General features: G+C 37.3%; 9 protein-coding genes across 17 annotated transcripts; 3 read left to right on the forward strand and 6 right to left on the reverse strand.

The window, feature by feature from the left end:
* Nucleotides 1-207: 207 nt before the first annotated feature.
* On the reverse strand, nucleotides 208-14,345 carry LOC136718763 (protocadherin Fat 4). The gene is made up of 26 exons (XM_066696494.1): nucleotides 14,182-14,345; nucleotides 13,505-13,573; nucleotides 12,825-12,985; nucleotides 12,417-12,461; nucleotides 12,231-12,320; nucleotides 11,632-11,721; nucleotides 11,394-11,504; nucleotides 10,331-10,444; nucleotides 9,593-9,686; nucleotides 9,313-9,425; nucleotides 8,687-8,860; nucleotides 8,056-8,184; nucleotides 7,374-7,631; nucleotides 6,692-6,790; nucleotides 5,826-5,969; nucleotides 5,288-5,532; nucleotides 4,996-5,105; nucleotides 4,786-4,911; nucleotides 4,345-4,475; nucleotides 3,875-4,066; nucleotides 3,608-3,702; nucleotides 3,103-3,258; nucleotides 2,809-3,000; nucleotides 2,333-2,419; nucleotides 1,618-1,660; nucleotides 208-1,073 (listed from the first exon to the last, which is right to left on the reverse strand). The coding sequence occupies exons 1-26, from the start codon at nucleotides 14,294-14,296 to the stop codon at nucleotides 993-995; spliced, it is 3,264 nt and encodes a 1,087-aa protein (XP_066552591.1). The 5' UTR covers nucleotides 14,297-14,345; the 3' UTR covers nucleotides 208-992.
* Nucleotides 14,346-15,074: 729 nt separating this feature from the next.
* LOC136718964 (ubiquitin carboxyl-terminal hydrolase 34-like) lies at nucleotides 15,075-17,824 on the forward strand. Its single transcript, XM_066696776.1, has 9 exons — nucleotides 15,075-15,134; nucleotides 15,379-15,483; nucleotides 15,644-15,699; nucleotides 15,806-15,926; nucleotides 15,991-16,174; nucleotides 16,347-16,510; nucleotides 16,789-16,854; nucleotides 17,249-17,405; nucleotides 17,757-17,824. The coding sequence occupies exons 1-9, from the start codon at nucleotides 15,075-15,077 to the stop codon at nucleotides 17,822-17,824; spliced, it is 981 nt and encodes a 326-aa protein (XP_066552873.1).
* A 660-nt stretch (nucleotides 17,825-18,484) lies between these two features.
* LOC136718762 (protocadherin Fat 4) lies at nucleotides 18,485-41,426 on the reverse strand. 2 transcript variants are annotated; one of them, XM_066696493.1, is made up of 44 exons: nucleotides 41,271-41,426; nucleotides 40,723-40,791; nucleotides 40,053-40,213; nucleotides 39,649-39,693; nucleotides 39,462-39,551; nucleotides 38,941-39,030; nucleotides 38,709-38,819; nucleotides 37,959-38,072; nucleotides 37,214-37,307; nucleotides 36,923-37,035; nucleotides 36,500-36,673; nucleotides 35,843-35,971; nucleotides 35,435-35,590; nucleotides 34,883-35,063; nucleotides 34,498-34,631; nucleotides 33,277-34,224; nucleotides 32,884-33,009; nucleotides 32,124-32,381; nucleotides 30,712-30,810; nucleotides 30,144-30,316; nucleotides 29,746-29,894; nucleotides 29,288-29,598; nucleotides 28,819-29,088; nucleotides 28,311-28,448; nucleotides 27,834-28,050; nucleotides 27,405-27,563; nucleotides 26,760-26,911; nucleotides 26,229-26,397; nucleotides 25,780-25,988; nucleotides 25,375-25,557; nucleotides 24,909-25,128; nucleotides 24,082-24,212; nucleotides 23,796-23,939; nucleotides 23,291-23,535; nucleotides 22,999-23,108; nucleotides 22,789-22,914; nucleotides 22,391-22,521; nucleotides 21,921-22,112; nucleotides 21,654-21,748; nucleotides 21,104-21,259; nucleotides 20,810-21,001; nucleotides 20,334-20,420; nucleotides 19,590-19,626; nucleotides 18,485-19,093 (listed from the first exon to the last, which is right to left on the reverse strand). In XM_066696493.1, exons 1-44 carry the CDS (start codon nucleotides 41,365-41,367, stop codon nucleotides 18,980-18,982), a joined length of 7,299 nt encoding a protein of 2,432 aa, XP_066552590.1. In that variant the 5' UTR covers nucleotides 41,368-41,426; the 3' UTR covers nucleotides 18,485-18,979. The 2 variants fall into 2 exon arrangements, with proteins under 2 accessions (XP_066552590.1, XP_066552589.1); XM_066696492.1 differs by having other exon boundaries at nucleotides 19,590-19,632.
* Nucleotides 41,427-42,337: 911 nt separating this feature from the next.
* sanbr (SANT and BTB domain regulator of CSR) lies at nucleotides 42,338-52,282 on the reverse strand. Its single transcript, XM_066696876.1, has 21 exons — nucleotides 52,025-52,282; nucleotides 50,921-51,072; nucleotides 50,356-50,545; nucleotides 49,973-50,066; nucleotides 49,506-49,744; nucleotides 49,216-49,274; nucleotides 48,794-48,954; nucleotides 48,555-48,641; nucleotides 48,364-48,474; nucleotides 47,959-48,082; nucleotides 47,641-47,793; nucleotides 47,165-47,313; nucleotides 46,955-47,054; nucleotides 46,828-46,860; nucleotides 46,434-46,533; nucleotides 45,720-45,808; nucleotides 45,457-45,485; nucleotides 44,702-44,775; nucleotides 44,458-44,546; nucleotides 44,109-44,200; nucleotides 42,338-43,733 (listed from the first exon to the last, which is right to left on the reverse strand). The coding sequence occupies exons 2-21, from the start codon at nucleotides 51,068-51,070 to the stop codon at nucleotides 43,697-43,699; spliced, it is 2,160 nt and encodes a 719-aa protein (XP_066552973.1). The 5' UTR covers nucleotides 51,071-51,072; nucleotides 52,025-52,282; the 3' UTR covers nucleotides 42,338-43,696.
* Nucleotides 52,283-52,479: 197 nt separating this feature from the next.
* LOC136719399 (meiosis-specific nuclear structural protein 1-like) lies at nucleotides 52,480-57,476 on the forward strand. 2 transcript variants are annotated; one of them, XM_066697323.1, is made up of 7 exons: nucleotides 52,480-52,987; nucleotides 53,208-53,336; nucleotides 53,465-53,623; nucleotides 53,801-53,916; nucleotides 54,410-54,515; nucleotides 54,870-54,968; nucleotides 55,057-57,476. In XM_066697323.1, exons 1-6 carry the CDS (start codon nucleotides 52,751-52,753, stop codon nucleotides 54,954-54,956), a joined length of 834 nt encoding a protein of 277 aa, XP_066553420.1. In that variant the 5' UTR covers nucleotides 52,480-52,750; the 3' UTR covers nucleotides 54,957-54,968; nucleotides 55,057-57,476. The 2 variants fall into 2 exon arrangements, with proteins under 2 accessions (XP_066553420.1, XP_066553419.1); XM_066697322.1 differs by having other exon boundaries at nucleotides 54,870-57,476.
* On the reverse strand, nucleotides 57,475-61,414 carry pex13 (peroxisomal biogenesis factor 13). The gene is made up of 4 exons (XM_066697321.1): nucleotides 61,213-61,414; nucleotides 59,985-60,682; nucleotides 59,614-59,739; nucleotides 57,475-59,344 (listed from the first exon to the last, which is right to left on the reverse strand). Exons 1-4 carry the CDS (start codon nucleotides 61,284-61,286, stop codon nucleotides 59,034-59,036), a joined length of 1,209 nt encoding a protein of 402 aa, XP_066553418.1. The 5' UTR covers nucleotides 61,287-61,414; the 3' UTR covers nucleotides 57,475-59,033.
* A 312-nt stretch (nucleotides 61,415-61,726) lies between these two features.
* On the forward strand, nucleotides 61,727-75,645 carry pus10 (pseudouridine synthase 10). Of its 3 annotated transcripts, none has more exons than XM_066697318.1 (18): nucleotides 61,727-61,813; nucleotides 62,574-62,707; nucleotides 62,837-63,091; nucleotides 63,390-63,476; nucleotides 65,657-65,691; nucleotides 67,827-67,938; nucleotides 68,440-68,501; nucleotides 68,957-69,002; nucleotides 71,537-71,601; nucleotides 72,126-72,211; nucleotides 72,902-73,027; nucleotides 73,360-73,416; nucleotides 73,811-73,887; nucleotides 73,978-74,033; nucleotides 74,146-74,263; nucleotides 74,730-74,872; nucleotides 75,077-75,176; nucleotides 75,403-75,645. In XM_066697318.1, the coding sequence occupies exons 2-18, from the start codon at nucleotides 62,582-62,584 to the stop codon at nucleotides 75,439-75,441; spliced, it is 1,590 nt and encodes a 529-aa protein (XP_066553415.1). In that variant the 5' UTR covers nucleotides 61,727-61,813; nucleotides 62,574-62,581; the 3' UTR covers nucleotides 75,442-75,645. The 3 variants fall into 3 exon arrangements, with proteins under 3 accessions (XP_066553415.1, XP_066553416.1, XP_066553417.1); XM_066697319.1 differs by having other exon boundaries at nucleotides 61,737-61,817; XM_066697320.1 differs by having other exon boundaries at nucleotides 61,748-61,841.
* Nucleotides 75,646-77,492: 1,847 nt separating this feature from the next.
* On the reverse strand, nucleotides 77,493-92,923 carry rel (v-rel avian reticuloendotheliosis viral oncogene homolog). Of its 2 annotated transcripts, none has more exons than XM_066697225.1 (11): nucleotides 92,801-92,923; nucleotides 90,004-90,042; nucleotides 88,777-88,916; nucleotides 87,903-88,051; nucleotides 87,141-87,232; nucleotides 84,151-84,291; nucleotides 81,042-81,146; nucleotides 80,236-80,451; nucleotides 79,839-79,907; nucleotides 79,523-79,588; nucleotides 77,493-79,186 (listed from the first exon to the last, which is right to left on the reverse strand). In XM_066697225.1, the coding sequence occupies exons 1-11, from the start codon at nucleotides 92,805-92,807 to the stop codon at nucleotides 78,438-78,440; spliced, it is 1,773 nt and encodes a 590-aa protein (XP_066553322.1). In that variant the 5' UTR covers nucleotides 92,808-92,923; the 3' UTR covers nucleotides 77,493-78,437. The 2 variants fall into 2 exon arrangements, with proteins under 2 accessions (XP_066553322.1, XP_066553321.1); XM_066697224.1 differs by lacking the exon at nucleotides 92,801-92,923 and adding an exon at nucleotides 92,052-92,582.
* A 4,941-nt stretch (nucleotides 92,924-97,864) lies between these two features.
* Nucleotides 97,865-110,188, reverse strand: papolg (poly(A) polymerase gamma). 4 transcript variants are annotated; one of them, XM_066697221.1, is made up of 23 exons: nucleotides 110,036-110,188; nucleotides 108,786-108,959; nucleotides 108,186-108,252; nucleotides 107,738-107,819; nucleotides 107,324-107,433; nucleotides 106,975-107,028; nucleotides 105,527-105,638; nucleotides 105,021-105,110; nucleotides 104,800-104,938; nucleotides 104,519-104,591; nucleotides 104,302-104,422; nucleotides 104,006-104,090; nucleotides 103,810-103,863; nucleotides 102,989-103,108; nucleotides 102,512-102,621; nucleotides 102,042-102,163; nucleotides 101,795-101,958; nucleotides 101,545-101,651; nucleotides 101,226-101,455; nucleotides 100,984-101,073; nucleotides 99,296-99,355; nucleotides 98,947-99,064; nucleotides 97,865-98,802 (listed from the first exon to the last, which is right to left on the reverse strand). In XM_066697221.1, the coding sequence occupies exons 1-22, from the start codon at nucleotides 110,050-110,052 to the stop codon at nucleotides 98,966-98,968; spliced, it is 2,280 nt and encodes a 759-aa protein (XP_066553318.1). In that variant the 5' UTR covers nucleotides 110,053-110,188; the 3' UTR covers nucleotides 97,865-98,802; nucleotides 98,947-98,965. The 4 variants fall into 4 exon arrangements, with proteins under 4 accessions (XP_066553318.1, XP_066553320.1, XP_066553317.1 ...); XM_066697223.1 differs by having other exon boundaries at nucleotides 97,865-99,064; nucleotides 100,990-101,073; XM_066697220.1 differs by having other exon boundaries at nucleotides 97,865-99,064.
* Nucleotides 110,189-131,560: the final 21,372 nt, after the last annotated feature.

The following is a 131,560-nucleotide window of genomic DNA, read 5'->3' on the forward strand; positions in this document are numbered from 1 at the left end:
TGCCGGCTGAATGGCTAATTTCACGAATTTCCCAATGAATTTGCCAATGAACTACCAAATTGATGGACGAACAATTTTGGCACAAACGGCGCTCCATATGTACCGCTGCTGCAGAATCGCAGGGCAGGAAACAGATTTTTCATTGACAGCCAAGATAATCATAGGTACATTTTCTGCAATTGAGCATGAAAGTAAAGAACCATTGCATTGGTTTAATATTGGTTTGTTTATTTTTAGAAGTTCTTGGTAATCCAAATATTTAAGAACAAAATTTTTAAATTTATTTTAAAATAAAAACATATATATTTCAAATAAGGAAATATTAAAAATATAAGAGTGGCAGCAGTCTGTCCACTCTTCTCAAGGGATATAAAAATCAACACATGATTACCAGATGCACCTTTTCTGTAAAATGTCACAGAAATAGTTGTAAATAAACAAATAGAGGGATGACTTATTCTTTCAAATGAGTTTCTTACAGCTCTAACAAAACTATTTACTGATTATTTTCAGAGAATAGATCATTAATAAACAAAATGTACAACATCAAACAGAAGTGTGGAAGATTGATTATTTAAATAACTATACTACATAACCTGTAGCAAATATACAATGCTATAATCCATTGGCAAGCCTTCAGTTATTGTTTGTGAGATTGTATATATTTCTACAACTGATAGTCCACACAATACACCATGAATATCAAAAACATCTTGTGACATGATAAAAACTTGATTATATACTGTACTTCTTAAACATCAGGACAAATTCTAGGCGATAAACTATATTTAATATCAAGTCAAAAAACAAATACTTTACATATAACATGTATCATGCTACATTGTATTATACAAGTGTGGCACATCATATTTATAAATAGTTGTACTGTTTATGCTTATGCTGTTTATGCGATTTAAAGACAAACCAGCGAGGCCTCTCCCAAGGTGAAAGAGCAGGGTTCAAAGGGGTGTATTGTGGCCTGTTGAATTTATTTAATCTTCACTGAAATTCGGGACTGTTTCTTTGGAGTTCCGTCTTTGTGCTGGGGGAAACTGCTCTGGCACAGTATCACTCTGCAATTTCAGATAGCAGTGTTAATGTATATACAATCATTTCCCACAGAACAGGCACACCTACCCGAGCTCCTCACTAACTTTACTGTTTTCCAATGTAACTGTTTATGTACTTGTGTTTATTGTGGAAGTGAAAACCCCACTGCATGGAGGTCACAGATTCAGATTCAATTTATTTGTATCACACGCACACAAGAAGAGGAGTGCGGCTCTCAGAATCGAGGTGTCTTTGAATACAGATTCAAGTCTCTGTCCTATTTTGTGTTTTTTCTCCCGTCTCAGAGAGTCATAGCTGTGAACTGAGTTAATTAACAACTGGCAGTTCTTATATTCCAGAGGATGAAGTTACAAGAGGTCAAAGCTTCAAATTCACTTAATTTTAGCACTGAAAACAAGTACATTGATCTGTGATGGAAAGGAAGTTAGGCCTAAAGCCTCAGTAAAACTTTGCTTTTTGTTATTCTAAAACATAACAATATAGTATTTTTAACATGGAACTCTATATATAAGAAAGATTAAGAATACAGTAATATTAGTCTCCTACCTGCTTCTGGCTTGTAAAGATATCAGTCATTCCCACACTGTTACTGAAGAAAAGAAGAAGTGATTGAACTCATGGAACCACAGTAACAACCATAAGAGCAGTGCCAGATTCAAAACCTTTTAATACAATATATTATAAATCACATACGAGAAACCGGCCACACATTCCTATACCTCTTATCTCATATAAATGTCTGTGTGTATGAATGTCATCCTGTTGATTGGATGATGAGGATTTTAAAATGTTACCAGCGACATTTCAGGACACGTGGGACAAATGTCACAGGATGTACATCTGTTTTTAATTGTTTTGCCATGTTTAACCAGTTTAACGCAGATCAGCTACTGTAGGTCAGTTACAACAGATCCAGGACCAACCCATTTTTAGACGGAGAGAAAGGGGGTTGATTAAATTAATAAATTAATAAACCAAAAAAAGATATACATGTCTCATCCTGATGTGTGTGATTTATAATAAGTTAATAGATTGTATGAAGGGTCTCTTATTGTAGGAGATGTCATTTGGTGCAGTCTGTGCAGCCAGCTTGGCTTCGTGGTCCTCTCGCCTGAACTACACAATACAAACAGCAGACACCCTTCACACAACCTATTAACTTATAACAAATGCTCCTGCTCTAACGCTGTGGGACACTGGAAATTATAACCAACTGTATGTTTAAGAAACATGTGATCCAGTTACGAATGGGAGCACTCACCTGAATGTCTGCTTCTTGTTTCCAGTATCAGAACTACATAAACTAGCTTTATCTGAATTTTCAGAGTGACTTTTCAGCTTTCTGTTCCTGCAAAGGAATGGAAACCAATATAAGCTCTCTGTGTTAATGTTGAGATTTGTTTGTTTGATGTCATAATACAAACTCTTCACTATTGGTCAATCAGATTTCTGACCGTGACCCATCCATTTTAGTAAATATAGATGATTGGAAAAATCTGTGAAATTATTAGTAATATACCATACTATAAAACTCAAAATAAAGTTACCATGACTCTGCATGTAATCAATCATTCAGATTTTCTTATACATTCTCATTTTGTCCTCAGGGTGAAAATTTCGATTTTGGGTACTTTTTGACCAAAATCCCAATATACATCCTGAGGACAAAAATCCTCATATATTCATGAGTTCATAAATGGTCCTTCAGCAATACATACCACAGGAATGTAAAGTTACCTTAGTATGTTTATCACCACAAACACGAGGAAGCTTATGACAGTCACGGCCAGCAACACACTCAAAACAATGACTACTGTTGGGTCCTGTTGCGGAGCCTCATTCAAATTGTCTTTCACTGAAAAAGAAACACCATCTCCAAATATAGCTTTGAGATCATTATTGATGTTCTCATTTGTTGCTTGTAATTTTCTATAAAAATGAAAAAGAGAGTATATCATTAGCATCCATAACCATGTAAAAACAAAAACAACAAATCTACCCCTTTAAAAAAAAACAAAAAAAAAAACTTGCCGTTTCACTTCAACTGCGGATATGATTTTGTAGTCAGTGTTGGAGGCTATGATACTGATGTAGCTCTCTTCACTGCTTTCTGTGGATCTTGTTTGACGACTGATGCCGTTGACCTCGATAATGTGTATATTCCAGGCCAATGATTCTCCCAGAGCCCTGGCATAAACAAAGTCAAACATAATGCTGTTTAGGAATTGTATTTAAAATTTAAAACATTAAAAACAAGCTGCTCCAGGATAGCCTGACTTTCAATCTGGGACTGTGTAAAGCTCATTCAATAAAACACATCCATCCATCCATCCATCTTTTTTTATTATTATGAAATTGGGCAATCACTCATTTGAATGTTTTCTGTAAGTGTGCATAATTTTAATTATTTTATCAGTAAAGTTAAATAATGTAGCTTTGGTTCCTTTGTCAAAGAAAAGGAGAACAAAGATTGCTTAAATATATGTATACAGGGCAGGGTGTGGGGTTGGAGTTCCTGGATTTTCTCCCCTCTTACTTTTGCACTTCAGAAATCTTCTTTTCCACCTTCGGGACAGCTACATTGATTGAAATAACCACCACATCATTGTAAGAGCTCTCTTCCACAATCACCTGGAAAAAACACAACAGTAACTGTCACTCACAGACACACACCCTACTTCAGACCGTGTGTTCTTGTATCTTTAAAATGTTTGCAGTTAAACTAAAATCACTTCAGCTCCAAAAACTGCAGGTTCCCTTCCTCTGACATGCATTCAGTCTCCAGTACATTCAGGGCACTTACTTCCACACTTGTTACAGCTGACAATCCCTTTCCCTCGAGGTCAGTAGCATTCACTTGGAAAGTGAACGTCCCACTCTTTAAGGACACCACATAAACTTGCCCAGTGGAGCTGTCAACATCAAACTCCTTGCTTTTAGGTTCATTCAAACTATACACCAGAAGTCCTTTCTCTCCGCTGTCTGGATCTGTGGCCTAGAATAAGAGTTCAAAACATTACACACACATTGTTTCATTGGTTTACTTGTAATTTAGAGAGGACAAATGGTACATAATCCTCTATGGCCTGTGTTGAAATTCAATATGGTTTTGCCTGGTATAATTATTGGGATCATCTTGAAATTCACAATTATGTTAATTAAACTTTCTGCAGAGGTTCTAGACATTATTTTATTCACTGCTGCTGTTCACCCTTGAGCATCACCTCATTTTAACCACCTGACCAGACAGACCAATAAACCCTCTACACTTACCTTCACTTTCACCACTGGAGTCTTGTATGGAGACACTTTGAAAATCCTTGCAGAATAGCTGGGGCTGCTGAATTCAGGTGCTTCGTTCACATCCTCAACCACAATGGTCAATCTTGCAATGTTTTTGGCAGCTTAATATAAAATAATTGTATTTATATATATATATATATATATATATATATATATATGAGTAAGCATTAGAGATTGGTAATATTTATGAGTGTCACTGTCCTTGGTAATATCCAGAGGAATTGTGGATTTTTTAGATTTATTTGAATTACCTTTATTTCTCAGTGTAAGAACTGAGTGCTATTGGTCATTACAATATTTTTGCTTTGCTCTTGTTTTAGGAGTTCTTCAATGTTTTACTCCAGTATGGAGTCTACTTCCCTTAGTAGCCCTAATAAAATAGGAAGCATCTTAATTTGAGCACTAGAATACCTGGTGAAGACTTGGTAGAGGGGAATCCTATGGCCTCAACAGTGATGATGTACTTTGACAGCTGCTCGAAGTCCAGATTGATTGTGGTGTACAGTTTACCGGTGCTTGCATCCAACCGGAAATGATCTGTGGACAGGAGAGACCAATTCAGGGTTTCTGTAAAAACACAGTTCAGTGACAGGGCCGCTACAGAAACTGTTAGAGACTCACCCAATTCGTTTCCATTTATTATGCTGTAGTTGACACTCACTCCAGGTGTATCCAGTACAGAAAAAGTGTACACAAGGTGCCCAGACCCTGTGTTCTCCTCAACACGTTCACTGTAGGAAACAGGAATACACTGATTAAAAATGTGTTTTGGTTTTAAAAAGCTCTCTTTGAGTCAATGAGAATAACAGACAGAGCCTCAGACAGACAGCAGATCTCTCAGTTTCAAATTAATCCCATTAGCAAATGTATTAAAAACCAGCTAATGTATACAGCAGTGCCCATTAAATGTCACCTGATTTCAGAGGAATTGAACTCCGGCATGAACGGCCCGTTGCCTATGATGTCCACAAACACGGAGGCTGTGCTGTTCAGGGGGGGGTCGCCCCGGTCTCTAGCTTCCACAGAGAACCTGTACGACCCAGGCCGGTGGAGGCTCTGCTTCGTCAGTATAGCTCCCTTGCACGGGTCTTCGATTGTAAAATATTTACTATCGGGATCCTCATCCAGCATGTAGTACTCCACAACAGCATTACTTCCCTGAGGGAGAAATGAATGGCACCTCAAAGCCCCGTATTCAGCCTGAAATCCTGTATTAATTACATTCATAGCCTACCATGCAAATACAGAAATCTTTAACTAAAAATCCATAAGTTGTTTATACTATACATATGGCAAAAAAGTAATGTAAAGTCATGTATTTGTTATTTCACTGGTAAAGAATATGCAATCAAATTATGAGTTTGAGACATTCTTTAAATATGCAAAGGTCTAAAGAAATTCAGTTTAAAAACGCAATACAGATGTTACTGAGCAGCTGTTGTGGATTTTACCGAGTCTTGGTCAGTAGCAGAAACTGAAGTGACAAAGGTTCTTGCAGGAGACGTCAGGTTCAGACTGGCGGTGTAATTGCTTTTGGTGAAGACTGGTGGGTTGTCATTCACATCCAGCACTGAAATAGTGAGATCTATTGCAGCCTGTCAATAAACATCAATACTGATCACACACAGTCCAGGGTGCTTTCCACACTTCATTGCAAATAGTTTAAAAATATATAAATGCCACACTAAAAAAATAGAGCAGTGGTTCTAAACCTGTCCTGGAGTACCTCCTACCCTGCTGGTGTTTGTTCCAGCTGCGCTCTCAATTATTTAATTGAACCCTTAATTTAACTAATAATGTCTTTAATCAGAGCCTTTTAATTATTTTTAACAGGAGGGGTTTTAAGTTGAAAATTGTGTAAGAAATTTGTTGAGGAACCACCTTGTTATCAGTTACACAGTCTAAAGAGTCAAATGTAATCTAATTACTTCAATTAAGGGTTCAATTAAATAATTGAGAGCTCGGTTGGAACAAAAACCAGCAGGGTAGGTGGTACTCCAGGACAGGTTTGAGAACCACTAGTCTAGAGAGATCTGCAAATTATTGAAATATATCTTTATATATTTAATGATATCTTGAAATGCAATTGGAGATATCTCTAAACGATAACTTGGCTTGCCATATTATGGTGGATTTCGAGACCATGTCACCTTTGATTCCATGCTGAGTATGGAGACCCATTCATGAGCAGAACTCATAAAGAATTTCAGTGTTTTTCCACATATTTTTCTCGTATATGCTATTGATCAGTTAATTACGTAAACTACGATAATCAATCACCTAATGTTTACACTTAAAAAATAAAGAAAAATGTTACCGTTCTTTGTGGTATCCCATTATCTGAGGCCACAATCACCAGCTCATACAGATCCTTAGACTCTCTATCCAAACGTCCTGTAGCAATTAATGTCCCATCCTTTAAAAACAACAAAAGCACAAACAACATCAGACCATTATGTTTTAGAGCAAAACAATTGACTACTAGGTTTTTTATTATATATATATATATATATATATATATATATAGGCTTTTGCATTAATATTTTAATATTGTCAACGAATGTGTGTACTGGTATATGCAAATGAGTATTGCATATTTGGGCACAAAAAATGCATGCATACATGGAAAATTAATATGCAGTTGTGGGATTGCATTTTCTTTTTCCATTTTGAATTAGTATTTCAATAAAGTCCACTATATGCTTCCTTATATGTTAGGATTGAAAATATGCTGTGGTACTGTAAAATGATAAATAATGAGAATAAGGCAGGTGTTTATTAAACAGGAACAATGCTCAGAGGAGAGGAAAATATTGCAACATATGGATTCACCCCAATCTCATTTAGATTTAGAACAGAAGTGATCTAAAGAAACAAGTAAAAAAAACACCTTGATTATTGATAATTAAACTTAAAACAGATCAAAAACATATACAATATTTCATTTTATGAAAACACCAAACCCTGAATGAAGGGAAGGACTCATAATTTGTACTAACCTCCTGAAAGTGAAACAGTGCATTTGGGTCTGCAGACAGTATTGACAGTGTAACATTCCCATTTTCACCGGCATCAGAGTCTGTTGCAATAATTTGGGTTATTTCCCCAGGCGAGTCTGGGGTGTAATCTCCTTCTGGAATTGAGATGTTTTGGGGAAGTGTTTTGAACTGGGGGTTATTGTCATTGATATCCAGGATTGTGATGTTCACCACAGCAGTAGCACTCAAGCCATTAGTCTCTGTGTCGACTGCCTCCACCTGTACAGGAAACAAAACCAGGTTTGAACACGGTCGGTCAAACTATAAGTATCTAACAGGGTACAGGTGTGCTTCAGTATTGCAGAGTGGTATTGCACACAAGAAAGGACCAATTGAACATGTAAAGAAAAACAGCAGGATACAGTAGGCTGGCAAATCAGTTACAAGTTTATAGAAGTTTGAACAATGAACACTATACATTGGTATTTGTGATATTATCTTCTCTGCTAGCTAGTGTTGAAGAGCAGTGCTGGTGATAGTAGTTTATAAGCTACAAAGTGAGGAAGGTACAGAGAACATGTGAATGTATAACCTGTAAAACAAAGCTTTTTTTCAAACATATTTCCATCAGCCAACAAATGGAAACAAAATCAAATACTGAGTAATCATATCAAAGTCATATATAATTTTAACCTCTCTCTACCTTAAGAGAAAAGTGTGGTGTGATTTCTCTGTCCAGAATAGAAGAATCCTTCACTTTAATGCTTCCATCATCAGTAACTGTGAAAGGGGACGAGTCTGGAATGATTCTCAGCTCTCCATGGAAACCACCCTGCAAAATGAAAGTGAACAATGTGTCATTTAAGCAAGACATATTCCAAGATAAATCAGAAAGAAGTCTTGGAAAACAAATGTATTTGAAAACCATTAATACACTATATGTATATTGTCTTTGAAAAATTGATATATTTTTAAGGGAAATTACTTTTATACACTTTGATGTGCTAAAGTTCTCTGAATGTCAGTGGATGGTGCAGACAACAATATTCTACTCAAATAATTATGTTTAAGCTCAGGAAAGTTAAATAATCAGGTCTTAATACCTAAGACATACAATTCAAATGCTGTGTATATTTTTATGTTTACTGGGATATAAGTAGTTTTAAATGAAAATGTGTCAATAGAAATTGGTTACTGGTCTGTTGACTGTCAACAGTGAGTAGGTAATTACTGTATATGAGTGTCCAGTTGCAACAGAGAGAGAAGCTCGCCAGTTATCGTTATACACTTCAATGTTATTTCTCTGGCTAATAAACCAATGAAACACGTCTCACTTGATCAAGGTCCGTCACGATCACTCTGAGGATGGTTGTGTCATTGGGGCAGTTTTCGGGAATGGAGACGGTGTAGGAAGTTTGGTCAAATGTTGGCTCGTTGTCATTCACATCCTCTATTTTAATGACCACTGTGGCATCAGCCGTCTTTAGGGCATCGTCCCGTTGTGATGCCTTCCGACAAAAAGAGAGAGAAAAATCAGACTTCATCCACACACTGTATAATATTCTCTACAGTCCAGTCCCTGAAGTGTGGCACATGAGATTTCAAATATGTACTGGAACAGTCCATATATTGACAAAACTGTTTTTCAAGGAAGAACCCCAACCGAGGGAAAATACTAATTTAAAACTATGATTTGAAATATTTAGTTTTAAACCTATACTGTGAAATATGTTATTTTTGCTAACTGCTGGATCTTATTGCTGTGTTACTAAACTACGGTCCTTTAATCTGCAGATGCTATCAACAAGCAATTATTTTCATGGTTACATTTATTGGTAATTGACCTTGTCTGACCTTAAGCTGCAGATATGTACAGAATTAACATTTACTACAGTTCACTTATTAATTAAAAAAACACATAAAAATACTGGGCTATGTTGTGAATATGCAGAGGTCTTACCCGAATATTGATAGTGACACTTTCGACAATCTCTCTGTCTAATTCCGAGACCACCGAGAGGATCCCGCTGCCCGTATCGATGGTGAAGAAGTCCGTGTAATTAGCGGGCCTCACTGAGGTACAGACAGACACATTTGTTACAGTAATCAATTATTCACAAGAACAGAACAAAATAGATTTAAAAAAAAGCTCTCACTTTTAGTATTGTTTTTCTTTATTTTAACCATTTTGTCCTGATTATCAAACACTAAAGTCAAGTGTGAACAGAAGTTGAATGTACCTGCATTTATCCTGTAGTCAATAGGCGTATTTAATCCCAAATCCCCATCTCTTGCTTCAATTGGGTCTGGCAGGATAGTAGGGATAATGCCCGTCTTTAAAAATAAAAAAGAGCGAGAAAAGAGCATTATGTCAAGTCAGGTTAAATTATATTTTTGTTTTTGGAATAGTTACATTGTGAAATAATGATACAGTATCAACATGCAGAAACAATAGACACTCAACTCTCCATTGTATTGTAACCCGTGGATGAAAATCCAGGTTTTTCTGCATAAATAATCATAATACACATGAAAAGGCTTCAATTCTACAAGGTAGCTCTAAACAGTCTAATATTAACCAATGGTAGGCACTTTATTGGTGAGGGTTACTTTGTGGCATTTCATTTGTGGCAGCTTGGGTTCAAAGGTTTTCAAAGTAGAGATGATTGTGAATGTGTAAAGTGATGTAATATAAATGGTTCGGCAATTGCACAGTCAATTCCAGGACACGTGTGATTTTGTTTGTTTTAGTTTTTTTCTCAAATATAGACCCATTTAAATGAAAAATATTTCCCCAATCCTGTTTTCATAATGTGTGCCACAGAGTTAAACCAAGTAACAATTTGTTTAGCTTGTGAAGTTTCCTTCCTAGAAGAGGATCCTTGATAATGTAAAACTCTATTGAACTTAAATTTCTACAAAAGATTACACAAAAAGGTTAAGAAGGACGATATGTGCTAAATGAAGTACTAACTCACCTTATGTTCAGGAATGACCGCATCGTAAAGGCTGTGTAAAAAGTAGGGGCTCATGTTATCAAAATCTTCAACTGTGATGAGCACATCTGTTTGATCAGAATTCCCATCCTTGTCCTATAAACAAAGCAGACAGCAATGATGAAAATTAAATGACACAATAAAGATGAGTATAGTCATCCCTCGTCTTGCGTCTTTCCACACTGAGCAGGCGCATGTTGTTGTTTTCACTAAGGATCGGTGGGATTCTGCAAAAACTAGATGCTGCTCTGAAAATGTCAGAAGCTCTGACTTTGAGTTTTAAACAGTGCATTTTAAATCCTGAAGGTTCTTTTGGGAGATTAAATCCATCTACCCATACCTTACAGCTTTTCCCACAGCTATATTAAAACAAATTGTTGGGTAAATGAAAGTACCTATATTTTAAAATGGTTACCGGATACCTTCTCTATACTGCCCTCTATCAGCCACGTATCATTACTTTGACACAAATCTGGCATTGTTTCCCAGAGTATGCATTCCTTATTAATTTGTTTCTGTGCAAAATTCCAGGTGCCTTAAGTATCCATTGATCAGGCCTGACTGAAAACTGTCATGGCTGCTCACTGTGGTACATTTTATTTTGTTTATGTATTTCTTAACATGATTTAAGTATAATACCTGTATTTAGGCAGTTAGTAGACTGGGTCAAGTTGAATCCAAGAAAAAACAAACTTACTACTTTATTTTGAAATTAATTCTATGTATCAGGGATACACTAATTAAAGAATACCAGTAGGCCCAAAAAATACTTCTAGTAAATAGAACCTAAAGAATTGCATTTTACACTGTATGTTTTACATTTCAATGTAATTAAATCGTATTATTCATTGTGTGATTATAATACAGAATATATTCTGTAGGGAATTTCAGCAAGGACATTTTATAGGGTCATCCAGTGAAGAGGAAGGTGATCTAGGCCTAGACCCCAATTATACGCTAAATCTAATTTCTATCCAATACCTCATCTTCTGCACCAAGTAAATAAGAACACTTCACATAACAAATGCAGTACATGTGAACATACCTGTGCTTTTACTGTGAAACTGTATGAACTGTTTCGGTTATAGTTGAGTGTTTGTTTCAGCAAGATGCTCCCATCACCAACTCTCACCTCAAATTCACTTGGGTGTGGGGGCTTTAAATTAGAGAGAGAATAAAATACATCTATTAGGACTGTCATATTACTCCACTCCTCCAAGGAACCTTCAAATGTTTAGTTTTGAAACCAACAAATAAATAAATGAAACAGAAAGATTTCTTACCACAACTGTGTATGTTATGCTGTTGAATTCTGAGCTGGTGTCAAGATCTACAGCTGTCACTTTGAGTATAGACGATCCCACTGAAATTGTCTAAAATAAAATAAATAAGCAAACAAATCAACAGAAGGTTTTTCCGTTCTTTTCCATCCATACATTTTTCGAAACTGCTTATCCTGGCAAGGGTAGCGGGGAAGCCGGAGCCGATCCCGGCAGGCATAGGACGCAAGGTCTGTTCTTTTTATTGGAAAAAATATTAAAATATTTGTATTATACTAACAGGACAGGTTTGGAAAGGAAAATGCTCCCATTAAATAGTGGTTTGCTACTACGTCTTTGTCAAAATGTTTTCCATGAACTTTCCATTCTGAACCTCTAATGTTTCTTGATGCAGAAACGTCTGGCTTGGGCAATGCCACAATACGGGTAGAGCCGTCTCTTACACTGTGAGAAATACTGACAGGTTGTGGATAGTGTTTAAACTGCTCCTTGTGTAGTGAACTGTGCAGTCATTTGTGTTCGATTAACTGAATTTTGATATTACATGAAATATATATGAAGCAGATTGATTTTCAGCAGCTTCAAAGACAAGTTATTCTTACCTCAGACACACTGACATTATAATTCCTCTGCTCAAAAACTGGATTATTATCATTAATGTCGAGGATAGTGAGTAATCGAGTGTTATTAACCTGAATGAAAAAGATACATTAAGATTAATAGATAAATACGTATTAAGGTTAATAAATAAATGTGTGACTAATTTAAATTAGGATAATGATACTTACCAATGTGTTCAAACACCGAATATTATAATAAAGCTCCCCACCAGGCTAAAGAAGAAACGAAAAAGCATTTAACTTACATTCCTGAACTGAAGGTTCAACAACTGATTTAACTGAATATCAGAAATATATAGTAAACAAGAAGTTAAAATGCTAGTAATTTAACACAAAACTAAATACATAAATATTCATACATAAAGTTTCATTTCTGTTTTTATTAGTAACACATTATTGTGTTTATTACATTTCGCTATGCAGTTTCTATCAGTGTTGTTATTTCTTTCTTGGCTCTTTTTGGGCATGTGTCAACAGATTTGTGCCTTATAAAATAACTCTTGTCCTCCAATGGTAATTTTACAGAAGATCCCATTGGCCTAGAGCATAGATCCACACAGACCCCCAGATGTTCACCTGTATCTTGTCTCCATCCAGTGGCCCCTTGGTTTGCACAATTGCATCAGCAGATCCTGGAGTGTGCACTAATTCCACATACTTTGCATGACCAGAAAAAAAAGAATCGATAATTTCCAGTCCTGTGTCAGTTGGGACATCTGTGATTGTCTCTATAATCCCTGTTTAGGAAAACAAAGTAGTTTATTCCCATGAATACGTCTCTATCTGTGTCTGTTCATCTAGTTTAGTGCAGTTCTGTTTAATTTCTAACACTGAAATTGCTTAGTCAGTTCAAATGTATTAACATGTGGCGGTGATCTGTTAAATCTTATTCTGGATACAAGTTGGTAGGACTTTTTATCATTTAACACCAAATGGAAATCCACTGAAGCCCAAATGTGGATTTTAGTCAGGTTTTGAAGTTGATTCACAATTAGAAACTCAGTGTTGATTTTAATGGCTATGTACAGTGAAATCAGAATTGTGTTGGTTTGTTTGAGGGACATTAATCTTCTCCAGCTGCTGAGAGTGATAGATTATCACTGATTGTTTTTCTATATGGAATATACAGATTATGATGATCACACATAATATGAAAAACACAAAGTAAATCAAGTATAACTTCAATTATTTCTTATTTCTTCTTCATTGTATCTTGTTTCAAAGAATAATAGATTATAGACATCTGAATACTTTACCATTGTATTCATCAGGTTTAATTTCTAATTGTGCATTGCCTCCTGTAAGGCAATTAATTCTTGTTGTACCTGCAATGTTAAGAATAGATACTGGGGATTATGAAGGAACAGTTTTTCAAGCAAAAACAACGGATTACCACTTCTGCTTTATTGCATTATTGACTGCATTAGGGATATAATAATAATTACAATAGTCATAATAAGAAATATGAAAAGTACAAAGTCTTCAACAAATTATTATTAACAGACAGAATAGGGTTTTGTTTGGTCATTTATCATTTATTTCATTATCATAACATAAATGAATAACTATCTTTTGATCATTTACAGTGGAAAGTAATTCATGTAACCCTACTTCTAATTCATCCTATATTATGTTTTGGAGGTAAATAAATAAATTAAAAGGGTACAAACTAACAAAACAAAACAAGGCTTATTATTTTTGGATTTCACATGACAAGAGACTTAAATATTTTTAAAGCTGTAATAAACACTAAAGAAGACTTGTTAACTTACGTTATTTGAAGTTACTAGGGTTACTACCTACAGTGTCTGACCTGATAGTCCTTGATGTGGTCAGACAAATTACATTATTATCTGAAACCACACAAACTCCTTCTCGACAGCCATACATACTTTGAAAAGTATAAATAACAATACATATTACAAAGACTCACCCACAGAGGTGCCTCTGGCTTTGTAAGGACATAAATGTCCTATTAACACAAAAAACAGAAAGTGTGAGAAGTTCCCCATGTTCCCATTGTTTGTCACAACCAAATTCGTAAACATCTGGTCCTATTTGAACCTGCCCCTGTTCAGAGCCCTCAATATGAAATAATGGATATTCTACTTTTTAAGATTGTAGTCAAGGAAGGACCACACCTGTTTTGTGTAATCTCACTGGTTCTTACATTTTACAACTTCTCGTCAATACCAGGTCAGAAGAGATTAGAAGAGTTCAAAGTTTCAATCCCTTTATATAATCTTACAGCCACGGATACAAACCACATAATGTGAGAAATTGGAGAGGAGATCAAATAAGGTGCCAATTTTTAAGACAGACCCTTTATAATGATTTCTAATTAATTAGAATATATATATATATATATACATCTTAGTCACATGATTTTCTGACAGTGCCAGTCATTGAAGTCTCTATAAATTCCTGTTTATTTTTTTAAGCTACTTATAAAATCTGAGATTGGAGGTGTACATAGTGACGATGGTAAAGTTAAACAGATTACATCAGAAACTCTTCAAACATTGTTACTTGGACTATCTATATTGGGATTTGTTTAGACAATCTCAACAGTTCAAAGTTGTCTTATTTAAGTTTCCTTATAGGAGTTCACAAGCGATCTTTGATCCAGGATAACAAATGGAGAATTACTTTGCAGCAGCATTATGCAATGTGGAAAACTTCATATCAACATCAGGAGGTCATGATGCTGTTGCTTCCCTGACTGTCCACAGTCTTCAGCTTTTGTTCCATCTTGATCGTTAAGTTCTTAATTGAACCAATTGTGTGTCTTTATTAGGCAACCTGTCCCTGTGTTCAAGGTATCCAATGATTGGTAATTCAGAGAGACCTGGAAATCCTGCAGGATTGTGGCTCTCCAGGACCAGGGTTAGCCACCCCAGTTGTATGATTATCCTAACAATTCAGACATGTAAAGATAGTTAAATTTGGAGTTTATCTCAACGCCAACTATCACAGTGTGAGATGTCCTGCCTGAGGCCTGGGGAATTGGCAGCATTCACTGTCGCTGTATTTGACACAGACCTGCTCTGTATTATAGTGGGCTGCACTGGAGTCTCCCACATTATTTTTAAAAGGTGAGATCACCACATGTGGAATTTATTGTCAACAGGTGGAGGATTACGAGGAAGAGCCAGTACTGCGAACGGGATGCAAAGAGTATTTCTGGCTGCTGTGCAAGCTGATTGACAATATTCATGTGAAGGATGCCAGCCAGGTATTTTTTTTAGCTTGGTTATTTTTGCTCTGTTTGTTTTGTTCGTCAATGACTTTACAATTGAAAGTCCACTTCTAATCCACTACTTGGAAGGTCATGCAGGGAATTAATCCTCTGTGTACAAACGGGAGGGCACTGAGACTGTTTATTTGTATCTTAGACCACCTTACTGGATCTGGATGCCCTGGCACGACACCTTGCTGATTGCATTCGGAGGTTAGTCTTGCATATCAAACGTTGAATGGTGTTCAGCTGATCTGTGATTTTATCCGGAGCTAATTCCCATGATGCTTGTGGAAATGTTTTTTGTTTTCCCCCTCAGCAGGGAGATTCTCGATCAGCAGGATGGCAATATAGAAGATGATGGACTGACGGGTCTTCTGAGACTGGCCACCAGTGTGGTCAAGCACAAGCCCCCTTTCAAGTTCTCTCGTGAAGGACAGGTAATCCTGTTGCCCGCAAATAATCGCAAAGCTATTGTTCATTTAACGGAAGTGTTTCCTGCAGGAATTCCTGAGGGATGTTTACAATCTACTGTTCATGCTGCCCAGCCTGAAGGACCGACAGCAGCCCAAGTGCAAGTCTCACTCTGCCCGGGTGGCGGCCTATGACCTGTTGGTCGAAATGGTCAAGGGATCGGTAGAAAACTACAGACTCTTGCACAGCTGGGTTATGGCACAGCACATGCAAAGTATTAGAATACAAATTCGAATCTTCAATTGTAAATTAAATTAAGAAGGTCATGAAGATATTCTGAAGATACTTAGTTCTTGACTGATGTATACCCAATTAAAATCTAAATGATCTCACTATATCAAGGACTCTTTGAGTTGGTTTTCATTCTCATTTTATCTACTTTTCAGCATCTCATGCACCTTATAAGTGGGATTACTGGCCCCATGATGACGTCAGAGCAGAGTGCAGATTTGTGGGGCTGACAAACCTAGGGGCCACGTGTTACCTGGCTTCTACCATCCAGCAGCTGTATATGATCCCTGAGGCCAGACAAGCCATCTTTACAGCCAAGGTAACATCCGCCAAACACTCCTTCATTCTGCCACTGACTGAGATGCTTTTTATCTATTTCAAGTCAGTCAGCATCCCAGCTCCTAAAATGTTATAATTTAAGTATAAGCTTCAATCACTACAGTGTGTTGCAGCATACTGTGTTGTATGTTAGTTATTTATGGTTGTTGATAATAGTATTGGTAGATTAAATAATTCCTAATTTTCACCATATTGGTATAATCACCAGTTGTATTGCATGTCTTATCTAATTGTTTGTTTGTTTGTTGTTTTTCTCAGTATGCAGAGGAGATAAAGCACAAGACAAGACTGCTGGAGCTGCAGAAGATGTTTACGTATCTCATGGTAGGTGTTCTGTGTCCGGGACAGGGTCTGATTGGGTTTGCTGCAGATTGGAGGTTGGTCTCTGAGGTGTTTTTCTATTTTGTAGTAGAGTGAAGGGAAGACGTACAATCCAAGGTCTAACTGAATAAGCTTCTAAATTACTTCTAACTGGCTTTCCATTACAATAATTACAGATTGTGAAAATGAACCAATATTTTGAATCATTGACTAATGTCATCCTTTTCTTTTCAGTGAGATTTGCAATTTTCAGGACAGATTTAGTTTCTTTAGATGACAGATATTTTAGATTATTTAATCTTTTTTTTTTTTTTTTGATGGTCACTGCTGGATTTAAACCATAGATTGAGTTCACATTTCACATCACTGGAAATCCAAGCTTTTGTTTCCTTTACAGGACCTGAGGGCCTTCATCCTGATGCTCTCTGTTCACACCCCGAAGCAGCTGGATCCCGCCCTGATCCCTGCGCTGCAAGACCTGCTCACCAAGTGCAGAGCCTGTCTCCAGCAGAGGAGCACTCTGGAACTGGAGGCCAAAGAGAGGAAATCAAAAGGTAGAGTCTACATCCTACACGTGTATCCGTGCATGAACTGCACTGAAACATTGTTCAGAGGTCTAGAGCTTTATTTTATTTACTGACATACGCTCCATATTGCATTGTCATATTTGCATTTCCTGTTTTGTATTTGATTTATTTACATTTAGAATAACATTGTTTTTAAAAAAAAATTAATTTGTGAAAAAAGTTGGTTTTTAGATGTTTTATTTGCGTTTGTTTCACAAAGGTTCAGAAGATAAGCACTTTGTGATTTATTTGTAATTTTGTATTAAATGAACAGTCGAATGCATGTTCAGTTTGATTTTAAGCAGGAAGCCTGTTCACCAACGTTTGGTTCCTGATCAGTTCTGAGTCCCACTCTGAACGGTCAACAGTCATACCAGCTTACCCGTGTGCATAGTTCCTCAGTTTAAACTGTCACATTGAATCTGTCCCTAACAGTTCTTGGCATGTTCAGGTCATTGTCACTAATATCTAAAGTGGAGATTTTTCTAGACCAACTGCACTGACTTACTGAAAGACTCCATTTTGGCAAGCATCCGTATAATAACTTCCTGGAAAAGGTATTTTGATTTGAAATGCTTTATGTATTTATTTATTTTTAGTATTATTTTAATGATATTTTGTGGTTCCAATAGGCATGAACAGGAGTGCCTTGATAATTATTTATTCATCTTACAAACCCTGCTGTTTGTAGGGATTTGATAGTTTGTTTTAAACCGTCATGTTCTGTGAATATACCGTTCTGAAAAGGTCCCTTAATCCGTTTCATAGCAGTTATGGTTTGCATAGTCTTTTAAAGCAATGTTTGGTTCATTTATATAAGTTCTTGGTAATCCAAAAATTTAAGAAAAACAAATTGACCACCAAATTAAAATCTAAAAAAACATTTCAAATAAGGAAATATTACAAATATGTATTGGCAGCAATCTGTCTACTATTCTCAGAGGGTCAAAAAATCAACACCAGATGTACCTTCACATCATCAGTTTTCTACAATTATAGTGTAAAATGTCACATAAAATAATCAGTAAATAGTTTTGTTAGAGCTGTAAGAAATGAATTTGAAAGAATACGTCATCACTCTGTTTATTAATTTACTTACAACAATATTTCTGAGAATGGATTATTAAAAAACAAAACACAAGTGTGGAAGATTGATTATGTAAAGGACTATAATAAATAACATGTAGCATTTATAAAATGCTGTAATCCACTGGCAAGGCTTCAGTTTTTGTTTTAATTACAAGTATTGTTGGGATAATGTATATATTTCTACAACTGATAGTTCACATGATATGCCACGAATATGATAAACATATCTATTGCACTTTCATCATGTGACATGAACAAAACTTGATTATATACTGTACTTCTTCAACATCAGGACATAATCTACGTGATAAACTCTGTATAATATCAAGTAAAAAACAAATCCATATAATGTGAATCGTGCTACATTGAAATGAGGCTCCTCATATTTACGAATAGTTGTGTTATTTATGCTTCAAATCTTTGCGAATAAAAGACAAACCAGCAAGGACTCTCCCAAGGTGAAAGAGTAGGGTTTAAACAGGTAAAGTGTGGCCATTTGAATTTGATTGATCTTCATTTAAATTCGGGACTGTTCCTTTGGAGTTCCGTCTTTGTGCTGGGGGAATCTGCTCTGACACATTATCACTCTGCAATATCAGAAAGCAATGTTAGACAATGTATATGCAATCATTTCCCACAGAACAGGCACACCTACCCGAGCTCCTCACTAACTTTACTGTTTTCCAATGTAACTGTTTATGTACTTGTGTTTACTGTGGAAGTGAAAACCCCACTGCATGGAGGTCACAGATTCAGATTCAATTTATTTGTATCACACGCACACAAGAAGAGGAGTGCGGCTCTCAGAATCGAGGTGTCTTTGAATACAGATTCAAGTCTCTGTCCTATTTTGTGTTTTTTCTCCCGTCTCAGAGAGTCATAGCTGTGAACTGAGTTAATTAACAACTGGCAGTTCTTATATTCCAGAGGATGAAGTTACAAGAGGTCAAAGCTTCAAATTCACTGTCATTTTAGCACTGAAAACAAGTACATTGATCTGTGATGGAAAGGAAGTTAGGCCTAAAGCCTCAGTAAAACTTAAGATTAAGAAAGATTAAGAATACAGTAATATTAGTCTCCTACCTGCTTCTGGCTTGTAAAGATATCAGTCATTCCCACACTGTTACTGAAGAAAAGAAGAAGTGATTGAACTCATGATTGAACCACAGTAACAACCATAAGAGCAGTGCCAGATTCAAAACCTTTTAATACAATATATTATAAATCACATACGAGAAACCGGCCACACATTCGTATACCTCTTATCTCATATAAATGTCTTTGTGTATGAATGTCATCCTGTTGATTGGATGATGAGGATTTAAAAACATTACCAGTGATGTTTCAGGACACTTCATGCAAGTGGAGCAAGTGTCACAGGATGTACAATATAGTTTTTAACAGTTTTGCTATGTTTAACCAGCATGAAAACACAGATCAGCTTCTGTAGGTCATTTACAGCAGATAAAAACACATTTTTAGAAAAAGAGAAAGGTGGTTGATTGTTAAATTTAATTAAAACAAAACAAAATAAACGACCTGGAAAGATATATGTGTCTCATCCTGACGTTTGTGATTAATAGATCGAATGAAGGGTCTCTTATTGTATGAGACGTCATTTGGTGCAGTCTGTGCAGCCAGCTTGGCTTCGTTGTCCTCTCGCCTGGACTACACAAGGTGTCATCTCTAATACAAACAGCAGACACCCTTCACACAACCTACTAACTCATAGAAGATGGACCTGCTGTAATGCTGTGGGACGCTGGAAATTATAACCAACTGTATGTTTAAGAAACATGTGATCCAGTTACGAATGGGAGCACTCACCTGAATGTCTGCTTCTTGTTTCCAGTATCAGAACTACATAAACTAGCTTTATCTGAATTTTCAGAGTGACTTTTCAGCTTTCTGTTCCTGCAAAGGAATGGAAACCAATATAAGCTCTCTGTGTTAATGTTGAGATTTGTTTGTTTGATGTCATAATACAAACTCTTCACTATTGGTCAATCAGATTTCTGACCGTGACTCATCCATTTTAGTAAATATAGATGATTGGAAAAATCTGTGAAATTATTAGTAATATACCATACTATAAAACTCAAAATAAAGTTACCATGACTCTGCATGTAATCAATCATTCAGATTTTCTTATACATTCTCATTTTGTCCTCAGGGTGAAAATTTCGATTTTGGGTACTTTTTGACCAAAATCCCAATATACATCCTGAGGACAAAAATCCTCATATATTCATGAGTTCATAAATGGTCCTTCAGCAATACATACCACAGGAATGTAAAGTTACCTTAGTATGTTTATCACCACAAACACGAGGAAGCTTATGACAGTCACGGCCAGCAACACACTCAAAACAATGACTACTGTTGGGTCCTGTTGCGGAGCCTCATTCAAATTGTCTTTCACTGAAAAAGAAACGCCATCTCCAAATATAGCTTTGAGATCATTATTGATGTTCTCATTTGTTGCTTGTAATTTTCTATAAAAATGAAAAAGAGAGTATATCATTAGCATCCATAACCATGTAAAAACAAAAACAACAAATCTACCCCTTTAAAAAAAAACAAAAAAAAAAACTTGCCGTTTCACTTCAACTGCGGATATGATTTTGTAGTCAGTGTTGGAGGCTATGATACTGATGTAGCTCTCTTCACTGCTTTCTGTGGATCTTGTTTGACGACTGATGCCGTTGACCTCGATAATGTGTATATTCCAGGCCAATGATTCTCCCAGAGCCCTGGCATAAACAAAGTCAAACATAATGCTGTTTAGGAATTGTATTTAAAATTTAAAACATTAAAAACAAGCTGCTCCAGGATAGCCTGACTTTCAATCTGGGACTGTGTAAAGCTCATTCAATAAAACACATCCATCCATCCATCCATCTTTTTTTTATTATTATGAAATTGGGCAATCACTCATTTGAATGTTTTCTGTAAGTGTGCATAATTTTAATTATTTTATCAGTAAAGTTAAATAATGTAGCTTTGGTTCCTTTGTCAAAGAAAAGGAGAACAAAGATTGCTTAAATATATGTATACAGGGCAGGGTGTGGGATTGGAGTTCCTGGATTTGGAAGCAAACAAAGTATGTTCCCTATTACTACTTAGTATGATTTTCTCCCCTCTTACTTTTGCACTTCAGAAATCTTCTTTTCCACCTTCGGGACAGCTACATTGATTGAAATAACCACCACATCATTGTAAGAGCTCTCTTCCACAATCACCTGGAAAAAACACAACAGTAACTGTCACTCACAGACACACACCCTACTTCAGACCGTGTGTTCTTGTATCTTTAAAATGTTTGCAGTTAAACTAAAATCACTTCAGCTCCAAAAACTGCAGGTTCCCTTCCTCTGACATGCATTCAGTCTCCAGTACATTCAGGGCACTTACTTCCACACTTGTTACAGCTGACAATCCCTTTCCCTCGAGGTCAGTAGCATTCACTTGGAAAGTGAACGTCCCACTCTTTAAGGACACCACATAAACTTGCCCAGTGGAGCTGTCAACATCAAACTCCTTGCTTTTAGGTTCATTCAAACTATACACCGGAAGTCCTTTCTCTCCGCTGTCTGGATCTGTGGCCTAGAATAAGAGTTCAAAACATTACACACACATTGTTTCATTGGTTTACTTGTAATTTAGAGAGGACAAATGGTACATAATCCTCTATGGCCTGTGTTGAAATTCAATATGGTTTTGCCTGGTATAATTATTGGGATCATCTTGAAATTCACAATTATGTTAATTAAACTTTCTGCAGAGGTTCTAGACATTATTTTATTCACTGCTGCTGTTCACCCTTGAGCATCACCTCATTTTAACCACCTGACCAGACAGACCAATAAACCCTCTACACTTACCTTCACTTTCACCACTGGAGTCTTGTATGGAGACACTTTGAAAATCCTTGCAGAATAGCTGGGGCTGCTGAATTCAGGTGCTTCGTTCACATCCTCAACCACAATGGTCAATCTTGCAATGTTTTTGGCAGCTTAATATAAAATAATTGTATTTATATATATATATATATATATGAGTAAGCATTAGAGATTGGTAATATTTATGAGTGTCCCCATCCTTGCTAATATTGCAGAGAATTTTTTGATTGACTTTTATTTCTCAGTGTAAGAACTGAGTGTTATTGGTCATTACAATATTCTTGCTCTGCTCTTGTTTTAGGAGTTCTTCAATGTTTTATTCTACTTCCCTTAGAAGCCCTAATAAAATAGGAAGCATCTTAATTTGAGCACTAGAATACCTGGTGAAGACTTGGTAGAGGGGAATCCTATGGCCTCAACAGTGATGATGTACTTTGACAGCTGCTCGAAGTCCAGATTGATTGTGGTGTACAGTTCACCGGTGTTTGCATTCAACCGGAAATGATCTGTGGACAGGAGAGACCAATTCAGGGTTTCTGTAAAAACACAGTTCAGTGACAGGGCCGCTACAGAAACTGTTAGAGACTCACCCAATTCGTTTCCATTTATAATGCTGTAGTTGACACTCACTCCAGGTGTATCCAGTACAGAAAAAGTGTACACAAGGTGCCCAGACCCTGTGTTCTCCTCAACACGTTCACTGTAGGAAACAGGAATACACTGATTAAAAATGTGTTTCAGATTTAAAAAGCTGTCTCTGAGTCAATGAGAATAACAGACAGAGCCTCAGACAGACAGCAGATCTCTCGGTTTCAAATTAATCCCATTAAAAAATGAATTAAAAACCAGCTAATGTATACAGCAGTGCCAATTAAATGTCACCTGATTTCAGAGGAATTGAACTCCGGCACGAACATCCCATTGTCTATGACGTCCACAAACACGGAGGCTGTGCTGTTCAGGGGGGGGTCGCCCCGGTCTCTGGCTTCCACAGAGAACCTGTACGACCCAGGCCGGGGGAGGCTCTGCTTCGTCAGTATAGCTCCCTTGCGCAGGTCTTCGATTATGAAATATTTACTATCGGGATCCTCATCCAGCACGTAGTACTCCACAACAGCATTACTTCCCTGAGGGAGAAATGAATGGCACCTCAAAGCCCCGTATTCAGCCTGAAATCCTGTATTAATTACATTCATAGCCTACCATGCAAATACAGAAATCTCTAACTAAAAATCCATAAGTTGTTAATACTAAACACATTGTAAAGACATGTATTTGTTAGTATACAATTATGAGTTTTAGACATTGTTTAAATATTTGAAGGTCTATAGAAATTCAGTTTAAAAACGCAATACAGATGTTACTGAGCAGCTCTTGTGGATTTTACCGAGTCTTGGTCAGTAGCAGAAACTGAAGTGACAAAGGTTCTTGCAGGAGACGTCAGGTTCAGACTGGCGGTGTAATTGCTTTTGGTGAAGACTGGTGGGTTGTCATTCACATCCAGCACTGAAATAGTGAGATCTGTTGCAGCCTGTCAATAAACATCAATACTGATCACACACAGTCCAGGGTGCTTTCCACACTTCATTGCAAAATATAAAATAATGCCACACTGCTCTCTGACAGATATACCATCGTTACTTCTACCAAACTATACCGGTTTCTAAGTTTACCTGACGAAAGGGGGCCGTCTTATTGTTTGTGGCAGTCACTGTAATGAGGAATTCAGTTTGTTGCTCATAGTTTACGGGACGCCTCACTGTGATAGCCCCTTCGTCATCAATTGAGAAATCCTCTCCACCATCTGTAAACAGAATTCCAGATGTTAAAATAACCTAATAGACACATCTTTATAAAACATTAGGTCACCTTTTCTGTAATGGAGGAAGGGGGTCAGGAAATTCCAAACTGGATTGAACCAGAACTGTGAACTTTATGGTGTGATACCAGATATTACTGAATAGCAATAAAACAATCATAGTAATGTGTCATAAAATGCAAGACCAAAGGTTGCATGTAGTTTGGTCTTGTGAAAGCCTGACTGACGCCACACTAAATCTTATTATGCCTGTTTCATATAGACTTTGGCATATACAGAGATAATTTAACAGAACATAATTTAAAAAGTTAATCAAAACTGACTTGATAAGCCTGACTGTGCAACCTGACCAATTAATAAAAAAATTAAAAAAATCAATCAACAATGGTACTTCTTATCTCAAATCACATTTCACTGATCTTCCTGCTTTTGATACACAGCTGAGTGTAAAGATCAGCACTTGGGGGGTAGTGTTGCACATTTTATGTTTTATGCTTAAAACGTTATAGATGTATAGTATAGTGGTAAAAAAACAAGATGAGCACAACTTATGACTCAGCTTAAACGACACCATGATTAAAGAATTAAAAAACACCTAACACCTTGAAATACTCTTCTCCCAGACACCGGGATGTGCCTATGGGAGCCATTCGCCTCATCTCAAGGGATAGTCCATTTTACCTGTGATGTTGTAGGCGATGAAAGCGTTGTCTCCCATGTCTTTGTCGGTGGCTTTCACCTTTCCCACCAGGTCTCCTTCCTTGGCGCTCTCACTCACTGCCAGGGCCGGGACTGGTTCGAACACAGGATCCATGTCGTTGATGTCTGTGATATGGAGAAACACTGTGCAGAATTCCCGCTTCTTCTGTGGAACACCATCGTCTTCCGCATAGACAACAATCTGAACATTGTGGGGGAAAACATGGAGTTTATCAGGGCTGGAGAGCAAGAGAGTGTTCAAATGGAGAATGTCAAGCCACTTCAGAAGCCTGTGTTGTACTCCCTGAAGTCAGGCACCCTAGCTAAGCAATGAAACAATCAGACATGGTATCAATTTTCAGTAAAACAACTTGTGATTTAAACCCAATCATGATACAACTGGTACAACAGTTACTCTCTTCCCTCCAGTGAGTTCTGCTGTGCCTACCTGGTACTGCACAGGCCCAGTCTCATAGTCAAAAGATACTGTAGCATAAAGACATCCAGTGACGGCATCAAGTCTAAAAGCATTTTCATCCCCACTGAGAATAGCGTAGTGCAGATCTCCATTCCGGCCACTGTCCTCATCGGTGGCGTTCAGCTGAATTAACAGCGTTGGGGCACTTTCCTCCTGCAGAAAGACCATCGAATAGTATTCCAATTCATAGAAAAAATATATGAATAAACACAGTTTTTGCGTATGCTCTTTTTTGTTTTTGCTATGCTCATATAGATTTATTTATTGTCCAGATGATGAAAACAGAAGACCGGTATATAAATATTGCGTTTCACAGTTGCTTGGTTAAGCTGCAGTGACCAGACCTCTCAGTCAGTCACTACTTTAACATCTTACCTCATCCAAAAAGACTGTGTAGGAAGAGTTGGGGAAGACTGGAGGGAAGTCGTTTTCATCCACTACGGTTACATTGACATCAGCCTCACCAAAGACCAATGGCTTGCCTGAGTCCGTTGCTCTAATGCGGAGCAAAGCCGGGAAATTGTCCACGTTGAGGTCCTTCTTAGTCTTGATCACACCACTGTTCCCATCCATGGAGAAGTAGTCTTCAAGAGCCATAGGAGAAAGACATGTTATGTATAGGAATAGTTTCGTGGTATCTTTCTATGTGATTGGTTATAATGTTTTTTTGTTGTGTACTATGTTGTTTGTCTTTTTTATTTAATCCCAATACCCATTCCCTACAGGAAATAAGAATTTGTTCTTATTTAACTTGACTGGTAAAATAATAAAATACTCAGAAAGTAAATCTTAAGAGTCTTAAGATGATTCAAGAGGATTCTTACTTTGGTTATTTCCATTCTCAATGCTGTACACAACCTTGGAATGATAGAAGGCAGACACTTCCATGACCAATGTGCCGGGAGCAGCTCTTTCACTCAAAGGCTCTGGTTTGTACTGTGCTTTAGAGAAAACTGGGCGCTGCACATTGCTTGGTATTTTAAGAATAGTGACCTGTAGGAAAATGGACACTGAAGTTATGAGAGGTTTCATCTTTCCCTCTAAATATATAGAAGGTTTTGTTTCTATACGTAAATGCTATTCTACCTATCATTCAAATTATAATTCCACTGAACTACAGACAAGCGTGTGGGTTTACGATCCAACATTAGACAGAAAATGATTCCACTCTAATTAAGTATTAATCACATTAAGTAAATTTACTTAAACCAAAAATAGATAAACATAACAGATAGTATTGTTAGAAACAGAACATATTGTACTGTTAATCTTAGTTATATACCCAAAGGCATTGGCCAATTAGACAGCAATATTTTTTCTGTCTTCAGGTAAGATGTTGATCATATCTGATGCACCTTTGCAATAGCAGAGAGCTGTGGGGTTCCACTGTCTGTGGCCATGATGGTCAATGAATACTCCACCACTTCAGTAGTGGATGTCAGGTCACTGGTCAGAGTGATTTTCCCAGTAGTGGGGGAAACAGCAAACAGGCCTTCTTCATTACCCTCTGATGGAAGAGGAAAGTCAACACTGAAAAGCTGCCCAAAGCATGTTACATCAAACTCAGCTAAAGCATTTGGTCCTCAAACACTTTTACTTAAACCACTTTCTGATCAGCTGATAGTATCCCAGCCTTCAACAAAGACTGTGTGATGTTACTTAAACCAGTCCAATCCTCATTGGTATCACATTTTCTTGGTTTCAGTTTTATATTGGTCTCAACCTTTGGCATTTTAGCAAGTCATTGTTTTTCATTGTTTAATAATCTGTTATTAATAAACTTATTTTCAGATAGAGTACTTGTGTTTACTTCTTCAGATTTTTAAAATATTATCATGAACAACCATGATGTTTTCTTGTATCTTAAAAATGTGTAGGTTTGTTACTCATTCACTGCATTATTTAAAATACTTAACTGCAGTCAGAAAGGCAGAGCAATTTACAGTTTACAAGTTCATGACAGTTTTTTTTTATCAATGCAACACACCTGTAATTATTACCTGTAATGTTGTAGTGAATTTCGAGATCATTTGGTTTGTTGCCATGAGTTGCATTGATGTCTATCACCAGCTGCCCAGCAACACTGTTATCCTCCAGATACACATTGTACGGCGGGTTATCAAATATAGGTGCTTCTTCATTGACATCTTCCACTTTGACTGAAACGACATTAAAGAAAAAAAAAATTGTAATAATCCACAAATCCAACTACAGTGTTGCTCACCTGCTAATAAGAATAAGTGGAAATTGCCAATGCAGATCATTCTAACCAGTGGTATAAGAAAGGGACACAGCAACACTATACAACATCTACCTGTCACAGCTCTTTTAACTACAGTAGCTTTAAACATTCAAATGTAAAGTCTAATTAGTTCAGTGCCTTTACACGTCAAGCATTTTGTCTGTGTTGTATGTCTTGTGCACATTACCTGTAACATTAACTGTATTTTCCATGTCTGATCCAGGGTTGAAAGCTTTCACTGTGAAGGTATGCAGGGCTTTCTTTTCGTAATCTAAGGCTTGGAAAATCCCTATTCTACCAGTGTTCTCTCCGATGTAGAACGGGTCAATGGGGTTTCGTACAATCGCATAGTTGACAATGGCATTGTAACCTATATCATCGTCAGTAGCAAACACAGTCAAAACCTAAGCAGGGCAAAAGGAGAATTCTAATTAAAACAACATAATAGTTATAATCAATACCAATATGAAATCTGCATGTGAAATTATTTATTAAGCTTCCCTCTATTGTCAATATGTGAATTAAATCATATCAGTGATGAATGTTGGTGGCTGTCAGTAACATAGCATCACAATTCAACATTCCCAGCAAAGGTCACTCTAGGACACATGGTCACTGTTCCCTAAATCTGCCACTGTCCACCGACTTAAATCACACAACATACCACTCCGGGAGGCTCACTCTCTTTGACAGAGACTTCATATGAGGTCTGGTTAAAGACTGGACGACAGTCGTTGGCATCCTGCACAGTGATATTGAGAGTCACAGAGGAAGACTGAGGAGGATTTCCAGCATCAGTTGCCTGTGGGGAGGAGGAATCCAGACATATGTATATTACATCTCATGTAGGTTTAATTTTGTATATTTATAGTTCTTGAGAGATGCACATCAAACATCTGTGTATTTACAGGGGCACGGTAAAGAGTGGAATAGAAACATGTTCACCACTACCATGGAAGACCCATCTGTGCAAAATATAACAGGCACGCAGCACCTTGGTCACTGAAACAACAGGTTGTTCACAGGCAAAACCCTTATGGGTGTGGCGATACAAGCTCAATAAACATCCATCTATCTATTAAAACCAAAGAGCAAACCACACTGTGCCAGGTAAGGCCAGTCTTTCAGTAATGCATTTGGCCCATGCAACTAGGAAATGAAGTGCTGCTCACCTTGACAGTCACAAGGTATCTGTCCTGAGTCTCCCGGTCCAGGGCCTGTGTGATCAGCAGTCTGCCTGTGGAGCTGTTCACTGTGAAGATCCCGCCAAAATCTTCCGGCAGAGAGTAAACAATCTCTGCGTTTTCCCCCAAATCTTGGTCGGTAGCAGTAAAATAGCCAAGCTCAATATTGTCTCGGCCTTCCAGAGCCAACAGCTGAGTCTGCATGAGAGGGGAGAACTCGGGCCTGTTGTCATTCATATCCTCCACTTGGACTGTAACCTGAAAAGAGAGGAAGATTTTAATAGTATAGATAGTTAATAAACACTGAAAAATATACATGCAATGCAGGTTTTTAACTGCGATGCTGTCTATTGCATTTATAAATAATTTAATTTATAATCAAATGGAATTTGTAATGGATTATAAAAATTATGTCCTCTGATAAACAGGCCTTTATGGACAAAAGTCATTTGCATACCACAGTGATCGCGGTGTTGGGTGGAGATCTGGAATCCACCGCTTCCACAGCGAGAGTGTGAAGAGACTGTTGCTCTCTGTCCAGCGCCTGCAGGGTTACTATGTTGCCTTGTGTGTCAATGAAGAAGTCAGGGCTTGACTTGGAGTTGATGGTGTAATTGACATGTACAAGCAGGCTGCCAGTCACGGCCTTCACAGTCCCGACTTTCGTATTCACCAGCTGGTTTTCTGCTATACTGAAGTTGTAGTTAGAGCTTTCAAACAGGATATTGGAAACTGGATCATCAATCATCAGATTGATCAGAACCATTGCTGTGCAGAAAAAAAGTACAGTTAGTTATACTCTATTCTCCATTTATTTTGTCCCATTTTCAAACACCCAGTCTTGAAATCTCCCAACTCACGATTTAAAGCAGTTTGCCCATAACCCATAACCAAAGCCAGAGAGGATGAAGTTACCTGTTGAGCTTCGCGGCACCTGACCATGATCCTTTGCAACAGCGGTGAGCTGAAGAAGAGTGTCCTCAGTGACAGTGGCCAGGTCAGTAGCCAGTGTGATGACCCCAGTGTCCCCATCCAGATGAAGAAGAGGGGAGTTGTTAGAGAAACTGGAACACAGAATGAGAATTCAGATCAAAACTGGGTAAAACTGAACAGCAGCACAAACACAGCACAGAGCAATGATACAAATAGTCCTGCTCTTTCAGTGAAAATAAATGAACACAGTAAGGATGAAATAAGTATGTCAATGCAGTAATTACAACACTGAACATTAGAAGGGAATATGCAGTGCTATAGCAGTAGAACATAATTTTAAACACTGTTCCAGTGTTTATTAGGGCCATTGTGGGAGTTACCTGTAAGTAATTAGAGAGTTGTTGCCAATGTCTGGGTCCAGGGCAGCCAACACCAAGACAACATCTCCCTCTGTTGCAGTGGGCACAAGTACACTCCCAGAATATGATGATTTACTGAATTCAGGGGCATTGTCATTGATGTCTGTGATGCTGATTTTAATATCAGTGATGTTCTGGTGCAGAGAGAATGAATTGTCATTAGATACTGGTAAAGACTGTTCCGTCTTCTACCAATCCCAGCATTCAATTATGATAGGATCCCACCCGAACTTATCTGGCCATAGCATGATAACAGTTGTGGGAAAACCATTAAAAATGTATGGATTGAAAGGAGCACAGACAATAAATGGTGTTTACATTTATACTGGATCTGGTAAGTCTATATGTTTTTCAGTGGGTTTTGGAAAATGTCACCATTGCTGAAAATGGAGACCCATTTATGAGCAGAACTCTTATGGAAGTTCAGTGTTTTTCCAACCTAGTCTCACATATACATTTATGAGTTATTTAAATAAACTTCCATAATCAATCATATAATGTTTTCTCTTAAAAAATTAAAAAGTGTTACCGTTCTTTGTGGTATCCCATTATCTGAGGCCACAATCACCAGCTCATACAGATCCTTAGACTCTCTATCCAAATGTCCTGTAGCAATTAATGTCCCATCCTTTTAGAACAACGAAGGCATGAGCAACATCAGACAAATATTATTTTAGAGTGAAACAATTCTCCAGCAGGTTAACTAACAATTCATTACAAGGCAAGCAGTTCTATATATACACCGATCAGCCATAACATTATGACCACCTGCATAATATTGTGTAGGTCCCACTTTTGCCACCAAAACAGCCCTGACCCATCAAGGCATGGACTCCACTAGACCTCTGAAGCTGTTATGTGGTATCTGGCACCAAGACGTTAGCAGCAGATCCTTTAAGTCCTGTAAGTTGCGAGGTGGGGCCTCCATGGATCGGACTTGTTTGTCCAGCACATCCCACAGATGCTTGATTGGATTGAGATCTGGAGAATTTGGAGGCCAAGTCAACACCTTGAACTCGTGAGTCATCAGACCAGGCCACGTTCTTCCATTGCTCCGTGGTCCAGTTCTGATGCTCAGGTGCTCATTGTAGGCGCTTTCGGCAGTGGACAGGGGTCAGCATGGGCACCCTGACTGGTCTGCGGCTACGCAGCCCCATACGCAACAAACTGCGATGCACTGTGTGTTCTGACACCTTTCTATCAGAACCAGCATTCACTTTTTCAGCAATTTGAGCTACAGTAGCTCGTCTGTTGGATCGGACCACACGGGCCAGCTTTCACTCCCCACATGCATCAGTGAGCCTTGGCCACCCATGACCCTGTCGCCGGTTCACCGCTTTTCCTTCCTTGGAGCACTTTTGATAGGTACTGACCACTGCAGACCGGGAACACCCCACAAGAGCTGCAGTTTTGGAGATGCTCTGACCCAGTCGTCTAGCCATCACAATTTGGCCCTTGTCAAAGTCGCTCAGATCCTTACGCTTGCCCATTTTTCCTGCTTCTAACACATCAACTTTGAGGACAAAATGTTCACTTGCTGCTTAATATATCCCACCCACTGACAGGTGCCATGATAACGAGATGATCAGTGTTATTCACTTCACCTGTCAGTGGCCATAATGTTATGGCTGATGGCTGTATATATTATTCATTCACATGAGATAAGTATGAAAACAAAGTCCAGGTTGATATCAGGATTGAAAATTTGAAATAAATTTGCTGTGGAACTCATGTTATAAAATGGTTAATAATGAGAATAACACAGGTACCCCAAAGAACTTGTATCCCACTATTTAAATAATTTTTTAGAACAGTGAAACAAGTAAAAAAAAAAAACACCTTTATTGATTATGAAACATTTCTTAAAAGACATACACATTCATTCATATTATCAAAACACCAAACCCTGAATGAAGGGAAGGACTCATAATTTGTACTAACCTCCCGAAAGTGAAACAGTGCATTTGGGTCTGCAGACAGTATTGACAGTGTAACGTGCCCATTTTCACCGGCGTCAGAGTCTGTTGCAACAATTCGGGTTATTTCCCCAGGTGAGTCTGGGGTGTAATCTCCTTCTGGAATTGAGATGTTTTGGGGAAGTGTTTTGAACTGGGGGTTATTGTCATTGATATCCAGGATTGTGATGTTCACCACAGCAGTAGCGCTCAAGCCATTAGTCTCTGTGTCGACTGCCTCCACCTGTACAGGAAACAAAACCACAAAACTAGTGAATAAGTGTCTAACAGTGTCTATTGCACACAAAAGTGGACCAATGTAAAGAATTTAAAGAAAAACAACAAGATACAGTAGGCTACAGTAGTGTTGAATAGCAGTGCTGGTGATAGTAGTTTATAAGCTACAAAGCAAGGAGGGGAATTGTAGAGTTCATGGGTACAATTGCCTGTAGGATTTTTTCTCACTGCTGAGAACGTGACTTTTTAACCTGTACAATCTCCAAATATTTTGTCAAACTATATTTCCATAAGCCACCTTTCCCATGTTAAGTTGTCCATCTGGCCTTCATAGACCAGTCAAAGTCTAACTGGTTCTTTGTTCAACCCCAGTTGGCTTCATTTCATTTTAGAAGTATTGACTAAACTGAGCACTTATCTGAACTGAACATTTGCATTTTTAGCATTGCAGATAACTTTGGTTAAAGTGAGTGATAAACAGAAAATTGGCATTGCAGCGATGAACTTACCATTAAAACATAATTAGATGTTTGCTCCCAGTCTAGGGAGGCATTACTGTTTAATGCAACTGTGCCAAGCTTGTTTATATTAAATGTGTTGCTATTTAGAATAAAATGTCCATTTGAAAACCCATCCTGTAAAAAAGTAGAAACAAACATATAGATGAGTAATAGTAACCTATACTTTCAGATGTTTCAAACACTTAAATTATGTACAATTAAATTACTGAAACCTATATTGGGACAACTTGCAATAGCAGTAAAGGGTTGTGCTGTGCAGCAGGGTGACCAAGAAAATGTAATTTCAAAGGAAAAATGCTGCTTGTTTCTTCTATATGCATGACATGTCTGCAATTAGTGAACTCACATCATAGGGAAATGAAAAAAAGTTTTTTCTCTCACCTGGTCTCTATCAATAACATTCACAGTCAAAACAGCTGCCCCACTTGGTAAATTTTCAAAGACAGCAATACTATATTCACCCTTACTGAACTGGGGTGCATTGTCATTCACGTCAAGCACTTGGACAATCACAGAGCATGTGCTTTGAAGCTGAGGGCTCCCCCCATCCCTGGCTTCCACTGTCAGTGTGTATTGCTGCACAGTCTCAAAGTCCAAGGGTTGGTTCAGACTCAGAAGTCCAGTTGCTGGGTTCACTGAGAAGATAGCTGGATTACTAGCAGGAGTCTGTCCAGTGATGCTGTACTCCACCACAGAGTTGGCTCCATCATCCAAATCCACAGCTGAGACATTGAGCACCTCCATCCCCACCTTCAAATCTTCAGCTATTTTGATTACATATTTGTCGAGACTGAACACAGGGGGATTGTCATTGACATCGTCAACATGGACTGCAAAGGTGATTGTGGCAAACCGGGATGGCTGGCCATGATCTCTTGCGGTTACTGTCAGTTTGTACTTGCTTAGTGTTTCCCTGTCCAGTTCTTTTGCCAATGTAATCAGACCAGACACAGGATCTATATCAAACTTCCCGTCACCGCCTTGCAAGATGTACATGATTTCAGCATTGAAGTCCTTGTCAATATCTGTGGCCGACATCTGCGCAACCTCAGTACCATTTTTGGCATCTTCTGTGATTTGGACGTCAGGGTAACTACCAGTGAACACAGGATCATTGTCGTTGATGTCTGTAACCTTCACAATCACAACAGCATTGTCCACTGTGGTGCCGTCTGTAATGGAGATTGTTATCGTGTAGTTTTCCTGAGTATCGTAATCCAGTCTGACTTTGGTAGTCACTATGCCATTCTCGTCAATTTCAAATTTCTCTGGTTCAGTCACTACAGTGAGTTGCACTGATACAATGGGGTCCAAAGTCAAGAAGCCAACCTGGAACGTTCAAAATATACATTCAGATTTAAAACAGAAAAATGAAAAAAATCAGGAAGAAATCCCTGATTACATAGTGCTATACAATCTGCATCAATACACGTTATCATCTCAGGCTAAAAATTAAATCTGATTTTAATCTCAGGATGAATCACTGAATTGTTGTTGAACAGCATTGTATTTGTCTTTACAGAGCATGTAGATTAGTGCACGTCTCCAGCTTTGCTCTGTCTAGCTACATGGGAAACAAGTAGGATGCTGTTACAAGGTTACCTGCACTATCCGTACGGGGGCATCTTGTTCCTCCTGTACAGTTCCCTCATAAGTGGGCTTTAAAAACTGTGGTTTAGATTCTCCAGGTGCAAGAATATCCACAAGAACAGAAGAGACTCTTGGCACCACTCCTCCTGAGAGAAAAATATATTTATTGTATTTATTCATTCATTTATTTTCCAAAAACATACGCAAAGTAACATTGGTCCAAATTCAATCTGTGGTACTCACTTAAAAAATATATATCTTAATGATTAAACTGCACACTTTAAACTATTCCACCTTCCAAACTTCTGCATCAAGAGCAGTGCTTCAATCTGGCCAACCTAATCACAAAGTAACTGTCATTTTTTTATTATTTCAGTAATAATGGTGACTGGCTTACCGTCTGTAGCTGTTACATAGAGGAAGAACTGAAAGACTCTATTTTCAACAAAAGCAATCTCTTTGAGGAGTGTGATTTCTCCTGTGTCTTGATTAATTTCAAAGTAGTTTTCTTGGTTTCCACCTTGGATTGCATACTTCACTTGACTGTTAGCACCTTGGTCTGGGTCTTGAGCTTCCACCTACAGTAAGAGATATTGAACAGTACAGTAAGAAGTCATTGAAGTTTAAATGGCCTGTTTTTGTTGTATTTGTCACATCCCAGTCTGTCCACATGCTACCACGTGCATTTTACTCAATTCATTGTAGTCTCTGCTTACATAGCTGTGGAGTGTATATATTAATACAATCATATTGTAGATTTGTACTTTTCCTCTGGTTTAAAAGGTTACTTTAAAAAACAAACAAACAAAATGATTCAAAAATCACCAGCAGTTTATAAAACAAATGGTTAGCAAAACTATTTGTTACTTCTATTTGAACACTTCTCCTGCTTGCGAGTGGAGGTAGTACAGTAACATTCAATACAGAACGTAAATGTGAATGCATTTACCTTAACAACAGTCATCCCAACAGTCTGGTTCAGGAAGATCTTGCCCACATACTTAGAGCTTCCAAAGCTGGGACTGTTATCATTTTCATCCAGCAGATTTACAATCAAATTTACGTCTGCTTTATGATTGGGTGTCATATTTTCTAGTGCTTCAATCTGAATAAAAATAAATAAAAAGGAAGGTCTTTTTAATACAAATAACTAATCATATGAACACATATCCATCTATTTAAGAATGCATACTGTATATTTTATTAGTGAATTTTATTTGACAAAAACATGTTTGCATTTACATAATTACAAAAAATGCAACCCTCTGCCACACCACAAAAAAAAGGGTACAAAATCAATTACAGAGTAAACCTAAAACATAAAGTTATATCATATATAATTTTAACCGCTCTGTACCTGAAGAGAAAATTGTGACGTGATTTCTCTGTCCAGAATAGAAGAATCCTTCACTTTAATGCTTCCATCATTAGTAATTGTGAAAGGGGACGAGTCTGGAATGATTCTCAGCTCTCCACGGAAACCACCCTGCAAAATGAAAGTGAAAAATGTGTCATTTAAGAAAAATAAAATCAAACAGACAGTAGACTTGGAAAACAAATCAAATCAAACTCAATAATACACTAAAAGAATGCATCTTCCACACTATTGGCTGTGAAAAATGTATATACAGCTCTGGAAACAATTAAGAGACCACTCCAAGTTCAGAATCAATGTTAAGGGGTCTCTTCATTTTTTACAGAGCTATATATATATATATATATATATATATATATATTAGATTTCAGTCAGTCAGATGGTGCAGGCAACTACATTAAATTAGAATAATTGTTTATGTTCAGGAAAGTTAAATAATCAGGTCGTAATACCTAAAATATACAATTAAGGTATATTTGTTTAATTGTGTACTGGGATATTAGTTTTAAATTAAATGTGTACATACTGTCAACACTTAGTGTCCTGCAACAGAGAGAGAAGCCCTCCAGATAACGTTATGTACAATTATGAGATGCACTTCAAAGTTATTTATTTCAAAACCAACGAAACACGTCTCACTTGATCAAGGTCTGTCACTGTCACTCGGAGGATGGTTGTGTCATTGGGGCAGTTTTCGGGAATGGAGACGATGTAGGAAGTTTGGTCAAATGTTGGTTCATTGTCATTCACATCCTCTATTTTAACGACCACTGTGGCATCGGCCGTCTTTAGGGCATCATCCCGTTGTGATGCCTTCCGACAAAAAGAGAAAGAAAAATTGTTTCAAATATATACTAGAAATGTCCAATCTGCGCTACTCCACCAATGGGATGGTGGAATTCTGCAGATCTGTGCAGAACTTCTTGACCTTGAACTTGACCTTGACTGACCTTAAAAGCTGTGAACAGGTATGTACAACATTAACCTTTTCTACAGTTTACTTATTAATTAAAAATGCACTGGGCTATGTTGTGAATGTGTTTGGGGGTCAGACAGTCTTACCTGAATATTGATAGTGACACTTTCGACAATTTCTCTGTCTAATTCCGAGACCACCGAGAGGATCCCGCTGCCCGTATTGATGATGAAGAAGTCCGTGTAATTAGCGGGCCTCACTGAGGTACAGAGAGACACATTTGTTACAGTTAACAATTATTCACAACAGCAGCACGATCATAATACTTTTAAACATTTCCCAGGCTCTCATTTTTATTTATTTTTAAATTTTATTCATTTTGTCCTAAAGTCATTGATCAAACACTAAAGTCAAATGTGAACAGTAGTTGAAAGCACCTCCACTTATGCTGTAGTCAACAGGCACATTTAATCCCAAATCCCCGTCTCTTGCTTCAATTGGCTCTGGCAGGATAGTGGGAATAATGCCCGTCTTTAAAAAAGAAAAAAAGAGTATTACTATTTTGAGAATAGTATGTCAAATAAAACAATAGCCAATGCAGACTCAACCCTCCATTACATTGTAACTGACAATCCAGGTTTAGCTGTATATCATACCCATAAAAAGGCTTAAAATCTGTAGTGACTGGCCATTACTACAAGGTAACAGTTTAATAAATCAATGGCAGGATTATTTGGTCATTGCACTTCTATTGTGTAAATCGGGATGAAGTGAGGGTTGTTTTATGGGCTCTCAAGTGCTGTAGCTTTGGTTCAAAAGTGTCCAAAGTAGTGATAATTATGTTAATTTAGCTAAAATAATACTTTATTTAATGGGTAAAGTAATATACTAGAATTGGTTCAGCAATTGCATAGTTACTTTCAGGACTTAGGCCATGTTTAAATAAATGAAAATCCCCCATCCTGTTTTTATAATGTGTGCCACAGAGAGTTAACATGATGTAACAGGATGGTGCAGATGTGGTGGATCTTCTGTCCAAAGCCATTTTGTTAAGCTTGTAAAGTTTATTTCCATGAAAGAAACTATAACTAAAGAAAAATAAAACTATATTGGACTATCATTTCTACACAAGATTACTAAGGTTAAAAAGGCCGATATGTGCAAACTGATGTACTAACTCACCTTATGTTCAGGAATGGCTGCATCGTAAAGGCCGTGTATAAAGTAGGGGCTCATGTTATCACCATCTTCAACTGTGATGAACACATCTGTTTGATCAGAATTCCCATCCCTGTCCTACAAAAAATGCACAAATAGCAATAATGAAAATTAAATGACATGATGAGTAATTCAGTATGCTTCATGAAACTGTACCCATTCTCCTCCTCCACTGTTTAAACACAGACACATTTCAAATAACTCAAAATGAGCATAGTTCTAGTAGCACAATGCTCAGTGGTTTGAACTGTTTAAATCTTTTTGCCTTATTTTGTCTCATTCTGAGTGCTGCAAAGTAACTACCCCAGATCAGTTACATGTGTGCTCCCATAACATGGCAGATATGCTATTTTATTTATCGATTTAACATTTGATTTACATAGGATAGTATGGTACAGTACACTATTATATTATATGTTATATTATGGTATAGCATAGTATAATATTGCACTGTATAGTAATGTTAGTGATTGTTACTGTAAATCGCATTGGATAACAGCATCTGCTAAAGTAAATCATTATAATATGTTGTGATTCTGGGTGTTTAGACCTGTCCTGTCCTGATTGTAGAAATAGCTGACTGAATGCAGGGGGTAACTGGGAGAGGAACAGATTTCTATCCAATACCTCATCTATATGCTGACCCAACTGAGCAGAACAATAATGAAAATCACATAACACTTCACATAACAAATGCAGTACATGTGAACATACCTGTGCTTTTACTGTGAAACTGTATGAACTGGCTCGGTTATAGTTGAGTGTTTGTTTCAGCAAGATGCTCCCATCACCAACTCTCACCTCAAATTCACTTGGGTGTGGGGGCTTTAAATTAGAGAGAAAAAAATATATTAGGACTGTCATATTACTCCACTCCTCCAAGGAACCTTCAAATGTTTAGTTTTGAAACAAACAAATTCATTAATTAAACAGAAAGATTTCTTACCACAACTGTGTATGTTATGCTGTTGAATTCTGAGCTGATGTCAAGATCTACAGCTGTCACTTTGAGTATAGACGATCCCACTGAAATTGTCTAAAATAAAATACAATAAATAAGCAAACAAATCATTTTGTTAATTTTATTGGAAACAAATATTAAAGTATTTGTATAATACTAACAGGACAGGCTTGAAAGGCAAAATGCTCCCATCAGAATACAGCTAGCTGTGAACTCAAAATAATGGTTTGCTACTGCGTCTTTGTCAAAATGTTTTCCATGATCTTTCCATTCTGAACCTCTAATGTTTCTTGATGCAGAAACGTCTGGCTTGGGCAATGCCACAATACGGGTAGAGCCGTCTCTTACACTGTGAGAAATACTGACAGGTTGTGGATAGTGTATAAACTGCTCCTTGTGTAGTGAACTGTGCAGTCATTTGTGTTAAATTAAGTGAATTTTGATATTACATGAATTATATATGATGCAGATTGATTTCAGCAGCTTCAAAGACAAGTTATTCTTACCTCAGACACACTGACATTATAATTCCTCTTCTGAAAAACTGGATTATTATCATTAATGTCGAGGATAGGGAGTCTTCGAGTGTTATTTCTCTGAATGAAAAAAGATACATAAAGATTAATAGATAAATACATATTAAGGTAAATAAATACATGTGTAACTAATTTAAATTAGGATAATGATACTTACCAATGTGTTCAAACACCGAATATTATAATAAAGCTCCCCACCAGGCTAAAGAAGAAACGAAAAAGCATTTAACTTACATTCCTGAACTGAAGGTTCAACAACTGATGTAATCAAATATCAGAAATATAGAGTAAACAAGAAGTGAAAATGTTAATAAATGAACACAAAACTAAATACATAGGCCTACATAAAGTTTCCTTTCTGTCTCCATTAGTAATACATTGTGTTTATTACATTTCGCTGCTATGCAGTTTCTATCAGTGTTGTTATTTCTTTCTTGGCTCTTTTTGGGCATGTGTCAACAGATTTGTGCCTTATAAAATAACTCTTGTCCTCCAATGGTAATTTTACAGAAGATCCCATTGGCCTAGAGCATAGATCCACACAGACCCCCAGATGTTCACCTGTATCTTGTCTCCATCCAGTGGCCCCTTGGTTTGCACAATTGCATCAGCAGATCCTGGAGTGTGCACTAATTCCACATACTTTGCATGACCAGAAAAAAAAGAATCGATAATTTCCAGTCCTGTGTCAGTTGGGACATCTGTGATTGTCTCTATAACCCCTGTTTAGGAAAACAAAGTAGTTTATTCCCATGAATACGTCTCTATCTGTGTCTGTTCATCTAGTTTAGTGCAGTTCTGTGTTTCATTTCTAATGCTGAAATTGCTTAGTCAGTGCAAATGTATTAACATGTGGCAGTGATTTGTAAAAACATATTCTGGATACGAGTCGGTAGGACTACATGATTTAACACCAAACGGAAATACATTGAAGTTGAAATGTGGATTTGAGAGTCAGGTGTTAAAGTTGATTTATAACTAGAAATCAGCTATACACAATGAAATCAGAATTGTGTTGGTTTGTTTGAGGGACATTAATCTTCTCCAGCTGCTGAGAGTGTAATAGATTATCACTGATTGTTTTTCTATATGGAATGTACAGTTTAAGATTATCAAACATAATATGAAACACACGAAGGAAATCAAGCAAAAATATAATTATTTCATTTCTTATTTCTTATATTCATTGTATCTTGGTTCAAGGATGATTATAGACAACTGAATACTTTACCGTCATATTCATCAGGTTTAGTTTCTAATTGTACATTGCCTCCTATCTGGCAATTTATTCTTGTTGTACCTGCAATGTTAAGAATAGATGCTGGGGATTATGAAGGAACGGTTTTTAAATCAAAAACGACACAGTGCTTCCGATTAATTTTCTGCATTAGGGATATCATAATATTATTATTAATAATAATAATAATGCTACACATGAAATGTCTTCAACTAGGGCCTAATTATTATTTATAGACAATATTGGTTTTCCTTAGTCATGTATAATTTATTTAATTATCATAATATAAATGAACATTCTATTTCTATTATTTTTGGGATACATACGGCAAGAGAGTTAAATATTTGTAAAGCCGTAATAAACATGAAAGACGACTTGTCGTCCATGCCCTGAATAAGTCACTAGGGTTACTACCTACAGAGTCTGACATGGTAGTGTGTGGTCAAACAAATAACACATTATCAGAAACCACCCAAACTCCTACTCAACAGCCATACATGCTTTGAAAAGTATAAATAACAATACATATAAAAAATACTCACCAACAGAGGTGCCTCTGGCTTTGTAAAAACAATAATTTCCTATTAACATGAAAAACAATAAGTGTGAGAAGTTCAATGTCCCCATTGTTCGACACATCCAACACGGTAGCAATCGGGGCCTACGTGAAACCACCCCTGTTCGGAGCCCTCAGTATCAAGTAATGGACAATATGATTTTTCTCCACAGCTTAAGGTTGGAAGTCATGGAAAGACCACACCCATTTTCTGTTATCTCAATGGTTCTTACATTTTACAACTTCTCGTGCAGGCCAAAAGAGATAAGAAGAGTTCAAAGTTTCAATCCAATTAGGCCTTACAGCCACGGAAGTGCTAAAAACCACACAAGAAAAATAGGTACAAGGAGATCAAATAAGATCAAATGTATTTATTTTTTGTGATTATTTTTACTTCATTAGTCACATGATTTTCTGACCGTGCCAGTCATTGAAGTATCTATAACTTCCTGACTGTCTATTTTTGAAAACTACATAAAAACTACATATAAAATCTTAGATTGGAGGTGCACCATGGGAGGTACATTGTGATGATGCTAAAGTTAAACGGATTACACCAGAAATTTTAACTCTGTTACTTGGACTGTCTGTATTGTGATTTGTTCAATTTCAACAGTGAAAAGTTCTCTTATACAAGTTTCCTTATATGTTCTTAATAAGTGATCTTTGGTCCAGGATAGCAAATGGAGAATTACTTTGCAGCAGCACTATGGAATGTGGATATCAACATTTATCGCTTTATCACATATAATAGTTTTACTATGTATTTTTTACAATATGTATCTTCACACCCCGTTTCTTTGGTTTGTAAAAGTCCACAAAGGAGATTGATTTCAAAACACACAAATAGACTTTTATAGAGTATATGGCCCGCCTTCAGGGATCCCAGTATTTTAAGTTAAGTAAAGTGAATGGAAATGTTTTTTTCAGATGTAGACAATATGAAACCTAATGAACAGATGATACAATTCTAATAACTCTGTTCAGGTGTGCTCTGTATTCAATGCTCATGTCAAAGTAACTTTATAAAGTAACTCAGACGATGTGAGAAGCTGGACCATAAGGTTTCTAAAAGTTTATTAAATCACATTACACAATTAGTGCAATTTGAGTACATGTTGTTTTGAGCTTTCAAACAGCCCAAATAAATATAGGACTAAAGGACTAAGTTAGTGCATTCCCTTTTGAATCTTTAATGTTCAGAGAGCAAAACCCATTTTAGTAAGTCACAATAGCAACAAGAAAAAGCTTTTCTGTGAGGGGAGGCAACTGTTTTCAAGCTTTCCTGCTTTCACGTTTCACTTAGTTTTATATGAAGAAAATGACAGTGCAAGAAGTATTATTGAGATAATAAATTATACAAGACTGGCATTTAAACCCAGTAAATGTTAAGAACATGGAGCAGGTTTTGGACAGACTGTTTTGTATTTTATTAATTCTATGTCTGTGGATGGTTCACCTGAGCTGTTGTCACCACTGAATCAAGGGCCAGGGAGGGAGTATTCTGCAGGATCACATTGGTTTGTTACTGAGGTAATACTATCTGTGTTCATGCTCCATTTGATAATGCTCATCACTTAAAGTGGAGTGAGAAAGCAGAGTATAGAAGATATCTGATATCCCGAGTTTATTTATTGCCAGTCCATCTGCCTTTAAAATTGAAATTTAAAACTGTATTAAATCTCCATTATTGATCTATCATAGAGACATATTTTAAAAGGTGAAAATGGCCTTGCATCAACCCCCCAAAAATAAATGAATAAAACAAATGTTAAAGTCGGCGTTCTGATAAAAACTGGATAAAAACCGTTAACACTATTTAAACATGTCCAGCAAATAAAGTGAAAAGGGAAAATAAAAATTGGACCCAATTATGATGTACAGCCATCATTTTGATTAAGCAGTGACTTCAGCTCAAAATCGTCTAAAAGGCAGGCATATAGACAAAAATAAACAATGGAAACAGATACATGTTTAAAGCTCAATACTACCCGTGCTAGCTACATACATTACATATAACCAATACATGTCCTACATATTATACATATTAAAAAAAAAAAGGTGAACATTAGCAACGATCTTTATATCTGGATAAAAAAAAGAATAAACTGATATCTTGAAACATTGCTTGATCATGCTAATCTCAGTATCCATTCCAATTAAAAAAATAATCAAATCTAATGCTGTTCAATTAAGCTCATCAGAAAGGCACCTGAGCCAGTCACAGCTTTGAGGCATTTTAAAGTTACACAGGCTAAAGCTAAAGGAGAATCCTGAGCAACATGAAGAGGAAAAGCCAAGCTGACCGATACAGAGAGATATATTTTAAATGCTTAATGACTATAGGTTTTCTGACATCTTGGAAGAATTTTGCAGTGCAGTCACTGGAATGGCATGTTTTCATCTGATTTCTTAAGTTGGCCTTAACTGTGCAAAGCGGGTCTTCGGTCTGAGAAGAAAAAACATAAAAATGCACTCATACTCAATGAACAGAGAATATTTCTGTATATCTTAAAAACAAAGCTGTAACCTCTCAATTTAAAGACATATCAGGACACAATGAAGTTTCACATAATAGTAAACACAGAAATCTCCTGAAGATCCTAAAACTTGTATGCTAAACTTGTATGCTAAATCAATCATTATAATCTGGCATTTTAATTGCTAAGGTAACATTATTGAATAAGACAATTCCTTACTGATATCAGTTCTCAACCATCATACAAAATCAAAATAGCATATATATATTTTTAATAATAAATCTCCTTTCAACCATAAATAGCTGTACCTGTTACTTTGTGTGTGTTTATTTTGTATTTTTTACCTAATGTTCTTGTCTGAACTGGGCTGACGTGTGTTGGCTTGTAAAGATGCTTTGAACTGTGCCTCCAATCTTGAGTAAATGCCACCTGCATACTAAAAGAACAACACAGGTGAAGTTCCCAAACACACTATTCTGTTGCAAAACGAATAAACGTCATCACTTTTACAGGGTAACACATAAATCTGTACACACGCCCATGGACTGCTGGGATCTGGGAGCAATAAAGCAGTTTTACAATACAGGCAAACCAAATTTAAAGCAGGAAATTCAGAGAAAAACCATAAAAAAGGTGAAGCTTTTTTTTCAACCTTATGTACTGCAATACTAAATGGCTTGCTCCAAAACTCACTTCTTTGCCTTCCTTTGATTTACTGCGATCCAAGTCTCCAAATCTCATCTTTGTCAGATGCCCAATAATTTCTACCATTCTCCGCTGATCTGAAAAAGCAGCATTTTAAGAATGGAAAACCAACAATAACATTAATTGAAAATGTAAATTAATTTGATGGATTCTGGTTCAAATTCAAAGATAAAACACACAAACTTATTTTTTGGGAGTAATCAAGTACACTGCAGGAGTGTAATAGCTGTACCTTCTTCTCTTTGGGCGTCTTGGTTATATCGCATGGATCGTGTGCTATCCCACTTACTCTTCTGAGAACTTACTCTGTTAAAGACAATTACTTCATTACATCATGATGCAATGTATGCTTCTGAACAATGTGCCGGAATAATGTGCAGTTACAGACAACCAGATCACTTCTGGTTGTGCTTGGAAATGCATCCACACAATGGCCTTTTCCTAGTGCTGAGACAAACAACTCATTAAATTAAATTAGAATTGGATCTGAAAGTCATTTTTAAGTGTTTTTCTGTGTCAATCTGTGTTGTTCCTGAATTTTGTATTGCTGGTAGATTAATTATATATAAGTAATAAATTATCAATATGGATCTGAATTATAAAAGTTGTTTGTTCTCCTTTCTCTCTTCTGTGATATGTTTGGGACCACAATCAGGAAGTACCAGAAAAATGTCAATGGGTATTGTCCCGTAAAAATGTACAAACAACATAATATAAAATTCAGGATATATTATAAAGGGATACAAATGCTCCGTTACAGGATATTTTTTCTTCTTATAACAATCTGCACAATTTGACCTCCATAATTCGGTTTTATTGAACCGTCACAGTTTACCTATTTTATGTACACATGTCAAAATGTAACCTGTAAGACCTATTGTAAATCTCATGCCTGTTTATTTGTTGGTGAAATTATCTTATGTTAATAAGTTGCTACTTGAACATGTAGGTTACCCTTAATGAAATAAAGACAAAAAGCAAGCATACGTGAATGCTGTTGCATCTCGAGAGGGTGCCTAAAATACACAAAGAAAAGACAGTTAAAAAAAACTCTACTGGAGAAATCTCACCATTAAGAAAGGGCAGAATAATTACATTTTATCATTATCCATCTTCTTACATTTGTTTTGTGTGAACTGTGTGGAAAATATACCAAACTGGAGTCTATTGAAAGAATCTACGTTATCTATAAGTCTCCACTTTACTTTTTAGAACTTCATTATGTATGTATTATACAGGTATTTACCAACCTTCTCCACAGCTTTCTCTCTCCTCTGAAAGCTTGGGGATGAAACTTGTCTCTTAAGTGGTTTAGAAACTTTTTTGGCCTTCTTTGCACCTACAGTGATTTATAAGGGAAATATATTTATATAGACAGGCAGATTAAAATTAAATTAAATTAGACTTTGGTCAGAACTAAATCAAAGCTTTGACACTCCTACCAATTGCATTAACAACTCTGGGAGCGGTTTGTTTGACAGGATTCTTCCTCTACCTAATAAAAACCTGGTGAGGTATTCCAACATGCAATACCGAAACCATGTACTGTTATCTTAATTTGCAATTGGCAGTTTTGATTAGAGCCTTAGTTGAATCAGAGGTGATATCCATGGTATTATGGAGAGTCTACAGAAACATTATATAAGTGGAAACCATTTGTTTCTGATATCTGAAAGGTTGTAAAAACATGAAAAATAAAGAATAGCCTATTGAACGACTTTCAATAAAAAAATTAAACACTGAAGAAATGGTATGTTGCACCATATTTCTTGAAAATGTAGATATCTTATTTTATTTTACCAACACTGACAATTAATGAATAGATCATAAACTTTATGAATATGAATGATGATTATAATGCCTAAGATTTGATTACCAAGCATTAATGTAAAATGGCACCATCTATTATGAAGACTGCTAAAGGCACATAGGTAACTTAGGTAACTGCTCTATCTCGGTCTTACCTTGTTTTCTGGATACTTCCTCCTCATCTCCAACCTCATCTTCGGTTACCTCCGAGCCTGTGGTATACTCTTCATCCTCAGACAAAAGTGACTGCTGTCTCTACAGGGAAACAAGGTGCATTAATAGTGCCCAGTAAAGCATGCTAGTGCTTAAGTAAAACATTTCATTTAATGTCTTATACTCAATCTAAAGAACAAAACCGATTTATGCTGCCTGTATATATAATATAGAGGTTCACTTGGTCCCACAATGATGATAATGCTGTATTAACAAAAAATATAAAATGCACATATCATTACATTGATCTAGTGAGTTAAAATCAAGACTCCATAACAAAAACCAGACATTATATACATGAAAATGCAAAATAAAAAGATAATTAGAAAGACATACCAACTGCAAGCTCCAATTCTTCAATAATGAAAACTGTAAAGAAAGGAGAAAGGCAATAATTGTAATTCTTCCTTCTTATATGGTTTTTAAAAATGATTATCAACACCAAAGTGGGCCGGGAACTCACCGCAGTGACCTCACCAGGTTTCATTCCCCTCAAGGCATTTGGTTCCAGCTGAATGTCACAGTCAAGGGCCCTTTCTTCTGCCGATGAAGAGGCACCTTCACTGTAAATCAAAAAACACACAAAAGGATCAGTGGCTGGGTTTGAGGGGATTTAGTTATTTTATAGTTTACTTTTAATACTACTGCTGCCACTCTACTCTTATTTTTTTACCATTCAGGGTCTGGAGGGCAGGATACCGAAACAGATTCCCTGTGCAAAAGCAGGTCGTTCAACACTCGGGTTCTGGAGGAGTCGGACTGAAGATCGCCACAGTCCTCGCAGCCAGCTATGCTCACAATGTGGTCTTGTACTTGGCAGCCCTGCAGCAACAGAGCAGTCAGACAAGGAAAGAGACTGTCATGCATGCGAGAACCCCGAATTCTTAGTCCAGGTATCTAAAAGGCCCGAGTAGACTCCTCAGCAATGGCTTGCATACAAAAACATTTACAAAAACAAAGCAGAACTGAAAAAAAGTTGCGATTTTCATCTGCACAATTTTCAGATTGCTTTCTTCGTTCCAAGATTGATTTCCCCGATACACCACTATAAAACACTTAATTCATTAATGTTACAGAGGAATTTACTACAATTTACACACAACACTATATAAGGAATTTGAATCAAGTGAAAAAGAAAAAACATTCTACCTTGGGCATCCTGGAGGGGTCAAAGCGCAGAACTCTCTGGCTGCAACAGGGGTACACGCCAATGCCACGAGAGCCCTGCCCACTACTGGGACTAGGGTAGAGAACGGTGTCCGGGTGGAAGCAACACTGAGACAGCTCAGTGCATAAAAACACCTGCCAACATGGGAACCAAAGGCATTGATCGCAAATGTCCAGAGGTTTTCAATAGCAAATGGTTGAGAACATTACTGTTACTGTTGATAGAAGGTGGGTCGGTTAGCTAATGTTTGCGACATAAACGTATTTAATCATATGTCAGTTTCAGCATACGATCCCTACCTGCTTGCATCGAGAACAGGTTAAGAAGTTAACCATTCCCCAAACCCTCCAGTATACAAGACTCCAGGACTTCAGTTCCTCATACAAGCTGTTCAAGTAGTCATGTATGTCCCAGTTTTTATCTCTATACGGAAGAAAAGCAACTGATGTAATTTACTTTTCCACGAATATGGTGTGAACCATATAATAATCTCAAGATTGCAGAGAATGCTGGGAGAAATATCAGAGTACAAGGAACCTGTTATTCTAAGTTTGTCACTAGAAGGTCTGGCTATGGCAGAATTAAAACTATTTCACATCTAATGTTTATTTGAAAAAAACAAACAACTAAACTTTCTTTTTTGATTATTGTTGTGGAACTGTGCTTACAGTTGGTACAATGAATGATGCCTGCATAGACAATACCTTGTGTGGGTGTAGATGATACTTCCATGAAGATCAATATTAATCTTCCCTGGAATGCAGGAGATCTTTTTCTCAGTTTCTTTGGTTAGAAGTTTATTGCAAAGGCTGCACCTGGAAGAAAAGGAAACCTGTGTGTCACATCACATACACAAGGGAAGGACTAATGATTGTATGGAAGGCTTTCTACTTACCTGTACAATGTGGCAGCATCGCCTGGAGAATCAGGATTCTTATACTCGGGGTCAAAAAGCCTCTCGATTTTTTTCTGAAATATTTTGCTGGAGGAAGAAAACAAAATAACAAAACACACTTTTATGACACCATTTAGCTCCTACATTCATCAAATTAGTTTTACATACCATTAATAATAAATTAAGGCAGCTGAGACATACCCAACAATTCTAAAAAAGAAAAAATAATTTACACAAACCTCTTAAATTTATCCTTTTTGTCCTTTATGTCATCAGCCTCATTGTGAGTGAAGAGGTCTGCTATCCGAGTAGCTAGGTTAGAATTGATGCAGTTCATATTGCATGGTGTAGCTACAATAGCGCTCATGTTCTCATGACAGTACTGTATGCATTCTTCAACCTAAAGAGATGAGCAGTAGTTCAAACTGTTTAACATATACACAAATGTGCATTTGAAATGGCTTCATTTACAAAAGGGCAGCCAGCAATACACAATCTTAAGGCTCACCATTGGAACAAGCTTGCATGTGAAATGCACTTGAAAATCAGAAAGACCAGGTCTTCAGAGCTATTTACAAGAAATGGAAACTAATTGCATAGATTATGTGATACAGCAGAAATGTAGCAAAACATTGTGACCAAAACCCTTCAGGTTACTTACTAATGCATCCATCTTCAAAAATTCTGAGGAGATCAGGATTGAAATAACATTACTGGGTTCTGAAACAAGCAAATATACAATACACAACACAAGGTTAAGGCATAAGTAATGACATTAAATAAAAACAAGAGCTACACTACCATTCAAATATACATTGGAATGGAACAATATAGGCTAATACTATGGTTTGGTTTACAAGGATTTTGTAATATGCAAATTATAATGGCACTGAGGTTTATTATTTTGTATTATTATACAGTTGAATCAAGCACTCGGTCAGTTTTCCTTACCTAGCTTGGGTTTATCTTTCTTTTCTGCAGGTTCTCCATTCCTCTTCACGTAGTTCATGAGCCAATCAAAGATCTGAACGTCACAGTGCACAGAAATGTCCACTTCCTCCCATCGCTGAGCGTCCACGGACAGGTACTCGGCAAAGTACTTCATTTCATTGACGAGGATGTCGCGGGGGCAAAAAAAATCCTGCTTCAGATTTTTAGCTTCATCACAGACATGAATCACCATGTTAGGCCTTTGAAAGACAATGATTCAGTTGTCAAAACTCACAGATAGGTTATTATGAATTTGAAGACAACTAATGAATAGCAATTCACCTTAAGTGATCATTTTTTGGTATGAAAGCACAAAATGTCACAGAACATGCAAGAGAAAAGAAAAAAAAACTCTTTACAGCATTTGGACTTTTGATAATATTGTCCTTCCATTTACAAAATATTGTAATGTCCCTTCCAAGGCCTACCCTTTACTCTCATCTGCTTTAACTTCATCCTCATCAGTGACACTGGCTTCATTTTCAGCTGATGAGCTTCTTCCTAAAGGTGTTACAGACAAACCTGAAAGAGACCAAAACCATAATAAAGAGAGTGTCTCATATACTTCCAAAAGTAACTCAGTTAATGCATTAAAAAGCACGTGTCTTCAAATAAATGCAAAATCCTATACAAGGCCATCTAGATCGAGGTTGAAGAACCTTCTATGGTTCACTGTAACCGGACTCTCAACTAATTAATTCAATGTCTTTGGAAACGCATCATGAAACTAACTGGAAAAATGTTGCTCTCAAAATGCCAAAATGTGCTTCCAATCAACTTCAGCTTGGAACATAAAAGTCTGCCGTCTTACCGGTCACTGAAATAGTGTTTTGACTGGCTCGTGTTTCCCCCTGTTCTCCAAAGGTATCCGTCAGAGTGGATTTGATGTATGTAGACAGGGTGTCTGAGGGAGAGCCACCACTCGCTGTCAGTGGATTGCACTGGTTATCAATGTACGGAAGAGTTCCATTGTTCTTCAATTCTTCAAACCTCCGAGCACACTGTAAACATTGGCAGTGATTGAAACTTCACTATATTCACATTACAATTTGAAGCCCTTCCAAATGCTCTAACCTTCATTGCAAGCCAAACAATAATTTACAGATATCAAAATGTTCAGAACCATAGACATTAGTGATGTTCCACTCATAAACACAAAAATCACAAACACAAAACTAATTAAAATATTTATTAGAAACATACAGTATTTCATCCCAAAATTTGATATTACTATTGTTTTAATTTTAAGATTCAGAAAAGATAAATTATGTTTCTTACCCCCAACCCCCAATTTCTTTTCTGATTGCGCTTTGTGTAGTTAAGTAGACTTTCATTGCCTGTATTACTTTATCACTACAATGAATTCAGGAAGTTACCTCTTTGGGAGTAAAACCAGGTACAAGTCTTGCAACATTTTCCCAGTTTATGGGCTGAGGAACACCCCAAAGGGAGCTCAAAATCATGTCTAAAACCAAGCCATTATTGTCATATGGGAAGTTGTTGTTCACAGAGCAGAAACTACTCATTTCTGTAAAGGGTTAAAGAGATGACATTCAATTACAATGCACACAAAGGTACAGACAGGTTTAGAAATGAAGACGTTATATACAATGAATCAACAGCAGAAGGCTGAACAGTATCTCAACAGATTTATATAATCAAGGACAAAACAGTGTAAGACATGTCTTGCTGATAGACACAGTATTTCTTTATACTGGGACATGTTAGTCCACAAGGGAAAGATTTCTATACATACTGCAGGCTTTATTCATGTTTATTTCATTTATTTTTTAGCACAGAGATCCAATTTCAATGAACTTTTCATCACAGGCTGTTTCTCTACCTCTAGAAGTTGCCATTTCCAATAAATACCATGTCCCAACTTTATAATAACTTATTTCCCCATGAGAATTAGCTCCAACGTGAACATGTTGATGGGTGTGTGTTTTTAACGTTTCAAAACTCAGAAACAAAGGCTATCGTCATCATCAGCCCCTCCTAAATAAACTGCTTGTGACAAAATATTATGATGTCATGCAAACACTGTATAATACAATATAATCTATGGAGATCATATTTTCAGTTCCTTTCGTCCTTTCTCTTTTGTGACCCAAATGGGACTGACTGGAGCATAAAGGACTTCAATGCATTAGTCCGCCCCACTTCTTAAGCATCACATAAAACAAGATTTAACAAGCCGTGAACGGTCTGTCAAAGGTCTACATTCAATGCATGAATACACTTTATAGACGTATTCGTTATTAGCAGCATAATATGAATAAATATTAGATGCACTGAATCAAATGACACCCAAGAAGACACACATTTATCATGTAGCGTTAATCAATCCCTAACGTCCGTACACAGAGCACTTCCCAGGAAACAACGACACAATGCCGTATGTTCCTTACAAAGAGCGCATTAAGCATGTGTAACATCAAATACATGAACAATAATGCAACAAAATTGAAAATGCATACCTAAAAAATGTTTTTAAGATGTATTGCATTTGCTTTAACAAACATGCAATATTATAATACTTAGCTAATTTTCTCATTAACGGATGCTCCTCTTCTTTAAAATGTTTTAACAAATAAAGAAAACTGATTACTTAAGTCAAAGACTGTACTTAAATAGACATATATAAAGTATGAAATGTCACAGTATTCAATATCTTCTCTGCGGCCATCCAGTGAGGCATTATCTAAGCAGTTCACTTTAGTACTGCAGCAAACGCCCCCCCTCCCTGGACTGACTTTGACAATGGCAAGCCATGACTGACGGGTCAGTGGATCAATCAGAGTCGAGGACCAGCCCTCATGACCGAAAAATACCTCGCATTAGCCAATCAGCATACAGATTTAGAGGTACGTCACTCGGCCAGAGCCAGTGTGTTGCAGTTGACAGGTTCCCCTTCGCTGCCGCAGTGCGGGCTGGGTAACAGGAGCGTCCCGTTGCTGAGTAACAGTGCCGGCTTTTTGGACAAACAACAAAAACACAAACAAACTGAACAACATACTTTTACCAAATCAACCTTATAAAATGCATAAGTGAATGGAAGATATGAGATAACTGAGATTGTATGATATGGTCACACCCATATAAGTACAGCATGTGCATGTGTTGAATAGAACTGCTGGTCAGGCAACTTGCTGTGAAGTAGCTGCTATTGCCATTTCAGTGTAATTTGTGTGAGTCTGTCACCAATGTTAGTACTGAAAGTAGAAATGGCTCTTGCGAGAAATAAGAAGTGCAATGCAGGATGGAAATCATCTAGAGCATCTGGAGAATTGCATGCCAGTGAAATGTCAGTCATTGGCAGAGCTGCTGAATGCCCCCCAGTACAGGTGCATCGGTTGAGTGCTTTGGCAGGGAGTCAAACACGACTGGAGCCGGCAAAGCCACATCTATCCAGGAAAACAATAAAAGATCAATCTGTTCAAGTAAGTATAGTCTGGGATTAGCCAGTTTCAGATTAGTTGTCAAAGGGACTATGTGGCATAGGCTATATGTGTGGTAGGTGGAACTACATGTATATCTATCTATTTACCTATCTAAGAATGTCCTGTATACTTGGCATACATGTGTGTTATTTCATTTATAAAATGAATATCTTTATACTGAATAGATTATCTTTATTAATCTTGATTAATTCATCCTCAGGTATCCCTTCACAATGACAGTTTACTGGAAAAGAATGCAGCTCTTGAGAAAGAAGTCTTGCAACTAAAATGTGAATTAAAGGAAAAGGACTTGCACATTTCCAGTTTCTCCAGGCTGATAAAAGCAAAGGTAGACAAATTAAATTCAAATCACACATAGTAATTGGTAGTAAATATCCTATCCTATGATAATATTATGATATTTGTAATCTTGAAGTCTGTATGTGTGATTTAGCTAAATTGGTTCTCTTTGTCTAGAATGTGGAACACACAGAAAAGATTAATGCTGAGAGAGAACTCCACTGTCAAACTAAAGAGCAGTTGCAGAAAGCAGAACATGAAGTACAGGAGAAGGTGCAGATGTATCTTGAATGCACTTCAGCTTATGAACAAACCATCAAGGACCTGACACTGCAGGTTAGTGCAGTTCCTCATATAACTACTCCTACTTCCTATATGACTGATTTGAGATAATTAATTATATTAATTAATATATTCTCCAATTTGTATGATTTCTTTTTTATTGTAGTACCCCTGCTGCAATATGTGCATCTCAGTTGTTCTCATGCATCATCTTACCTGTTCTTATTGCAGCACAACCTGACCATTTCAGATTTAAAAGAAGAGATGAACTCTGAAAGAATCAGAAAAGATGAAAATATCAACAAGCTTAAACAGCAGATTTCTGACATCCTTCAAGGAAACTCTTGGTATACATTTTTTCATATCATTAAAAATATCAGTGCTGATGGTATGTGAATGCAGTATATGAATAAAGACAATCACAATGTAATCAATATCTATTTTAACTTTAATGATTTGTATTTAATACTATTAAATTAAAAACAGTAAAGATCTAGGCTATATTTTATGTAAGATATACTGTATGTTTTTTAAATACAAGTTTTATGATCTGCATTAATTATTATTATTTGTTTTACAATTCTAGCCTTATATTTGATAAAGGCTAATTCAGCTATAGCAAATAAATAATTGTTATGCTCAATCACAAGAGTACATATTTGTTAAAAATACAAGTGGGAAACATCATTACAACTGATTTATATTTGTACATTGTTTTTAGTCTTCCAGTTGATTTAAACATATAACATAACCACCTTGCTATAGACTGGACTGAGGGCTACAGAATTACTCATCCACCTTTTTTCAATGTTTATGGCCACAATGTTTTAAATCTTTTAGGGAGCGTCAGCAACAACTTGAGGAACTCCAAAAGGAGATAAACAGACTGACTGCAGAAACCAGTGCACTAAAGCAACAGCTCAAACTTGAGCAAACTCCCAAATTGGTATTTTTCATGAAACTTTAAATAAATAAAACAGTAGATAAACACAAAGAAAAAGAAAAAGCATGAAACAAAAGATACAGAATATAAAAAGTAAAGTATCACTTAGAGAAAACTCTATTCTAAAGATAGTATTTCCCTCTATAACAATCAGAATATCCCATTGATAAATGTTTTTTTTTTAAGATTTTAAGATATTGTTGCTTTCCCATTATGGTCTACATTTAAGACACCATAGTTAACTTAGTTTGACAGAGCTACAATTTGAAACATTTAAAATGAATAAAGTGCCAACTTGTACTATCTGTAAGTCTGCTTACTGTCCAGTTTTTGTACACCCACTGTTTCCCCCTACAGTGTAAAAACTGTAAGTCCTTGCAGCTCATACTGAAAGAAAAGAGTGTAGAAGAACTGCAGGACTTTTGCAAGAGGTTTGGGAAATAGCCGACACAGAAGGTAAAAACAATAATTTATCAGTTTAACATAGATGGAACACTGCTCCCATTAAAATATATATTTTTTAATTTCTCTGTGTTCTAAACAGGATCAGCTGTCAAGATTTTCATCGAAAAGTGATTTTCATAATCTGAAATGATGAAGACCATGGTGGGCTATGGAGGAAGAGTGATTAAGTTTTCCAATAGCCTTCTTTGTCGATAAGGTCTACATCACAGGGGTTTGGGCTTCAATAATGTCACTGAACCCATTTCCTGCAGACGTGTTTATGATATGCATATGATAATTTAACTTTGCATTCAGTGATAATGGACGCTGTAGGTAGTTAATGAATGCTGCAATGATGGCAGTTACATTGTTTTCAAATTTAACTGTGAGCTGCTCCAGCAGTGCTCTTATGATTCATAAAGGCACCTCACTTTCCAATGCTGCAGATCACCTTACAGCAGCTGAGGCCTGGAACAGAAATCCTAAGCTAAGGTTAATGGTGTTTTAAAAAGCAGTGCCCACTTAAGTGTTATTGTACAAAGATCAAAATACATGCTTGTGCAGATGTGATGGCACAACATTTGCAAACACTTTTCTTGATATATAGAGATCACATGTATAAAACATTGTAACATTGTACGTTTCTTTAGAGCAAGGATGTAGGTCTGGTTTGAACATTGGTTGGGACACAATATTTAGATTTTACGGGGGTGGAGTCATGGTTGCTAGGGGGGTCCGGGGGCATTTATACATTTCTAAGCCAATCATGCACTGAATATACTACATGTCATCCACGAAAATAAGATATAATTATAAAAAAATCACTACTTAACATACATAAACTAAATATTAAATGCCACACATTACCTCATAGATCATTTTGTTTCTAAACTCTGTTACTGTAGATTACTGTATTTCTACTACGAAGTGCTTTATATTGTTGGAAAAGTCCAATTAAAACAACAAGAATAACTAGAAACTTCCTTGTTTGTTATTATCTGACATCCAGGGAACAGATAAAACTTAAGTTTACTTTAAGTTACTGAAGTAACAGAATATTACCTATATAAGGGTATAAGTACACCAATCAGCCATAACATTATGACCACTGACAGGTGAAGTGAATGACGCTGATAATCTCGTTATCATGGCACCTGTCAGTGGGTGGGATATATTAGGCAGCAAGTGAACATTTTGTCCTCAAAGTTGATGTGTTAGAAGCAGGAAAAATGGGCAAGCGTAAGGATCTGAGGACTTTGACAAGGGCCAAATTGTGATGGCTAGACGACTGGGTCAGAGCATCTCCAAAACTGCAGCTCTTGTAGGGTGTTCCCGGTCTGCAGTGGTCAGTACCTATCAAAAGTGGTCCAAGGAAGGAAAAGCGGTGAACCGGCAACAGGGTCATGGGTGGCCAAGGCTCACTGATGCACATGGGAAGCGAAGGCTGGCCCGTGTGGTCCGATCCAACAGATGTGCTACTGTAGCTCAAATTGCTGAAAAAGTTCATGCTGGTTCTGATAGAAAGGTGTCAGAACACACAGTGCATCGCAGTTTATCGCGTATGGGGCTGCGTAGCCGCAGACCAGTCAGGGTGCCCATGCTGATCCCTGTCCACTGTCGAATGCACCTACAATGGGAACATGAGCATCAGAACTGGACCACGGAGCAATGGAAGAACGTGGCCTGGTCTGATGAATCCCGAGTTCAAGGTGTTGACTTGGCCTCCAAATTCCCCAGATCTCAATCCAATCGAGCATCTGTGGGATGTGCTGGACAAACAAGTCCGATCCATGGAGGCCCCACCTCGCAACTTACAGGACTTAAGGATCTGCTGCTAACGTCTTGGTGCCAGATACCACAGGACACCTTCAGAGGTCTAGTGGAGTCCATGCCTCGACGGGTCAGGGCTGTTTTGGCGGCAAAAGGAGGACCTACACAATATTAGGCAGGTGTTCATAATGTTATGGCTGATTGGTGTATATGGAGGGTAATCCATGCCAAAATTAAAATATAAATAACATACATAAATATAAAAAGGAAATAAATATATAAAGTTAAAAAAGAAATATAAATATTTTATTATACATTTACATTCATTTTCTTTTTTAATTTTGACACAATCTTTTCATCCTTATTGTATTACCTCCTAGCGTCAATTATTCTCAGATGGCGGGATAAGACGTGAATCAATGATCTTCTAACTTTGCCTGGTGTTTGTGTTTGAATGTCCCCTACTCGACGGAAGAAAACCACATTGTTTGATGAGAGTGACGATTGATAGTACCGATGATCTAGGATGCCTGATCTACACTTTGTTTTTTGATGTCAGTGAGAAAACAGTGTATCTCTCAAAAATAATTTTGTTCCCCAGTGACAACTCTCTGTGTGAAGAACTGTCTCCTGTAAGGTAATCTTTGCTAAAACCTGGAGGTTTGGAAATAGAATTTTCAATTTCAACAGGATTTTAAATTTTAGACATGTTTGATGACTGTAAAACGATATATTCAAGAAAATAAAATGTTGCTGAACATATCTTTATTATGTCAAAATAATTCTTATTTTTTTACATGTACATTTTAACATATACATATCAAACTGACAGCCTTCCACCCCTGGAAAAAAAAAAAAAAAACAGTGAAGAGAGAAACAAATATGGTCTCTCAACAGATGAAATGCAAGCAAATATACAATTTGAATACTAAAAAGTGAACCATTTGAAACGAGTTTTACAACACTTTTACCATCACAAGACGTACTATACGCACAGTTAAGTGAATTAGCAGTATTTGTACGAATATTTCTTAGACGTTTTAGATACTATAAATGTTAGGATGTCTTAATTATAATTTTACAAATTAAGTTAATTAGTGGTCGAATTGTAACATGCAGAGCATTAGAAATTGTGCATATTGCTTCTGGATAACTTTCATAAACATACATTTTGTAACCCAAATACATGCAAATGTCTATTTGCTTCTTCTTTCTTAACCTTAGACTCCTAATATACGGGCTGGGAACATACAGTATACCGATTATGAAAACATGTGCTAACTTTAGAAATCTACTGTGATTTAACATTAGGAGTTATTATTTTGTCATTCCACATCATTCCCTCACTTTGTACAGGACACTCTGTAAAGGAAACAAACTACTCTGTCAGACCAACACCCACTTTAACCCAGAGCAATGATGCATGAATACACTACCTGAGGAATTTAAAATTAAAATAAAAATGGGAAAGCCCTTTAAACAAAACTACAAGGTATGGCTTTGCATCTGAATAGATTAAGACAAAAAAAAAAAAAAAATCCCTAATACTTGGATAATTTATTTACCTTCACATGTGAATGCACTATTATGTTGGCTTGCTATTCCTTTACTTTGCCTAAGTACATCTGATGTATAGAATAATATATCCAACACCAGAAAACAATGCTAAAAGAAATCACCCCTTTATAAACAGGCATTTTGACTGTTCTTACTTACCCTGTTTTCTCTCCATCCCCATATTTTCAGTTACAATTTCTAAATGACACATACATTTTGTCAAGTTAGTTGTTTTTTTAAGATCTCAAATACAGAAAAGACAACAAAAAGATCACTCATACACACTGACTTGCCAAAAGACTGGACTGAGGACAGTTTCTGGAACCCTGACGAGTTTAAAAGTGCAGCATGTCCATTACCATTGAAAAGATATTGCACTAGTCTATGGCCTTGATGCATTGTGATACAATTGCTACCTGAAACTACTTCACAAATAATGTTAATATTTCAATATTAATTACCCCAATGGACACATGGGATTCCAAGTTTCAAGGACAACTAATATTATTAAGTTTGCGAAATCGCAGAGATGCTTTTGCTTCTTCATCACCATGACCACTGGCGAATAACTGCACTTAACTCTCGCTCAACTGATACAAAAGGGATACGGGATCAACGGTGACATTGTGCGGCCCCACGCTTTAGAGAATTGTCTTCAATTTCTTTCCCAATTGTTCTGGCAACTCGGGCGCAGGGAGAACATTGACCATCTGATTTCAAAGATCTCAGGTTTTGGCAAGTAGCCCAATCTTAGAGATCAATTTTCTCAGGAATAATAACGGCAACATCAGATGTCCCTCTGGAGCCAGCTGTTTCCGTGAATACTGACTCAAAGGCATCCTCTGTGTTTGCCAGGGTCTCCGGTGCTGCTGTGGCCCCCACAGCTCCTGCAGCTTGCGGTGTGCTTGGAAACCCCTCCTGCTGCTCCACGATCCTCTCCAGCTCCGCCTGCCTCCGGCCTCTCCTCTTCCCAAGAATCTTTACATAGTTGGCTGGCACAAGTCCTGTTGCCTGACCATCCAGACTGGCTAAGAGCCATCCCCGTAGCTTAGGCTGTTGTTCTACCAATATTAAACAAATAAAATATGTTGGTCAGTATCATAAATGGCATTTGTAGAAATGTAAATGCATGGCCAGCACTTAAACATGCAGTAATACCCTCCTCAAAGCAACTCAAATGTGACTTCCTTATCATTGCATGAACCATTTGTCATGGCACTGTACCATGAAAATACTCAAACGTAAGTCTCAAAGAGAAGGAACAGAACTCCCTATTATGTTTATTCAGCTCAACATGTAATAAAAACACAAGTACTTAATAAAGCTTTACCCTTGGGGGCCAGGTTCAACATGTCCCCAGCACGAATAGAAATTTCTTCCTCAGAAGTAGCATTGAAGTCATATTCTGCCCTGGCCACTACATGGTCATCGTCACCATTTGCCCAGTTTGTGGATGCTGTGGGATACAACAGTCGCTCTTATTACAAAAAGGTATATATAACTGACAAAATGATTTGGCAATAAAAAAAACATAACAACATTTAGACTTTGTGGGATAGATCAAAGCTGTTGTACCATCACAGACGCTTCAAACCTACTGTTCCAAATAGATTAAATTGACGGAATGAATCAATATATAAAGATGTAAAAGAGTAGTGAACATGCATACATGATCATGCCATTCTCAATACAGGGACATACCATTTTCCTCAGGGCCAACAGTTGAGCTCAGCAGCTTCCAAATAAGATAAGGTCCTCCAAGGATGACAGCAAAGAAGAGGAATATAGGCCAAGACTTGACAGAGCCAGCAGCTCCTTCTTCTGGTCTAGCCGTAACCAAGACCCCCGCGCTGTCTGCCCACAGGTCCTCGGCCTCGGACTCCCCGCGAAGTCCCATCATCCTCTGCAAGCGCCTGTACAGGTACCGCAGGGTTCTCACCAGGGCGAAGGCAGAGAACACCTTCGTGAAGTGTACCTTGAGTCTGGAGAAGTGGTTCGCCACGTCCAACACTGCCCGGAAGCTGTTATATACGGCAGAGAAGGTGGCGTCCATCATCATGCTGACAGAGGAGAAGGCGTGAACGATGCTCTCGATGGACTGGAAGGCCCCTCGGCTGCTCTCCTCCGCCTGCTGCACAAAGCGGCTGGGTGGACCTTCGTCTGTCCGGAACCTGTTGTACCCCAGACCGCCCCCGTACCCGTAGTTGTACGGGCTGTAGCCCCCATACACTGAGCTGCCATAGGGGCTGTAGGAGGAGTTGAAGGAGCTGTAGGCTGGCCTGTAACCGGTCAGGCTGCTGCTGCCCACCTGCTGAGTCGGTCTGGGGGGAACTGGTGGCGGGACTCTGGTCAGGACAGGAGGACCAGGTCTTGATAGGCCAGATCCGAATTCTGTTGACCTGTCAATTAAATCCAGGTTACCATGATGAAGCTAACAGGTTATAAAGCACAAGCTAAGCAATAAGAGATCTCTAATGTAATGGGAAAACAGTCAAATACGTATAGGGTGATTTAACGATGAAACCATGCAGTATACCCCTAAAATTGCTTTTATTGTACCACAAACAGTATTTTGTCTACTACATCTGAGTAGTGCAAATCCCACGGACCACCTCTAAAAACCTGCTAATGAGCTGGTGAATCAAGTGGAAACCATTTCTGCTCAGAGGAAACGGGTGTGTTTTAAGAAACACCCCGTAATCTCGTTATTCATTTACACGTCTGTGTCATCTAGATGATTAACCGAGAGGATATTAAAGTTCTTGTTGACTTATTGATATATTACATATACTGCTGATTAATAAGGAAACAAAGGTAGAATGGCAATGTCAACAAAAGGCCTAGCCTGGCACACATGCGAAAGTAGCGCAGTATGAGCAGCCTTACGCCACTGACGCAGTGCCAGAACATACACATATATATTACTTACTGAAAACTAGCCGGACTAGAAATCGTTCCCGGGATCAGTCTTTCCCAGGGTTTGGGAGGAGGCTGCGAAGCCATCCTTTAAAATCCCCCCCGAACAACTCCTCTGTTTTCGTCTGTTTTGCCCAGCTACTCCACCACTTCGGACTCCGACCAGACAGACAAGTTACATAGTACCTCTAGACCTCCTCAATAGATCATGGAAAAACGAACGCATCGAACTCATGGCTTTATTGCTGCATTATAATAAAATTAACCACCACAACAATAATCATAATACTATCCGTGTGAAAAACAAACAAACCAAAAATATCAGCAATTCACACTTAATTGTTAAGAAAAAACTAATTCTTAGATGGAGAAAAACACAAAAGGCTTCACCTTAGGCCTATTGTAATTTTGTGGTATAGTCAGATCAATGTTGTATAATTCAGCCATATTATTTAACATTTCGTGATGTAAAAGCCACTGAAATTATATTTGCTTTATATAAAAATAATAGCTGTTAAATGTGGTTAACAACTAATCTTTAAGATCGTTCTGCGTGCGATTAATCGTGTCTACACATACAAGACGTCGGAACAGCCTTGAATTGTGCTGAACAAGTATGTACGGAATTTATTTTGTTTTCAGGTAACATTAGTCCTCCAGTTGCATTGAAATGTCCATTTTGTGTGTCTGCACGGTGCATTCATCCTCATCTTTGTTATGTTTTAAGCCGGGATTAGTTTTTGCTGCTGCTGAGACTGCAGAAGTAGTTTTGCACCACGCTGGCTCAATCAGAGTACATTTACACAGCAGACTACGTTTCGTCTTCACAACATCGACGTCTAATAGAAATAAGAAAGCCTCCCAGCAAGACGACGTGTAAAATTACTATACAGTCGCGTTAACAGCCTAATAAATTAAGTTAAATATAGTTTAAAAGTGAATGCAATACGATACAATGAAACGAAGGCCTCTTCACCCACCTATCCTGTGCAATGTGTAATATAAACATGATGCCCACCATGTTTTGAACTCCTAATACATGGGCTTTTTTAAGTAAGGTCTTCCTGATGTATTTATCGATACCATCATTAGAATAATGCAAGGTTATCACTGGTCTTGCCATAGCAAATATTAATTTATAGGTAGTTATGTCCTTGTCTGTGGGACATAACAAAAACAGATGTATTTAATAATGGATGATTCTCCATAATTAACAGAACACTGGATTTACCTTTATGATGTGATTATAATTATACAATTGCTATTATTTTCCACCAGTATTCCACATTTTTGGATATGTTTGCTTAACGAGATTGGGGGTCCATGGGGGACTGGGGGATGCCACACTGACCTGATGTCTTATTATGTTTGTAGGCTTTGCCATGTTGCCTCTGAAGGAGAAGGACAGGCCAGTGGTACAAGCTCTGCTCAAGGCGGGCTGTTGTGTGCGCTGTGTTCTCCGATTCTGCTGTGTGGAGCTGCAGTCCACATACAGACAGCCCTGCAAGGTACCAGTAGGACTGACTGCTGGTTTGTCCCACCAGTGCTTTAACAACATGATTGCTGTATTTGTATTTGTAGTGCCTGTCCAGCATAATATATGTCAGACTGATTCTTTGTTATTTTTCACTCACCAGGATTTGGAGAGTGAGCTGCACAGCTTTGCCCACACAGAGGAATGCACTGAAACAAATCCTGAAACCGAGGACGCGCAGGACCCTCCGTGTAAGAGACTGAAACTGGAGGGAGAAGGGCACAGTGTAGCTGACGGACAGGGAGCAGTGATTGTCCCAGGCCCGGACCCCCTTCATGCCCACAAGGATGAGTCGGAAGTGTGCGTGGTGTGTTTGGGAGTACTGCAGGACTTCTGTGACCGAGACTTTGCCAAAAAAGTACGTTCGGTCGTCTTTTTGATGTTTTTTGGAAAGAATATGGTGAAATAAAGAAAAATGTGTGCAGCACCTCTGTGACAAACTTAGTATTTGAAATTAGATAAGAATTGTACACGATCATATCAGAGAAGAGATCCGAGGCACCTAAAGAAAAATACAAATGTACATATCAATAGCAGGAACAACAGCTTCTGCTGATTTTAAAATGAAATAAATTTAAAGGAGAACAGTATTGATAATTGAAATGTATTTGTTTGCACATCTTAACTGTGTACTGATTATGTTTTGCTCTGTTCAGATGGCAGATATTGTGGATTCTGCTGGCTATCAGTTCAGCAGTCTGGTGGTGTCAGTGTCTCTTCCCCCCCAGCTGTCAGTGAGAGAGGTGAGTATTGCCTCTCAGTCAAGTCAGAGAGAACCACTTTCTAACGCTGATCTCAAAGGCTATTTAATGCAGCGCAGGGCAATTGTAATTAGAAAACGATACTCAATTTTGTTAACCGATTGGCTGAAAACAATAATTTGATAATTGTGTACAAAACGTCAGCAGTCCTGTTCTGTGTGATTGGTTGGAAGCAATAAATGGGGGTGTACACTATCATATATCTATATTATATACATATATTTTTTTAATTATTATTTTTTTAATTTACTTGATCATTCTTTTCCTGCTCAGTTGGATATTTACCAGTAGAGGGCAGCGATGTAGTTGAAGTCGAGTAGCTCTATTCCGTTGTGTGGTGGGACCTGGAAACATTTTGATTATGGAAATGTTGATGCCTTTTCTGATTTCAGTAGAATCTTTTTTTTTTCATTCCTATTAAAACCTAATAGAAAAAAACAGGATTACTGTATGTAATTTCAAACAACATATTGAAGACCACCCCTGAGATCCTTTTAAGCCTTTAGGCAATTTATTATCAGAACATTGTTAACATTTTGTTATAATTAGAGAAAAGTATTTCTTCTCAGAAAGTAATGAATTATAGAACATTTTAAAATAGACATCATAAGATTTTATGCTATATACGACAGGTACTGTTTACATTCTTTATTGTGTGCCACAAGGCTATTCTAAAACGTACTCAAGGGCATAGGCTGATATCCTGTCCTAACTGGTATCCTAACTGGTTTGTTAATTTCCTGGGCCATTGTGGTCCTCATGGATGAAGCAGGGCCGGGTTTGTACCACAGTGAAAAACTCAGGTCACACGTTTGTGTGACTGGGTCTAGTTACATACACATCAACTACTTATTAGTGGAATTACAACTATTTAGTTGCTCAAGATAGGCATGGTTTAGTCATGGAAACTTCAGTTTACTTAGCGGCTCAGATTTAAATGCTGGAAGGGAGTATGTTCTGGGATGCAAATAGTTGACAGATCTTGTGTTTCTTGTTTCCCTCTATGGTAAGATGTTAGACGATGCAGGTGATCACAGGGAAAATGTTATCATAAGCCCTCTTAAAGAGGAGTCCTAATAAAGTCTGCAGTCATTCTGTAAAGCTTTTATGTTTAGTTTTATTGTTAGTGGTTAATTTATTTAACCCACATCGGCAGTGAATTAAATCTTCAGATTTAGTCACTTGGTCTATTTAAAAAAGTGTTTATATTTCCTGTTGACTTTCAAAATGGAGAAGTGAATCTGGGATTGCAGGGCCCTCTGTTTTATTACAGTGTACCAACGCCTGCGCTTATTTTACATATGTGTCATGACAAAGTTTTAAAAGGGTACATGACCTCAGTGTGTGGGTGACCCAAAAATGGCTCTAGACAATCCCTTGGGACCCTATGTCAGTGACCTCTACAGCTCACATCTTCCGCCTACTCATTGCCCTCTACACCTGAGGTTGTAATGCTTTGTATCAAATGTAGCTTTGTAGTTTGAAAGCCATTAGTAAGATTCACATGATACCAAGTGAAAGAGAGAGTTACACAATCTCATTTGTTGCTCCCTGTGTGCAGAGTTGAGTTGTTAAATACTAGGTTTGTCAGCACAGTGGCCTAAACGATTTTAGCAAGGAAGTGGCAAACAGTTGAGGTCTTATTTTAAGGTCTAGTACAGTAATACTGTAACTTAAGCTCTTTAAAAACAAATGCAAACTATTCATATGAGACCAAAGCTTGATATCTAAGAAAACAATCAAGTAATGAAATATGTATATGCATATATGAAATTATAGCTTTTAAAATTGAAATTGTCATCAAATGTGTACAACAGATTACCTGTTTTAATATTGGTTCAGAAGGTAAGATTAGATTTGTCATAAGAGCTAATGGGTTTATTTTTATTAACATAAAAATATATAGAGATCTACAGAGGTGTAATCTACAAATACTGTTTATTATAATTTGTTTTTGAACATTGTTGTGTTCTTTGCAAATGCGTAATATAAATTGCATAATTTCTGGGAAATTAGAAACGTCACTCTCCTATAATTGTGTGTGTGTGTGGGGGGGTGTTCACATTAAAAATACTTGGCTCACCTCCAAAATGTTTCACTCTTTCTATGCTTTTTCTTGTTTCATTGTTTTCCATGCTTGGGGTGTGACTGTCTGCCCATAGCATTCTACCTGGTTACTAGTAAAGAAGGAAGTAGGGTAGGTAATTTAATTATTACATTTTCCTCTCAAGTTCTTATTCTGATTGATTTTATTTATGTTCTTTGTTTAACGTTTATTTTAGGAAGGAAAACCTGTTATTTTGTCATGTACTCTATTTATCATCATAATGCAACCATTTACTGTATTAGTTAAGATGTTGCAACAGTTTTAACTTCTCCTTTTATTAATTCACAGACACAAAATCTGAACAGAGATCCAGTAGCTCATTGATGAGAAATGTTATAATCATTCTTGTACTTGTGGAGTTCTTGTTGATTAAGAGAAGCCATATATGTTTACCACTTACAGTGAGGGAAAAAAGTATTTGATCCCCTGCTGATTTTGTACGTTTGCCCACTGACAAAGAAATGATCAGTCTATCATTTTAATGGTAGGTGTATTTTAGCAGTGAGAGACAGAATAACAACAAAAAAATCCAGAAAAATTAATTTAAAAAAAGTTATACATTGATTTGCATGTTAATGAGGGAAATAAGTATTTGACCCCTTCGACTTAGTACTTGGTGGCAAAACCCTTCTTGGCAATCACAGAGGTCACGTTTCTTGTAGTTGGCCACCAGGTTTGCACACATCTCAGGAGGGATTTTGTCCCACTCCTCTTTGCAGATCCTCTCCAAGTCATTAAGGTTTCAAGGCTGACGTTTGGCAACTCGAACCTTCAGTTCCCTCCACAGATTTTCTAAGGGATTAAGGTCTGGAGACTGGCTAGGCCACTCCAGGACCTTAATGTGCTTCTTCTTGAGCCACTCCTTTGTTGCCTTGGCTGTGTGTTTTGGGTCATTGTCATGCTGGAATAACCATCCACGACCCATTTTCAATGCCCTGGCTGAGGGAAGGAGGTTCTCACCCAAGATTTGATGGTACATGGCCCCGTCCATCTTCCCTTTGATGCGGTGCAGTTGTCCTGTCCCCTTAGCAGAAAATCACCCCCAAAGCATAATGTTTCCACTTCCATGTTTGACGGTGGGGATGGTGTTCTTGGGGTCATTCCTCCTCCTCCAAACACGGCATGTTGAGTTGATGCCAAAGAGCTCGATTTTGGTCTCATCTGACCACAACACTTTCACCCAGTTCTCCTCTGAATCATTCAGATGTTGGCAAACTTCAGACGGGCCTGTACATGTGCTTTCTTGAGCAGTGGGACTTTGCGGGCACTGCAGGATTTCAGTCCTTCACGGCATAGTGTGTTACCAATTGTTTTCTTGGTGAATATGGTCCCAGCTGCCTTGAGATCATTAACAAGATCCTCCCGTGTAGTTCTGGGCTGATTCCTCACCGTTCTCATGATCATTGAAACTCCACGAGGTGAGATCTTGCATGGAGCCCCAGACAGAGGGAGACTGACAGTTATTTTGTGTTTCTTCCATTTGCGAATAATCTCACCAACTGTTGTCACCTTCTCACCAAGCTGCTTGACGATGGTCTTGTAGCCCATTCCAGCCTTGTGTAGGTCTACAATCTTGTCCCTGACATCCTTGGACAGCTCCTTGGTCTTGGCAATGGTGGAGAGTTTGGAATCTGATTGATTGATTGCTTCTGTGGACAGGTGTCTTTTATACAGGTATCGAGCTGAGATTAGGAGCACTTCCTTTAAGAGAGTGCTCCTAATCTCAGCTCGTTACCTGTATAAAAGACACCTGGGAGCCAGAAATCTTGCTGATTGATAGGGGATCAAATACTTATTTCCCTCATTAAAATGCAAATCAATGTATAACTTTTTTGAAATGCGTTTTTCTGGATTTTTTTGTTGTTATTCTGTCTCTCACTGTTAAAATACACCTACCATTAAAATTATAGACTGATCATTTCTTTGTCAGTGGGCAGACGTACAAAATCAGCAGGGGATCAAATACTTTTTTCCCTCACTGTATGTGCGTGTCGTCTCCTTACACTGCCAACAAATCTCCATACATGGAGAGACATCTGCTGTTTTGTGTTTCATATGAAAACTATGCAGATCTTCAAGAATTACTAGAACAATGTATTCTGTGAAAATTTAACTAAGGGAATAATGCCTGCAAGCAAGTTTAGTCTAAACAAAATTAATTTAATTTCCTGTAAGCGGCGTGAAGCAGATTTGAAATTTGAGATTATGCAATCTTTCTTTTTCAGGCAGAAAGGTCTTTGTCTAGGAAAGGATGATGTGATTCAAATCAAGGAGGCCTACAAATGGATAATCCACCCCCTGATCTCAGCGGAGCTGGGAGTACCTGTGGATGGCAAGGCGAGTACATCATTTCCCATCACTTCTACATTCATAGGAGTGGCCTTCTTGTAACTGTGGGGTGTGACTGTTGCCACTGTTGGATTTTTTTCAAGAAAAGTATGTTATGTCGGACACAACACTGGCAGAAGGAGGTGTGAATATTCACCTGACGTGCCTCTTACTACACACGTGACTGCAGGAAACACTGGAGCAGATATTACAGCAGTGTAGTCTGGATATCTAGTTTTTCCTGATTCAGTGCTTTAAAAACTAACAAAAACACCTCTGACAAATGAACATGACGTAAATCTATGCTTACTATGTAGGAGTACTATAATATTTAGAGTAACCATTCAAAAAAAGTAATTGTTTCCTACGTTGTTCAAAATATAACACTTAATTTGCAACACTTTTGTCATTTTTGAATATCCACATAATATATACATATATGTGTGTGTCGAAGAAAAATTTGCTGAGAGTTCCTAGTCTAACAAAGTCTGTGCTGTTTTTCTCCTGCAGAGCTGCTTTGAAGTGAGCGTAGTGTTCACACATCCAGAGACGGATGGGGACTGCCATTTTCTGTACGTGTTCAAGGCAAAAATACAAAAAGCGTTGTTATATTTCCCATACCATATTACTGTTTCCTGCATGTGTGAAATCACTAGAAGTAGGTGAAGTGCTTTTCCCCACTTCAATCCTAGATCTACCCTGACGTTTATCATTGTGGTCCCTAAGGGTGAAACCAGATAACTTTTATTCATTTCAGCTGGGCATTTTCAACTGCAATTATATACCTGAGGGAATGACATGATTCTTATTTACTTCCTTTCTGAATTACTTACTTATCTGTTTCAGGGTCATCCCTAAAAGATAATATATTGTTCAGTGACATGTTCAACTATTGTAGTGTGATAGTATGTAGTGAGATAATAATATTGTAAACTAAAGAAATACTTTTTATACTGTGTGGAATTTGATTCGTTAAAGGCTATACGTTGAAATATTAATTTGAATGTTCATCTCTTGGGATTTTTAGTGCTACTGTTTGCTCTGACTGCTTCAAACCTGCTAAAAACAAACAGGTAAGAGACCAATATATATTATAAAAAAAAACATGTTTGATGAGTGGATATTTGAGAGGATGAGAACCAGTAGATTAAAAGTTCCAGTGTGAACCTTGTACCTCAGGTTAATTAGTATTGCCTTCTGTAAGATTGTAAAGTGAATGAATTTTGCTGATCTTACCAGGCATTGTGTTATGCCTTTAGGTCATTATTATCCCTTTCTTTCACAAAATGAGATCAGAACCAATCACTTTTTAACCCAGAGGTTTCAGAATGAATGCCCATGAGAGTGTTAACTGAAAGAAAGGCGCACATCTGTTGCATTCCTTTGTCAGTTTGTGTGTCTGCAACAAGTTAAATGAGAATTGCTAATTTGAAAATGGGTTACATCACCATTATGCTCCCCCCCCCAAAGCGTCGACTGCCTGAGCTGCGCTCCTTCAGAGAGGAATTTGAAACTCAGTGCGAGGGAGTGATGTGTGACACTTGTTTCTTTATGCAGAAATGTATGTCATAGCAAAAGGCTGCGACTAAAAAGGGGGAACACAGTGATAATTAAAACTGTGTAGCCATGATGCAGACACCTGTGTTAACACGGTACTTTGTAAAAAGTATTTTAAGTCGGTGTCATTTACATATACATATGGTTTTGTTTATTTACAGTTTGCTTTTATTTTCTAAAGGCACTTCTTTGATGCTGGGACCAAATATAGAGAGTGTGTTTCCTTTTTCATCAGGTTCTCTCTGAACTACTGTGGTTTGATGGTTAGAGACAGGAGGCAACATCTTTTCTTGTAAACATTTCTACACATAACATGATATACTGTATCAAGACCAAACAACCATATTAATGAAAGGGACATTTGTTACATGTGTAGAAAAGGCTTTAAAGACTATCCCTCTCCAAACTGGGATGATAAAATTTGAATTATATATATATATATATATACACTCACCTAAAGGATTATTAGGAACACCTGTTCAATTTCTCATTAATGCAATTATCTAACCAACCAATCACATGGCAGTTGCTTCAATGCATTTAGGGGTGTGGTCCTGGTCAAGACAATCTCCTGAACTCCAAACTGAATGTCTGAATGGGAAAGAAAGGTGATTTAAGCAATTTTGAGCGTGGCATGGTTGTTGGTGCCAGACGGGTCGGTCTGAGTATTTCACAATCTGCTCAGTTACTGGGATTTTCACGCACAACCATTTCTAGGGTTTACAAAGAATGGTGTGAAAAGGGAAAAACATCCAGTATGCGGCAGTCCTGTGGGCGAAAATGCCTTGTTGATGCTAGAGGTCAGAGGAGAATTTGCCGACTGATTCAAACTGATAGAAGAGCAACTTTGACTGAAATAACCACTCGTTACAACCGAGGTATGCAGCAAAGCATTTGTGAAGCCACAACACGTACAACCTTGAGGCGGATGGGCTACAACAGCAGAAGACCCCACCGGGTACTACTCATCTCCACTACAAATAGGAAAAAGAGGCTACAATTTGCACAAGCTCACCAAAATTGGACAGTTGAAGACTGGAAAAATGTTGCCTGGTCTGATGAGTCTCGATTTCTGTTGAGACATTCAGATGGTAGAGTCAGAATTCGGCATAAACAGAATGAGAACATGGATCCATCATGCCTTGTTACCACTGTGCAGGCTGGTGGTGGTGGTGTAATGGTGTGGGGGATGTTTTCTTGGCACACTTTAGGCCCCTTTGTGCCAATTGGGCATCGTTTAAATGCCACGGCCTACCTGAGCATTGTTTCTGACCATGTCCATCCCTTTATGACCACCATGTACCCATCCTCTGATGGCTACTTCCAGCAGGATAATGCACCATGTCACAAAGGTCGAATCATTTCAAATTGGTTTCTTGAACATGACAATGAGTTCACTGTACTAAACTGGCCCCCACAGTCACCAGATCTCTACCCAATAGAGCATCTTTGGGATGTGCATCCCACAAATCTCCATCAACTGCAAGACGCTATCCTATCAACATGGGCCAACATTTCTAAAGAATGCTTTCAGCACCTTGTTGAATCGATGCCACGTAGAATTAAGGCAGTTCTGAAGGCGAAAGGGGGTCAAACACAGTATTAGTATGGTGTTCCTAATAATCCTTTAGGTGAGTGATATATATATATATATATATATATATATATATATATATATATATATATATTGAAAATGTTTGAAAGATCATGCAAATTGCACATGGAGAACTGCAGAGTACTTTATACTTGTTGAAGTCTGCAACTAAATCAATAATTCTAGCTAAATATAACAGAGGATGTCTAATTTCTGGAAGATATATGAGATTCTGTGTGCGATGCAAAATAAATGATCTCCGCTGATTCTAAAGAGAAACCCAATTAGAGTAAACAAGTTAGAATTCAGTTTCCTCTTAACCTTCAGTTAATTAGAAACCCTGCTGTACGCTTGCCGATGAGATTTTATTCTCAAAGATAATGCGTTTAGATGAAATGACGTAATATGACATTGGCCACATCCTCCTTCTGATGCTGTGTTTGTTTGTCTCTTCAGTCTGTTTTCACTAGAATGGCTGTGACAAAAGCATTGGAGAAGATAAAAGACAAGGATTTCCGCAAGTAATTTGACTGTATCTCACCGTATGGTTTCTCAGTTTTGCCCCCCTCTGTTGAGAAGTAAAGTTGAGAGGAATAGTCTTATGAATGGGGAAAGCACAAACAGACGTATATAAAAATATTTAGATCATGAACACTGTCAAACATGTTGGAAAGAAAGATTTTTCTGATTAGGCTGTTGATTGTAAGAAACCTATACACTATCTGGGTAAAACTAAATACTGCTGAGTACAGAGGGTTACTTATTTCAGAACATGAAAGCAGAACCAACAGCTGCAAGTTAACTTTTTTATTTAAGAAATCCCCCTTTTTTCAGATTGTATTTTTCCTAAATTATTCACTTTTCGAAAAAAGTCTGGGTCATGTGCCTGCTTTTTATTTACAGCATGGGAAGTGAGTCAATAAAAAAGCACAGATTTCCTGAAACTCAATTACTAATTTTATTGTCTTTCAGTTCTATATATGTTTTTCTGGTAGACATCATAAATCCATCCATTCATTCTGTTGTGTTTTCTCTGTGTCCACAGCCAGTTTCCTTGCCCTCCATGCCACCCCGTTACCAAATGTATTGCCCAGGATATCAGTTGTCTTCACAGTCCAATCTTTGTTGCTGGTAAGCTCTGTTATGTTTGTCCGGTGGCTCTTTAATTCTTCCTCACCATCATGAGAGCCTTGCAGGCATTGTGTATACTTCCCATTGCACCTTGATCATCAAAATTGCGAAGCCTGGAATCCTCCCATGTGGATGTCCTTAAAGATGTGGATTTGAGCTTCCATTTATTGCCTCATGGACACTAATGCACATCCTTTGAGGTGACTAGAATACATATTTTTTTTGCTCAAGTGGGAGGTCAAAGAAATGACCCAAGCCATGAGGAAAATATGATGTCCCATTGTGTAGAAGTAAAAAATCAAATGAAAAGCAGTAGCATATAGTGACCATACATGAGAATGAGCTCTTTTTTTTGTTGCTAAACCTCACAGCTACATACTGATGCATTTTCACTTTTGAACAAGGAAATAGCATTCACTTCCTCTTTTCTAAGCGCCTCCAATTTAAACCTACATGGCTAGTTTCCACAGCCCATATTGCTTGTATTTCAGCTATAGCATTCACTGCTATAAGACAAACTATATGTCCTAAACATAAAAGTGTTATGTAGCATCTCCACACTACCGTCTTCTATATCTATTTATAATTCAAATGAGGGCATTGTTTTCACTGTGCGTTTAGTTGACATGCCATTTAGTTCCAGTCTGATGTGTTCGTATTTATCATGTGTTTTTTCATGGTCATCAACAGGGAGATACAACAAGTACTGCCGGACGCTGCCCCAGACGCCCTGGGTGATCGATGGCGAGAGGAAGATGGAGTCCTCTGTGGAGGAACTAATTTCAGAGCATCTGCTAGCCAACTTCAGAGCCGAAGGTGAGTGCTGAGTGAAGTCCGTCCTTATCAGGCGTTTCCCATCTTTATTTTAAGTCTTCTATCGAATGGACTTGAAAGCTCTCTATTATTGTATTTAATAAAAATGTCAAATATCCATTGAAATAAAGCTTTACATTCCATTAACATCAAATTAATTAGCATCAGCCTTGTGTATTATTAGAAATTACAGCACAGTCTTTTGATTTACCAGTTACCAGCCTATAAAATGAATCAGTTTTAAGTTGCTAATTTCTCCCAAATATTGTTGCCCAATAATGTTTTTATATTTGTGTTCTGAAGTTTCGTTGTTTAATTTAGATTTTCTGTCACAGGTTTTAATTTCTCATCTTCAGGAAGAGAGGATGTTGATGTCCGAACATTGGGGAATGGTAATTAGTCGGATATCGCAACCCTAGTAAACATTACTTTGAATAGTACTAGAAGCCCCGATGACATGGCATGATGAAATATTTTGTGGTTGACATCTCAATGGGAAAAATATGAAAATGATGTCGATAACAGAGTATCTGTGAGATGACGTAATCAGAAACACATTCCAGGCTTTATGGGCATGTTCTTCAGGTTATGTGCACTGATTTTGAAACCACACATTGCAGTAGTTACTGGAAAGAATATATTGTAATAATGTATTCAATTTTACAGCTTTTCAGTCATAGGAACATTTAAAAGACTGATCAGAGTACCATTTTTGTAATGCACTGCAATTATACATCAAATAAACCCAATGTTGTTTGTATCTTTTTATCATCTTCTTTTATTCAGGGAGGCCCTTTGCAATTGAGTTACTTAACCCACACAGGGCAAATTTCACAAAAGAGGAGATCAAACAGCTCCAGCAGGTACTTTGCTATGTCAGGCAGCTTCTAAATAAGAATTCCCCTCGAAGGTGTTTGTGCATCTGAGTGACTTGTGTCTTTCATCCCTCATAGGCGATCAATAAGTCCTCGGAAAAAATTAAAGTCCGGGATCTACAGATTGTAACAAGGTAATTTCCCCCCATCTCCCCCCCACCCCACCCCTTGCCTGCTAACAGTGAACACCAGTATCAGTAACAGTGCTAAATGGAGGGTCCTGGGGTCTCTTCTTTTGTGTTTCAGAGATGCAGTTGGTCACATGAAAGAAGGGGAGGAGGAGAAAACCAAATCCTACAGTGCTTTAATATGGTCTCAAAGACCCATTGAAAAAGAAGACATAGACTTCCTTAATGATATCAAGGTAGGAAGGACTTATTTGATTCTTTATTTAATTTCCAGCTATAGAAAAACAAAAACATTTTCACACAGAAGAGGTTACAGTTTTGTATTCAATTTGTTTTTATTAGTAACTGAAATTGTCAAATTATCAAAATAGATTTCTTGAATTATGATTGCAGTGTGACTAAACCACCATTTAGTTAGTATTCCTGCATATCACGATTAATATTGTTTATCCATGAAGAAGATAAGATCTTAATAAAAACAGAGAATACGAAATATCGGCTAGATATGCTGAGGGTGTTTGAAAACCAATTACTTCAGATTTGTAGGTCTACCATTTCTTGTAATTATAGACCTGTGATAGAAGATCAGAGATGTGAATTGGAGAAACGTATTATAAAGTGTGGTAGTAGGCATGGGATGTAACCTTAAAGGAGCTGTGAGGCTGAAGTACCTCTAAGGACCCCTTGTGTTGTTGTCTGCAGGACTGCAAGATCGCCCAGAAGACCCCCCTGCGTGTGCTGCACCGCCGCCCCCTGGCCGTCCGCCAGCGCCTCATCCACACCATGCAGGCGCGCTTCCTAGACCAGCACCACTTCACCCTGCACCTGAGGACGCAGGCCGGCACGTATCCCACACTGCTCTTTACACAGGCGTGTGCAAATGCTGTGTGGCGAGGCCGGTTGAAGCATGCGTGTCGTGTTGGTTTCCAGTGAACCAGTGAGCCTTTCCCAGCATAGTCTAAGAGGAAGGTTTTTCTTTGTTTTAATTATTTTTTCTTTATATTTTTTAATCTTGTATACATAACATTGGCTCCTTAACATTCATCCAGATATATAAAAGAGTTTGTACATGGGGATTTCGGAAGAACTAAACCAAATCTGTGCAGCCTGATGAACACAGTGACCGACATTTTGGAGCTGGATGTGGAGGTAAGAGATGATGATCTTTTGGATTAAATGCACATTTGATGTATTCTGTATGTCCATGTGGTAACACAAAGGATTCTTTAAACAACAACTAGAATAACCCATTTATATTATATAGTTCCTTTCACAACAGCATAACCCAGAACATTTTACATCAGTAATAAAATCGCAGGACATAAGCAATATTTGAAATATTAGCTAATAATTATTCTATCTCCTCCCCCCTCAGTCTGTGGATGTAGACTGGCCTCCAGCAATTGAAGATTAAGACGGAGAGAATCCAAGTTCCCATTTACTGTGAAGCCATGTCGTCAGCCTTGCGATAACCATGTATTTCAAGAGGACCTGGAAGGGCTGTGCTACATTGAACACATTTAAATAGTATATTTTTTTATATTTCTTCTTTACGTTCAGAATGCATACTAATGGCTGAAGAACTTTCTACATTTTATTAAATATCTGTTAAAACATATTTGGTAAAAAAAAAAGTTTTTTTTTAAAACATGGGTCACTGTCCCCAGATTAACTAGTTTGTGAACTTGTGAAACTGGAGGGCAGTGTTCATTGGAGGCAAACGGTATTGTATCATTGCCTCTCCACATGAATTAGTGCACACAGCATAGTTTTGTGAAGTATTTACACCAAGCATGGTTACACAAATATGTGCAACTGATTGAAGTTGATGTGGAAATTCAGTGTGGGGGATGCCTCTGAGAAGGAAGCAATTTTCAGCCACTTTAATATATACACTGTTTTACTCAGTTGGATTTAATGGCAAATTTTATGATTAATGGTAAGGATAAATATATACTTGGTAACAAGTTAAAGGACTTTTACACAAAAAGCAGTGTAACACATAGGCATTTGGTTTATCAGTTAATTGTTCAGCTGTATTCCTTCATGATTATTAAACAGGGTTGGGGAGTAACAGAATAAAAGTAAGTAGATTACAGAATAAGAGAACTGTTTCCTTTACAGTTACTCCTGTTATTCTGATTACCGATAAAGAGTAAGAAATGGCTGATTACTTCGAGATCATTTACATGCAAGTCATTATTATGCGTGTAGTTTTGTTGCAACATTGTTTTTATTTACGGTCTCGAGTAAAAGAGCGGCTGATTTGGCGCCATTTTACAACATTCATCAAATCCCAGCTACTATCACAGTCCATGGTGGCGACATTGAGTGTTAGCAGGGATTTAACTTGTGGAAGTACAGGCAACTGATAACTTTCAAATAAATAAAATGGAAAAAATATTAAAGTACAATAGAAGATGTGGACAACGTACTGCTTCCAAGGACTCGACTTGAAACATCTGGAGGTAAGAGTTTGTCTTAAATGTGCGCAGCCGTAATGCAATTATGCTTGACGTGCGAGTACAGAATACGCATCTTAATAATAACGATAATACGATTTAATAATGACATATTTTGATTAAAATTATAATAATAAGCAAACCGGCAGCACAGACATAGTATAACCGAAAATGTTATCGATAGTTTGTATTTGCAGTAATAAGTTATACTATCTACATACCTTTGACATCAACGCATTATTGATGTCTGATTTATTTGTAAACATCGAAATGGTATCAAAATGCATCCACTACTACAAATGCAAAGTATAAATATGCCAGAAAATTTTACGGACGCAAATCTTATTTACCATTTTAATTGTAATGTGGAGACAAATAAACAATTTCAATCCGTCATTCATGTTTCAATTCCTGAACTCGGCTGCTTTTGTTTTTTAACAAAGGAAAGAAAAAGTATTCCAAAAGTAATCTAAAGTATTGATTACGTTACTGATTTATGTATTGGATTAGGTTACAGATTATTTTCAAAACAAGGTAATCAGTATTCTGTAACGAAAGTAACGCTCCCAACTCTGTTATTAAACCACATGCAACTGTGTGTACAAAAGTTAAACTCTGACACAAAAAATGTTAAATTAACCGTTTCCTTTGTTAAAAAAACAACTCTGGGGCAGTTACTTTGATTAACACCAGAAAAACTGAAAGTGCACAATATACAAGGGAAGATGTGTGTGGAAATGTTTACCATATTTTCTTTCATTATTACAGTATATTGAAATATACACTGTTTGGGTGGGTTTTAGGCAATCCTCATGAACGGGTAGTGACAAAGATTGCAAGATTGTGTATTTCATTACACAGAATATCTTCAAAAATGAAAAGCTTGAAAAGCAGATCAATTCCTCACTCTTCTGTCTTCTGAGAAATACTGCTGCTCTACATTTCACCCACACACTCCCAATGAATTTTTCAAACAAGAGCAACAAACACAGAAAACAAGAGATTGAATGGAAACCTTTTAATAAGAAATGTAAAAAAAGTGCCTTTTGTCAAAAGTACCAAAACAAGCTTCACACTGACAGCATTAGAATATAAGCATGATCTAGTTCAGAGAAGCACTAATTATTGATTTGTACATTAAGAAAAGGACATAAATAGTTAAACTTTAAGCATTTGAAGCATACAGTACCTAATTACTACCTCTTGGATGCAGTGTGTACATGGATAAAAATATTATTTTATTATTAACATGTATATGATTCAAACCAAGAGAAAATACATTGTAAATGTGAAACCAAGGTTTTGTTCAGAACATTTATGGGAATGCACTTTTTTATTGAGAACTTGAGTTAACGTAGAATTTAAATATGACATAGCCATTACACAAGGAAATAATTCCATTTATCTTCCTTTTAAGGAACTAAATAACAGTTTATGAATTGTCAAAATAATATAGACAATCTATAACAATATCAGTTAAGTTTACATGATTAAAATATACATTTATTACCATCTGCAAAATTAGGAGAACTTTTAGAGAACTGAAAACAAGCTTCCAGAAAGAGAAGCTATTAATATAACTTTCAAATAAGAAAACAATGTTTTTTAATCATTGCAATACATGTAATATTTTCACAAAGTTAAAACATAACTATATGTATCCCATAACTTTACAACACTGCAAATATATTGCCTAACATAACCCTTAAAATTATTTCACCACATATATGTTAAAGTCTGCAACATACACTTTTCATAGCCTTTATAATTATGTTTCATGGTACATTCAATTTCAGGAATAGCTTTTTAAATATATATATAAGTATTAATTGGATTGATTTATATTCATTTTCAACAAAAGTGAACTGGAATTGGGTCTGGAAAAGTGGAATTGAACACTACCCTATTCAGTACACACTCCAGTGATTGAACTTGAACCAACCCTGTATCATTGCTGATAGAAAGCCCATTCAGACAATGCATCGAACCGCTCCTCGCTGTTGGTCATGTCTGCACCAAACTGATTCTGAGTTAGGCAGGTCAAGCCACTGCTGTGCATATCATTGCTCGGTGGCCGCAACCCCTCAAAATTGCCTCCGTTGTTGAAAGGCCTGGATGCTGCATTATTGAAAGGCATGTGCGCCTCAGAAGTCAGCAGTGCTAGTGTGGAGGTGGTTCCCTGGGGTGCCTGCATCTCCTGCTTCAGAGGGAACATGGTGTTTTGGATGCTCAATAGCATGTCCTCCGTCTCCATATTATCATTGCTTTGGACAGGGGCATGCATAGCGGAGCTCCCATTGAGCATCTCCACCGCGGAGCCACTGAACGGCCAGCCAGCAGGAGTGTCCTTTCTGATCATACCCGCTTGGGCCTGGCCACTCTGCCCCTGAGGGTCTAGACACTCTAGGTCAACCGCAGTGAGGAGAGGGAGACTACTGCCATCTCCAGAGGGGGGGTAGGTGCTGCTGCTCTGGATGGAGGACAGCGTGTTGCTGTTGGTGGAAGGATTGATCCTAATGGTATCCAGAGAGAGGGCAGAGGTGGGCTGTTGCCAGGTGTTATTCAGGTGGGTTCCTGTGTGCGTTGTCATTATCGAGCCCTGGGTGGGAGTCTGGTACGCCGTGTTATTATGCAGCTGGTTCTGAGGCATTTGAATTAAGTTATGTTGTCTTCCTTTCATAAATATATTGTGTTGCTCTAAAAAAATATATAATCAAACTTCAGTCAGGAAACATAAACACTCAAACTTGTTTCATTAAAATCATTAGTTAAGGGGGATTGTTTTCCAACACTGCAAGTTAAATTAATTTGTTTTATTGCAAAGCATGTGTTCTCAGCAGGGGGACGAAATGCAAAATGGACTAACTTTGAGACATTCCTTATGGAGTCAGGTTTGTCTGATATATTTTTGTATACCTTACATTGCTAAATCAGTATTATGCAGGATATGCACAAATGTTCAATCTGTTACATTCATGGATGAAGTTCTTTACATGTTTACTGAGGATTTTTTTTTTTTTTTTTTAATCCTACCTTTTTTAACCATCTGAGGCATTCTTCTGACATCTACTGTTTTTTGTCTGTCTGAGCGAATCATACCTGTAAGCAAAATAAGATTTTATGTTTAAATATTTAGATGTGGGGGCAGGGGTGGAAGAACATACTTTAAAGCCCATATTGTACATGTTCAGGAGTAACAAGGGAAATGTTTACTTTTTTAATCAATGTGAAAAGCATTAACAAACCAAGGTATATACAGTACACCAATGACTGACATACAGTTAGTGAAGGTAAAAAACAAATGCTCTTCGCAGGAATCCTTAAATATTCTGTCTTTCATGTTACATACCAGGGAAATGAGGAAGCGCTTTCATGAGATCCTCCCTCCTCCTCTTTTTCTCTTGACAGCCATAGGGATCTGTATTACACCAAAGATGTGACTGTTAGAGGTTTGTGATGGGCAATAATTTGATCACAGTTTTTTCCTGAATAGTGCAATTTGATCCATTGACTGTCCTCCTTTAAACACTAAATTCTGAGATTGAGGCAGCAATAGACACCTTGTAACAATGCAGGCTAATTAGGGTCTCTGCTAGCCTAGCAAAACCTTTGTTTTTTTCTGTTTATATAACTAGGACAATACAAAAAAGCCTGAATGATTCCGTTACGAATGGAAGTCTCCGTTAAGTACCGAACCAGCTTCACTTGGTCTCTCAAGGTGTAGCCAGGCTGGACTCTGCCATTACCTTTGTCATCAGGTAGGTATCTGAACTCCATGGGCTCGCTGACTTCCTGGTCTGAGGGTCTGCGCAGTTGCATCTGCACTGACACGGGGCTCGTAATGTTGGTATTGTAAAAAGCAGGGGTTTTAAACACGATGGCCACCTGTCTGTGGACATCTGCCTGAGAGAAAGACCCCTTTGCCTCCCAGCCTTGTGTGAAAAAGCGAACTTCAATATCATCTGCAGGGAGAAAAGAAACCGCAAACTGTATCCTTTGACTTAATATTGGTTGCAAAACAAAAAAAGGGAAGTTAAGAATGGGAAAATCAACTTAGGACCCATAACAGAAGTTAAAAGCAAAAATGCCACCAAAGCCTTCATACACCATCACAACTCTAGTCCTTCAGAGATATTAAAGGAAACCTATGAAATTAAGAATTTCCATTGAAACAAACACACTGGAACCTAAATGAACAACTGTAGATAAGGGATGTCTTGGAAATAAACTCTTGACCAGTTCACTATTTAACAAACAGAAATACATGTGAAGAGGGAATTCATGTTTCTGTTATTCTGCACACATCTTCTACAGTCAGGTATTTGGCCATACTGATAACAGAGGAAGGATTCTCTTGAGTCTTGTTTGAAGTCTACCACAGTACATCTGAGACACTCAAGCTTGTGTTAACTATAATGCCTAGGCTAAGCACTTTCGGATCAAGATCTGTTCACCGACTGAATTCTGGTAGTTCATCAAAACCTTTAAACGTTCTCTGTTTCCATTGTTTGCTTGTATTTCATTGTACTTTTTCTGAAGAAACTCGCTTTACCTTTTTGAACTTTATCGCAAAGCAGGAATATCTCGTCACCCCCTTTCACGGATCCGTTGTTCTTGTTGACACGACAGATCCTCAGTTCTGCTGTGTTTGGAGCCCCTGAAATGCAGCAAAACCTTTGTAAACTGAACTTAACTAAACTAGAACTTTATACATGGGTTCTGTTAGCATGTACATTTTCCATTCAGTTATTTTACATGTGTGGCTCTATCCAGTTTTACATTTTGACATTTGAAACTAGGATGAATTACACCTCCCTTGGTAATTTAAATCTGTGTACACCTGCTTATGTGCCAAAACAGCTCGAAAAAAATGGAGGATCTTAAATCAAAAATGCATGCATTCAAGAAAAGGAAGTGGCTATCTGTAGTGGTAATCTCTCAAAATACTAAAATGGAACCTGTGTAGCTTCCTCTTTTTGACTTGCAGGGGGGGGCGGGGATGTAACTCATCGCAGTGACTTCGGAAAAGTGGCCTGGCCCAAAATATATAAAGTTAATTCATCTCGAGTTGACCTTTTTTCAAACGCTGCTCTTTTCAGTCTTATCACAGACATGAGACCGAAGCACACCCGGCAGTTTCATCTGTGACGAAATGGTGTTTATTGACACCTCTGCTGCACCACTGTTGCGCTTCAGTATTGACACAGCACATCCGCCTCCGCACGCCCACACACGGCAAGGTGCACAGCTTCCCCACGCTACTTTCATTACCTTACTGTGCAATACTTTTTTTTTTGTTTTCCTTCTTCAGACCGCTGCTAAGCTTTCAGAAAGCCACAATTTGGGTTCAGTGTCATCACATGAGGCAATAGCACACATCGAAGCCTGGATTTATACAGAAATTTGGCCTGTTTGCAAACAAGGGGTTCCAAATAAGACACTTTCTTGGCCAGAGATTGTATCTACCCAGTGGAAAACCAGAAAAGGTTCTTAAAAAAGTATAAAATATTTTATAGAATCATAAAACACATTTTTTTAATCGTCTGAATATGTACAGTGAGGGAAAAAAGTATTTGATCCCCTGCTGATTTTGTACGTTTGCCCACTGACAGAGAAATGATCAGTCTATAATTTTAATGGTAGGTGTATTTTAACAGTGAGAGACAGAATAACAGCAAAAAAATCCAGAAAAACGCATTTCAAAAAAGTTATAAATTGATTTGCATGTTAATGAGGGAAATAAGTATTTGACCCCTTCGACTTAGTACTTGGTGGCAAAACCCTTCTTGGCAATCACAGAGGTCAGACGTTTCTTGTAGTTGGCCACCAGGTTTGCACACATCTCAGGAGGGATTTTGTCCCACTCCTCTTTGCAGATCCTCTCCAAGTCATTAAGGTTTCAAGGCTGACGTTTGGCAACTCGAACCTTCAGCTCCCTCCACAGATTTTCTATGGGATTAAGGTCTGGAGACTGGCTAGGCCACTCCAGGACCTTAATGTGCTTCTTCTTGAGCCACTCCTTTGTTGCCTTGGCTGTGTGTTTTGGGTCATTGTCATGCTGGAATACCCATCCACGACCCATTTTCAATGCCCTGGCTGAGGGAAGGAGGTTCTCACCCAAGATTTGATGGTACATGGCCCCGTCCATCGTCCCTTTGATGCGGTGCAGTTGTCCTGTCCCCTTAGCGGAAAAACACCCCCAAAGCATAATGTTTCCACCTCCATGTTTGACGGTGGGGATGGTGTTCTTGGGGTCATTCCTCCTCCTCCAAACACGGCGAGTTGAGTTGATGCCAAAGAGCTCGATTTTGGTCTCATCTGACCACAACACTTTCACCCAGTTCTCCTCTGAATCATTCAGATGTTGGCAAACTTCAGACGGGCCTGTACATGTGCTTTCTTGAGCAGGGGGACCTTGCGGGCGCTGCAGGATTTCAGTCCTTCACTGCATAGTGTGTTACCAATTGTTTTCTTGGTGACTATGGTCCCAGCTGTCTTGAGATCATTAACAAGATCCTCCCGTGTAGTTCTGGGCTGATTCCTCACCGTTCTCATGATCATTGAAACTCCACGAAGTGAGATCTTGCATGGAGCCCCAGACCGAGGGAGACTGACAGTTATTTTGTGTTTCTTCCATTTGCGAATAATCTCACCAACTGTTGTCACCTTCTCACCAAGCTGCTTGGCGATGGTCTTGTAGCCCATTCCAGCCTTGTGTAGGTCTACAATCTTGTCCCTGACATCCTTGGACAGCTCTTTGGTCTTGGCCATGGTGGAGAGTTTGGAATCTGATTGATTGATTGCTTCTGTGGACAGGTGCCTTTTATACAGGTAACTCCCTTTAAGAGAGCGCTCCTAATCTCAGCTTGTTACCTGTATAAAAGACACCTGGGAGCCAGAAATCTTGCTGATTGATAGGGGATCAAATACTTATTTCCCTCATCAACATGCAAATCAATTTATAACTTTTTTGAAATGCATTTTTCTGGATTTTGTTGTTGTTATTCTGTCTCTCACTGTTAAAATACACCTACCATTAAAATTATAGACTGATCATTTCTTTGTCAGTGGGCAGACGTACAAAATCAGCAGGGGATCAAATACTTTTTTCCCTCACTGTATTTCTATATCAGCTCTTTCAATATAAACTTCTCAAAGCAGGCAAAAACACTAAACATGCTGTAATGTGTGTATTCAGCTAATTCTATTGAAAACTGAAATTGGCCGGGCTATCTTGCCACTTCCAGGATGCTATTCACAGAAGCAAGCATAACAGGCATTTGAAAAGCAAGGATTTCCTGTATTTTGCATCACTCTAACAGCGATAAATTTCATGTAATCTGTTACGTTATCAATATACCCATGTCATTCACACTGCCCTGAGAGTCTGAAGTAAAGATAAAGCACTAAGCTGCTGACTGGATCTGAATGACATCTGTAAATGAAAAACACTGAATCACATTAATATTGACATACGTTGGTCTGCTTTGATGGTTAAGTGAGCAAGGAGTTTCCCAGACCAAACTTTATTTCCCCCAGCTATCCCCAAGCATAGACTAGAACTAAAAAAATCCCATGTGTTGCAGTGACTGCAGTGACATCTTGAGCAAAAGATTGTATATTGTATGATAATGCAGAAGGCAGGAGATGTGGACACTCACTGTTGTCATAGATGGGATTGGACACAATAGGAGGTAAGGCCCTGGTGTACTGGCCACACTCATCTTGTAGGAAAACTTGGAAACAGAGTCTGACCACATTCAGATCATACTCCTCGGTTTGTAATAGCTGCTCCCGGGAAACTAAAAAAAAAAAAAATAATGTAGTTAAATTTAAGTTACTTATTTCAGTACATTAAATTATTAAATTGTCATTTATAATATTACAGTTTATGAAAGGAGGCAAACAAAAGGAATCAGGGATTTTTATACAATACTCACAAGCTGACAACCTCAAGATACAGATTTTAAACTATGATTTATGAATCCCTTCCTATACAGTACCTATGTCAGGGTGAACCAAAACTTCTGTGAAATCAGTTTTGAAAGGAGGTAATTAATTGTTAATACTATCAAAAGGCAGCAGTACTGCCAAAGCAAAACAGTTAATTGCAAATGGCTGAATGACTTTAGTATGTGTGCTCAGAATATGAAACACGTGGGCAATTCAGGAAATGAAAATGCACCGGAACAAGTTTCTGTGTCAACTGTTGCCCCATGAGAGAGAGATAGAGAGAGGAGGGGGGGAGGCTGTTGCAGAACTCAGTTTATAACCTGACAACTGGCAAGTTATAAACTCATAAATGTCAAATTGACATATTTCTGTGTTCTACTTTTGTCCTGTTTCAGAGAGCTTAACTGCATTTTGACTGCATTCTGTAAGATGGTGTCCAAATTCACTGTTAATAAAATTAGTTTTGGTTTTATGGAGATATAATAATTTGTTAGATGGAATGGTGAATCCACAAATATATGTAGATACTGCCCACGAAAATATACAATTTAAGGAGCACCATACCTCACACACCAAATTCACATACCTCGTCCTCCTACAAATGTGTGACATCATACGCCAGTGATGTCAAACCCATTTAAGAATGTAAGACTAAGCATTCACAGTTGAAAAATATAGTTGCGCGGGTTGATAAGGTCAAAACACCTCTCTACTTTTAAAAACGTAAAACGCTCATCACAGCAGCCTCAACCACGACCCTCCACACCACGCTTGAGTGGGTGGCCCACGGTGTTTGATTTACACACGCAGTTCAGAGCATCTTATGAGTAATACTGAAGTTTTTTTTTTTTTTTTCCATTTCAGAACTAATGGCAAATCCTTTTGGGTGGAAGAAATAGGTGCAGATAAACAATGCAAATTACTAAGCCTTTTATTTTTTAATGAGTCTTCTAAACATTGTAAAGAAGACATACATTTGTTTATCACATATTATACTTTAAGTTAGTCTGAAAAAGGATGAGTTTTATTTGTTTTAAACTGTTAAAATAACAATCCTATTATTCATATCAGAACTACTATGACTATTATTAATACTACTGCTACTACAAGAAATAACGCACGATTTAAAGTTTTTCTCATTGAAAAATGATTCTGTATGATTGTGTTTGGTAATGGTTGAGTTATTTTAAAGTGAATGAGCGGACAAGATAAACACTGACACAGTGATCTGCTTTCATTTTAGGAACTTCAAAAACGTTAGTATCCGACATACGGAACTGGGGTACTTTCAAAGAAGAAGTAAAGTTATCTTCTATGCATATGTGTGTTAAAATCAAAACCACAGTTTATTTAAATGCTTCAGAGATAAAGAGATATGTCTTATATCATTGTAAAGTGAGAGGATGTATTAATATTATTATATAGCATATACCTATTATTCATAACCAAATTAGCCCTTTAGGACTATATTATTATTAGCTTTATAACTTTTGGTCAAATTGAAATGTACACCACTCTTCAAGTAAATTTTCAAAACATGGATTTCCCCCAAGAGGATTACAGAATCAATTGTGAGAAATATTGTGAACAATGTGACCGTCCCCAATACAGGATGCATGTTCAGTATTTAGACTAACTCTGTGGTTTCAACTGTTCTGCAGGAATACCACTTTCATTTCGTAAATCAAGCTCTTTACAAACGGGTTCCCAAGAATTGGTTCTGAGAACAAATCCGCTGACAGCTAGTTCACACATATATTTAACTAACCTGACAACTGACTGCTTTAATTTTTGATAATAGTAGTTTTATGATTGTCACTTCTCAAAATCAGCCACATACAACAGTCAGGAAGCCATTGCAGGTGGCACACTTTCCCAAAATATGTATGGTTTACCATAAAGATAAGCCATGACAACAAACACATTGTACAGACATTGATCAACTACTTAATTTATACACATTCTCTTGCTTTTTTGTATATCTCTTAAGAGATAATAACGGTTCAATTGTGTCACTATAGATAACCTTTAGGAGTCTGAAGCAAACTACTTGTGTATAAGGTTTTATAATGGGATTGGGAAAGCTTGGATTTGTTTTCTCTTTCTTTGGTCAAACATCAATTTTGATGCATGAATTGGAGCAAATGGTCTGTGGCCCATTAAACATATAAAAGATAAGATGATCTAATATGCTAACAAAAGTCTAATAAAAGTAGACTTTTTATTGAAATGCCAATGGAACTACTCAACTGCCAAGTCTTTATTTGAAATAGAAGTGAGGTTAAATCTGTAGCAACTAGGTTAAAGAGGTAAGTTTGTAGAACAAATCTCTTCTGGCTTATGTGATGACCCTTTAGAATTTATAAATACAAATAATAGAGCCAAAGCACAGAATTACAGATTACTGTCAACATATTAAAAGCGAAATAAGAAAGGTGGATCTTATCCAAAATCTTTAGAACACGTCATTTGCACCACAATAACATTTTAATTATTTTATGAGCAACTGAATTACGTACTTTATTTAGCGCCTAGCAGAAACGTCTGGGTTGTTTATTGCTTAGCTTGTGATAGCGCAGTCAGATTTGCTGTTCATGAAATATGTTTCCATTTGTAATCTTCTAAATGTGCCAGGATACATTTGAACAGCAGTTTACACAAGAAAGTATAGCAATCATTTCTGAGATGAAAGCCTCACCATTAAAAGGATTGATGTTCCTTGTCATCCGCAGCATAATGGCTTCCTTTACTTCTCTTCTCCGTACACACTGGATACCTAGGTTCTGGAAGCTGTAATCAAGGCATTAAAGGGTTAAACAGTATACTGGACACTTACATTACGTTAATGCGAAAAAAGGTACTGAAGAATGTTTATATAGGGATTTCTCAGAAGCATATGATTAAGATGGTCAGGCTTAAGGACGTCAAACACACTGAAACCACAAACAAAGATGAAAACCCAATTATAGGTAGTTTGCATATGACTAGGTTTATGGTCTACACCACGGGATTCCCCACTTCATTCCCTCCATGGGAAAATAATAGATTCGGGCTGGTAAAACTGGGAAGCAAATGGATGTGTGGGCGGAATGATGAAATCACAGGAGTCAAATCTGTGAGCTCTGGCCGGGGGATAATTTCATCACCAGTCACTGCATTACACTATTACATCACTGAGAAAGGAGAGAACTGAACTGCAAAAGTAGCGAAATAAGAATCCAGACATTCACATCCACATGGGAAAAATACTAAGGATGTGTGCTACTGATAGGAAAAATATGAATTTAATACATATTGGGGAAAAACACACAGAAAACATTTAACGTTGTTTTTTGTTGTTGTTGCTCCATATTATCACATTAATATAGTGAACAATGTTGGCATTCATGCAAATAGAATATATATAATCAATATAAATATAATACAGAGGAAATACGAGATTTCAAACTAATCATCTTACATGATCATTCTTCGATCGGGACCAAACTCGGCTTCATAGTATCCGTCTTTACAGTCTTTCCCAACCAGGTCATGAGGGTGAGGTCTGTACGGTTCATTTTTGGTCACTAACGAAACTCGCACTTTGCCTTTTCCGCAGTTATTCAGAATCTTTGGAGAGATTTGAGGAAAAAACAAAAATAATGAGTTTAACAACAAAAGCAGTAACAATAAATACAGAAATAACATTCCCAAGAGGACTTTGAATGAAAAGTCTGAAACAAATGATGTTCTTTAAAGAAAAGCATAAATCTGATTTAGAATGTACTGTTAGCATTGTCTCACATGGTTAGATATGACAAGGGAGCTATTGTTTGCCATTTGTCCCTCACTTCTCTTATTTGATGTCCAATGAAATTAAGGCAGTTACCTCCAGTCTCTCAGGGATTCTCAAGAAAAGATGTACATCTCTCAACGTACACAAACATTAAGTATACTGGTATAGTGTCTTTATAAATAGCATTTGTGAAATCAAAGCAATCTATAATGCACTGCAGGTACACACAAGCAAGTGCATGTAAGGAAATGTAGGTATCTAATTACACACTATGGTAGGGAGAACAAGCTTATCTCCAGGGATACAGATTCTAAAATTGTCAGTGTCTTTTTAATGTTTTGAAGTGTAGCCATACACACCTAATGATTTTTAAGTTGGTGGTGGCATCAGTGAAGTAAACACAATGTCTCAGGGGAAACCCAAAGGATGCTCAAATGCTGTACCACCCCAAAGGCTGACAGACACTGATAATAGTTCAGAAACAGCAAAAATAAGAAGGGTGCCCACATCCTCACATTGGGGAAGGGGCATTCCACATGAATCACTGTAAACCGCTCACCTGTATGCTGGGATACGTTCTGTTGTTGTCTGTGCTCCGCTCACCGGGAATGCTGCCAGCTGACCGTCCTTCACACTTGTATCTGAACCTCATACCTCTCTGCTTGGGCTCTTCAAATATCTGAGCACTGGGCTCCCCATCTGAAACAAAAGGATGACTGTTAAAAAATAAATACAAAACACAAAAACCCTTTCCTTGACGGTTTGATACACAGAAAGCTAATAATAGCTGTACACTTTCTTTGTGTACATATAAAACAAGCTATTGATAGTGTGCATTTGTTCATATACTTTATATATATAAAAAAAAACTTTCACTTCTGTCTGAATTGAATAGGCTAACAGTGTTGGAGAGCACGCAAAATTAGATCCTTAAACAGACCTTTCTATTGCATGGTCTATTTATACAAGTACAGGAAAAACGTAATTGGGAAAATCAGTATATGAGATGACAATTAATATAGAAAAAAAAAACTGAAGCCACCCAAGAGATTCTTGGATGAAATCTGACTTCATTCAATATTTGTGACTCAGCTGGAATGCAGCAGTATTGAGTGTTTAAACACTGTACCCGAGATGATAAAACAATTGTTTATGCCACAAACCTCACACACAGATAACAATTCATGTTGCTCTGCCGTATAAACAAGTACTCAGTAAATTGCAAAATCACTTCCTTTCTCTGTGCAACATACATCTTGGGGGTGTTCAATTCCCCTGCGCTAAATATACTAACAGATCTGAGTTCAATAGGAAGTGACTTCAGTTACATTTCAAATAACAAAATGATGGGTTTGTTGACTTGTTGAACAGTAAAACTACTGTCAATCAGGACCTAATATGAAGGATATAGAAATTTGAATTGTTCTAAATTAAAATTAAAAATTAAAAGTCCAGCGTGTACATTTTTAATTGTTTAAAGCATATCACAATTATTTATGTATTCTAGTCAAGCAGAACTTTCCACTTAATGTCCACTTAAGACTATTCAAAACGTTTTGACAGTTTAAATTGCAAAAAGTACTTGACTCAAATAGTCCTGGTACTTTTAATAGTAGTAGTTTCATGTACGTATACATTGTGTTTCTAAATCAATGAAGATCTAAGCCCTTATTCAGTTGTAAAGGTGAAGTAAGTAGCACACAGTGGTTAAAAATGCTTAGCATTAGCTTTAATAATCCATAAAATGCAACTGGATTTGTTTTAATTGTACATTATGATAGCTTACTTAAGATCTGGGGAGTCCTGGAAACCATATGTGGCAATACTGTGGAGAAAAGGGGGACAAATACATATTTTTAATGATAAGAGTATTATGAGATATGACATCAAACCTTAAAAATAATCACATTTTCATGAATGTTGAATGAAACTTGGATGTATAGATTAGGTAGCAGTTTATTATTAAATTGGCAACACAACACTGGAAAAAAAAAATGAAATTCTGGTATAATAATAATAATAATACTACAGTGTAACTTATGAGGGTACATTCGTGACTTTTAAAGCTAAGAATGTATATTGCGGCTGTGGTAATGGAGCACAATATCTAGAGCAGCGTACACGTCAAACACCCACCCACCCCGCGTATCAGACCGACCGCACACATTCATTCAACACGCACTGGGTGGGTTGCCCTGCTGTGCTACAATGTTTCTGTCTTCTAATTGTAAACCTGTATCTTCTAGATCTACTACTGTCTCCCAATGTGATTCATATTACTGACATACTAGGCAACCGAATCAAAACGCCAGCATTAAATGAGTAAATCACACTGTGTCCTGAGCCCAGCAGCACAGCCCAGGGACGCGCTGTTTCAAGCGCCGACACGAGTCACATGAATGCGCGTCAGCCCGTCTCACTTCTCAGCGTGAAACCAGATTCACACCGCTGGAAATTCGCGACTTCCCCAATTCAGCGCCACACACACACACACACACACAATAATCACACACACACACACACACACAATAATCACACACACACACACACAATAATCACACACACACACACACACAATAATCACACACACACACACACACACACTCACAATAATCACACACACACACTCACAATAATCACACACACACACACACACACACACAATAATCACACACACAATAATCACACACACACACACACACACAATAATCACACTCACACACACACACTCACACACACACAATAATCACACACACACACACACACACACACACACACACTCACAATAATCACACACACACACACACAATAATCACACACACACACACACTCACAATAATCACACACACACACACACACACAATAATCACACTCACACACACACACTCACACACACACAATAATCACACACTCACACACACTCACACACACAATACTCAACACACTCACACACACACACACACACAATAATCACACACTCACACACACACACTCACACACACACACAATAATCACACACTCACACACACACACTCACACACACACACAATAATCACACACTCACACACACACTCACACACACACACACATACACAATACTCAACACACACACACTCACACACACACACAATACTCAACACACTCACACACACACACAATACTCAACACACTCACACACACATACACAATACTCAACACACACACACTCACACACACACAATACTCAACACACTCACACACACACACAATACTCAACACACTCACACACACACACAATACTCAACACACTCACACACACATACACAATACTCAACACACTCACACACACATACACAATACTCAACACACACACACTCACACACACACACACAATACTCAACACACTCACACACACACTCACAAAAATCACACACACACACACAATAATCACACACTCACACACACACACACAATAATCACACACTCACACACACACACACAATAATCACACACTCACACACACACAATAATCACACACTCACACACACACACACAATAATCACACACTCACACACACACACACAATAATCACACACACTCACACACACACACACAATAATCACACTCACACACACACACACAATAATCACACACTCACACACACACAATAATCACACACTCACACACACACACACAATAATCACACACTCACACACACACACACAATAATCACACACACTCACACACACACACAATAATCACACACACACAATAATCACACACTCACACACACACACAATAATCACACACACACAATAATCACACACACTCACACACACACACAGCGACATTTACCACTCCTGTGTTTTATTGTCGGGGTATGGGCTAAATACTTCATCTGCTCTTCTCCGTCCATGGACGCAATGTCGAAGTCAAACGAGCATTTCGTTTGTCGCTTAAAAACATGAAGCCTGTCGTTTCTCTGTCCCACCCACGTCGACCTACAACATTTTCCTTCCGTATTGATCTGTTCTCGCTTGTGATCAAATCAAGTGATGAACTGAATTCAATCCTGCTGCCAGATTGGTATCAAAGAAGTGAACATCAAACTGGCAGAAATGTGCAAAGACACGGCCGCACATCATTACATGTATACTTCATCCCTTACGTGTGTTGAATTGTAATACAGTGTCAGTACGGCAGGTATTGTGAAAGCTAAGGGCAGTGTTACGTATCGGATTATTATCACTTTTACTTGTTGTAAAAGTCCCAAACAGACATGCAATACAAAACGAATAAATACACACACAAATAAATGAACTCTAAATGAAGAGCGAAAGCATTCCTCTCCAGCGCTTTATCACCAATCACACTTCCTAATTAGTCATAAGGGGAGCAGCTCTTTTAATCAAAGTATAGTGAGCAAAATATAACCGATACAGTCTACGATCCGTATCTACGCATGCAGTGTAATGTCTCTATTATATTACCTTCATGACAAACCGCCCCCCACCCCAGACCCTGCCCTGTTTGAAACTAAAGAGACAGTTGCTTCCCCTTTGAAATGCGTTTAATGTTTAGAAAGTTGGAAAGGTTCAACTCACCGTTCATTCTTGCACCCCTCTATCAGAGATGGTATTATTAAAATGGGGATGTCTGGCGTGAAACACTGAGGAGTGGAAAGCGGATATTGATTGTAACGAAGATATTCTCCGCGGGGAATTCCCAGGCCCGCCCACAGCAGTGTACACCTCCCCTTTTGGGCGGGAGCTGCATTATTGTGTATGCATGTGTGTATGCATGCGTGCATGTATGTATGTGTGCATGTATGTATGCTTACTGTATTCTTTTTCACATTGCTGGATTGGGCACAGCATTGCAGCCTGCTCCTGGTGAAATCATGGTTTGAGGGCTTATGGGCTTATCTCATTGATCATCTGATGATAGCCTTCATTTTGTCAGTGGGGTCTTGTTTCAAAAATACTATTTCTGTTTGATATATCAGCGTTTTACGAAAGTGACACTTGCCTTGTGTCCATGGTCGCATGTGCAACAGTACTGTATTGAATATGTATGTAAAGTTGAATATATAGCTACTTTATTGTATATTTACCACACGTCTCATAAGGGATGTTTTGTATTCTATGGCAGAGCTGGGAAATACAGACATGTGTGAATGAGCTGTAAGTGTCTGAGACAGTTCAGACCCTCAAAGAGCTACTGCTATTTTCATGGTCAGCTGCCTAAAATGATTATTTTACCAAACCTCACACGGCCAATTCAGTGGTTCACCAGCACAAATCAATTGGCTTGCCCAAAATAGTATATATATATATATATATATATATATATATATATATATATATATATATATATATATATATATATAAAATAGAAGGATTGTTAGAATTGTTAATTACCCTTATTATTTTTCATTCTTTGTTGTATCAGTTTAGTTGTTTTCATCGATGCGAATTATTCTTCCTACTCTAGCAAGGACATCAGCATCAGACATCAGCATTTAGCATATACTAGGACTTGTATTGTTTATTTTGATATCCCCTCCCTTTCCCTTGCTCTTAACTTTGACTTAACATCTTGTCTGCATGTATCAGCTTTTACATTCTAGGATGTAAGACCTTCTATATTGTTTACTGTATATCTCATATACACCTGTGTAAATTGTGATTTTGTAAAATGTAGTATGCCTTGAATTGCATTTTGTATTGTGCTTATATTTTGTAAGTCACCCTAAACAAGGGCATCTGCTAAGAAATAAATAATAATAATAATAATAATAATAATAATAATAATAATAATAATAATAATAATAATATAAAAGGTATCCTAACTACTGAACACAAGAGTAATGAGAATGTACTTACAAGGTAGACTTTGTTACTGGAATAAATATAATGAATGCACTTTATTAAACCTAAAACCCCCTCCCAAATCAAACATTTGCAGCTTGACTTCCCCAAGGAACTTGACAGAGCTTGGACAGTTTTGTAAAGAATGGTCAGATTTTGCCAAATCTAGGTTTGCAATGTTGGTCGAGATCCATCCCAACACAGTCACAGTTGTAATTGCTGCCAAAGGTGCTTCCACAAAGTATAAATTCAGGGGTGTGGAGATGTTAGAAGATGGTGTGTAGACAAAACCCATGCATGTAGCTGAGGCACTGAAACAGCAGAATGTGTTAAAAGTTCAAAGGGGTGTAGATTTTCTATAGGTGCTGTATATATCAAACATCAGGATTCAGCATATGCAATGATTTTAAGGTATGCTATAGTATAACCACTTTACACACTAGTACATATTCGACCTTGTAAGTAAAATTACTTAACTATATACTTATACACAGTGTAAATCGCACAACCGGCTCAACCTCAACCTTTTGAAAAGGTTAGGCATTACTGCCGCCGGCTGACGTCACCTCGACTGAATCCTACCTAAATATAAGCTCTTTTATTTTTTTAGACAAAGCACAATATGCAGATCCTCCGAAAATCCAAGTTTCAAGAGAAAGTACACTACGGAAAAAGTATTTGAATAAGCATGATTTTAGCAACCTTTTAGTTATGACAATCATTTCGGTTTTGTTTAAGGACAAACTGACACATTAAAGTAGTTAGTGATTAGAATATCGTACATGTATGCGTGTACACATATATAAATACACACACATATTGGATCATATATACCATTTTATTTGCGTGCTTATTGCTTTTGCATCCAGGGTAATCCCCATTCTAAACAGTACACGCACGCCCACAGAATGCACTTGGGAATCTCCCATGCTGCGAATGCGGAAGTATTGCGTTACAAGGTAGCTGCGCAGTGTTGCAAATAGCAGGGTCTACATTGAACAGAATTAGACTACCATAAAAGTTACGTCAGATTTTTGTTTTGTTTTTTTGTTGTACAAATCTCCTTTTACAGCAAACTATACTGTTCATCGAGATTGTTTTTTCTTAGATAGCACGAATAATGAACGATGTCAGATTTATCGGGTATCCATCGCCACACAGTATGATGAGCACTTTCCTTTTAGTAATACGCCCTTCATTATGAAATCAGTCTGACACAAGAAAATCTTGATACAAAGGATACATTGTACTTTCATACAAATTCTTGTATACATACCGTTTAGAGGTATTTTCATTCATTCTGTCATTTCAGTGTTGGGTGATGTAAAAATACATTCACTGTGGGATATCCCCATCTAAATAAGCTAACTCGATGTTCAATCTGAATGCACATTTTTAGATAAAACTACTTGAATTTTTTTATAAAAGTGGAGGAAGAGAATAACAAAATTAAATATGATATGTAAACATTGAATGTAAGATTATGAAAGGTACACACCTACCAATAGGCTAATGTGGTTTTGATTAAACCAGTCCAAAAGTATATATAAAAAGTTCCAAGTTTTTATACATTGCAGCAAAAGTTTTAGGCTGAAAAAATGCTGTAAAGTAAGAATACTTTCAAAAATAGATATGATAATATATATTTATCAATTAACTAAATGCAAAGTGAGTGAACAGAAGACAAATCTAGGTCCAATCCATATTTGGTGTGACCACCCTTTGCCTTCAAAACAGCATCAGTTCTTCTAGGTTCACTTGCACACAGTTTTTGAAGGACCTCACAAGGTAGGTTGGCCCAAACATCTTGGAGAACCAACCACAGTTCTTCTGTGGATTTAGGCAGCCTCAGTTGCTTCTCTCTCTTCATGTATGTGCAGCAGTGTGGGTAGGTGGTTAGGGCTCTGGACTGGAAGCAGGTACTTCACTTAGATTGCTCCAGTAAAATACCCAGCTGTATAAATGGGTACAAATGTAAGTTGCCCTGGATAGGAGTGTCTGCACCACAGTTCCTGTGTTTTCATGCATAGTTGAGTCGCTTGGCCTTGTCGCCACGTCGGAGGTATGGCTTTTTGGCCACAAGCCTTCCATGAAGGCCACTTCTGACCAGACTTGTCCGGAAAGTAGAAAGTACGAGGGCCCCACTGTTTTCTGCCAATTCTGAGCTGATGGCACTGCTGGACATCTGAGTACTGCTGCTTCTTCAAAAGAGCTTGGACAGCACATCTGGAACCCCTGTCTGCCTTGAAATGTCTGCCTGGGAGAGACCTTGCTGATGCAGTAGAACTACCTTGTGTCTTGTTGCTGTGCTCAGTCTTGCCATGGTGTATGACTTTTGACAGTAAACTGTCTTCAGCAACCTCACCTTGTTAGCTGAGTCTGGCTGTTCCTCACCCAGTTTTATTCCTCCTACACAGCTGTCTGTTTCAGTTTATGATCGGGTTTCAACCTACATATTGAATTGATGATCATTAGCACCTGTTTGGTATAATAGTTTAATCATACACCTGACTATATGCCTACAGAATCCCTGACTGTGTGCAAGTGAACCTAGAAGAATTGATGCGGTTTTGAAGGCAAAGGGTGGTCACACCAAATATGGACTTGACGTAGATTTTTCGGTTCACTCACTTTGCATTTAGTTAATTGATAATCTATTTACACGTCTATTTTTTGAAAGCATTCTTACTTTACAGCATGTTTTCACAGCTGCCTTCGTAACATTTCATATAAGCTAATGTTTGAGAGGTTAATACACAAAAAGTATTTACCCAACATAGAAAAGTTACAGCCACTATGCTTTTGCAACCAATTTGTGCAAGAAATTTCACTTCCAAAACTGACAGCATACTTTTACTGTACCTGTAGGTCCAGACTAACCATCTCTCCACATGACAAGAGACCGACTGATTTTTGGTTCAAGTGGATTCTCGCCTATGTTGTCGTCTGCAGAGGCAATCCAGGATGTAGATTCCCCAACACAACTGAACCAGGATCCAAGACATTCACAAACGTGGTTGACCAGTGAACTGGTTCAATGTGGCCTAAATTACAGCTTACTGGCATCGTATAGTGTGCAGATTCCTGTAAGTTACCCATATGTTGGAGGATTCTCAGGAAAGATGAATCCTTAAAATGTGGTGCATCTATAACCCCACCCTCAAGATGAAGGCCAGACTGGTCCACTTTTCCATGTCATGCATTTTATGTAGCTCAAAAAAGCAGGTCTCTGGCATTACTGCACTTCTACTTTCACCTTAATCAAACCAAAATATGATGCATTTTGTACTTCCTCGTAATACATTTAGAATAGTTAGCCTAAAATGGTATATTGTAGTTTCTTGTAGTTACAGCATTGTATTTATTGAAAGGTGTAGTGAGACAACTGAAGGGCTAAAGGGCATTTGATAATACATTCATTAACTCTAACTATGGGATATAAATACAAAGGTTTAGTAGAAATCTCACATTAAGGAAGTTAAGTTAATGTAACTGACATGGGCAGTGAAATCAAGGGTTCAGTTTTTGAAAGACAGGAGAAAAAAATAAAAATCCTGGATATGTGGATTGATATGAAGGCGTTCCAATGCATGGAGTGAATTCAAAACACCAAAGGACTTGGAGCATAAAATATGCTCTACCCCCAATATAGTTTTCTAGTGGCATTACTTGTCCTCCATTTAAGTCAATAACAGGACAGTGTACACTTGAAATGACACTTTAAATGCAAGGTTAAATTCAGAAAAGACTGGCATTTGTGGGTTAAGTCATATGAACAGGAACAGACAGGGACACACGTTTGGGGTTTTATGCATTTTTGTTATTTTAAAGATGGCAATTTTCATACATGACATACAAAAATACCCTTTCAGATACAATTTGTGCTACAAAAACAATACCCAAATGGACTATGATGATTTTCATTCCTTTTGTGTGTTTTGCAATGAACGATTACAGCGGCAAGTACACTCTGCATAAGCGGGTTTACAATAAGCAAGTTGATGTGAAAGTAAACTAATGTCTGCATTATAAAAAAAAAAAAAGTACATGGTACAAATATGTAAATATAAATAAAATAAGAACCCCAAGAATGAGTAATAAATGAGTCTTCGATAAATTGTTGTTTCTGTACATCTAACCTCAGCAGAATGGGTGCAAGGTAAACCAAACTGATATGCAATAGATATGAACTGCTATGAAGCCTCCATGGGAGGCATGCAGTCTTTAATAGTTGTTAAAGAGGACAACTGTCCACAGACAGCAGAATAAATGTAACCATTTCAATAATGCTAGTTCAACCCAATACACCCCACCCATTAACTGAAGCTTTTTAGATCTGCTTTGATTAGAGGTACAGTAACAACTGGGAAGCAGTTTTCCACATCTTAAATTGCAAAGACTGATTCAGACAAAAACAGCGGAGAATGATACACAATTAACAAAACAGCTTTTTTTTTTTTTTTTTTTAAACATTTTTAGTTATTAAAAACTACATTTGTATGCATATCGAAAATGACTGAACAGTGATTTCAAAGAATTATTTACATTTCTATTGTACAAGTATATATTTAAACATTTAGCTCAAATGTATTCATTTTTTAAGGCAATTTAAAAGAGAAAATTTGAGAGCAGGTAGGGGGAAGGAGGGAAAAAAGAAGAATCCTCCAGTGGTCTTGATTCAGTGGATTTCAGATTACCAGGAGACATGACTAAGTGTCCGTAGGCAAAAACTACACCTTCAATAAAAAGATGCCTAGCAAGTTATAGGCAGTCATTCTTTCAAAACATTCAGGATAACTGCAGGCAGACAACAGCATTTTAGAAATGTTTCTCCTTAAAAAGATAGACTACACTATATACTAATATACAAAATTAATTACCTGGAGAGAGATACTGATGTTATCGGTTCAAGGTCAGTCTGATGGAGTTTTTAATTACACGGAGATTACTGGTGGGTAATGGGGACGATGCATCGGGTAACTCCTTGCTGGGAAGTCTCTGTAAAATATAGAGGAACAAAGACCATACACAGGGTGGCGTGTGTGAGAGAGATCAGGGGAAAGGTTGCCATTCATGCCTGCTTCTCATTTTCAAACAAATGGAAGACCAATTAGGTTTAAGGCAATATGATAAGGGAGTTTCAGCTATATCCTGGTAGAAAAAGAAAAAGGCCAATTAATGTCTCAGAAGTATGCACTGACCACATTGATGGATTGTAATAAGCCGTACCTGCGATCTTGAAGTGTCGATTGTTGGGATTGGCATAGGCTTGACTCCTCCAAGACTCTCCTGTTAAATCAAAATAAAAAGTCGATTGCATGAGCGGTGACCAGAGATTTGGAAAAAGTACACAATGACTTCAGTAGTTTCACAACACTGATTTGCATTGGGGTGGGCAATGCAATTTGATTTTGGCTTATCCTCTTGGCTACGGGAATGACGGTCTGGAGCCGGGTCAGGGACTGAGCCAAGGAACTGCTGCAGAGGTGGTCAGTGACAGGGGCGGTGGTGGGATGCAAAAGAATGAAGCGCTGGGGATTTGTTGACTCTTTGACCGGAAGAGTGTGTGATTGAGTTGTTTACTCCCGAAATGAATTTATAAATTCCACATCGTGGATGTGCTGGTTTTAATAAAACAGTTATGAGGAAAAGCAGCTTAATAAAAGGGGAACTGCACCACCATTAAGTCCATTAGCTGTATATCTTGTTTCAAATATGGCAATGTCACAGATGGTCTGAAGTGAAGATGTATTTTGGAAAAATCTATTTTATTTTTTTAAGAATAGGTGGACGCCATTTTCTCTCTAGCAGACCCTTCAGTAACAATCTCACTGCATGATCAGTGGGTGTCTGACACTTGAGAGCTGTACTAGTATGTATGAAGGCAATCAATATGCAGTGTCTGAAAATTAATAACCACATCTTGCACCTGTACCTGTGAAATGGCATTTACCAGAAGACCCATAGACCTGTATAAAGGAGCAGGAATTAATTTAAATTTCAATTAAGCTCCAACACTAACCTTTCCCTATATAAATCAATAATCAGTCCAATCAGACAGCTGGATTTATAGTGCTAGTGTCGTGGCATTGAAGGGCACGTGTATATGAAGGACTAGTTTGTTTCTGACTGTGTACACAGCTCTGAACATTATCTACATGTTATATAGTACATTTCAATATCTACAAAGCAGTGTTCACGTTTATACAAAACATGCATTTATTAATGCATCCATTTGTGCATTAGTACAAGCATTAATGTGGAAGACACATCCTTATACTGCTTTATACACAGCTATGGTGTGAGTTTATCTTTCACCAAGTAAAAACTCAAATCAGCACTGACTAACACACTGCTGTGTCAAAATCCAGCCACTCGCATCTAACTGCCAAATTAAGCGCTTTGTAAAGCATGGAGTGGCTACAAACGTGCTTTGTTCGAGGCTAGCCTGAAGGCAGAGCCTAGGGCTGCAACGACGTCACATTTTATTGCATAACCTTGTTTTGAAAGCCAGCAGCCCCAACTGGATAGTCAACATGGCTCAGCGCATATGGCGAAACGCGTACAAAGTTGTGAATTTCTTTAAAATGGAAGATATCCTGGGTCAGACACCTGTAAGTATGCAATTATAGTCCATCATAGAACAGGATAAAGCAACTCAAAGCATTGGCAGTAATACAGACAAATACATACATTTGGTTTTGAAGGGTGTATTGGTTTGGAGGGCACACCGTGTGCTTGGTGGGATCTGGCTAATCTATCACATACAATCCTTTAATATTGGTGTAAGGAGAGACCTTATCTTTATGCAAACCTGGTCCCCAACCCTTCTGCAATTGTTAATGCAGAGTCCAGTCTGTTTCTAGAAGAGTTCACGTTTCCCTCTTCAGTAGTGAGGCAATCGACACATTACTTACGCTTACCGATACCGGACTATCGCCCGATTCCTGTTCATTACCGGCAGGTGGGAAAGGTTCTTTAAATGCAGAATCCTCAGGGGACAAAAGCTGTGGAAAAAAGGTTATATTTGTTGTAAGATGCATTACTGTTTTAGACTTTACTTTTATGAAGACAGATTTCCTTCCCTTACAGACATGTGGCAGATTACAGTTTCTTTAACAATGATGGAAAATTAATAGTAAATCTGCATGTAATTAACCTGTTCTGCGTCTTTGAGGCGTTTTGGCGACTCCTCCAGCGAAGGAGAATGTGGTCTTTTAGGGGCAGTGCCATTGCTGGCGATGTTGGGGACTCCATTAGGTGGCTGAGGGGGGAGCTGGTTGGTGTTTGGCGAGATCAGCCGAGGAATAACGTTCCTGCCTACAACTGTAGGGATGGTGCTGCCAGCAGGGGTCTGCGCAGGTTTCACTACAGGGCCTGCAACTGGCTCTACAGAGAGGAACAGAAGTTCACATTGTTAACAAATTGAATGAACATGGCAAGAATCTGAATTAAAATAAAACAAAAAAAAAACCTACTGGATCCAATCACAGGAATGGACATTCCTTGTTCAGGCTCTGGAGAGTCATCAATGGCTGGCAAACCATCCGTGAACAAAGGAGCAGGTGTTTTGGTTGGTGTAATTCTGTTTTGAACAGAAGGAAGAGGAGAGAGAAAGAACTTAGGTTTACTTCAAACTTTCCCTGTTCCTCTATGTTGGTGAACACTTCCTAAGCAGTCTATTAAATGGTTAATATACAGTTAAAGCAATTTTTCAGTTCCACTTACTTGCCGTCCATTTCAGTGACTGGTTTGGTAGGTTTGCTCACTGGAGTGGGCGAACTAAAGGGTGTCCCAGAATCGGTGTCTCTGGAGCTGTCCAGTGGGTTTCCATCCAGAGAAACACGCTTAGACCCTCCTCCATTCGAGGTGCGACTAATTTCTGCTATGCTCTGTTAACGGAAAGGGGAGAGAACATAAGAGGTATCCTCCTTTTTATAGGAAGTAAATGCAAGAACTTGGAGTTGCACACTACCTTTTTCTTTTTCTGTAGAACCTCTGGTGGCAGGTACTGATGGAGCTGCTTTTTCTTCACATGGGTGGCTTCAATCTTCATACCATCTTTCAACATGCTGATGTTATTTGCTTGCCTGTATACTTTAGATTAAAAAAAAACAATTATCCTTTGCTTTTACCAAATGCTTCCTAGCTCACTGAAGCTTGTAGGTTTTCCAAATGCAGTGATTTAGTTGCCTCCACAGATGTACACAACCTATGCCTATAGAAAGAGAGAACTGATTGAGTGAAACCAGATGTCAAAATGCTAAGGTGAATGTCCCGAGATGGACCATTGTCTTTCACAAACTCGTCACACATTTACCAATTGATGCGTCCGACTAGGACTATGGTGAGGGTGAGGGGCTAATTAAAATTAGATTACACTAGGATTGTGAATTTTACCAAAATGTTTTAAAAAGAATTCCTATCCTAACCAGGGAAACTTACCGGTGTCTGTGAATGCTTGGATATCGTACGTCAAGTCAATGTTTACACTCTCTGCATTTTCAACTTTTTTGAAGTTGATGCCAATAAACCACATGGACACAAAGTCATTCCTGGAAAATAAAGATTTATGTATTTGTATAGGATTTGTGCACTATGAAGTGCAAATTAAAACTAAAAATCATGGCTACCTAAATAATTCAACACCAGATTAGGCAAATAAAAGCAAAACAATGCCCCCAGGTGGACAATCTTAAATTTGCAAGCACTTGATTTAAAATAAACCAAGGCTGCATAGGCTAACATTTAAGAGAAAAGGTCACTTGAAGGGGATAACATTCATTCAAATTGCTGGTTATTCTGGGTACAATGCTTCTTAATACATTATCTGAAGTCAAACTACAGTTGGAGAGGGTTTTTGCTATTCAAGAGTAAATACATTTAATAGGAGAGAATTGGGTGTAAAGCAAAGTGACTCACTCATTGGGATTCTCCTTGGACCCAGGAAAAGACTGTGGGTTTACATGTGCAAGTGTGATGTACTCATTGCGCTCCAAATTCCCAACAAGAACCCTGATTTTGGATTCAACAAGGCCAATCCTGAAAATGAAAGGTTAACATTCATGGTCAGACAACTCAACTCATAAATTGGCATTAGTCATTACGTCATTACATGCGTCTTACCAATTGTGATGTTAATGATATGGATAACCATAAGAGGAAAATGCATTTTACAAATTTCATCATAGTTATTAAGCAAGACCCTCACCAGAACAATCCTGAAAACAAACACTGGAAAGGGTAAATACGTTTCCTTACACTTATACAGTCAACTTAGTTGACAGTACTTAATATACATTCCTCGTGATTGTATATAAAATACATGCTTGTATTAAGACTAGATGACCCCCAAACCCCCCACCAAAAAAAAAAATTCCAGTTTAGTGATCAAGTTAAAAAGCTTAATTTGTATCTGATGAAAGTACATCCAATACAATATCCAATACAAAAAGGAAATAAGTCCCTGGAAAGTGGATTGAAAATAAACCACAAAAGGCTTATATAAAAGTATCTGAAATGTTCTTATTTTCATTAAATCTCAAACAGTTCGGAGAACATTAAATTACATCAAATCCAACTGCATCATGTTATCAATCAAGATTCAATTGATTTAAGTAGCCATCAACCCAAGTGATTAAGTACAGGACAAGACACTCTTACCAGCCATTGTGTAACTGGATTAGCAGATGCATCTGGGCATCTTGAACAGCACATGGCTGAATGAAAACTTACAAACTTACCATTCCAAATGGTTCTCTTCTGTAGATGCACTGGCTGTCAACACGATATAATGCCTGCAAAGGGTACAATTAGTTTATATGGGTGTACACGTCTCCAAGGAGTATGGTTTTATTTTAAATTGTTATTAAAAAGTAGTCCAGTAGTACAAATTAAAATGTTTTGGGTTGTGAGGGAAAATGCAAACAAAAGACATACTTGTATTTTTGGAAGAAGCTGGGAGGCTCAAAAAGCTTTGACCAATCAGCTTTGCCTTGAAGAATTTCATCCGTTACATTGAGACCTTTCAAGAACAAAAGAGTTTAACTTACATTTTCAGCTAAGTAAAAACATTACTTCAGAAGCTTTACTAATGCTTTAATTAAAAAAATGCAACCTGAGGTTATGAATTAGGTTCATCCTCTAGTAAGTATAAAAAAAAAAAAAAAAATACTAGAAAACTAAAACAAGCCTATGTCCTCAAATGTTACAGGACTACCAAAATCAACTATTACCGTTTTTAAACTCTTCACTCATTATTGTGCGAGTGGATGTGGACACGTTGTATGTGGAGTTTTGCTGTGGGTAGGCTGGCGTTATAATCGGCATCAGGTGATATCGGTCTGAGGGATTAACCTAGCGGGGAAACAAAAAGTCCATTGTAAACCATCCTTAACATTCTGGAGGGAGGGATTATATATACACATTTTGCCAACTTAAAACTACACCTACCCGAGGATCCCAGACTGGCAAGTTTAAATTGCTTTCTTCAGGCTGTTTCAAAAGGACAGGATTGGGCCATTCCCTGAAAGAAAAGTTTATTAGCACAAGGATCCCTTAATGCATCTCTCCATTGTGAGCTGTAAACAAAGTGCTCTTTGTACACACACACACACACACACACACACACACACACACACACACACACACACACACACACACACACACACACACACACACACACACACACACACACACACACACACACACACACACACACAGTGACTACGCACCATTTTGAAAAGACCAAGAAGAACTTGTGGACTAGAGTTGCAGCCACTGCATTTGGGTACAGTTGGCATGTTCTTGCCACCAACATTGCCCAGGAGACACCCCCAAGAAAGCCAAGCATGTTCGAGTAAATTCCACGACCTACAAAATATTTTGAAGTTAACATATCGCATGAAGTTCAGTTGGGTTTTCAACACTACCCATTACCGACTGGTTTACTTACGCTTTGCCCATAGCTTGACAGCTCGAAGAGTCAATCTGAAATTCTCCTTGTTTGGCACCAAATATAGAATTTCATCAGTAACTCTGCAACCTATAGAAGCAGGATATGAAAGTCAATACAAAACATTTATTCTCAGATGCTACTATTGCCAAAAACACTACGAAACATCCTTTCATAAGCAAATCTTTAAGATTATAAATCCTTTGTTTATCAGTTCCTCGGATCTTAAATACATGTTTGTGAACTTTAACAGTTTGAAGTCATATACTGTAAAAGAGGAGTGTTATACGAATTAGAAATCAACTTTTGGAAAACAAAAAGGCAAAACTGGGTTAGACGTGGCCCCAATTTACAGTCAGACTCTGCAGTAGACTTCCTAAGAAACCTAAAGCATTGTGAACCTTAATGTCAGAGCCTCCACACTTATAAATTAACTGCAAGTACCTTTTGTGCTTTCTATCTTTCATGCATATGATTGGCTAAACAGCAGATTTATATAAACTTACCGTTTAGGCTACGAATGCATCTTATATCCAGATTCCTCAAATGAGAGTCTCCTCTAAGATCCAAATTGTCTGGAATGGATTGTAATGCCAGCCTTGCAAACAAAAGATCAATCTGACAAAGGGGAAGGGGAAAAGGGGAAGTTAGCTTTTAATGCCTCGGTTCCACTGGCTTAAGCGTTCGTGCCGTTCCATGCCATGCCGGATGCGTCCCAGAGCTTTTTTTTGTAAAAGCAGGCCATTGTGAAGTCCGTCCCTCTTATTAGAAGAACATAGCGATTGTGGGTTTGGTTTGAGTTTAGTTTTAAAAACAAAGACAGAGATCAACACTACGAGCGATGCAGCCTGACGTGGAAAGGACTTGTGTCTATTTTATTCTTTCTGCTTTACATGATTGTAAACAGCGTAATAAATACACGTTTCTGTTAAGAGATATTAGGAAGAGCTAAACGTGTATAGACAACATTATATTCAGACAAGCACGTCCCCATAAGAATACGTTTCCATGTCCAACAATAATACTAAATAGCAAATATGTATGATCATCATTTGTGCTAGTATATATGGATTTTAAACGGCACTGTGACTCCCTTAACTTATTAGTCTTTCTGCAGATTTGTAACTGCAAACAATATTTTGCCATATTATTTATAAATTTACTTAGCAGACGTCCTTAACCAGGGTACGTTACAGTTACAAAATACACACGTTTCACGATTATTCATCCAGCTACAATATAGCAGGTTATAACTAAAGTGTGCATGTTTCAGGTATGGTGTTTATGGACGCATTTATTAAACCAGTCCTTAATGTTTTAGACGGAAACCCAGATCTACTGTATTTATTTATTAATTAATTTAACTTTTAAATGGGAATACGTTAAATGAATCGTGTTCGTCTTCCTACCGATTGTCTCTGCAGATTGTCCTGCACACCATTTCCAAAACGGCGTGAAACACCGTCCAGCTGTTCATAAAATGTACTGGGTCCTGTGAAATCCAAGTTTTTAATATACTCTGATATTAACTGTAAGCAGTCATTGTTTCTGTATGTGGATTTCACTCCATGCTGCTAATAAAATTAATTTCTTCGTGATCGCACACAGCACTTGAGGTTATATCTTCCCACATAATGTAGACAGACAGGGAAGAGATCAGCTACAAGTCCAGCACACATCTTCACTTTCAGAAGTGGAGAGATTTCCTTAGGGGGCGTGACTGGCACTTACAGCCACGTCTGGCACCAGATAGTTAACCGGCCACAAAACACGGACGTGTCCAGACGCTTAACCAGTGGAAACACCCATTTAAGCGTCCGGGGTCGGACGTGTCCACCAGTGGAAACGGAGCATAAGTGTACCTCAAAGACAATTATGAAAAAGTCAGAATCAGTCTAATGCAATAATTGCAATCTATTTTGCACTTCTTTAAAAATACATAAGTTGCATTTACCTCAATCCTGTCAAACTTAAACTTGATAACTGGAACAAATGCATCTTCCACAGCCTGTAATGAAACATAAAAAGTGAATACTTCAAGAATATTACAATATATCAATGTAGACAGGTACTGCTAAAGCGGTTTGGTCTTCAACACACAACCAAGGGAAAAGAGGACATTTCAGTCAACATATTAAATAAACCGCACAACTTTAACAGTATTAAAATCAATACGTTTTAAGATGTCGCCGGCAATAAAGCAACATTTTCTAGCAATAAAACTTCACACTAATATTGCTTAAATTAATAGACTAGCACTTACAGCAGAAGCTTCTTCACGTTAATATTTATGGTCTACTTACACGCAAGTCTTTAATTTCCTCATGTTGTTTTAGTTTCTCAAAGAATGACAGAAAGAAGTCTGTTCTCTCCACATGGCGGGGAGCAACACAAAGTGCATCAATATCCGCTCCTGGGAAATGAAAGAGTGTGAGCCTTCACATTGCACGAGTACTTATAACCGATATACAAAACAGTTTCATCCATTTACACATTCTTAAAGAAGATATTGTTCTGTTAAATTACAGGCTTGAAATCCTACAATCACAAAGCAGGCAGATGAATATAGTTAGCTTGGCCTCATAAGTTAAAAGCAATGCTAAAATGTTAACATTTTGAAATGCATCAATAAAATGAAAAATTGATTAGGGTACAAGAAAGTGAAAATTGCAACAAGTTTTAAAAAATACTATCTTTAGAAATCACACAAAATATACCTTTAGTATGTACTCCTAGTCTATAGGACCCAAAAGTGAAAATTTTCCCTCCAACATTGGCAACCACTGAGGGTGGTAGGTTCTGTAAGAACAAAAACATAAGATAGCTGGTGACTAACATATTCACATTAATCTTCAGACATACACTTTTATAATTGACATAGAATAGGCCTATGAGAAGTTGTCCACAATGGCTCATAAGCACAGCTAGAAGGGTTTCACAGATTCAAATCAATTGTAACATGCACACTACTCATTCAATGCTCATCATTCCCTTCTACAGAGTAAATACACATACAATATGTACTATGCAGGCATGAACAGCATCATGCCAACAGATTTAAAAAAAAAAAAAAAAAGGTGAATGTAATGGAAATTAAAAGATTTAAAACAAAGGTTTCATGAAATGTCATATTGACAGTTGCAAAATAATCTAAAACACACCTACCTTAGTTTCACTTATTTCTGCAATCCACTCCTTAATAAAAGAATTAAGTTTTCCCAGAACAACCAACCTGCAATTGAATGGTTATAAACAAAAACTATTAATGCAAATCTGAATTAAATTTAGGGGAACATTGTTTAAAGTAGTCCAACACGGTTTTCTAAAACTCAATTTCAGACTTATTTCTCAAAATGTAATTTCTGTTACTATACAACTTTACCAAAACTAAGACACTAATGTCATGGACTCATACATGGATGGCAACAATTGTGCCCATAATTAAACACTGTCACTGCTGAGTGCCATGGGCAAGACCTACACAACTACACAATCTCACAGTTGCATCCAAATTTGTACTTTTACCCAAACCAGCAGCAAAACAAAGCAGTCCTAAATAGAAAATGAAAGACCTCTTATATTGCTATGCCTTAATTATGCCGACTATGGACTGCATATAAAGGGTGCACAGGCAAACACACGCATCATCCCAAGCAAAGCCTGTGAAGATGGAAATCTACACTACCATGCTGTGATATAATTATGAAAGCCATGAGGCCATATAAAAAGCAAAAATCAGAGTCTTTAAACAAGTGAAACAGTCACCTGTGATTGAGTTCTTCTTCGTCCTCAAATACCCCAAAAGGTTTCATTGCTTCAATGAGCTTCTGTGTGTACATGTGATCAATCTCTCTAGGAAAAGCCAGGCTGATCGAAGAAGTGATGCCATAATGTTTTTGAGGCTGCTGCTGCTGTCCCCCTAGCGTAATGTTACCGCTCCTGGAAGAACAAAAACAAAATGATTATAACTTTGGGGAAACTTTATATCAGTATTTTCACCCTATAAAAGATTATTTTCCAATAGAATTCTTATTTTGAATTAAACTGGTATGCAATTTATAAGTGTACTGATACTTTTAAATGACCAATCACAATAGTTGGTTCCACATTTATACATTGGATGGTAGGTATTGACCATGAATAGACAAAACTGAAGTGTCTTCATCCCCAAACCCTTCCTTTTCATTTGCTAGCCAAAACAAGATTGCTCCTCTTCAAACCTGATGTCAACCAGACTACAACCGTCTCACTGCAAATGGGTTTAACTGTCAGGAGTGAAAATGTAGGTCACTTAAGGATGATCACAAGTTAGGAAGTCCAAAACATAAACCAGCACACCACGTCCCACTCGTTGCTTTGAAATACAAGACTACAGTTCAGCATATTTACATGGTGGAGAAAAGCTTCTAAACTGCCTTGCAAAACCGAAAGATCAACCAATACAGCTCATCCATGTGCAAAATGTAACACCCAGAAGGGAGCTCCACGGCACAGTGAAGCAGCGACACAAAATACGGCAGCTAACGTAAATACAAGCATAAGTAAGCGTTACCCCCAACACGGATTGTAAACAAGCGGATCGCAATGCAGACGGTCCTTGAGACGAAGAACAGTGAATTGCACTTCAATAGTTTGGAGATATGGTCTCAAACTAACGGTTATTAACGGTGTTCAAGACCGAGATGGCAGTGTGCTTGCTGTGCATCTTGTGGGTCATGTTTACAATGGCAACTTTACCGGAACTCGTCAATCCGGGAAAATGGACACGAACAAAACCTCCAGTGTCCCGCCCGTCCAACTTACATAACGTCTTCGGATCATGCTCTTCACATTGGACAAGAAAATAAGCAGTGCCTCGTAAACCCGGGAGACGTTTTCTTCCGCTCAAACCTCGCAGGCCCTTTGTTAATCCACGATCAAGACCAGACCAAATGCACACTGCCTTCCTTCAGCAACTCACCACAGATACATCATCGTCGAGGTTTACATACGATGTAGGCGGCAGAACCACTTACGCTGACATTTCTCTCATGACCTCCTGTGGAGCTTTCCTCGTCTAGATTGAAAATTAATTTCTTGAAAACATATAAACTCAGCCAGCAGCAGCCCCCCTGTCCCTATTTATAACAATAGTTGTACTCCAATATGGCGCCCACCGGCACGGTCTATCCCGTGAGCCACCGCGCCAGTTTAACTCTAAAGTACCTAAAGATGGACAGGGGAAGATATTGTATTATTTTTTTCTTTTGAGGGGTTGCAGATTTAAGTACTTAACTTTAACACTGCATATATACAATATGCATGTAAGAATTTAAAAGAAATATATTATTAGGCTACTTAACTGAGTGTTTTAATATATGAGCTACTTTGCATGTGATTGTACTTTTTTACATTACATATTATTGGATGTGTATTATTTGATATGGTGGTATTTAATTTAGGTTAGGGGTAGTAAGCATCAGAAATATGTAGCCTATAACTAAGCAGGTTAGTATTAAAATATAGCAGGTATGTTCATGAAGTACATGTTGGTAGTATTATGATTACTGGTATAATATAAATTATGGAAGTAAGACGTGTGTGTTGTAAGCAGTGGTTACAATGTGTTAGTGTAGTGTGACTTAATCATGAATTCAGCCAGTGTTGCAGTGTCGTCTCTGTACGTGTCTGTCAGTCAGCAGGCGCTTCCACCCGCCACAGGGGTCTCCGCATGCGCACTAGCACGTAAGCCCAAACTTAATGATATTAATATATTAATCCTTTAGGACACAGAGCTATATCACAAACTGTCATTTTATCCCATCACGAATTTTTCAAACATGTTAAACTAATGCACTTGCATATTTTTTCGCAACTGAATCGTTTAAAATAAAAATACAGTTATTTATATATTTTGGTAGCATACAATAACAAGCCATTTAGTGGTACTTTTAACTGTTTTATTTATAATACGGCAAGTGGTCTCTTATCTGCTGCACTGATGCGAAGGCTGTTTGTCTGCCGCCTGCCTTTAATCAAAAGCCGCCGCTCTGCGTGAACTTGAGCCGGTCGAGCGTCCACACCGCCGGCATGAAACGCTGCCGACGCATTTGATCCGGATCAGAAACGGCGGTGTAGACGCGCTCAGGGCCAGAAGCAGTGATTGCAGGCTGGGGGGCGAACAAGAACATACCGTAATTACTTGTGTTAAAGGAGTATTACAAATACTGAACATAAAAACACCAACCGCAGAATGAAGCTCTGGGGCTGATTTTTGATTAGGTTCACTGCTATTTTATATCATTCTAGTGCCAGATACACTCATGAAATAGCCAGAAATCCCTGGCAAAACCCCCTTGCAACCAATACAAGGGCTTCCCCCGTGGACCCCAAAGGGGGCCTTGGCAGCCCCCATACCCCATTGGTGAGGTTGTAGCACCTTTGGCTCTTCCCTTCGGGCCTTCTGACTCTACAATCTCATGTCTGAGTGTTGGAAACAAAACTAACATGTGTGATGCCTTCTTGCAGCCATGTACAGCATAGCAAGGTTTGCTAGAACAAAAAGTGCTCCATTATTTTGGGTATTATTGATTGATTGTGCTGCTCTTCACTTTATTTATTCATTAAATGTTGTCTTTGTATTGAGAGCTAAAGTAAACAGCAATGAGCTACATATACTTGTTTTCAGGTAGCTACAGAAGCTCTGTTTTTATTTATTAATAATTTACTTAAAGGAGTTGTTATTTGAAGTATATTGTTTTCTGGTGGACGGTTTGAGGAATGTTGAGGAAACACACGCAACGATTTTAAGTGTCGTTAGCTTATGCCCCTGATGTGCTATTCAAAACAAATGTCCAGGGTTGACAGGTCTGCAGCTATTCCTACATAATACCTTGGCAGAATTACCCCCAACCCCCCATGGTTTCTGAAAGGTGTAAAATATCCCATTGTGCTTATCACTAGCATTCACTGCCCTGTTCCACTGCATTTTTCCAAAACTAACAAATGGGTTTATGAGGCCCAATTTTAAGATAAATCACAGAAAAAAAAATACAAATAATACAAAAACCCAGTAAAAAGGTAAAACACTCCAATAGGTTATATCTCTTATTTTGACCAAACTTTTAATGCAAGAATGATGCTTACATAAGAGAAGTGTTCTTACTAGTGCTTTTATTTTGGATGTGTTCAATCCCTTATTTAACCTTAAGTTTTAATTTTGAACTCACAAACGTTTAATTTCTCACAGGCTAAACGTGCTGTCCTGTTCGGTTTCACAGGAAGTATCCAGTAGAGGAATGGGACTTCATCCAGCCGGCTGACTTCACATAGAGCAAGGATATACACTCCAGCTCCATCTCCTGGCATTGGTGAGGTAAGGCAGTGTGGGGAACAGTAAGTTACCCCAGTTTGTCTTGGCTGTGTGTCATCTGTGATATTTGATGCATACACTGCACAGCTGTAAAGCACTGTAAAGTTGACTGCAGTCTTCCGAGAAGCTGGTAATTGATGTAAACATGTTTATATGTTACAAAAGGGTTACAAAATTGGAAATGATCAATTATTTATAACTGGGTGTGAAAGAAAGATTTAAAATTTGACCTCACTATTAATGATTGAATTACTAATATATTGCATTCCTGCACAGATAACGGTCTCATGTTTAAAAGATAAAGTACAGACAATGATGACTGTCTTTTAAGTGTCATTAAAGTCCAGTTTGCCTTCCTTTTACTAGAAAATTGGGTTGTGTTTTATCACTTGTTGATTTCCACTGGAACTTCCCCAATTCTGAAGCTTATTTAAAAAAATATAAATTCTGTTTAGGAGTGCAAAGGTTTAGTAATACATGAGTCCACATACAAATTAGGACTGACCTATATATTATGTCTAATAAATCTTATATATCTTGCAAATTCCATACAAGTTAAAAATAATCCTAAATGGTTTTATCAGTATTGACCTGCAGTTTCAGCTATTTTAACAGTTGATTTATTTTCCAGAGAAAGTAACTATTTAATACATTTTTGAGAACAATAGGTTATTTTATGAATAAGGTTACACAATTCATCCAATCACATTTAATCCAATAGCTGGTATTCAGGGATGAAATTCAGTAAAGCACTGAAGTTCTCAAATGCAGCCTCTGTAACTAAGATGTAACAGGCTCAGCTAGTGGCATTCCACTTTTAAATTGTACATTCAATAAAATAATTGGAGGATATGAAATCTCCAGGAGCAATGTAAATTTGTCAGTCTCAGCTGGTGCAGTGTTTCAAGTTCCTCACTGATTCTGCATTTATACCGCCTCCTTTGGTCACCATGAATAGCTTTCAGATCTGTTCCTTCTCATGTGCAGTCTTCAAATTGATTTGGACAGATGGTATCTGCTGAATATTTACTTTCCATTAACGGTATGCAGAGTGTATTAATTGTAGGAGTTAATAGTCATGCACATTTTTCAAGGCTATGCAATGTATGTAATTGCTCATTCAGCTGAGATCTGTATCAGTCTTCAAAAATTTGGTCCAGCAACCCTTGTGGCTTAAACCATATTGTTCCTTCTCATTAATAGTGATAAGGTTAGTAATAGTAATAATACCAGGACATAGGGAAATCCATTGCTACTCCATACATTTTAGAAATCTTAAATGTGTTCTGTGATTTGTAGACCTGGTTGAAGCCCTCTGATTTTGACTGGGAGACCATACTCACTGCTATATATTTAATTTGCTGAATAGAAGGAGAAAATGTGCTGTTATGGATGATCAACGAGGAGGGAAACTTAAATCAGTCATCTTAAGCTGAAGAAGTTATATTAAGTAAAACAAGTTAAATTTGGATGTGTAAGAAAATAGTTCTAATCTTATAAGATTAAGTCATTTGCTGCATTAAAAACTAACAATCAACGAGCAACTGTATTTATTACATTCAGTGTTGTTTATACAATGATGTACATTACTTAGCTTTACAAGAAATTAAACCGCCTAACTGAATAAATAACAACAAACACATACAAGCAAGTTAATTACAGGTGACATTAACTCCCACTTTGTATTCTGGTAACTGTTAAAAAAAAAAAAAAAAAGTCTGTGTCTTACATACATATCATAGACATGCATATAAATATATTGTTGTTTATTTAATGGAGGAAAATAAAATAAGAGACAAAAAATATGAAAGAACAAACTGCTTTATTCAGATTTCACACAGTGGACATAAGCACGGTGTAGTGTATAGGTTTCACAGCTTCCATGCTTTTACTGCCTTTCCATATGTACAACATATTGGTCCCAAGATTTCATATCAATAACCAACAGAAAATAAATAGTATCACCGCTATTAGAATGAACAGCCAATTGCAGACTGCATTCTTACTAACACATCTTTTTAAAATAAATGTATTTTATTATAGCCCTATATTCATGTATTCATGTATGTTCATATCAGGAATAATATTTCATAGGGAAATGACAAACTCCATTCCTCTGCACTGCAGTTGAACATGCTCTATAGGCTCATTAAAATAATCTGCTAATGAACTGGAAATGTTATATTAGATCCATCAATATTTGTAATTAATTATGTTATTTACCGAGATGGAACAAAAAAAGTTTTACATCAAATTACATAAAATTGTTTTTACATATATTTTTTTTATATTTCCTGTATAAAAATCACAGTTATTTATTGAAATATGAGTGCTACATTTGGGGTTACTTACCGTTAGCAATTATGCAGATAGCGGGTAAGCTTAATTAAAACTTGGAATTTGATTTTGACTTGTCTCACCATGGCAAACAAGACGCACTGGGGCTTATTTAATTAATTAATCAATTTATAATAATAATAATAATAATAATAATAATAATAATAATAATAATACATTTATGCAAAATTAAAATAGTGGGATTACACATACAATATATTCATATAAACATTTGGGTGCTTTAATCAGGGGTCAATTTACTGGTGCTGTAGTTCCAGCTGACTCTGAGCGTGCATCAGTGTTGTGTGTGAAATCATTAATGTGAAGCAATTCCAGCTGTCTATGTAATTACTCTCCCAGAACTGTACTGGATTCTGAGTCATCAGGGATCGTGGCAACTTCCATTAACAATGACGATATTCTTTATAAATATATCTGAGGATGATTGCTGATTCTGTGATTATGAAAACTGTGCCATCTATCATTTTTAGATTGGCAATTATGATCATTAAAGTATGCTAACATTTGCATAGTATTACCAATTTAAATGCCTCAATTACCCTTTAAGGTATTGTGGGATAATAGTGCTAGAGAATGGGGTTGAAATTGGTGGCTGAGTAAATGGTGGGGGTGGAAGAACAAAGGATTTAGCCGAGATTTAGCTAATTAGTTTGATCTCCTATTTTTCAGGCCTCTCTGATTTCTTAAAAGTAAGATGAGAAAAGACTTGAAAGACATGAAAACATTGCAGTGCTATTGTTTTACCCCTCAATGTCTACCAGCAGTTGCCTGGTAATGGGTTCAGACTTGTGCAAGCATTATTCTACAATTTAACATACCATCCAAGTCTTTATCGCACCATAATTTAACTCTTTCTCATATCCTACTAATTGAAAGGGGAATATGCACTTATGTGCAGCTGCAGTGGATAAAGAAATCCCACTGGATTGTTTTGAAGTGATGGATTGACAGTGTGTATGAGAATTGAATGTTAAGAATTCAATTGTTTTTATCAGTGGGTTTTTTGTACTTATGATGCTTAAAGCACAGTTGTCTTTATTGATTCTTACGAAAATTCAGAATTTTAAGAGTATATGACGTGAAGTTGTTCCATGTATTCATAAATGTATTCACTGCCACTATCTGACTCTCTGACTCTCTCACGCACACACCCATGTCCCACTCCCCCCACACATGCACACACACAGAAGAACCAGTTTGTATTTCAATATGTATGTGTATAATAATGAACAAGAGACAATGAAGAGAGGGAAATGTAATCTAGATCTTTTTATTTATGAAGAAGTACAAAGAAGTGCTGAAATATTAGCACACAACTAGGAAAGTGTGATACCAGTTGCTTTTTTTTATAGTCCACAGATTTACACCAAATGTAAAAAAGCACTTACAGCAAAAATAATAAAACAATACACATTGCATACATTTCAGGATGTTCCTAGCTAGAAACTAGCCTTCAAGGGTACGTGGAATCACCTGCTTTCATCTTAAAAGGGACCTGGACAATGTCACAACATGACAGTGCGTTTTGTCCCATACAATAACTAGCTGGTTCTTAGTGGTGGTGAACGTCTAATCTAAGGCTGGGTAACCAAAACTCATACTATTGATCAGCGAGCTCCAGACCACGATGTGGTGATGTCAGATCCATGACTCAGAAGTATGTTTTACATGCTTGCATATCCCATTTAAAATAGTCTGGCATATAAAGCTTGAATTAATTTAATTAATTATTCATTTGTGATTTAATTTGTTAGTGATGGCCTGGACCGAAAACTATTATTATTAATAATAATAATAATAAATGGTTCTAAAGCCCTGTATACACTTATTTAATTTCATATTATTGGATGAACAAATTTAATCAATTCCCATTGTCCCTGCCTACTATCTAGGAAAACCTGAGCCAAGGGAAGAGCCTTGGTCTAATAATAATAACAACAAAAGTAATAATAAAACATTCATTTGTTTAATTAAAACTACTGCGTTGGCTTCACCTGTTTGCAACTATATAACTCCACCTGTGACTATTAACAGGACTACGTTCTCATATAAATGAATGCATACAGTGAGCATTATAAAATCTGCTTCAGTTGACCTAATGTCATGTTGAAAATGTAAGCAGATTGTAAGATTATATTATATGAGCTTGTAGTGAACTTGGAGAAACGCAAATTGATTTGATTGATCTTTTAAATTTATTGTGGGAAGTTCTCCAACTTTGAATATTGTGTGTTAAAAAGAAAGCGCTTAAACTTACCTTTTTCCCTTTTCTGTTTGTTCCACTTTCAGACTGCACATCCAAAATAAAAATGAAAACTTGATACTTTAATCTCTGTGCATTATAGCACTGGGTTGGCGTGGTTTGGCTCCTTATAGGAATTATGTAACTTGTTAACTCTCTTCCTGTTTTCTGTATTGTACCAGTGCAGATTCTACTGACACTAATCTGCAACAAAACACATGGAAGGATCGCAAATGCCTTTATTTTAAAATATAATTACTTAACGATCATATACCTTTGTATACACAATAAATCTTTCCTTCAAAGTCATTCTCATCCTCCACTCCATCTCCTGTGAAAGGGCTCATCCAAACAGATAGGATCCAGTACATTCACCTTATGACCTTAGGCATGAGCAGAGAAGGGGCCCACGGTAACACATGATCTCTTCACATATAGAACTCGTGGTGTAGAGGTATTCCTGTATGATTGGTTGGGATGAAACCTATAAAGTTACAACTGAACAGGGAAGAAAAAGGAGAAGATGGACCGGGAGGAAGACGAGAGAGATGACCACACATCAGACTGCCTGCTGCTGATCAGACTGAGCACACCCGTCAGCGAGGAGCAGAGAAGAATTAACTAATGGAATCATCCATTCTTTTCTGTAACTCAACCGAAGCTCATATTGCATATTTTAGGAATACAATCAAATTATATTAGTTACACATTAATTCTGTGCCAAATAAATGATTATTGCAAACTTGTGACTTGACACGTCTTCCCTTGGAAAAGTGATAGTAGTAGCAAGTGTAGCAGTGAGTCACAAAAGTGCTGCAGGGGACAAAAGTGTGTCGTAGTGGACAACAGTGTGGCAGCCAATATAACATTCCTGCTTATTATTGTAACACTTTGCCACTGGACTGTGTGTGTTTGTCAGTCAGTGTAAATGACACTATCGGACCTCAACCTCACCAGAATACATTGAGCATGGCTGGCGGAAACAGGGCTTCGTCTGAATATCTGTCACTTTCCAGTCATGTATGTCAATGTGTAATCTGTTGCAAAAGGCAAGTGTTGTAGGAGATGGAATGGAAGATAAGCATTCAATTATAGGGAATGGACAGAGGTGCTGTATTTGACTGTTATGTAATATTATTTTAAATAAAGGCATTTGTGATTATGATTTTATCATGGTACACCACACACGATTTTTTTTTTAACATTTTTTTTCCACAGTACACCAAGATACACATTACACCACAGTATACTTTGCTGGGTTTATTCACAGTATACTAGATTGTACCACAGTATATCACATTACATTTTAATGTTGTATGGAAAACAGTGTTGTTTGGGACACAATGTATTACAAGCTAGGGAAAAAGATAATGCAGATGAAAGGTCAATGAGTCTGCCTGTTACTGAAACTCATACTACTTATCTGCAAGCTCAAGACCACAATGGCTGTGGTGTGGCTCCCTGCCTCTCTCCTAGATGAATAATGATGTACGTTCTGTGTATAACTATTAAAAAAGAAAAAAAAATGAGGTACATAAAATACGAAATAATATCCTGCGTTATGTTCCACTTTAATATGTTTATTGTGAATACAGATGTAGCTGTTTAATTAATCACGTGGTCTGGCTTGATTTGCATATTAGTCGGATGACGAATTTTGAGTCGAATTCTATCGATCCCTAGACTATGAACTGTCCATGGTACTGAAGTCGCAGTATGAACGATACGGTCATCACTACCAATAAATTATAGTTAGTAAAAATCTAACGGTATAAATACAATTATTTCTCCCCTCTCCCCGCTGGTCTCTAGTATCTTGCATGTATTTCCTAATTCATAGAAACAGATCATTTAAAAAAAAAAAAGGCTATGACCTAGAACAACTCCCAACCCACGAATTGGAAATGACCACTTTTCGACTTAATACAATTTGTATTTATAATTAAAGTAAAGTGGCTCTACTATTGGACCTTTAAATGGTTAATTGCAATGTAATACTAATTTCCCTCTACCTGATTAATGGACTAATTAGAACTAACTAAGTAAAGCCAGTGGCGAGGTTTTAAGTGTACACAAAATACTGAACGTATTAGAGAACTATTAGGATATTTTCTCCTAAAACACAATTGGTTTGGTCGTACATAGCCAATCATATTGCTTCATTATTATGGTCATTGTTATTTTCAAACTTACACCAGCAGGGCATTATTCAGGGGCTCAAATGACTAAGTGATTCTCTATAGGAATATTCTGTATGATTCTCCTTGCACTGCTATGTTTTAAGGTCGTGGTTGTTTAAGATCGCCGTCAAGTGAGAAATGTTGTGTTGGCACTAATCATTTAAAAGCCAATGAACTAAATACATAGGCAGTTCATTAAATCATTAAAACAGCTTGATATAATGCTCTCAGAGTCATTATAACGCTATTCCCCAGCCAGAGAGGTATGGTTGCCTTAAGCACAGTTTAATCAAATTAGATAGCAAGCTATGTCATGGGGGTTCTCCTATTGATATTCATTAAAAATACATGATTTATCACTAATCTCTTGAAGGTATATCCCATTCCTCCAACTAAAGGTAATAAATGCCACTAGAAGGATAAACACTAAAAATTAATTTACCTTACTTAAGAGTGATAAAATATTTCATATATGTTTCTACAGAGGCAATGTCTAGTGAAATTAACATAGTATACCACGTATTAAAGGTAGTCATTTTTAGAGCTGATGGTTGTAGAATATAAAATGGTTATTATACATAGCAATAAAAACAGTATTTGACCAAAAGTAAAACATTTTAAAGATATTTCTAGGGAAATTCAATTTGCATATAAACGTCTTAATTGCATGCAGATCAATAATGTTATTTTCAGCATCCATAAGACCTTAATGACATTTTTTAAACATAATCCATCGACACAAATTAAAAGTACAACGGTTAAAACTTAATAGTTTCCATTATTTTAAATGCAGTTGTGGAAAGTGTAATGTTTTTTCTTATACTTGTATCGTTATTATGCATTAGGGAATAACTGTTAAGAATCATACAGACATCAGAAAACGTTTTAAACTTGTAATCGGATAATTAATTGCCTACACTAGAATAAATGCAATTAATGCATCACAATGTGCTGTTTTTACAGTTACTGTGTGTGATTAAGGAAAACATATTTTAATTTTAAAATAAGCACTATGTTGCAATACTGAGTGGCCTATCCTACAGAAAACACTATACAAAAATATGTCGGGATTATTAACACTTTTGTGTAGAGTAACAATACATTGGCTTTAAGAGTGTATTATTGTATTTTATCTAAACTCTTCCGGTGCTAATAATTGCAGTTGTGCTTTTTGGATGCAGTATCTGCAATTTCAATGTGTTTTCTTAAATCAAACACAGAATACGCAACGTATAACGTGTATATATCCTACACAGCAAAAGAAAAGGTATTGAGGTATTTAAACTTGCATTTGGAAAAATAATATGCCTCACGATATTGACTTAAGACTTTTATTTATTGTTTTACTGACAGTTAAAACATTTAATTCAATATAAACTAATTTACCGGACATGGAAGTCTGTTTAAACAAAAATAAAACCCTGACGTATTCATGACTGTGTTTGAGTTTTCAATGGGATGCACTGCAATCATTTGAAGACAACGGAACCCGTTAATTAAAGCAATATAGCGCCACACGCGCATCTAACCACTGTTTATTTGGATAATGCTGATACAATAATTAATTATTTGAGAACGTGTTTATGTATTTCTATTGTTTTTAGGTTTTCTTAATGGTTGTTGTCTTGAACCTCCATCAAAATGTCCATTTGTACAAGAAATAATCGAACAACAATTTAGGAGTGAGTGATTATATGTTTGCTACTTTAATCAATAGATCCACATTAAAAGTCACACTATTACCAATGCAAAGTAACGGTACATTGAATTGTGAACTTTTTTGGTACGACCAAAACATAGAAAACAACAAAATATATCGTATCTTCTTTCGTTTTTTTTTCTTTCAGAAACGATTGATTTTCGAGAAATACAGTCAAATCCGAAGGTTATCTTTCATACCTCAGTTTAGTAATGTTTGTTTTACTGTAAAAGTCCACACGAATATTAAAACAAATCAGTCGCGTAGCCAGGGCTATATAAATTGGATAATTGAAAATACAAAATCGTATTAGCTTGCATTACAAACCTGTGCAGGCGGCATAGGTCACATTTATAGTGGAAGTGAAGGCAACGGACGATATTTATCAATGGGTTTAAATCAGTTAAATTGGGACACTTTTTCTAAACCGAATTCAATAAAAATGAATGTAAACAGACGCAAGTCTCAGCGCATAAAGCTGGGATTAAGATGACACAAATGTCATACAAATTGCGCCAGATTGTAGGCTAGGTTTGTATTAAGAAAGAGTGTAAAACCCTTGAGGGATATAAACCCTATTTCTAATCACTTAATGTGTGATGTTTTCACTTGTAGATTACTTACATGGTGACATATATACAGACACCGCTTTCATCTCCATTTGCAGGGCCCTGGCTATGTAAAGGCTGTCTGACTTCAAATTGGTTTTGTTTCACATTAAACATTTTGTATATATACCACAAAACTTTTAATATCGTTTCTTTCCTTAAACGATGTTTTTGTTTTGTTTGTTTTTTTCTAATTCTGAATGTCGGAGACTATAATACATAAAATAATATAATAGATTGTTGTTTTAATTTTGAAACAAACGAAAAAACAATGGACTTTTCCTGAAAATAGCATAATGCTTACTAATAGGTAACAGTTGTATTGGGTTCATGGCCACTAGAGGGAACTTCTGCTCCAGTTATGAAGGGCTGTATAATGTTACAGAAAACACCATCCTGAAATCGGTTTAAAATCCCAGTGGGCCAATAGGCTGAATCACCAAAGGAATACGTTACAGCTTTATAATAAACTTCGGAAATCAAGTTTTGGAACATTATTTCAATATTGTTTTGGGTCAGATCAACACCCTTTTTTTGGCGTGTACACCAAAAAACAAACAAACAAACAAACAAACAAGAAAACACTGAATGGCTACTTTATAACAGCTTTGATCAAGCTTGACCTCATCCTTTTAAATCCTCTAAAACAAATAAACGAATAACAAAACAACACTGACAATAGTATCATAAACAACACTACACATCTTTGTCATTGTATAATATTTGTAATTGTTTTACGTTTTGATTTGTAATTTTATATTGTATTATTGCACTTTTGTAATGCTCTTATATTCTGTAAACGCCTCGAATAAGGGCGTTTGATAATAATAATAATAATAATAATAATAATAATAATAATAATAATAATAATAATAATAAATAGCGTGATTATTGTGAATAGAATACAGTTAAATAATGTTTCCTGACATGTATTTAAATGTCACATGAACTGCTCATTTGTGCAACATATCTCAAATTAAAACCGATAAATTCGGTGAATATAGAAGTATTGTATTTATAAGACGAAAAATAAGAGGCGAAGAAGTTACAAGATTAATTATGCTTCACACTGTGAGTGTTCAATGCCAAATGTAGGTGTTAAACACAAATAATGTAAACCCAATTTTCAAACTTCCTAACTAACCCCAATGTAAAGTCATCCAGGATCTTCGTTTCTACAGAATGAATGAGGGGGTGGGAATTGGGGTATGAACTTTAAATGAATAGTTTACTTAGATTATTAAATTAACAGGGTCTTGTCCAGATGCATGTCCACACTTCACTTTTTCTTTGATATTAAAATATATTTGTGCATGGCCTGCGTTAAACAAACTGGTACTTTATAGCTAAAATTCACTATTTTAAAATATGAAGAAAAAAAAACAACAACAACTGTACAGGTTTACAAATTAAACATATCTTCAAAAATGTATGAACGTCTACCAGGTATACAGAATAACAATATTGTGGAGCTGAAATACCTGCCCAGTTGAATACCACGATGGACTATCTGATGTTACATATTTGAATTGTCGTTTAATTACCAAAAGGGAGAGCTATGGTTATTATTATTATTATTATTATTATTATTATTATTATTATATGTAACATTATGGTCTACATTTGCGTATTTTGCCCTCAAGATGGCACCAGTTCATTAGATACAGTGAAAAAAAACATTACCGAAAAAATGAAGGCTTCGCAAGCAATTTGAGCAGCTCGAAACAATAAGCTAATTAAACCAAAACGCTGTATCTCCTTAGTAGTATAACATTTAAATATAACGTTAATTCCAGTATGCAGCACTTAAATTGGGATTATAAGGTTGTACTTTAAAAAATACCATTAGTTGTTTACTGAGAAGTAAAAATCAAAACAAACAAACAAACAAGAAAACACTGTATGCAACTCCACTTGCTTTTCTCTTTTGTGATATGACATCTTAAATTGTTAATGTGCAAAAACAAAAAAGGCCCTCTCTCATACAACAGATAAATGGTTGGCAGTCCCCTGTGTACCATCTCAGCCTCCTCATTCATCATCATAACAACCGTTTAGTGTAAAATTAACAACGACTTAACTACTACAGCAATAAACATGGTCATGCATTACCATAGATTGATGAAGATTGCTGAGCGAAATCAGCAACCTGTGTGGAAGATATGCATTTAATTCTGCAGGAACTTGTCTTTGTATACTCTCTCTCTCTCTCTCTCTCTCTCTCTCTCTCTCTCTCTCTATATATATATATATATATATATATATATATATATATATATATATATATATATATATATATATAATGACAATGTATTATTTATATCCTATGTATCAATATACAGTATATGTGTTATTAAGCTGAAATGCATGCATAAATTAAAGGGCACTTATCCAAGAAAGCAAGACCCTGGATACATATTCCATATACCTATCGTTGCTTTTTAAATAAAAAGAGACTAACCAGCTAAGGTTTATAATTTCTCCCATAGCCAAGTAATCCTTTTGATTATATCTAATACCTGCCAAAACCCAGATGGTATGCCCACCCATCTCACAGTGTGATAATGCCACATTGTGAAATCTACCCATTAATATTAATTGTCAGCCTGTGAATCTGTCTGAACTACTAAAGCTTGAAAGTCCCTTGAAAAAAAGCAAAGCCTGATTTAACAGGGATTTTAAGATAATTCCTTATATTTTCATTTTTCTTTTCTTTTCTTTTTTTTATTCACCACCTCCTCTTATTTTGGGGGTGGGGACATTGTCTTTGTTTGTTTGTTTGTCTAAATATTATGCCCATATAAAAAGGAAGAATGAAAGAAAGAAGGAAAAAAGCACACAGATTACCTTAGACTATTATAGATTTGTTAAATAATCACACACACATACCACACACACATTTTTAGATATTTGAGTATTTATTTCCTGAATAATACAACATAAATGTTTATAATAAATACAATAACTTAATGACCTACATGTAATAAGTGTTTTAACATATGCATTTAGAACAGCTCATGAAACCCTTTATGGTACATGCAAAGCTGTACCCTAAATCTGTAGTTTAAATTGTATGCATAAACTTTTAAAAAGAGAACCAAAGATAATATAATTGGGGTATATTATGCAACCTCCTAAATGTTTTTTTTTTTTTTACTCAGTAGATGTACAGTGCTAAGTAGCCTTCAATAAAAAGTTGATAATAAAATGCTGGCAGCAACATCTTTTGGGATGCACAGCTATAATTTGGGTCTAACAACTGGGCCACACTGATTTAATTCTATCCGGAAAGGTCAGTGCAAGGCCTGGCCAAGCTAACCTCTATGCTCTCCATCTGTCTGCACTTCAATATAAACACTTTCAATAGAGCCTTGTGTGTTCAAGACTGGCCACAAACAAATTGAAGTGGTCTGAGAGCATAGACAGTGCTTCAAGTGTTTACCACGCAATGACCAGTGGGTTAGTAAACAAAATGATGCAGTACTTATGTCAAAATGACACAATTGGCAGATTGTAGGATTTTTAAAAAGACTGTACAGTTGAGAACTAGCGCCATGCCATGCAAACGCAACTGCAGAAGCCGAGAGAAGCTGTGGATGAACTCTTCAGCTTTGACAGGGAATTGCATTTCTTGAACAAGTTTCCCATGCAATGAAAGAAAAGAAAAGAAAGCCCAGGAAAAAAAGGATAGGTTAATTAGTAAGTGTTTTCGACGAGTAAACTTCCCGCATTAATCACTTCCTCGTAGAAGCTTAGGCATATGTCTTATGCATGCCCTTGTTATGAATTCAATTTTACCAATAACGTGTTTAATATTAATATAAGTGGGGCATTTATAAAAAACAAAAAAACATGCTTTCTACGATGTGCTATGCCCCAATTACTGTATTTAAATCTGTTTCGTAAAATATAAAATCCACGTCAAGCATGTATCAATTAATTAATCAATCAATCAATTAATTAACTATAGATGAAGAGTGACTCCAGTGATGACTGTTCAATGTAGCATTCGTCGTCCTGCTTTTGAAATTGTATATTAAAAGACGTTTGCTTTTATGTGATTAAGAGTCACGTTGTAAGTAACCTTAAAAATCCTGTTCTTCAACTTTTCCTGTACATGCGAGCAGGGAGTCGTGGCGCAATAGATCTTAAACCAGACAAAACAGTAGCCGTGGTATGAATTCACCTGCGTGTAGGCAACCACAAAGAGCTTGCAAGTTTAATAAGAAAATTACTCACAGGAAATATATAATCTACAGCATATCATTTTATGTTTTGTTTTGTTTTGTTTGGCTTTGTTAGCTAACTTACCGTCATCGACTGAAACATGTCTGTTTTTAATATTTTTTTCCCCCTGTAGGTTTGTTGACTTTCCCCCTCCACATCTAAATATTACAATACAGGCCATAATCGTTTCATTGCAGGCTAGGTAGTTACTTCCCTCTACGTTTACTTTTGCAAATCAATGCATAGATAAGAATTTGGTAATTGACGCTGATTAAGATGACAGCTAGTGACAGGTTTGAAACAATTCTCAGACTGTGTCCCCCCCCTTCCTTCACCTTGAATATATGCATTGCATTGACACTTTGTTACATTGATGCTGGATCTTCTTTCTTATTATGTGTCGTTTCCTATTCATTTTGGGTGAAAGGCTCAGGTGATCCTCGGGTACCACAAGATAAAGGACACAGCTGTGGGATTGACACTGCATTGCACAGATCATATATTCAATTTAAACATCACAGTGTTAACCGCGACAAAGGTAACGTTTTTCTTATTCGTCAAGTGAAGCTCATTTTGTATACGTTCACTTAATAAAATACAAAATCATACTGATATCAGTGACGTCTGATAACAACGATACTTTGGTTTAGGTTTAAGTTAACATACTGAATTGTACCTCAGTACTTGGGCTATGGTTAACATTGCTCTACACTGAATCATTTGTTTTTACGATGATTTCATCATTATTTTAAATATTTATAAACTTGTGTATGTGTATAAATATACACATTGGATTCTTGTTTTGTAGCTCACGTTAGACCTTGAAAGAAAAAGAAAAAAACTTTTCAAGTGTATGAGGGATCAAAGTAGGTGACCTCTTGATCACATTTCTGCCATTTGTGTGATATGGTGACTGACTAGTATTGCAGTGCGCAAGGGGTTAATTACCCGGGGTTGTCATATTGCTGAATCAGACCCCCTTTAATAAAATTAATTAGGCTCTGCATTTCACAGGGCGATGACCACTGACCCTGGCCTGCCTATTATTCACCAAGAACAACTTCAAGCTGTCTGACTGACTTAAATACAAACAAAGGGAAACATTTTCCTCCATGAATGGATTTGTGTGTCTGTACTCAGATCTGGATTGAAGGCTTGTCCAACTTTAGTAGTACTGGGATTCTTAACTTCCTATTAAAATCGCTAATCCAATTAACACAAACCGTTGATGGGGTAACAGGCTAAGATAACTTCATGCATACACACATTTGTATGTAAGTGTGTGTGTGTGTGTGTGTGTGCAGCATACATGCATACGCATATATCATATGTGCGTCAAGGTGTATTTCTCTCTATTAAAAGGCAGCAGGAAAAAGCGCAAAACACAGCAGCTGATGTAGGGGAAGAAAAATGAAAAAAGTGAAGCAGAAAGAGAAAAATGACAAAGTGTTGAACGTTGATTTATTGCATAAGCCTCTGGTCATTTCCATATATTGAAATGCGCCCAAGCGGCCAGTCAGTCAATTTTCTCTGAGCTGCTGCCCATGGAAAGCGACCACGTGACTCTGCCTCTCCTGTTTTAATGCTTTCTCTCTTAAACAGGAATACACTGCAAACACTGAATTTAGCTCTACTATATCCATAAGTTGTTGGTGGCATTATGCACAATTTGTACATGTTTTGTATGAAATATGAATTGCACAGGAAAGTAGTAATAAGATATATCATGCATAGTAATCCCACCCTACAAAAAGATGCTGTTACCAGCAAAAGTAATTTGGTGAACTACATTGCCTTCCAAAAATAAACCCCCTTGAATGAAACGATGTGCTTTTGTGTTTGAAATACAACCACACACACACACTCTCTCACACACCCGCCCGCACGCAAACACACATATGCAAGATCCTTCACTGTAGACAGATATCTGTCAGAGACTGCACTTGCAGATGGATACTTTAATATATTTAACTATGGCTGGTTGATTTATGATCGCATCAGTCGCCCTGTCATTTACATATTGAAATGTTGCTGTCCACATGGGTCTGCTTTACTCCTGGAGGAGGTGAAGCGCTCGATTTGCCTTGATCAATGTTGACTGTGAAGGAAGAAGGAGTAGGGGGGAGAGAGAGAGAGAGAGAGAGAGAGAGAGAGAGAGAGAGAGAGAGAGAGAGAGAGAGAGAGAGGAAAAAAAAAAACAGGCTGCCACCAGATGGAGTGAGGTCTAGGGAAAGGTCAAGGTCAGCTCAGCCTACTATTGAATCGGCTGCAGCCTCTGCCTCTGAGGCACCCACCTCCCTCCTCACAATCACATCTAATACAAAAGGCAGTCACAGGACGAAACCGCTTCATCTGAATGCTAAAATTGTTATTAGGATGCATAAGAAAGGAGCCACACACGTGATTGAAAAAATCCTTGCAATTTGCTTTTGAAATAGAACCTATTAGATGTTTATTGGGGAGCTACCAAGTTAAGTGCTCTTTTATGGGCCTGATTAACAAACGACATTTGAGCTACAACACTGTATGATCGTCTATAATAGTTTATTTTATTTTTATTTTTTTCACCTCGTATGGTTGTCATTTTTCGGTGTTAAATCAAGAATTGTACTTCTGCCCTTCAGGAATGCGTAATCTGAGCCAATTGCAACACCCAAGTTTAAAACGATGTTAAAACGTAAATACCTCAAAATCACATTAATACCGGTGCTGGTGCTTTATTGATCTTTGTAAATGGGGTTAGTACTATCAAAATGGAGTAAACATACACTGGAGGTATTATTACTAATTCAAATAGTGCCTTTTTAAAAATAGCGAATTGATTAATATTCTTGCATAGGTTATCCCATGTTATAAAATGAAGCTGGTAGGCTAAACGTGGGGCTGGAAAGTATGGGCTGGGCAGGTTGGTAGTCAGCTCACAGATGCAGACAAGATCAAACAGCCCTCTTCATTTAATAGTCTGAGTAGCCTAGTTTGGGCTAGATGTTTGGTGGATAACTACGATATGTGTCTGAGATAGATGTTTAGGAAAATAATATAGGCATTTCATATAGCCTATCTCCTACTGTCAAGATCTGACACACACACAACCACTATGTGTATGTCTTGACCTTCATCTAAAACTGTTTTCACATTTCAATCAAAAAACGACGACTCCCCAAACATCCACACGATATTATACCCGTTATATGCCCAGACGTCTTTTTTTTTTTAAGTTTGTGAATTCATACAATGTCTCAATCACACATATTATTTTCGGTTTTATATATCTCTCTAACCCCCCACGTGTCCCACCATTTGATGTATCTACAAAACATCGTTGAAAACACGTTTATTATGATGAATATGATTCATATTGTGTTAGTGCTATTATTGCCTGGTTTCTATTAAGTGACATCTCTCGTTTGGTGCACAACCTCGGTTGCTATTAAAAAGCTTTAAGTGTCAGTTAAGTTTGTCAAATTTCTCCGTATAGGAAATTGCTAAACTAGAGACGAGAGACACTTGACGAGTCTATGAAAACCTGCTTCACCTTTGGAGACCCTAACTTTCTGTGCTTACTTTAAAAGGGAGGATTTCTTTCTTTGTTTTGGATACAAACTCACTTTAATCTACTGAATGTTGGTCACATTCACCTCCTTATCCTTAAAGCTAAAAGCATTTAACAATAAATGCAATAAGTGAGTAGTAGAAGGGTTTCCATCTGGAGAACAGGGAGTTCATATTTGATTGTGATAAGGCTGTGAAGCTCTTATATGAATGACACCGGCAGACAGACGTGAACCAGACATGTTGGAGAAGTAAGAAATGCAACACACATTGATACCTTAAATTGCAGGCCTCTACCTGACCAATCCAGTTATGCAAATCAAGGTGCACTTCATAGATTCAGTGGCACTCAGTTTTTCATGGTTCTTAGTTTAAAACGATACATATACTGTTTCAATGTTTTATATGATTATTAATAATAGTAATAGTAATAATAGTAACAGTAGTAATGTTAATAATAATAATAATAATACATATTGGAAAGATATCCCCAGGACATATACCTCTGGAAACATATATATATATATATATATATATATATATATATATATATATATATATATATATATAAGTCTCCAAGAAGATACAAATGAATTTTAATAACTATACCATCACACAAAAAGAGTTTACTGAACTGAATGATAAAAGACAAATTGTTACTGCTCTGTGCAAAACCGGATACAATATGCGTTAAATGCACACAACAGCCTGACTAAGATTTAAAACCCGTATTATTTCATTAGTTATTCACTTTTCTTAGAATTTCACAGAAAAATGTTTAAAATGTGTGCATCGTATCATAAAGCATCACATGAACATTATATATAATATATTACGGGGGAATGAGCACACACACCCAAATGCAGTATACGAAGGACAGCACAACATCGGAAATGATGCGCACATTGATTCGCTATAGTATGGTGTATTATTGAAATGAATGTATTAACATTACAATCCTGCAAGAGTTTTGTATGAACTGCCCTGTTCCTTATATACACACACACACGCACACACAAATATACACATATACATATTGTATTCACAAAAAAATATTGAGTTTAATACATGAAAAAGCATTTTGGTCATAACTTCACGTGTCAGAGTAAGAGTAAAAATAAAATACAAAATAAACATCAAAGGTATTCCCCTTAAATGTAGACTGCAGTTTAGAATGATTTTGTACTATTCAGCTATTTATTAATATTATAAGAGAACTTAGTAGATATAAGACTGTAACAGGTCAATCTAAACTGCAATAAACGATACTGTAACCCGTTGTGCACTTGCAGAAATAGGCAATGTTCAATAATCGCCTACATGTAAAATGGATATAATCATTTAATAACCCGATCCCAATGCATCCAGGGCAGCTGTAAAACATTACATGCACGATTTAAGGGCACACAGAAACCCATTCAGGAAAAAACGACTGTTTCCATATTCGAGCAGATCAATTTTCACTGAAACCGATAAAAAACAAAACAAAACAAAAAGATGTCTAATGTTTTAAGTTTTAATTCCCCATACATAAGATGCCATCATCTTTTTAGTAATCAGATTATTCTCATACATGTAATTTCGGATACTTTTCACCCATAGCTTGAAAAAGGCAGTTATTTAGGTAGGTGTTTCTGATACCGACCAACAAAAAAACATACTCGTTTTTTTAAAACGCACATACTGACCTGGCTAATGCTCAATATTACAGTCATTTAAGCAAGTATGTTCCTATTTTTCTGCACACAGGTAACATTTAACACATTTATCCCAATCAATATGTTACTCACAAACTTATCTTTATAATCCATAAACTCTCACTGCCTTATTATAATGCGATACCCAAGAAGCTCATCTTGACTGGCAATTAAATAAACTAACCTTGGCTGGCACATATTGTCACTCCCTGCTCAGCTTTTTTCCTTCCTTCTTCCTCCCCGATCCTTTCTTTCTTTCTCTATTTCTCCATTGCTTCCCCCCCTTCTGTCCCACAATCCGCGTCTAGCTTTCATTGCTATTCGCTCTTGTGATGCACTTGTGCAGCCGCTAGTCTCAGTACTTTTTATATTAGTTTGCATGCTTATTTCTCCTACCCACTTCATGCACTGTTCATGTCATCGCTTTTGTTTTCTGCCTGGCGTCTCTTTCAGTCATTATTTAGTCTCCGGTGTTTAGGAGGCGTTTTGTTCCTCTTCCCCCCCCCCTCCCTCCTAAATCAGTTTCCATGTATCTGTGCATCCTTTCCACCCCTATGCTGCCACAACCCTGGCAAATTTGCAAACACATTCATCGCACTTTCTGGAGATGCCCACTCCCCAATGTT

The sequence above is a fragment of the Amia ocellicauda genome, chromosome 23, assembly GCF_036373705.1.
Source record: "Amia ocellicauda isolate fAmiCal2 chromosome 23, fAmiCal2.hap1, whole genome shotgun sequence".
Classification (NCBI taxonomy): domain Eukaryota; kingdom Metazoa; phylum Chordata; class Actinopteri; order Amiiformes; family Amiidae; genus Amia; species Amia ocellicauda.

Bases quoted from the DNA above. Each gene is read 5' to 3' on its own strand.
- LOC136718763 (XM_066696494.1), bottom strand. From the start codon at position 14,296: ATGTTTACGAATTTGGTTGTGACAAACAATGGGAACATGGGGAACTTC. The intron at 4,476-4,785 runs GTATTCTAGTGC...TTTTATATTAAG, and splicing joins CTCTACCAAGTCTTCACCAG to CTGCCAAAAACATTGCAAGA. The intron at 4,067-4,344 runs GTAAGTGTAGAG...CTCTTATTCTAG, and splicing joins CTCCAGTGGTGAAAGTGAAG to GCCACAGATCCAGACAGCGG.
- LOC136718964 (XM_066696776.1), top strand. From the start codon at position 15,075: ATGATTGGTAATTCAGAGAGACCTGGAAATCCTGCAGGATTGTGGCTC. The intron at 16,511-16,788 runs GTAACATCCGCC...TGTTTTTCTCAG, and splicing joins AAGCCATCTTTACAGCCAAG to TATGCAGAGGAGATAAAGCA. The intron at 16,855-17,248 runs GTAGGTGTTCTG...TTTCCTTTACAG, and splicing joins AGATGTTTACGTATCTCATG to GACCTGAGGGCCTTCATCCT.
- LOC136718762 (XM_066696492.1), bottom strand. From the start codon at position 41,367: ATGTGTCGAACAATGGGGACATTGAACTTCTCACACTTATTGTTTTTC. The intron at 38,820-38,940 runs GTAAGAAATCTT...TCTAATTTAAAG, and splicing joins GCATAACATACACAGTTGTG to CCCCCACACCCAAGTGAATT. The intron at 34,632-34,882 runs GTAAGCCAGTCA...TTTTTCTCTCAG, and splicing joins CTATGTAACAGCTACAGACG to GAGGAGTGGTGCCAAGAGTC.
- sanbr (XM_066696876.1), bottom strand. From the start codon at position 51,070: ATGAGTAGTTTCTGCTCTGTGAACAACAACTTCCCATATGACAATAAT. The intron at 45,486-45,719 runs GTTGGTAAATAC...TGTGTATTTTAG, and splicing joins GAGAGAAAGCTGTGGAGAAG to GCACCCTCTCGAGATGCAAC. The intron at 44,201-44,457 runs GTGAGTTTTGGA...TTGTTCTTTTAG, and splicing joins AATCAAAGGAAGGCAAAGAA to TATGCAGGTGGCATTTACTC.
- LOC136719399 (XM_066697322.1), top strand. From the start codon at position 52,751: ATGTTAGTACTGAAAGTAGAAATGGCTCTTGCGAGAAATAAGAAGTGC. The intron at 53,624-53,800 runs GTTAGTGCAGTT...TTCTTATTGCAG, and splicing joins TCAAGGACCTGACACTGCAG to CACAACCTGACCATTTCAGA. The intron at 54,516-54,869 runs GTATTTTTCATG...TTCCCCCTACAG, and splicing joins TTGAGCAAACTCCCAAATTG to TGTAAAAACTGTAAGTCCTT.
- pex13 (XM_066697321.1), bottom strand. From the start codon at position 61,286: ATGGCTTCGCAGCCTCCTCCCAAACCCTGGGAAAGACTGATCCCGGGA. The intron at 59,740-59,984 runs GTATGTCCCTGT...TGTATCCCACAG, and splicing joins TGTTGGCCCTGAGGAAAATG to CATCCACAAACTGGGCAAAT. The intron at 59,345-59,613 runs GTAAAGCTTTAT...TAATATTGGTAG, and splicing joins GTTGAACCTGGCCCCCAAGG to AACAACAGCCTAAGCTACGG.
- pus10 (XM_066697318.1), top strand. From the start codon at position 62,582: ATGTTGCCTCTGAAGGAGAAGGACAGGCCAGTGGTACAAGCTCTGCTC. The intron at 73,888-73,977 runs GTACTTTGCTAT...CATCCCTCATAG, and splicing joins AGATCAAACAGCTCCAGCAG to GCGATCAATAAGTCCTCGGA. The intron at 74,264-74,729 runs GTAGGAAGGACT...TGTTGTCTGCAG, and splicing joins ACTTCCTTAATGATATCAAG to GACTGCAAGATCGCCCAGAA.
- rel (XM_066697224.1), bottom strand. From the start codon at position 92,112: ATGGACGGAGAAGAGCAGATGAAGTATTTAGCCCATACCCCGACAATA. The intron at 90,043-92,051 runs GTAAATGTCGCT...TTTTCTCCACAG, and splicing joins GACAATAAAACACAGGAGTG to TATTGCCACATATGGTTTCC. The intron at 79,187-79,522 runs GTAGGATTAAAA...ATATTTTTTTAG, and splicing joins GCCTCAGATGGTTAAAAAAG to AGCAACACAATATATTTATG.
- papolg (XM_066697221.1), bottom strand. The intron at 105,639-106,974 runs GTAAATGCAACT...CCCCTTTGTCAG, and splicing joins TTAAGTTTGACAGGATTGAG to ATTGATCTTTTGTTTGCAAG. The intron at 102,164-102,511 runs GTAAGTTTCCCT...TTTAATCTAAAG, and splicing joins CCAAGCATTCACAGACACCG to TATACAGGCAAGCAAATAAC.